Here is a 120,291-nt window from a genome sequence, read left to right on the forward strand (position 1 = left end):
GTTGTTGGTGGATCCAAATGGCAGCAAGCGGTAACTCTTGACTTCAGAGCCCAGAAATCGTTTAGTGTGAAATCTGCTGCTGCTCAGGAGACAGTTTGTATTTTGCTGCGGTGGGAAGTGTCTCTACCAGACACTTGACATTTCATTTGGTGAAAGACGTTAATCTATGGCATCTCGGTTTCGGGCGATGGGATGCTTCTCGATATTGCACTCCTTATTTGTGATTCAGGGTGAAAACATGGATGCATTTTTGGACAAAACTCATGCCTTGGGTATCTTGAATCACATTCTCCCTCTTCATTCAAGTCTTTCCTTCATGACTGTAGTGGCTGTAACATGAAATCTATTCAGGATCATGGCTTTGACCTGGACTGTTTTTAGGCATGGACAATGTGCACCACAGAATTCACTCAGGTATTTTGGAATATACATCTATAGTAAAGTACCTTTTCACTTTGTATCATTTCTAAACCGTATGTCAGGTGAAAATAAGGCTGCACATTCATAGGTGGCATCAGGGAGCTACAGTGTTTACCTTTTAGTGCAGTGACATGCCGTGACAGACGGTGTAGTCTTGGGACTGGCTCGTTGGTCCTATTCCCCTGGGAGCCATGATGAGGCGGAGGGGTTTTAAAGCAGGATCAGATGTCATTCCTGAGTACAAGCCCCACTAATAAGGCCCCATTAGGAGCACAGCTACATGGAGACTGTAAAACGGGTTAGGGATGGGCGAAAAGATGAAGACATTATGAGGCAGACTGGTGTGGGGAGATCGAGACGAGGGCAGAACGTTGGATCAATGTCACTAAAAGTCTGGAAGACAAACGAGTAGATCGATGGTTGTTCTCCAGGAGGGATAAGGTCAAAACTGATGCAACGCAGAACTGGGCATTAATATTATTTATGCTCTGGCGCTCAGCTATAAAACTTTGATCAGTGTCTACATGTGACCTGTTAAGGGTGTGGGGTCAAAGTCAATCTAGCCGTAGGTATAAAGAAACGTGCTCATACATTGACCACACTTCGTAATGCCCTCAGAAAGCATCCGGTTCCTTAGACAATTTATGCATTTCATGGTGTTACAACATCTGAACTGAAAGACTCCAGTTAGCAGATTTAGATCATTTGCATTCTTAAAGGAATACTCCAACTTTTGGGGAAAAATATCTTTTTTATGACTTAATCATGACTGAGAAAAGATGTCCGATCCCATTTTCACCCCTGTATGTCCAGTGGTTTGGTTCCTATTGGTAGCATTTTGTGCTGACTTAGCTTAAAGACTTGTAATTTGTGGGAATCATTAGCCTGACTAAATGTACAGAGGTGAAAACAGTATTGAATTTCTTGTCTCAGCCTTGGGAAGCCGGACAAAATGTATTCTGGCCAAAACATGGAGTATTCCTGTAAGGTTGGTGTTGTCCAAATTCCTCTGAAGGCACTGTATGTAATGGCTCATAATCTATCTCGTAACGCTTAAGCTCAGTTGTCCTTGAACCAATATCGTTTGATGTAATGACTACGGTGGCCATATAATTGCAAAACCACTCAGGTTAATGTCAAACATGCACTCAGTGGCCTTGGGGGATCTAATCTGCCAGCCTGACCCCTTGACCTGCGAAACCCCTCATTGTGATTGGTTGTCTGTCTGTCATCCTCGTCCACAGCTCTCCTAACATGACGCATCTAACGATCAAGGCCTGGTGCTGTGGGCACAAAGCCCCCTGCACCCGACTGTAGACCTGGGTGCTGCTACTTTCTTTACACACGAGCTCACTTAGGGGAATTAAACCCATCAGTCAGTCAGTATTTTAGCTGGAGTCAGCAGCATAACTCTCTCACGGTCATGCAAATGGGCCTTGGCTATACGCTCCATACATCTCATGCAAGGCTGTGATGTTTCAGAAATGCACTGAGGTGCTGGCAAGAGACACCGACACGTCTTCCCGTCTGGTGTCACGGCGAGATGTATGGCGGCTGACGTGTTTCCCGGCCTGCTTTAATGGAACGTATACATCTCTCCTTCAGTCCCCACACCCTGAAGTATTGTCTGTACTCCTGACTGAAGAGTCTCATTTCTCCCATGTCAGCTGCAGTGAGAGGAAATTTTTACCTTGCCCCTGTATAGCACCTAGTCCTCCTTCTGGGACTATACTGAGATCCAGCGGCTTAAATATGACATTGTTTGTGGAGATGCTGTGCTGTAATGGGATGTTCCTGGCAAGAGGGGGGCTATTTGACACTTTAATCATATAATGCAACCGTGTGGTGTGAGGAGGACGAGAGAGTGAGAGCTCAATCTAACCAGGATATTGAATACGACACATTTAAACAGATGGGTTTTGAAAGAATGCGCCACGAACAGGGACGTTGTGCCCATCTGCTTCTCGTCCTCCTTAGTAAAGTCACACTTTTCACAACAGAGATGTCTTTTACCGTTATGACGCCGCAAAATAAGCAGCTCAGGATGCTACCTTGTTGCTTTTTGAAATGATCCATGACTGAAATGATTGGAGAGAGCTGGTGGCTGCAGCCCTGCCAAATAAACTCAGTGAAAGTCAATTGAGTCCTCGCTTCCCGACTCCTGCCAATCTTCCTGTGAGAGAGCAGCGGCTTTTGGCCCATCCTTCCCGAGTCACTGCTTTAACAAAGACAGACTATTGAAAGATGTTATTTAATACAGATGTCCTAATAAAGCAGCCTTCCTCTCCTTCCAGAAAAAAATGAGGGAAAAAAGGACGGCACCATCGCAAATCCGGAGCTACATTTGCATTCATAAGTGCCCTTGTAATATACTTTCAACATTAATTGGCCAAATCTGAGCCAAATTCTGTTTGATTCCAGACCCTCTTTTGCTTTAGTTTTAAGCTGTTTAAGGCACGAGATGGGTTGGATTTAGGATGCTGTTAGACGTTTACTGCATTCACTTTCAAATAACCAGAAGTCTCTTTCACTCATTGCCTCATTTGCATGGCAAAACACACACATGTGGTACACCAAGCATGTGAAAGCAAATGTAAGGCATTATTTGATCCACATCTAAGGTGGGTAAATTACAAAGCAAAAAAAATGACAAACAAAAATTAGCTACACCTTCAGAAAAGCATGAATTTATGCGTTTAGCCCTTAAAGATCCCATCCTCATAACTTACATCAGTTTTACACCACATGCTATGACTTCCTCATTGTAAAGATTGATGTCAGCCTTGAAAGGTGGGTAAATTCAATCTCCCCCACTACAGCCCTGTCTTGTACTGTCAGTGGCTGTAATTAAATTGGTGTCTTGGTATTAGGCGTAAAACCTCTTTAAAACAACCCTGGGGAGCGTTTATATAAGTTGTGACTTATGTGCTTAATAAAATCATGATATAATCCTTTAAAGATATTTGTTGCCTGGAATAAAAATGATGAGCCACCCTGAGCAAAACACGTGCAGTGCTGAACTCACAGTTGACACAAAACAATATCAGCGTATCTGCCTCTACAAGAGCCTCATCTGCAAGAGAGCTTTTCCCTCAAACCCCTGAGCCGACAGTTTTAGCTTGGCCCGCGTCCCAGTGTACCTTGCAGTGATACATCACCAGATCCGATGGATTTTGAATCAGTCATCCATCATAAAGCCATCAACATACAGCCTTCTCCTCTCAGAAGGGAGGTGATGTAGTGGCCAGGATGCTCTGATTTATCTCCATGATTCACTGTTTCCTCTGTTTGCCCCGTGCTGCCTGCCTGTCCGATTCACCTGCCTCTGTCTCCTCCCAGGCGTGATTAAGCAGTCCTCGTGCATCCAGACGTGATGGAGTGCCGGCCTACATCAGCCAGGAGGGAGACCGGAGGATGGGTCCTGATTTGTTGAAATCGGGAATTCTTCTGCATTATGGCCCTGTGATCGATCCAGGCATGCAGCCAGAGCTCCATTAGTGATCTGGTTGAACACGCTGTACCAGGAGGTGCACGATGGGGCATCGATGAGGGACTACTCCTGCTCCTCAGAGGGGCTTTCCTCTGTTTTGACTGACATCTTGAACATTATGCCTGAGTAAAATTTTCACCACTGAGTCATGCTTCATGAAATTATATGTGCCCTTTTTATGTCTTTAATTAAAGGGGTACATCATTCATTTTAAGAAGTTATTTCCCAGTCATTTAGATTTAGATGCACTCTGTGTTGAGAAGCACACCTCTGAAAACAGTACAAGCTGACAAGAAAGTGAAACTCATTTACTAAGAATGGCAACATGCACACTCTGCAATCACTGACTGAGCAAGTGTGATAAAAAATGGAAATGGCAGATTTGGAATTCCAATAGAAACAGGCTACTCTGCAGGTGGAGTAGTTTGTGGTATTTTTGCAGGAGTTTTGCTGATATTGGCTTCGAATGTCTTGAAAATCAGGATTATAATGTACGTCCCTGATCCTGACCTCATTCATCTCCCTCATTGTGACAATGAAGGTTGACCTGGTAATGAAACAAGACACACTGTTGCCATTCATCTTCAGCTGGAGGCTGGTATTTCTACCGAAGGACTGATTTTAACATTCGGCAATTCTGCATTATGCTATGACTTCGGGATTTTTAGGATCCAGTTGAAATATTATATCATATCTATAGACACTTTTTTTTTACATGGACCTGAACTTAGAGTTTTCAAAAATGTGTATCGTAGTGTGCAAAGCTGCATGTCAAAAAAAAAAAAAAAAAAAAAGGCCATAGAGGTCTTATTAATTTAGGCGCGGTCTGACCAAATATGAATGATGCCTTATAATTACTTCATGACTTCATTCAATTAATTCATGACTTTGCTCTCCGGTATGAAACTCTTCCTGATCAAATCTGACAGTTGCTGACCCATAAATTTAATCTGGCCAAAGCTGATTTCATCACACATGTTGTACTACAGTATCATTTTCGACAGGAGGGACGTCTGCCCTGTTTTAAATCTGAGAAGACTGTCAGCACAGTTTAACATTGTAGCCTGATGCACTGTTGAGAATGCCCTTGCCTGATAAACAATACATCAGAAAAAGCCGCTGTCAGCACAAGATTAATCTAATCAAGTTGACTGACAGGAGGTGCAGCAAGGTGCCCGTTGTGTGCCCACCGCTCTGCCAGCTCCTTTTTACCTTTGAGGCTCTCAGCTGGACAGTAAGACAGGAGTTTAGGCAGAGGGAGCAGAGGGAGGGAGTATAATATTGATGTGAGCTGAGGTGTAGTCTGACGGAGGTTTGCTTCAACCAGTCTCTCATTTCCCCCCCCCCTGTTTGCTGAGGGAAACGAGAGAACATCATTTTTTTTTTTTTTTTTACATCTTACAATCCATACACTGAAAGAAAGTTGAAGGAACAAAAACTACTTAAATCTGTGGATGATATTTTTCTTTTAAATTTGAAATTACTTCTAAATGTGCACGGAGAATAATTCTTATAGGCTATTTATCAGAGATGACATTCAGTCAAGATAATTTCACTTAAAATGAAAAGTCAAATTAAACCACACACACACACAGACACACACACACACACACACACATATACATTGGACAGCTGGGGAAAAAGTGGGCAGCTGTGATGATAATCTATGATAAATCATTACCCACTGATGCCATAATTTTGGGATAGTGGCTTCTTGTGTATAAAGGTTATGAATAAACTTTGGTGTGGCTGCTGAAGCCATCAGTATTTTAAATATGCCGAAGGCTATCAAGTTTAAAATTTAAGAGCCTCAGAATATAATTGTCACATTATACATAAACTATACGGAGAACTAGTCAGAGTGTATTGATTGTTAAGGTAGACTGTATTACAGAGCTTTATGCATTTTTATGACTTGCAAATTCTCTGCCAGCTTTCTTCTTTGGCCTTAGCTGCGGACACAGTGCTGCTTGGCCATAAATATGCGTTTAAATTCCTCATATCTGTCAAGGAAGGTTTTTGCTCCTTTGACATAAAATATGAAGCATGGTTCTTAATTTTGTCGGTTATCGCTATGGGCTTCTCATTGCAGACAACACCCCTTTTGTGTGAGCGTGCACAGAGCCTGGTAGTGACATCAACTAAGCCTGATTGCAGCTGTTATTTTGTCATGCCAAAGCCAAGAAAACCTGGATATTTTCAGCTTGTCTTTGCAGTACAGCCCTCCTAGGTCACACAGGGTTGCAAACAGACAGAAAGGCAGAGGACTTGACATTCACTTTGCTTCATTGTGTATTCAGATCCTGTTGGATTTGCTGAGCGTGCGACTTTCACACTAGGAAGCACTACCTGAACACCCCATGTCTGACAACCCATCTTTTTTTCTATCCTTGTGAAGAGGCTCACCCTCTACATGATGAAAAACAACTACACTGACTCCTCTGTTCAGAGAGGAGGCATACAAGGTTTTCCTGGGTACAGTAAACATACCAGCACCATTATCCAGCTGAAAACAAGGGGAAAAAATCTGGCCCAAAAGTTCTACAGCAGCTATTACAACAACTCAGATTCTCATCAATTAATCAGTCAGTAACACCACCACATCATGGCAAGCACTGGGAAGAGGAAGACCCACAGGATGTACCATCATTATATCACAAAGATCCCCTGGTAAAGGGAGGCATCCGGCAACCTCTGAGCAGAGGGCTCATTGATGACCTCACTATCAACACCACAGACGGCGTGCAGACACGATGGATCTTGGATAAACATGAGGAAACAATGGATTGGACCAGAATGACATTTAAGATGCTTAAATCCAGAGGCGGGATGATAAAAAGGGCAAAGGTGACTAACAGGTTTACCTTGTCAATCCAGAAGGAGACATCCCATCAATCATCAACAACCGCATTACAATAAGTGCCTGGGCAGGTGTTACGATGAGACCCTGTAGGACCTGAACATGAAATGCTTGCAAAGCCAGCGTAAAGAAAATCTCCACAAGATTGACAAGACAAGGCTCCCTGGCAAATTTAAAGCTGGGATGTGCCAACCAGGAGTCCAGCCTCAGATAACCTGGCCTTTAACCCGAAATGAGGTTAGCTCATCAACAGCAGAGGCACTTAAAGAGAGTGAACTGACACCTACGCAGACGTCTCCTTGCCTCTCAAGCCTCAGCTACCTATTTCATCCCTGGTAGATGAGTACAAGGCAGAAAAGGCCAGGCTGGTGTCGACCCTTAGGCACTCTAATAACTCGAAAATCCAAGGTGCTAACATCAAGGTCAGAACAGGACAAAGATGGATGGCCTGCAAGGCTGTGGGGCAGACAGGAAGTAGACTGCAGCACACTGACAGTGTGGGGAACATTTGCAAGGAAGATGGGAGCTTGGGACAAAAAGGACCACATTTTGGGCTAAAGCTAACACCACAGAGAGGAGGCACCTTGTGCAGAAAGTGTTCAGGAGAATTTAGGAGGAGCAGAGATCCTACTACGATTCGTCTAGGACTTTTTCCGATCACCTTCCAATTTACACAGAGAACCCTCTCTGTCCTCTCTGTGATAATCCTGTCAATATGGAGCCTGTCCTGGCAACATCACTCTCTCCCATGGATGATTTTGATGGAGGTATGACCAAGTCTTGAAGGAGGTATCCAACATCCTTGAGGATGAGAGGGAGAGAAAGACCAAGACCAAGGAAAGGCAACATCTTGGATCAAGTCAGTGCTGTGGAGACGCAAGGCATGGAGTATCAGGGTATCTAGTTGAAGGCTGTTAGGACTTTTCAGTGCATTCAGCATCAAGACTGCTTTCCACTGGGGATGCCGCTGGAAAGGCCAGATGATCAGAGCTGCTGGTTATGGTGGGAAAGATCTGCACGAAGCTGGTAACCATCCATAGAAAGATGGACCTGGATGATGATCTGTGAATAAATAATCCAACATCGATTTATATCGGTACAGTGAAATTGGAACTCTACAACACAAACTGGTTGAACTGTGATATGGGTGCTTTGGCCAACATGGCTGACAGTAACGACTGTTAACTGTTGACATTAATAAACTCTTCAAATATATACACTATATTACCAAAAGTATTCGCTCACCTGCCTTTACTCATACTATGAACTGAAGTGCCATCCCATTCCTAACCCATAGAGTTCAATATGATGTCGGTCCACCTTTTGCAGCTATTACAGCTTCAACTCTTCTGGGAAGACTGTCCACAAGGTTGAGGAGAGTGTTTATAGGAATTTTTGACCATTCTTCCAAACGCGCATTGGTGAGGTCACACACTGATGTTGGTCGAGAAGGCCTGGCTCTCAGTCTCCGCTCTAATTCATCCCAAAGGTGTTCTATCGGGTTCAGGTCAGGACTCTGTGCAGGCCAGTCAAGTTCATCCACACCAGACTCTGTCATCCATGTCTTTATGGACCTTGCTTTGTGCACTGGTGCACAGTCATGTTGGAAGAGGAAGGGGCCCGCTCCAAACTGTTCCCACAAGGTTGGGAGCATGGAATTGTCCAAAATGTTTTGGTATCCTGAAGCATTCAAAGTTCCTTTCACTGGAACTAAGGGGCCAAGCCCAGCTCCTGAAAAACAACCCCACACCATAATTCCTCCTCCACCAAATTTCACAGTCGGCACAATGCAGTCTGAAATGTACCGTTCTCCTGGCAACCTCCAAACCCAGACTCGTCCATCAGATTGCCAGATGGAAAAGCGTGATTCATCACTCCAGAGAACGCGTCTCCACTGCTCTAGAGGCCAGTGGCGGCGTGCTTTACACCATTGCATCCGACGCTTTGCATTGCACTTGGTGATGTGTGGCTTGGCTGCAGCTGCTCGGCCATGGAAACCCATTCCATGAAGCTCTCTGCGTACTGTACTTGGGCTAATCTGAAGGTCACATGAAGTTTGTAGCTCTGTAGCAATTGACTGTGCAGAAAGTCGGTGACCTCTTTGCACTATGCGCTTCAGCATCCGCTGACCCCTCTCCGTCACTTTACGTGGCCTACCACTTCGTGGCTGAGTTGCTGTTGTTCCCAAATGCTTCCATTTTGTTATAATAGAGCTGACAGTTGGCTGTGGAATATTTAGGAGCGAGGAAATTTCACGACTGGATTTGTTGCACAGGTGGCATCCTATGACAGTTCCACGCTGGAATTCACTGAGCTCCTGAGAGCGGCCCATTCTTTCACAAATGTCTTGTTTCACAGTCTGCATGCCTGAGTGCTTGATTTTATACACCTGTGGCCAGGCCAAGTGATTAGGACACCTGATTCTGATCATTTGAATGGGTGAGCGAATACTTTTGGTAATATAGTGTATATTGTAAGCTGTGATTCATCTACCAAAGTTTATAGATGGTACTAGTATGTACCTGCCTCTGTGGACGTTTTTTTTACAGCATCCTCCTGGGCATGAAATATCATGTAAACACAGGTGTTACTAATGACATTAATTAAGCTTCTGTTCCATTTAAGTATAGTAGTGTCCAGTGAGCCAGCCTGAACAACAGAATAGACCTAAATGAAAAAAAAAAAAAACTTTATCTCATCAGTAAAACCTGTGTTTATGCTGCTATTCATGTAAAAATGGCTGCTATAACCAAGCCGCCAAAAGAAACAATAATTATATGCTTTACCAACATGTCTGCTTTTATTTCTGAGTACATGCATGCGTGTTCACTTGAATACACTATTGGTCTATATGGCTCAACCAAACATGGAAGCTTGAACAATGAGCATGTTTCTTCCTCCAGAGCAATTGAATGGTTGACTGGTTACCACACATGTAGCTGCATCTCTAGCGGTTTCTTGTCCAAAGAGGGGATTGAGCCTCCATTTTCCTCAACAATCTTCCTGTTCCTCTGGAGGCTTTCGATTACAGCCCATGTCTTTGTTGTGACTAGATGGACATTTTGACTGGAGGGGTCTGATTGCACAAAACATGACACGGTCTCTTGACAGGACAACATCTGATCCCAGCTCAGGCCTGCAGACAGGAAAAATGAACAGACCCTCACTTTGGGAAAGTAAACACACATCTGTAGTTCCCACATCGTCAACATTTTAAGGGAAACACCAGTTTGGAATCCACTGGAATCCAGTTTGTGTCCGTGCCTTTGAATAAGGTGTTGATTGACTGCTGGACTGAGGGAATCAGTAACACATAAAACATAAACTGAATGCCTAATTAGAAACAAATAACAGGAAATATGCAATATTTTGAGTACAGTGATGTAATAATCAACTGAAATTATCTTTGTATTCAGTGCTCATTTGTTTGTTCTGCCAGTTTTATTTCTAGGAATGACGATAGCAGCACATAAAACATCTTCCACTCGCACTTTATTGTCCATTAGGTCACTAGGGACAGCATCTTCTCCAGTGCCTTGAAACAGCATGAACCAGACTGATGTCATTGTCCCTTAATGATCACACAGAAAGTTGTTACTCCAGCCTCTGCCTGGCAGTTATATTTGCACTGTGTCCTTGTGTGTGTTAATAGACAACACACTCGCTCTGTGCAAGAGTTCCCTCTTTGTTTACATCCTCAGGTAAATACTCTGTCACCATCCATTACACAGAGAAATTCTTGCACAGCTCTTTGGTTGCTTACCCAAATAAAAGTGACATATAACTCCATCTCTTCACTACAAGATAACAGTCCTGCACATTTTGTCCAGTATATAGATTTTATGTGGGTAACAATGTATATATTGTGGAATAAGTCATATAAAATGCTATTACCGTCATAAATATGGATGGTGTTATTGCACAGTACAACCCTTTGACAAACCACCACTCACCGTCTGTGTACTTTTAAATTATCTTGCTAAATAAATGAACAATAAATTTAGCAGAATATCATAGCAAATGGTTGCTAGATATGTGCAATGTGGGAAAAGGTGCTGAAAATATTTTACTCCAATTGAAGTATTCAACAGATGAAACATCCGTAATGCTCATAGAGAAAATTGTAGAGTTATTCTAGAGTTAAATGTGACGGATTAAAAATGACAACAAGACTATGAAATTGCCATTGCTGTAGTGCTATTTTTACAAATGGGGGAGTGCACCTCAGCCCAAATAAGCATTATGTTTTTTTTTGTTTGTTTGTTTTTTTTTTCTCTATTTTAATGTTGGGAGAGCTCCCCAGTTCTCCCCACTGCACCCCTGGAGATTGCCTGTGAAAATGTAAACCAGAAGTCCACTAAAGACCATAAAGGTGTTATTTGGTTTCAACTTGAACCATTAAAAAAAAGAGTTTCTCATTCATCTTCTTGCAGTGCAGTAAAATGAACAAATTTCCTTCTTGAGCACAGCAACAACTTGTAATTAGTTATTTGCTCCTTGACGTAAGCTACCTCCAGATCTGCTGTGGCATTAATCACACCGGGGAAAATAGTCTATAAATCAATGATCTGCAAGGTCATCTGAGGGTAGTCAAAGTAATCACTGGGGTACAATAATGCTGAGCAAGGCATCAGCCAATTACTCAGTGAACGAGAAGAGTGCACTCAGCAGAGAGCAGATCTCCGCTAGGCGTGTCCGGGGCATGTGGGTGACCAACAGGAGCTGCAGGGCAGTAAGAGGAGACAGTATGCACCAGAAATGACAAGATACCTGACAAGGGCATTTCACTGAATGTTTTGTAACAACCACCACGCTGTTATGCTTTTGAATGAAGGCAAGAAGTCACAATTGTCGTGCCTTGGCGTGCAAATGTGGACAGAAACAATTCCAAAAGAGCAGTGATGGAAAATGTCAGTTTCAAAGTGAAAATGCCAACAAAAGAATCAGGCAACTAACACAACAGCCAACTTGACTTTTGGATCTCGGGCAAGAAGAAATGAATGTAGCCACGTTTAAATCTGTAGCTAAGACATGGTTGGTTATCGCTAAAAAAAAGAGATGAAACAAATGAAATTAAAAAAACGAAAAACAGATTCCAGACTGAAGCAGTTGTTGACCAGCCAGTTAAGAGGAGTGAGGAGTTAGCGCTCAGTTGTGATATAAAACATTAAATGGCCATGGTGAAAAAACATCTGAACATTTTGACTCTTCTGTTCTGACCACTTCTCATTTGGGTGGCATTGGCCAATTTACTGACACAATAACAAGGTTTTGAAACACGAATGAAACGTTTAGGGTGAGTTGCCTCATTTTGCAGACATGCAGTTGATTTGTGATGTCCCATGAAACAGTTGAGACAACTGCACTGACAGTTTAGAGTGTTAAAACTACTTCAAAAAAAAAAAAAAAAAAAAGAGCCAAAGCGATTGAGAAAAACTGCAAATAAACAGCAAAAGCACGCAGCTTGTAACTGATAGTGACTCTGTGAAACCTGACCTGGACGATGGGATCTTGAGAGCTTGCTGTGTCATAAGTGCAACAGTTGGCAAACAACAACACAGCAGCCTGATCTGTGACAGCTGGTGAGCCGACCTCAGGGATGTTACTCGTGTGACAAAAGACAAAAAAGCGCCTCAGACTTTGATATGAGAAAGGATTTTTGCACTCGCCGAGGGTAATGGAGACAGAATGGCTCCATCTACTTTTATTACCGTAGGTGTGGAGGAATCATCAGACGTGCCTGACAGTTTATCACCATTACTGTAAAGTTTTCAGGTCCATTCACTTTCAGAGGGCTGCTGTTCAGATTGCTCTCACAGAAATATGCCGCAGTGCCACATTAATCATGACGACAATAACAATGGCACAGTGTTTGCTCTGCTTTAGAGACTTTACCCATTTTCTTATCTGTCAAATGTTGAGAAATTTGTGCATAGATAGATTAAGTAGATATAGATGGGAGAGAAATCTTCACAAGACCTCCTGCCAACAAATCAAACATTAACTAGTAACACCATCAGATTAAACGACACTGCATAAAACTAATTAAAGCATGGAAATATATAAATAAATAAATAAATGAACTGTAGTTTTCCCATTGATTTTTAATTACAGTCATTTGCGGGGGCTTTAAAAAGCTGAGTGCACACAATTACATGGCACGCGCGTTGCACTGTGTGTAAGTCATGGGCAGTTGACATGCGATGGCTGTAAAAATTTCAATCAGGGTAAAAATTCATTTTGCTGAAGCTCACAGGTCTTGGTGGCTTTTATGGCAGCATTGATCTTAGCTGAGTGAAGCGCATATTACACAAAATAATACATGCAGCAGGCCCGGGCAGTCTTTAAGGAGATTTACAGTCTATGTCTGGCCTTTAACTCTGAGCATTTTAATGTGTATCATTTACTTTTTTACTTTTGAAATGATAAACTGAGGTCATGATACCAAAACTGATATAATGGGATGGCTCGAAGTTGTTGATGATATTGAGATTAGAGTTGTTTATGTTTGTGCTAAAAACATAACTGAATGAAATAAGAAGATCACAAAGACAAATGGAGAAAATGATGAGGCAGTAACTGCATAAGGATATAAAAACTTATCAAATGCAATATATTGATCATCTGAATAAGTTGTATAAGTGATAAACATTAAAGCGTCACATTAGATTAACTGCGTATTACATCATAAGTGGTGCAAACAATTTTGACCAGACGATATCACTATAATATCGTCGAATAAAACTAATAATGTGTTAACTCATAAGAAAACAATAACTAATAATGAATTTAATAGTCAATCTTATTATTCCATCAACAGTCAAAAATATGTCACACTCCTTATGAAGTAATGATTGCTGCTTAATGTAATAATGTGATGTTAACACATTATCCAGGGATTGATTACACTTGCGGGTTTTGTGACATGTTGACCTGTTTAAAGCAACAATTTTAATTCATTCTGACAAGTAATTGCAATTTCCAACAGTTATTATATTACCGCAGTAGGCTCTTCCAGCAGGTACAGTATACACACCACAAAACAGTGTTTTGGAGAGGATGCAGTTTTCATGTGTTTCACTGTCCAGCTCTTCTCCTCTCTCCCTTCCTCTCCTCCTTCCTTTGTCTGATTCATTAGCAATGCCCAGAGTTCCCCTAGCCTCTTTTACTGCCTCCATTAAAGCCTTACCCCCACCATCCCAACTCTCCGCGGATAGAGAGTGTGTCAGTTCATCATCTGAGCTAAGAGCCGCAGTACTCCACCATCCATTTTAGCCCGGCCCAGCCCAGCTAGGCTCATTTCTGTGTTGTTCCACATCATTATGGATGGTGTTCTGAAACAGATTAGCATGCTTCTGAGCCAATGTTTGCAGTAGCAGAAATCTTTCTGAAACTCAGTCTCATCTGAGTAGTATTTCTTTGATGCTGCCCATATACCTGCTACAGAGGAGATTTTTTCTGGGTGGGGCGGGGGGAGAGAAAGACATCCAGGTGAGAGAGGTGCACATTTTACTGCTGTCACCTTAGTTCTGGCTAATGAAGTCCTTCACACTGTTAATAATTGAAATAGTTATCTCCTGCTGCCACTCGTAGCCAGCAGAGTGCAACGTTACCTTGCGCAGCTTCAAATTATAGCGTCTGTCACTAATAATATGACAAGCATTGTTTTGTTGCCTCATTGCTTTGTGATGCCGGGATGCTTTAAGCACTGCAGCCAAAGCAACAACCTTGCACTGTTTACGCTGTAACCTCACGTAACCTGTTACAGCCGACAACTATTGAATCTGTCTGCAAAAGCAAATGCTGTAAGTCCCTGGGGAGTTGCTGCTGTGAGTGCTGGAGTGGTGTGGAGTGCAGAGGGCTGAAGTCACGCTGTGCAAGGCCTGACCCCCCCCTGTGGGAGGGAGACCAGTGCCACATGGGACACTGGATTGCCTGCTTATCTCTGCCTTCATAATTGGTGAGGGTTTCCTGGGCATGACTGTAGTAAAGGACAATAGGCATGGCCAGAGAGGCTAATTGAAAATCCCTCCGTCCTCTCCTGTTCATAATGAGATAAGTCACACTGCAGTGTCTAAGGTGAGGTGAAGGTGAGGTTTGCTTTAGATGACTTACAGTTTGGCACCAAGAATTGGATGCTCCTCAGAAAAGATACAGGGAAACACAGACAGACACATCCAGTGTTAGCAACATGAGCATGAGAGAAAGAAAGAGACAACAGTTGTGTAAAAATGTATGTATAACCTGCCCAGCTGTTTTTACAAGCCAAGAGTATCAAAGTGAAAGCTGTTAACTCTTTTTGTTTTCGCCCAGTTCAGTCATGAAGGTGAGATGCAGATGATGAGCAGTAGACAAGTTTAAAAGAACAAAAAAAAAAAAAAAAAAAAAAAAAAAGGAATTTTAGTGAAACTCACTGTCAGAATGCAAATGCACTCTTAGTACACACAGCCACTGGTTATACCCCTCACTGAATTACAACAGGTTGGTGCTGCAAAGACAAAATAACCAACCGGTGTCAATAAATCAACCTATCAGTCAAACTATGTACATCACACATTTTGCACAATCAAAGGAGGATAGATCATTAAAGAGAGAAAAAGGACAATAAAACACAAGCCTGTATGTATTGTGTAAGATTTAACATTTTTCGTCAGAGAAAGAGCCCTTGTGCCTGTAAGACTCAACACTCTGGGGACTGGACACAGTCTAGTAAAGGAACAGATCGTATTCAGCATAGGAACAACCTTCAGTGCACACACTCTTGTGACTGAGTCATTCAACACATTTCAGTATAGGAACAATCCTCTGTAGCAGTATGATTTATTATACTGCAGCATAGCAATGACCTTCTACCAGCTGTTTGTTATCTCATAGGACTAGACCTCTAAGCATTCAGGCTTGTATTTAAAAAAAAAAAAAAAAAATAAACAAAGAATTAATAAATTAAGTAATGATAAATCAAGAAACAAATAAATGAAGAACTGAAAGTAAACAGAATGAGAGTGAAAAAGCTTAGCTGATCTTCAGATTTTGCTCGAGAGTGCCAGCAGACTGGGGCACCCCTCAGGTGAGGAGCATAAACACTAAAAGCTGTTCCAGCGTCAGGTCTCATTCCTGTCCTGCAGAACAAATAAAAGGTCAGCGCTGGAGGAACAGAGTGATGCAGGGCCAGTGACAAACCTGACAAGCCTGTCTGATCTATACGCTGCTGTTAGACAGCTAAGTGACTTAAAAACAAGGAGCAGACTCTCCACATCGTCCACTCTGCGTTTGTCATCCCTCCATCGCTTAACTTTAACTTTGTTCAAACACACTGAACTTTCTTTTGGGAATATCCTAAGATTTCCAAAGGCACCAAAAATATGCCCAGCTGAATTACAGGGAAATGTGGATAAAGCCATTCTCTGTTTGATGTGATGCTATTCAAGGGAGCCAATTTGAGGGAAAATTAGAGTTTTAGTGGGTAAAGCGTGCTCTAAATCTGACAGACAATGTGTTTTTTTTCTGCTCTTGGTAAGCGCAGCACTTAGTAAGCTGCTGCATTTTGGAAAATTTACAGAGTGTGTAAAGCTTTGTTGGGTAGACCACAGAGGAGAGCATTAACCTGGTCCAGCCTGACAAATGCACAAGTTTTGTAGTATCTCCCTAAGAGAGAGACATCTGAACTCTGACAATATTTCTAAGCGGATATATGTTGGTGATGGATATGTACAACAGTGCTACCCATCCAGTCCCAGTGTAATATGTCTGCATGAGGAAACAGCTTGATACAAATATAATTAAAGTGCTTTCTTTGTGATATTTGACTCCTCACAGAAATCATGTAGCTGTGGGTAATAGCTGAGTTAAAGTGGATAAAAGACTGCCTGGCTGATTAATTTGTCGGTCTGGCCGGAATCTGGCAATATCGTGTTAAGACTTGGATCAAAACACTGCATATTAATTTAAATCCAAAAAGCTAAGGGCGATACTGAAACAGGTTCTCTAAAACCTACTCTTTCATTCACCTCGGCCAAACAAAAACAGCCCCTCCTCAGAGTCACTCACTGGCTCATTAAGGTTTTAAAAAGGCATAAACATAAAAAGGCTGAATGCTTTTTTAGAGTTAGGCCATTACCCTGCCAGATGTTAAAGCGACGGCTGTAATGTACCGCTATGTGTCATGAAAGGCATCCACAAATAGGCGGGCATATAAATCTGATACAGCTGTATTTGTCCCCAGGGGCCCCTATAAAAGAATATTTTTTTGTTGGTAGATGTTGTTAACGACTTGAATAAGTATAAAGGGGAGAAAAGGTTTTGAACAAACTATTACTTCATCTGATTTTGCTGGGGACCTGGTGGGACACTAACTATCAGGATACAGCATTTGCTGGGCCAAATACAATGAATTAATAAGTAAACCAATGAAAGAATGAATACATAAATATACAAATACCTAAATAAATACATAAATTGGGTAAAATATGGCTTTATGGTAGATTTTTTTATGTGTAGGCAATGGTTGAGTAGCCTTGAAATGAAATAGGTTTTGTAGATTTGTGGATATGAAAAATCGGCAGTACAGTTATACAGTCAATATTGCAGTTATTGTAATAGAGGTATGGTATATACTTATAATGTAGTGGCAAGACTGGGCTCTATAAGGTCCATAAGGGTAGATATATGTAACCAGTGTCAAGGGTGCAAAAGGTGCACCTCAGAGGCCTCAGTGACAGGCTGCTGGACCCCTAAAGGTACAATTATGGCCTTTATTATTTTCGCTGTTTTAATGTACAGTGGAATTTCGGCCAAACAAAAACCCAACCTAACCCTTCGCCTATCGCACATTCATCACTGCAGTGACCTTTTCTTATTGCAATCTAAGAGAGGAAGGGGGGCAAATGCCTTTACAGACCCCGAGGCCTTATGTGATGTGTAATTTCATGTTCTTACCTGAAAACAAATGTCAGATTTTTTTTAAAGGGAGGGTTAATTTATTTATTTCTGTTACTGAAAGTAGTGGATTACTTTGCCACATCAGCTGCAGTATACAGTAAGAGAGGTTCTTCACATTCACTGGAGAGGAGGTGAGTAACACCAGCTTGACTTGTGCAGCTTGACTTGAGCTGGAGTCAAACTGCTGAATGTTGATTGGGAATATAAATCAAAATGCTGAATTAAATTCTATCAACCTTGTGTTTGCCCCTCGTGAAACTGACCACGGTGTTTTGGACCAAAGTTCGATCATTCGGCGACACCTTTTTATCTTGGTGATGTGACACTCCACCACTTCCAGTCAGACGTGGATTAGGGACTCTTCGTCTGACCCAGCAGAGGCGTCGCGGTGAGCACCTTCACCTGAGCAGTAATGTAATGAAATTAATGCGCTGCTTCACTTCAAAAGGCTGGAGGGCATGATTAAAACATGGCTGAAAGAAAAACAAGTCTGAACTTAAAAAAAAAAAAAAAAAAAATCAGCAAGTCATTGATTTCTGCTACACTGACATTTGTAAACAGCGCTGACATGCACTAACTTCACAGGTGATTGGCATTTTTATACACTGACATTTACATTTTTCCATTTTTTATGATACATGTTCAATATGCTAAACTGTCTATCAGTCTCTGGAGGAAAAAAACATAAATCTGTAAAAATGTTACCATTTTCTCAGCTATCCTTAAAAATGTTTTGTTTTGATTTTGGTCTCTAGTAATCATTTTTAAAGCGTATATTCCAAATATCTACAATAAATGAGATTCCAATCAAAAACTAAAATAAAAACTTTATTGTAAGATCATAGTTTTTCAAATATAGATTAAAGTATAACTTAAGAATGTGAGGCCCTTTTATGTTTCAACAGGAGTCGTTATTAACACGTGCAGTACAAAAAAATGTTCTTATGGATATTTAAATAATGTTTGTTATTCATTATAGTCTAACTGAACTTCATACACACACAGTTATGTTGTGTGTAAGTGAAGCACGTCCAAAATAAAAGACAGCATATCATAATCCTGCAGATGTTACAATCAAAAACATCGTAAATGAACACTAAACCCTCACAAACTTTCTGAAAGTCACAGGCATCTGCTGCAGGAAATCACGGGGAATTTATAGGACGCACACGCCGACATAAATTCAATAAAGGAATGCATTACTGCGAGCAATAAAGTGACAGAATATGGAAATACATTTTCTTCAAGAGAACTGGTGCCCAAAGCCAACCAGGGACTTGGAGGTAATGATGAGGAACGCATAAATATCACTATCTATTTTTTACAGCATTTCCGGGGGTGTCGGCTTGTCATCTTCCACTTCAGGGATGGTTTCCCTGGGTCTCATTTTTCACAACAACGCAGAGTAAAGATTAGCAATCTGCCCACCAGGTTTGAAACCCATTTCAGTCGAATGGAAATCAATTGATTCCTTTTCTTGCCTTTACCTCACTCAGCCCTTCAACACCTTATAGATCCTCGCACATCTTATTATTCGTTGTAGCAGGAGCTGTAGTCGCTGTTGCATTGTTGTAGTTAGATATAGCTGCATAGTTAACAGTTATTTTGAAGTGCATCCTTCTTGTTAGTAATTTATATTTTCACTCTTTACCCCTAACCGCTGATTATCCTCCAATACTCCAAGTAGTACTTCAAAATCTGACTTTTACTGTGTGTGCGTGGACAAATTTGTCTCACACATCATTACAGTTGTAATAATATATTTCGGGTCCATGTGAGGATGCATATTTTCATTTGTGCTATCACTGTGAAATAACGTCCTCTACATGTCTGTTTACTATCAAGGGAACTATATAAAAATCAATGCTTGCCTTAACCAGTGCTGTGCCTTTGTCGTTGCACTCTGTGGCAGCTGACTAAAGCAGAAAACAAAATGTAGATGAAGCAGTGGTGATCTCCTAGGTGATCTCCTGCTTGACACAGGACGGCCAGTAATCGAAGTTCATCTGTTAGCATTAACAAATAACCAAAGAGTGATAGGCGTATTTATTCAGTTTTGACTCTGTGAGGAGAGGAGTTCGTCTTGGCATGATCCACTTTGCTGCTGTGTGGTGCGACCCATGTAACTCTAAAAGGTGCGTTTTTCAGGAATCAAGAAAATAATACTTATTTTCTCTCTCTCTCTCTCTCTCTCTCTCTCTCTCTCTCTTTTTTTTTTTTTTTTTAAATGTTGACCTTTCACAGCTTTCACAGGCACAAGGGTCATGAAACTCCATCACCATTTCTCCACACTTTGGGGGTAATCACATAATGTTTCTGTTCAAGTAAGAAAAAGATGAACACCAAAAACTGCAGATAGATTTTTCTTTTGTCGCTACAGCAGCGTCTGACCTGGAAGAACTGCTCAGGTACGGCTGCAGAACTAGGGAACATTGAGGGGAAAATGGTTGAGGTCAAATACACCTATGAGTCCTTGTGGCGATTTGGAAAGATTTCCTTCATCTCTCACTAAGACAGCAGCTCATCCAACCAGAGATGATGACACTGGAGAGGAAATCAATACTTTTCAGGGTGGAGAACACAACACGCATCGAGATGAAATATGTCTTCCTTTCCGCAAGAATTTCCTTGACTGTTTGGCCCCTGCATTTTTTTTTTTTTTTTTGTGCATTTTATTTTACACAGATGAAAAGACATACCTTAGATTTTAAAGTCGGCGTTGTGGGGAAGGGATGGAACAGTGAAGCAAAATGGCGTAATGAATCACAATGAATCACCCCTGTTCCAGCACCTTATTGTTAAATTTTGCTCCTGATACTTTTGGACACATGCACAAATCAAAGTAATAACTCTCAGTGTGTAACCTAATCTGCGTGAGTGATGTGAGCCATGTCACAAATCAGAGGCATATCTCTTCTGATTCATTGAGTCAGATTTTATTTCGTGTCCACATGACTCACCTCAGAGAGTCAGCCAGCATGCCAACATGACTGTCCCAAACAATATTTTAAGTGTAGCCGGGAAGATCGGTGCTTTACACAGAGATGTGTGGCCCAACAGGGATTTTTCCTCTCTTCCACAGCATCAATACAATTACACATTCGACACAACTTAATGGGATTACTCTTTTCAAAAAAGCATTTTTTGTTCATGCAGAGTACATAACATCAGTCAATTTAGACACCTAAATTAACCCTTGTATGTATCATACACTATGTTGTAACTCTACACTTTAGTATTTGCTGAACTCCCAGTCTGAACTTTCAGCGTGCAGACAAATCAATACAGAACATTACCTTGAAAAACATTAACATTATGGCCCCCTACATGCATCATTGCAGTTTTCTCAAGCAGAAAATGGGCTTTCAAATCTCTGAGCAAGGTTCAAATAATTCCCGTTGGATCTCGTGGTTTTAGTGATATATTTCATAAGCTATCCTCTTGTAGAAAAAAAACCCACGACCCCTATTTTTCTCTGTCAAATTGTGGGGAGAAGACAATGCAGGAGGCAGGGTCAGTGATGGAGAGCTCTGCTCTGACAGACACTTAACGGTTTGCGGTGGCCTGTGCTCGTAACGGAGCGACACCCAGTGAGATGGCAGTGATCTCATTGTGCTGCCCTATTTTCACAAGTGTCATTATCGTACACTTCCTCTATGTCCTGGAGACTGGAGGCATCTGTTTCGTCGCCTCCGCTGCTCACACTGTTCCTGAAGGCGATACCTCCCATGAAAGGGTATACGCTGTGTGTGTACAAGTCTCTAATGTTGTAGTACGGGAGGTTTGGGTCTTGTCTTTCAGCCTCGCTCAGACACCGGCCCTCTATGGCTTTGTTTCTTTGATAGTACTTAGAAAACTTATTGAATATGATAGTGATGGGCAGGGCCACTACCAGCAGCCCACAGACAATACACATGGTGGCCACTATTTTCCCTGCCAGCGTCACTGGGCAGGTGTCACCGTAGCCAACTGTAGTCATGGTGATGGTGGCCCACCACCAGCCTATGGGGATGGTCCCCAACTTCGTTTCCTGCTCCTCCTTCTCGGCAAAGTAGATGAGGGCAGAAAATATGGAAATTCCCACAGAGAGGAAGAGAAGAAGCAGACCCACCTCGTGGTAGCTGTGGCGGACTGTGGCACCCAGCGCTCGCAGCCCGATGGAGTGACGAGCCAGTTTTAGGATACGGAAAACCCTCATCAGACGTAGAACCTGCACCACTTTCCCCACGTTCTCTAAGTCCTCGTTCTCCTCAGCGTTCTCGTCATCTGTCTCAAAAGCTAGTGTGGCGTAAAATGGCAAGATGGACGCAACGTCGATGATGTTTAAGGGGTTCCCCAGGAACTTCCTGGGAGATGGGGCGACAATTAGCCTGATAATGAACTCAGCTGAGAAGCAGGCGATGCAGCCCACCTCCAGGATGGCTAGGACAGGGTCCTCAATGGGCCTGTCGTTGTCATCCACTTTCTGAAACTCAGGCATGCTGTGGACGCACATGGCAACGATAGAGGTCAGCACCACACCGAGAGAAGCCACGGCGATGACCTTTGAAGCTCGTGAGTGACCCGGGTCCTCCAGCCGGAGCCACACATAGCTCCGTACCTCTGCACACCAGGCGCCTTTGAACTTGGCCAGGTCTTTATCGAGGGCAGACAGCTCCTCAAACGAAGAGTCAAAGCTGGGCTGCTGCTGGTCGTCGCTCCGGACGTCCCAGTCTCTGTCCTCGATGTACTCCTTCCTCTCCTGGAACCAGTTGCTGCAGCAGGAGCTCAGGTGGAGCTCCTGAATGCCCCAGTACTCAATCTCCTGGCTGAAGGAGAAGACGCACACCTCCTCCATCATGTGGATGCGTCCCGTGCGGTAGAAGTTGAGCACACACAGGAAGACCCGGGGGTTCCTGTCGAAGTAGTACTCCTTTTCAGCCGGGCTGTAGTCGTCGCACAGCTCCAGGATCGCCGCCTCGCTTTGGCAGCACAGCAGACGAGCCAGCCGCGTGTGAGGGAAGCGGAGCAGCGTGTCCGGATGCACCTCGTGTCGTACGCCTCCCACGTTGAGGTGGACCTGGTCCGCCTCATGCCCACGCCGATGGAGGATTTGCCCGTACCCCATGGTGCTGATGATCCGTAAAAGTTCATAGGGAGGAGAGATTATGACGGAAAATGAGGGTTAGTGTCAGTCTTGAAAGGCTTTTACAGAAAAGGGGCTTCAAGTATTTGTTTATCACAGGAAAATATGTTCTACACTCACTGAAAAGGCAAGAACCAAAATCGGGAGTGGTATTTTAATGTGGATGGATGTCGATCAAGATGCATTTGACTGCAATGTTTGGGGAATACATTAGTCTTTTGAAGAAAAAAATCAATACAGCATTAACAGGAAATGGTTTGTGCTGGAGTGAGTGAAGAAGCCCTGAGGCACTGTCACTTCTTGAAGCGCTGAGGCACAGGATTATCACCAGGAGAATCAAATTACAGAGCGGGCTACATAACTCAAGAGGAAAAGAGGGGCAACAAGTTGAAACTGAGCCCACACATTATCACAAGCAATTACTAAAACAAAGGGGCGGCTCTCATGTTATTCTTTTTAAATTACAGGGAAAGGTGTTGTTTTTAAATGTAGAGTCTGCAAACTGTTGCATGAGATATTCATCTTATTTTATCTTATTTTAGCAGGTCCTGTTTGTCAAAGAATCAATTACTTTTGTTTCATCTTGCTAAAACTGGCAGCAAGGGAATAAAAGTCGCAACGTACCTGGACTTGTAGCCTTTGTTTCCATTAAAATAACTTTTAGCAGAGGGGTGTACTTCTCACATTCTTCCAAAATATTAGTAAAAGCTGCTCCAAGGCGCGGGTCGCTCTCAGCAGCGCCTGCGGTGGAGGGGCTGGGCGGCGGTGCGGCTTCATTCGCCGGACAGGAGCTGTAACGGAGACCGCGGCCACTCCGGTAGTTTTTATCTCTGCCGTGAAAAGGGAGGGGCTAGAAGAAAGAGAGAGAGAGAAAGAGAGAGAGAGAGAGAGAGAGAGAGAGAGAGAGAGAGAGAGAGAGAGAGAGAGATTGTTTTACATGAAAAGGCAGATAGACTAACATAATATTATTGCAAAGTGCGGTTGTGCTTAGAAATAACTTTATTATGGCCTTACTCTATTTAATGATTTATATATTTTGAGGTGCGGTGTATCGTTATAATATTCCTTAAGCCTATCACAACAGGCAATTTCACTATGTGCCCAGCCGTGAGTGCAACGTGACTATATGAAAAATTAATTGACTAATTAAAAAATAAATAAATAAATAAACAAAAACAATTAATTGTTTAAATAAATAAATACATGTTTTAAAATAACTTATCAACATATTGCTTTGTTCTCAATGTGTCCTATAGTTTCTTGTGATGGCCTATGTGTTGGTTAGTGTTTTTCTGTAATTTGCAGCTTAGGATCTTTTCCATAAGAGCATTAAAGTGTTATTATTTGGAAACAATGTATTTTACTCTTGTGCCACAATCGATGGCTGCTTCTTTGGGCATCATTTGTGTTGTGAACCTCTGCAGGCCGGACAGACGGAATAATGATCTGTAGGATACAACTGGTGGAAAGTGTAATATCTCACTTGGCAATGCGATCTTGTGTGAAAACAGCGCTGCTGGCAGGCAGGGAGGCAAACCCGGCGGCAGCAGGAGCCAAACACAGCCCTCACCCCTCCTCAGTGTCTAAATATTGTGAGTGCGCCTGCTTTTAGAAATCCAGCTGGTCTGGAATTAGTAATCAGTCATCTCCACATGATCTGGGAGCCTTTTCCGTCTTAACCTGAATCAACACACACACACACTGGGAGTGAATCTCTCCCACATGTGATGCGTTACACCTTTAAAATAATTTCTTGACACTTGAAAAGGTCTTGCTCCGCACTAAATGGCTGCAGAGATGTTTGAAAGACTATATCTCACTATGCTCCTCAATTCCGTGTCTGTACTTCTCCAGAGTCATCCTGCAGAGATAACATCTTGCTTGAAAAGGGATATTTCATCAATATGCAACTGAACCGCCTCTCCACATGGAAGCAGGTGCCCTCTGAAAATGTAATCGATCACAATATCAATAGACCTATTTTTCTACCATTTCACAGCCCTGAATTATTAAATGCAGTAGGAAGACGAACTTTGATTTTTTTTTTTTTTTTTTTTTTTAATTTTACTTTATTTTAGGTAGGTCCTCAGGGCTTCATCTCAAACTTCTACACCAAACTTTCTTGCATCCTGTGAGTAACATCAGATGGGACACTTTATTCAAAACTGGGGGAGCAGGAGAGCAAAAACATCACTGTAACATTACGGTTTGTGTTTTTAACAGTTTTTAATGGACCTGAGGCAGTTCATCATTTATGCAATTAAAGGCTTATTTCACTGAGGATTACTAAGCCAAGTTCATATTTGTTTCTAGCATTTTTAAAACCTCCCATGATTCACCAAAAGAAACAGAGAGTCGGATTTTGAGAAACTCTGGTTTTGATCAGGATCCTGGAAACTCTGACAAAATTAGGAGCTAGGAGCCACTTTTGGAGCCAAGGTGCCTCCACTGTCAGGGAAATTTCAGGACAAATATCCCACAGGACTGTGAAGCCATGAAATTTAAGGGAAGATATTGAGGATTACTGATATTTTATTCAATCCCATGACTCTCCCGCCAGCTGCCTTGAGATAATCCAAATGTTGAAATATACTGTCTAATTAGAGGGGGCAAGAACATTTTAAAATTATGCTTCCCCGTCTCATACAAAAGTATTTTAGCCTAGATTCTGATGGGAGAAAAAAAGACTCCTGAAATGCACTCCCCGCACTTCCTGAGATGCACTTCCTGAGATGCACTTCCTGAGAATTATTACTGCAAAACTCAATCCAAAATTTCACCAGGACTATGTGCATGCCATCACTTTTCACAAGAGTGAGTGAAAGAGTCAGTGTGACATGTTGTAGTCAGCATTGGATGTATTGCTTTTTATTCCTTCTTACTGGTACTTGTTATCTGTATATACTGTTTATAATGTAAATTATGCTTCATATCTTGCTATCCACTTTGCTGCTGTAATACGTGAAATTTCCCCACCGTGGGACTAATAAAGGAATACCTTATCTTATCTTATCTTAGTTGTGCTGATGAAAATCACAGTTTTACAGTGGCCATGGTAACTTCTGCTAGAAACATGCTGGGAATGTGCAGAGGAGCTAATGTTAATGTCAGCTGCTTAAATACTAAACTAGTTAGTGCTAGCAATGTCAAGATTTTTTTTCTTGGCAGCTTAAAACCTGTTCCACACCACATCAGCAACATCATCATCATCTACATACATCCGAAGACAAACAGCATTGCATTCAGACAAATTTCCAAATGTCAGTCACAAGCAACATTCATATTTCTGTACCTCTGATATGCAAGGACATCTATAAAAAAGATGCTGTCACTTTTACTATAGTTAGTTACAGTTGTATAGTTTTAAACTACATATCGATGGTATGATATGTGACACTGTCATCCCTTTACTTTGAATCAATTCATATTAAATGAAACAGAAGTCAACTGATAAGGACTGACTGCAGTGCAGCACTGTTTTTATTTTGTCAGTGAGAAATTTTACCTGTGTCCTTGGGCAGACAGAAGCATCAGTACAACACAGTTCGGAGCCAATGTTGGACACGAGGACACGTTGGATTGTTGTCCTGGTCCTTGTCGTGGTCTGTTTGACCTCTGAAAAGTCAAAGCATCAAAGAGCAAAGAGCAAAGTCAGTGCCTGAACTCTTCTTGATGGAAGTAACCATCAGCTAGAGTGAACGGGCCTGATGACTCAGACACAAGTCAGAGAGAAGAACTCCTACCTGTTGTGGTGTCGGAGGAGATTGAACTCTCCTCATTATCAGCCAGGCACAGCCTCAAGTCCTCCTGCCCTGCACTGATGGCAGCAGCTTCAGCAGGGAGGGTCAGAGGAAGCTCCACAGGACTCCCTCTCTGGGGTGGATGTGTCCATGGTGTCCTCCTCCAGGTCAGGCGCCTGGTTCACACCTCCATCATGGTAGATGGACTCCATCTCTGGGGTGGATGGGGTTACCTCTCCTAAATCACTGGTGGTCGAGTTGTCAGTCTCGACAGTGTCCCCCAGCTCGCGGTCTGTGCTCAAACTTCCATCGTGGGAGATGATGGAGTTGTTAGATGCGTCCTCTACAGCTGGCTGGGAGGAATAATGTAGGTCAACCTAAAACAGAAGACAAAATGTTTTTATTTTTGGAAAATTAAATAGTTTTTATACATTATAGTGTCTTTTACTGCTACTCTATGATTCAGGTGAGCGGGTGCTCTTACCGCTGTGCTGATCAATACGTCTATGTGTTTTGGGGGCTCAAACATGGCAGAAATTTCCCCGGCTGTGGTGGCAACAATGCTCTTCAGCACATTTGAGCTGAAGCGGTTTAGCCCCTACACCACAGCATCAGGGATACAATTTTGCCTGATTTTGTCCTGAATGGAGAGAGCCTTTCTGTCCCGAATGGAGCGGGAGAATGGGACCTGAAGCTCCATGGAGGGCAGGGTGGAACTGAGCTGGTCCAGAACGGCTTTTGCCACTCCACCAGGCTGCTCATGGCTTCTGCAGACAGCCACTGGATGTGAGGCTCTCTGCAGAATACACACATTCAAAATAAGTTGAAATACAGTTCAGTGTATCACACAGACATCACCTCATGCTGTCACTGTGTAGTTGAAGTGATAAATGTGACTTACTGATAATAGCGACTGGTGAATTGAGCTCCATGCGGGCTTCAAATTCAATGTCTCATTTTCATGCAGAGGTTCACCTGCCATGTCTGAAACATAATTAGGAGTGATCATTCAGATTTGAGCTATTTATTGGATAAATCTAGTATTATGTGATCATTTACTCCAAACTCGTCATGATAATGTCTTACCAGAATGAGGACAGGCTGGATAATCTCTGCATCATGGTCCTCAAGAGAGAACCTCCACAAGCTTCAAACAGAAAACAAACAGAAAAGTTTTCTTTACTTTTGCTCTATTGCCTGCTCATTAGAATCACAATAAGTCAACATGAGCAGAGTTGATGACAGATCGAGTGGAGGACTGTGTGTATGTCTCACCGCTCCCTGAGGGTCTACTTGCCCCGCTCCACCAGCCACTCGGTCATGTCTTCAGCCGTCAGCTGAGACAGGAGCTGGTTTCACTGCTGAAGCCTCAGCATCTCCACCATCAGTTTTCTCTACAAGAAAATAGAAGACATCAGAGGGTTTACATATAAATATTAGAGACACCTGACTGAAAGCATCAGGTCTTTTATTTATTTATTTATTTATTTATTTATTTTTGGTGTGATCCTGAAAACAAAAAGTGGTTCTTATCTGTAAAAGATAATATTTTTTCTCCCATCAGATCTGGTCTGTCTGTACACTGGGGCATTGAACAGTTCCTTAAAAGGAAACAAGGTAATATTGTTAGTAATTATTTTTTATTCAATGTTTTAGCTGCAGTACAAAATATCTACAATTTAACTGCAAAACAAAAAACATCGTCACATACCTCAATGGGCCTATAGATGGCCCTGCTTTCAGTCCATGGTTGTGGTTTTGCTACAGGACAATTCAAATGTACAGCAGCAACAAAAACAAAACAATATCCAACAAAATGATCATAACTGCAGAGCAGTCAAAAGAGCAGCCAAACGCGGTTGATCCGTTTGGCACAAGTGAAGCAGTGAAGTTTGCTGTTCATTGCCACAGGAGACAGAACGGACCTGTTGTTGAGTCACAGGCAGTAGAACTCGGCTCTTTATGACACACAGATTCTGTTTGATTAGATTAGATTAGATTAGATTCAACTTTATTGTCATTGCACATGTCACAAGTAGGCTACAGAGCAACGAAATGCAGTTAGCATCCAACCAGAAGAGCTTAGCAGTGTATTAAATACAAATGTACAGTATATACACATTATATGATAAACATATTATATATATATATATATATATATATACATAGTGCAAATTAATAAATAACTGTTGCTGTAAAGTGCAGGTATGAAATGAATAATATATAATGCTACAGGTATGTACAGAATAAACAGGTTGAAAAATATACAGTTGAGATTTATATTATTATCATATTAGATTATGATTTACACAGATTTTGATGATTGCAGTATGTACATGAGTGCAGAGAGGTATTGACAGTAGTGCAAGGAAGTTTGGTTTGGTTCTGCTGCTCAGGCTGAGACCAGCAGAGAAAATGTCTGGGCAACTTGAGCAACTGAGATCAAGCAGGAATCACAGAGTGAAGTCTTTTTACCAGACAACATAACACTGAGTAAATGTATATTTTTGTGTGTTCTTTTTCAGTTTTTTTAAGCCAGTAAGAATGTTCTGGCTCCAATATTTTCTTTAAATCACAACCATTACAAAGATTTCTTTTTTTTTTTAGGCTCACCACAGCATTAGATTCTAAACTGACCCACTGTTGTCCTTCAGCTGAAAATATTCAATAGCCTTTATTTCTCTTTTTTTCTTTTACAATTAAAAAATCCATTTTGAAATCATTCTCATTGTTCCATTAAACATTACAATCAAAGCATGGAGACGTGGTCCAGTGTAATTCTATTTCACGTGCACCAGTAAAACCTTGAATCAGCAGTGAAAGTTCAAAGCTGTGCAACATTGTAGGTGAGCCTGAAACATTATGAGCATGAGTCAGACACCTTAGAGAAGACATTTTAACTCTTGTCCATTAGAGGTAAGGTATACAAATATCCATGTGTGTATGTCAGTAACAAGCCATATTCATATATTTGTACCTCTAATACACAACTATCGTCACTATCAATGACATCCCTAATAAAGCATAGTTTTAAACTTGATTTCAGAGATGCACATGTACATGCACATTAAAAGATGCACATCATGCACAGGAAAACAATACATTTTGGAGATTGTTCTGACACACTTCTTAAAAGACTATCAGTCAGGTGTAACAAGGCACATCTGTGTATAGAGAAATGTGGAATGTCATGACAAAAATTTTTACATAATATAATGACAAATCACACAATTGATGCTGGAGTGGAATTTAACATGTTGTAGTGCAAATGGGATTAAATCCAGGCCAGATTACAAAACAATACACTCCACAAACTAATTAGGTGCTGATAGGATCCACCTGCGTGTGTGTGTGTGTGTACTTGTTGAGCAGGACATTCCCTCAGCCAGCCCACAGGAAAAGCCTGGGTTTTGTGCCCACCACAACCTTTAAGAACTACTCCAAAGACAGCGAGTCTAAAGGCTCAGTCACCCACCTCTCATGCCATGGGCTGTTTTTTTGGATCAGGGTTTGTAGTTTTATTTTTATCCACTGCTGGGATTTCATATCTGGTTACTTGCTGCAGTGAGAAATGATTAAATCTCTTTCAGGTGGCTCATTTTCCTGATGACAGTTGCAAACATAGACGCACAAAACAAGCCTTTTATCAGTAAGCACCTTCATTTGCTCTTGAAAAAAAAAAGTTTCTTGATGACCAGGTTGTTGTTGTACTTTAGGTCACACACCAGTATAACCTGTCTAATCCCAGATATCAGCTCAAAATGCCTGGGGAATGTGATGCGTGTAAACACTGGTCCACTTGGTGGGAATCCTCTAGAGGTTGCTGTCAGCGTCAGTAAGTTAAATTTTCTGAATTCAGCTACTTGTACAAAAAAAAAAAAAGTGTTGTCTCACTATGCCCTCTGTATCTATAACTGTCTTCCTTGCCCTCAGATAACTCTGCCGTCCCCCTTACACCAAGTTTGGCTGCTCAGTGTGGATTCAGCATGAAGACGGACCCGCTGGGGAAGGCTGTGATTTTTGCCTCGCTTCAAAATTGTTTTGCTCAAAACATGGTACTGCAGGATGCGGATGCCATTTGTGAAGCTGAATTAAATGTTTGCCTCAAAGTGTGGTATATTTGCTCTTGAGTTTCAGGCCACATGTCTTCCCTCCCCATGTGGCTGCAGGAAGATAAAGCCTTCACAACAGTCTTGAACCTCCAACTACATGACAACCAAATGGACGAGGATGAGCCGCACCAGGTGGCTGAGACCTGCCACCACGCTGCCTGGGCCTCGAGGGAAATCCTCTGTGAACGCAACTATATGGAGGCAAGTAAATGCAGCAGGATTCTGCGGGCTCATGTTCAGTGTATATGATGAGTGGCTTTTCCGCCTCTATGAACATCAAGGCTGGTACATCTGATGTCATTGCGGAGGCGAGTGGTAGAAGATGGATTACCACTTACAGGGGAATGGCCTCATTTCTAGGTGTCTGTGAGAAGGGCAATTCCAGATGATTACGCCCTGCCCGACCATCCCATCCCAGGGACAAATGCCAAGTTTGGTGATCCTCGACGAGCTGCTAATTCAGAGGTTATGTTGACACAGCTATATATTTTGGCCTTTATAATGTTATGGCAAGATTTTGTAACAAGTGGTTTGACATTTGCCTCACAGAAGCAACCCAGTGAAGCAGAATTCAGAATGACCACAGTTGTGTTCTTCACTCCTGAGGAGAGGATTATGACGGTGGATCAGGCCCAGAGGAGAGGCTATGGAGTTGCCAACACTCCTACAAGGCTGGTTCTGCGAAGTCCTACGAATGCACCTGAAACATACAGTCAGGATGTAGGTTTCACTGATTTCCTCCACTTCCCTGTTGATTATAGTAAAATTTGTGGTGGTAGATGTAATTTTATGTCCTTTTGGCACGCTTTACTCTCAAAATACAGTCAAACTGTTTGCTTAAAGGAGAGATGAAGTGGAAAAATGCCTTTTTAACCCTTTTTTTTATATCACATCCATAGTCATAGTATGGATCTATTTAACAATTGATGCCAAAAAAAAACCCAATACAAATAATAATAATAATAATAATAATATACAATATTTTTTTCCTCCTGTAAACCCAAGTATCAAATCAAATTCCTCCCAGTGTTACGTCCTACCTGTCTATCCTGTTTAATTCGGAAATACGTCACCATACGGAGGTTAGATACGCTTAAAATGCTGTTTTGTCTGGACTTTAATACCGACACGCACTTGCAAGTAGCATGACCAACTGGAATAGTCCAGATAGTTCATATTACTTTATTTCTAAAATCACCTGAAAAGTCAAATCCCCTCTTTACTTTCTTTGCCTGATTCAGTTTCCACAGCTGCAGAGATGTTTAAACATTTAAACATAATTCTGGAGCAAATACATATTTTTTTTTCCAAATGATATCAATCTTCTCTAATGCAGTGTTTTTTTTTTTTGTTTGTTTGTTTTGTAAAATTGGATTGCAGAAATGCTTTTGCATGTAATGTCACTCTCCCACCTCGTCCCCCAGGTGGCCGGTGTGGACATGATGGTGCTTAAAACCTCGACAATCTTTGAAAAGAAGTGGTGGGCGACTCAGATTGATGCCGCAGCTGCTTGCCCAACAGTATCAGGTAGTGAGATGATTTCAATATGAAAACTTAAAATGGCACTATAAGCAACCCTCTACCCCACACGCATCCATGTAGCTCACACAAACACACACACACACAACCTCTGAGTCACATTAAATGGTATTTTGTGCACAGGTGGCGTTTCCTTCACCGCAAATGCAATCAGCTGGTACCTGCCCACGCACATCGACCCGCTGATCTCCTCAAACCAGTTTAAACTTTTAGAAGTGCACATGGGTGTTGATGGCCAGAGACTCAGTGCTGCTGAGATGGCTGCCAGACATTACTCCATGGCCGTGAATGACATGCACATCGTTGTTGAAATTCCAGTTGGGGCGGCAGGTGGCTACTTTAAGGTAGGCAATTAATTTCATTTTTATAGGAACACTTTTTTAAAAGTTTTATTCAGAGGGTTTGCTTAGGATTCTTGCATGTGGACAAATGCCTTTGCAGAGCCATGTGCAAGATGATCACTACCTCACCTCTTACACTATTGAGCCAATGCTTGAGTTGCTGTGGACTGAAGACAATGCTCATGAGGAGACCCGATACAAAGTCCTCTTCCCCATCACAACGCCACTCATGTCCTGGCCCCCGCAAATCACTGACAGTGAGTCTTGTTAATCTTGGTACGGGGTGAAATGAGGAATTGGGCACAACCTATTTATGTGTTCATTTTTTCCATTCCTTGCCTTTTCCCCACAGACACGGTTCCTGAAGAGCGGATATTTAAAGTGCTGCTTGGGCCCTTGGGCTCTGACGTGGCGCTGGTGAACATTACCTTCCCCACTGAGGTTCTGTCCGTGGCCGACTGCAATGTCAGAGGCTTTAACGTCCTGGAGCACGAGTCCCATAACGGCTCAAAGGCCTTCACACTCCAAGTGCCCTTCACAGACCCTGTTGTCATGCAAATGGTAAGCTTCAGCCTCAACTTGGGGAAATGAAGATCATGAGTGTTTTTTTAATTTTGGTTCCGCTGAAAGCAGCAAAGTCCCTTGCATGTGTGTGTTTCCCAACAGAAAGAAGCAGGGATTACGGTCTACTCTCTTCACCTGACCTTTGGCTTGCTGGTCTTGCCAGAGTTCGCTCCCTTCGCTCACACTGCTAATCTGGAGGCTGCATTAGTGGACATAGGTCTGTCGGATTACTATCATGAATATTTTAGTAACCTATGCAAAACAGATTAGCAATACATATGGAACGTTACATAAATTGATTTAAGTGCCTTCACTTGGCCTGATGGAGGCTGTGACATTCTGTCAGTTTAAATCTAGAAGGCTGTATTTTTCTTCAGAAGTGTTTTGACTTTTTTTTTTTTTTTTTTTTTCCTGTGCAGTGCCTCCCTCTGTCTCTGGTAGCTGTGACTATGACAGCTTCCACATCACTGTGAGATATGGGACTCAAAGCTTCAACTTTCACACTGTCGTGGGAAAACGATTGCTGACCCCAGTGCTGGCTCAGCAGTACGGCCTCGTCGACAATGGGACGCACTTCAGTCTTATGGTGCCATTTTCAGCCCCCGATGCTGCGTTTGAGGTACGGCTCAGAATTACTTGAGACATGGTTTCTACACCTAATGAGTGCAGACAACGCCTTGCTGATGACCAACTTTGCAACAGGCTGTCGAGTCGTCATCGATCAGGAGCAGACTCGATGTGTCTCTGAGGAATCCAGGAACAAACACAATCATCAGAGACTTCGTTCTGGCTTGCAGTTTCCTCTCAACACTCACTGGTTTGCTTCAGAAATTATCATATTGTTACTTGACAACTAAAATACCTCATTTCAACTTTAAACGTACCCTTTGTCTCTGCAGAATGTTTCCCTGATGGGACCATGACAGCACTGGCAGTGAAGCTGGAGTCTGTTCCTAATCTCAGCCCCAGTCAGCTCACCCTCAGGGACCCCGCCTGCGGCCCGGCCTTCAGCGACGACCGTTTTGCTTACTTTGTCTTCACCGGCAGCTCATGTGGAACCACCAGAAAGGTAAGATGAAGATGATATTATGATGTGGATTGCTGGCACTGATTGACCTGAGAAAGAAAGAAAGTAAATGTGCCTCCCTCTTCCCAGTTCATGCCCGATGCCATGCTGTACGAAAATGAAATCTCCCTACCAGATGAACTTGAAAAGCAAATGCAGTCAAACGACGAGCCCGAATATGAGTGAGTTTCTGAAAGAGCTGAGCCCCATGGTTTGTAATTATCAAGATTATTGTAGGTATTATTTCCTCTGGGTCTATTACTAGGCCACACTTTAACTTAAACCAAATAAAATAGAAATTCTGATAATTCTCAGGTCACAGCTACCAGACACTTAACATCTTTTTAATGTGATTTACACTGTGTAAAAATGAGAGGCAGCTGCTTTGCTACAAAACGTACAGGCATTTTGACTCAATTCAAACCAGTGTCGCCCAATGTGATGCTACTTGAGAATTTTCTCAACAAGTTGCATCTATGAGTCCATGTAGCTCATACTGTGTTACTGTCTGTAGGTTGAAGGTTTCTTGCAGGTATGATGTCAACACTGCACACGCCGTGGCCTTCCTCATCAAACCACGAAACAACGAGCCTTACGCTGAAACTGCCAAGGGCGAGCTGCAAGTCGCAATGAGGCTCGCTCGGGGTAAGGAGTCTTGAAGCTGAGGATGCCTCGTCATCTCTCAAACGGAAGTGAGATTTTTAGGCTTTATACGGGTTAAAAATAAATCTCACTTCTGTTTGGTCCCTCAGACCAGCTTTAAAGGCTTAAAAATATGTAAGAGCTGGAACACTCGCATAAATGAGGAGCAGCGATCCAGATGCAAGAACTTGGAGTGCCCAGTTCTGTCTTATCCATGTAAAACTTACAGAGATGGATGTTTGTGTATTTAAAAAAAAATTCCACACTTCGTTTCTAGATTGCAATCTTGTGGCTGTCTTCATTTTAAAACTGTTGTGTGTGTGTATACTGTTAAAAAAAAAAATTAAAACAAAATGTTTGAGCCCTCCTGAGTTATTGCCTCATCCTTGTTTCTCTCAGACGACTCCTACACTCAGTTGTACAGAGATGAGGACTACCCTATAGCCAAGTACCTCAACCAGCCTGTATATTTTGAGGTGGAACTCATGAGATCTACCAATCCCAAAGTATCTCTGGAGCTGGAGAACTGCTGGGCAACATTGAGCGAGGACAGGACGTCCCAACCCAGATGGAACCTCATCATCAACGGGTAACCTCTTTAGTTAGCAGCCGGGAGGGTGGACGTCTTTCCATGTACGCAACACAACTCAAATGTGATACACAAACGTTTTATGCAATATCACTGACATGAGTGAGTGCTTTTTCAACAAGGCAAAATGGAGAATTAACTGATTTTGCAAACTTGGATGTCTTTGCATATAAAAAAAAATAGATTGAAAAATAAATGGCTGTCTTAGATTAAATTGCTTCTTCCTATTGCAGTTGTGCCAACCCAGTGGACCCATACCAAGTGCTGTTCCATCCCGTCTGGCCGGATGCCAGGGTGCAGCATCCTTCTCACTTCAAGCGCTTTGAGGTCCAGATGTTTGCTTTCGCCTCCGACCAAGAAAACTTGAGTGACCAAGTAATGTCATCAAATTGGAGAGCCGAAAGAAACAAATACATAGGCATATACATATTCATTTTTCAGCTAAACTTTTTTTTTTTCCTTTCACCTCTTCTAGCTCTTTGTCCACTGTGATGTGGTGATCTGTGATGTTAGCAGGCCGATGGGTGGACCATGCAGCGGGCAGTGCTCAAACCAGGAAAATGTGATAAAAGGTACAGAGTCACATGTCTGACATCATTTGTCAAACACAACAGAAAGGCTACAAAATGCATTAATGAAGCAACACATCAAACAATACGAACAGCTAGTAATAAAACAAATGTCAATCTGCTTAAACATTTACAGTTGTATAGAATGCCTCAACAAAACTTAGTTAACTTTTAAGGGATTTTAAAATCAACAAAGTATATTACCAAATAAAAACAAATGCAATACAAATAGTTAAAACTATCAAATGAAGTTTTCTTCAGCCAGGATATTAAATGGTGAAAAATCTTAGACTGCAAGGTCCTGATCGCTTATAGGTTTTCTGGCAGGGTCAGCATCTAAATTGATCTCAGTTGGGTAATTCTAGGAAGTTGATGCAGGATTTTTCTAAACCTTTGAACTATGACTGAAGTGGATGTTGTGGTAGCCTGACAGTGATCCAACATCAGTGGGGGGAAATGCTTGAAATTTATTTTCCAAGATACTTACAGCTAGCCAGCATTTTAAAGAGTGCTAAGCTGTTTTTCATTTGTCTAGACTTGGACTTTGCTTGTAATCCCCAGGCTGTGATTTATACTTTAATATATGAATGACTGACTTAACTTTTCCACAGGTCAGAGACGTGCTGTTTCAGATGTGCACAGCTTCATACATATATCCTCAGGACCCATATTGATAATGTAGTCCAAATAAAGATGATTTTAAACATTCTTGTTTCTTGAAGTTATTGCTTGTGGCGAATACTTCTGCTGTTACTAATTGAGTCCTTGAGTGTTGCTTGAGGAGTTGAATTGTTTTTTCCCCTCTGTGGTCTTAATGAGAAACTGATATGTAGGCAGTAAACTTGTATTATCACTTTATTGACTTCAGTCATGACGAGATGTGATGTCACTTGATCTATGATGGTCAGGTGCAATTAGTTCCCATTGTCTGAGCTGAAAGTGCATGTGCCTGCTAATCTAATTAGCATAGGTAAATGTTGTTAGTCCCCATAAAGAGGCATGAGAAAATTATGGGTGAAATTATCCTTGAGTAATGTCTTACATGCAGTGTTGTAGCTCATCCATTAAGTATTAAACCACTTGTTCCAAACCATGCTGTATTTTTTTTTTTTTTTATAAGAAACAGGCCTGGCTCTGTTGCATTAACCAAGGGACAATAAAGCTGAAGGGTCACTGGTCCAGTGTGTTTGCTCCAACACACAGCCAAAGCAGCTACTTATGTGTAAAAATGACAAATGTGACCAAAGCACCAGGATAGTAGCATGTAGGATAGTGTTAAGTTAAATTATCTGCTAGAAAATATCCACAAATAGCATTTGTCAGCAACAATAATGTACATTTAAATATTCTAGTCAGTGAGTGTAAGCCAGACAAGAATAAGCTTTCAAATACAAGCATTCAGCCCCATTTAGTTTAGATTAAGTTACCTCAAACTTAGTTCTGATTTTGGGTCATCTTTCCCTAACAGAGTTGCAGCTGCCAGTAGGGTTCTGTCATGCATCAAAATGAAGGTCTGCAGTTGACTCCCATCACATCTGAGCACAGTGCAGGGTGCATATTTCATGAATTCATGCCCAAAGTTCAGGTTCTGGTCCAAGAGAAAAAAAAAAAAGTGCCTTGTCTAAACAGTTGTACTTTAACAGTCCAAAGACGGTATAATCATGTGACAAGACACTTTAGTCTGGGGGAATCTAGTAGGGATGTTTTGGATGCCAGGTTTCTGAATTTCATTTCCACTTTTGTGTAAAAACCTACAGAATTTCCACCATGAATTCAGAGTGAAATACAGAAGTGACAACATGCTCACACAGCTACTGTAGTGGAAATTTTAATATTGGCTTCCCACCCTCTGGTCATTCAGGGAACACATTTCATGGCAACATTAATCCTCAAACCAAACAATTTACAAAATGGCTTTTGCAGCTGCAAGCACATTTCCATTATGTATACAAAAGCCACCTATTGTTGATCATCTAGGAATCTGCAACAGCACTCCAGAAAAGGACCTGGAATGCAGACACATTTAACCAAAGTAGGTAGATGTTCAATGTCAACAGCTGTAGAAGACTCTTGGGGGGGTGGGGGTTGTAAAGCAACTAAACTTTGAACACAGTCGGTTGCTTGCATTGCTCACATGGTCTTTTGATAGACAATTCAAAACAGTCTACAGTTTTAAGAACATTTGACCTTTATTCAGAGGTTTGACTGAAGATATAATAGCAGAATTGGTCCAGAAGAGATCTGCTTTTGATTATGGGTGGAGTCTGCACTTCTTCGCCCTGGAAACACAAGTCCAGTATTACATCACTCACTCCCACAAACAAGTCAGAGTACAAAGACATGTGAAATTTGTGTTCAATGATTACTTACAAGGTCTCAGTCCTGTTGCATAAGCCAATGTAGAACATATTAACGCCTTTATTTGCTTCCTGGTAGCATTTTAATTCAGTGTGACTCTGCTGCAGTGAGTGACTAGCAGTGCTTGTGCAGGTGGTTTGTGTTCTTACCCCTCTTCACTCCTTTTGTGCGCTCAGGACTGGCTCTGCTCATGCCTGCAGGGTTCACACACTGGCCACTGCAGATGCCCTCTCTGTTGTTTGTCTCACAGACCACAGCATCACAGTGGACATAGATCTGTAGCAAGAAGAGATTAATGCAGATCCAATGCAAAAAAAAAAAAGTTTCATCTACATGCACAAATTCATTCTACCTGGTCTTTCAGAACCTCTTCGTCCTTGGTGAAGGTGAACGTCTTCATAGAGAAGCGTTTGACGTGGGAGGGGATTGTAACCCTGGAGTCGCTCACAACAGGATGGATGACGGTCATATAGCTGTCGTCAAGGTTCTCGCAACTGGGGATAATGAAGTTTTGTTATGACTTGAATCAATAGGACTGTCTGCACAGCACCCTTGAAAAGCAAAGTGATTGCTTCATAAAGATTGGGCAGATGAATGGAGTGAAACAGGGTTACAGAAATGAGGGAGGCATGTTGTTCAACCTAGTATTCTGGGTGCTGGTGCTGCTGGCATCCCAACCAGAACTGTAGAGTTCATTCCATACGTTACCCATCAACAATGATGTCCCAACTAGGCAGCGAGGTCCTGTCTTCAGTAAGAGTAGCCCAACAGTTCTCCAAAATTAGCTCCAACTGGGGGTCAGCGGACTGCATCAGCTCCACCTCAAAATACAGGGGTTCCCTCAGGTATTTCACCACTGGATAGTCTTCCGTTTGGTAAAAGAGGTTGTATGATGAATCTGTGGGCCGAGGGGGTATTTGAGGACAGGCTCAGTGACATAAGTGCACAAAAAAATAAAAGCCGAATTGATTTGTGATCCTGAAGAAAAAAAAAAAAACAAACTGCTTTTGTATGCAATAACTTCTCTACTTCTATTGAAATAGGAGTCAGCCTCACCCTGGGCCAGTCTCATCTGCACCATCAGCTGCCCTGACCCAGTCTCTGCTGTGGGTTCGTTGCTCCTTGGTTTATAGGAGAAGGCCATTGTCTCCGTGTCGTTGACTAAGTAGTAGCAAGAAACTTTGTGCCTGTAAAAGAACAGTTAAATTATGAAAGCTAAACTCTCAGAGAATGGCTGGCCTAAAACCCTAAAGGGATCCCTGCATAACTGAGAAAAGGTTAAAGGAGCAGATGGGCGTCTCATTACCTGTACTCCGGATCAACTGGCGATGTGAAGGCTTTGGCTGAATGATGGTACAGGGCAATCTCATTTTCATATAGCATGTAGTTGTCAAAGAACTAGAGACAAGTGCATTGAGATTTTTTTTAAGTCATTTGAAAGGGTTGCAAGACATTTAAGTGGATATTAAACACTTACTGTTCTGGTGGTCCCACATGTATCCACGTGGAAAGAGAAATATGCGAAACGATCATCACTGAAAACTGGTTTGCAGGATGGATCTGTCAGTGTCAGCTGACTGAGGAGCAGGTTGTGGACAGATTCCACCTTCGCAGTCAGAGTGGTCATTGTCCCATTGGGATAACATGCTGAGATAAGTAGAAGAGAATCAATTATTTATCAGAACTAGCTTTAGCCAAGCAGCAGAAATGCTGTGATTTAAACATCTTACTAGTTGTTGTCAAAGGGAAGTTGCAGGCCAAGGAGAAATCCCCAAGCTTCCAGTTATTATTTGAATCCCACAGAAGCAAGTCAATTCTGGCTTTGATTGAGTCAGACTCGATCAGCTGTAAAATAGAGATTTGTGTGTAATGTGGGTGATAATAAAGTTCATGTTCTTTTGCTGCAACAACATGGCCTACCTCAAACACCGCATCAGAAGAAGTGTACGCCACACTAAGGCTGAAGTGTGTGCCGTTTTCTCGGAGCCTGTAGAGCTCGGCCAGCTCTGGTGTTAGCTCGTGAGTGCCAATCATGGTCTGGAAGTTGTGGCCTTGACTCCCATATGTCACACTGATGTAAAACATGTTCTGGTCACAGGTGCCAGTGACTCTGGGTAGAACTAAAGCAAAGGGAAATTACACAGCATTCCCCTTTTGAATTTCATGGTTGTGGTGGCTCCAGTAACGTTCTTACTCTTGGCCTAAAAACAAGGTTACTTTCTCAGATTGATGATTCAAACTTTCTGCTCTTTAATATACAGAAGCTGCCACTTTATGGCAACCCCTCAATAATGAATTAAACACTGAATCCCCAACCAGAGATGGGATAAGCTGGACAATGGTAGTAAATAAATGCATGCAAAGGAAACAGTGTCCCAAAAAAAAAACCAATGCATCCAAGATTTAACAGTCCCATTCTCGCCAAAACAGACAAGAGAGGAGCTGCTCACCAACATCCTGCAGAGATGCCTCGACCTCCATGGGGCAGGGGACTGGTGTTTGCTCAGGCAGAATGATGAACCCCAAGATCAGAGGGAGGAAATAGACCGTAACCAAAGGTTCAGGATTCTGTGGACATCACAAGCTCAGTCATGCTCCACTGACGCCAAGAGAAATCCATAGACCTCACAATGCAATCAAATCTACAGCCCACCTACATGTTTCAGGACAACGTCATCTGAGAAGGGCACTTGCAGAGAGAAGCTCTTGGTGCCATTAGAGAAGCTGTGTTCCTGGATGGTGAAGCCTCTGGCGTTGCACTCCTCCACAGTCAGAACCCCGGTAGGGAAGGTGATGTTCAGCAGCTCCATGTCATGGAGGAGCGGCCCCAACTGAGCTTTGAACACCCTCTCCTCTGGGATGGTGTCTACGAGAAACAGTTGCCAAGGGTTATGCTTTAAACCGTTTAACATGCATTGAGCTTTTAGCCTTTGTTACAACAAGATGGGGGCTCACTGTCAGAGACTTGGGGACGCTGAGGCATCAGAGGGGTGGTGATGGGAAAGAGGACTTTGTATCTGGTATCAACCTGGGTGTCTTCTGCCCTCCACAGCAACTCGAGCATGGGTTCAACACTGTAGGTTGTGTGGTACTGGTAATCTGGGGCATGGCTCTGCAATAATTCATAACTTTTCAATAAAACATGCAAACAGGCCCCGGTGACCTACCTCTGCTGCATGTCCAACCCATTTGTGCACTCACCTTGTAGTAACCATCAGGCGATCCAATCGGGATTTCAATGATTATGTGAAATTTAGTAGCAGACAGGGTGTATCCCCTGGCAGCCATCTGCGCTTTATCCAGCCTCTGTCCATTTATGCCCATGTGCATTTCTAGGATTTTGATGCCACCATCTATCAGGGGCGTTATATGACGAGGTACGTGCCAGGAGATTACATCCTCAGTGAACATCACACCACCTAATAATGAAGAGACAACTGTTGGTTTGAATCCCCTTGAAAATGATTTGTATGATGCTGCCTCCAAAAGACTCACCTATAGGACAAGCAGCAGCCGAGTCCACAACTGTCAAGCCATGCGGTGCCTTGTAGTAAGCGCTCACTCTGAAAACCTCCATGGGGATTCCAGCCACCTTAAAAATAAATTAGTTTAGGTACAACGTCCTTATAGAACTGAAACATGGAGGGATTGCTCTTGGTGCTTACATCCTCAGAGTAGGTCTCCGCTGTGTTGTATGGGCTTCGCATCACCAGTCTATTGGGGGTCGTCATGGCACCATAGCCGGCTTGTTGGGCCTCGCTCAGCACCATCACCTCTGGTTCAGGAGTGTAAAATGTCAGCTTCCAGATACCAGGTGTTGTGTCTGTAGCCTGCAGCCAACGGGAAAAGTAAAACCCATCCTTTGCCATCACTGGGTTACATTTGCATTTCAAATGAACAATGATGCAAGCAAAAATAAATATTTTAATCATAAAAAATTAGAATTAAAATTAGAAATGTACATACATCAGGAATGCTGTTCATCTTGGAGTCATCTTTAGGGTTGAAGTGCCCCTTCATTTCAGCTGCTGTATCATATGTGGTCATGTAGTTTGACACCTAAACAGACAGGTAAATTCAGGCTTTTTACAGACTACACTTTTAAGACAGCATTCACTGTTAGTAAGTGACCTACTTCCATGTAGTTCCTGTCACAAACGATCTCCCGTGATGCCCACTGAGAGTAGCCACATGTTTTTGTTACTTCATGAGTAACCACCTTCGATGGACTTTGGTCGTACATTTGAAGTCTCAAGCCAACATTAAAGGTCTTATCTTCCTATGGATTAAAAAAAAAAACTTTTAAGTCAAAACTAAAAATGGAATGGAAATGTATGCTGATGTAATTTTATATCTCAACCATTAAAGTATCTAAATGAATTAGAGCTTATAACTTTTGTGCATGCAGAATACCTCCATATGGTTGATTAAAAAAAAAAAAAAGCAGCACCAACACTTGTTAAAAAGGATGAAATAAATGAATTGGAGAATTTTCTTAGCTACACTATACTATATGCATGCCTTGTGGGTACTTTTCACCTATCTGGATAAAACTGCATAAAACAAGAAAGCTTCTGTAAATTACTAATTAGTCTGTATTGGTTGCTAGGTAAATTCAACCCATTTAGCTCGAGGGAAGCATATAAAGTCTGAGAAACTTTACACTGAAGATTTCTGGCTGCATAAAAGTGCTGTGATTATCTATATATATTTTTTGCCTGTGGTAGTCTACAAGAAACGAAAGTGAGTCCTCCATTAATTTGAGTTGAACTTACATTGTTGTCCACATAGCAGCCCATCAGGGATGCATAAATTCTGGTGTTACCCCACGGGTCAGACTCCATGCTGTATCCACATTGAGCAGCCAAGCTGGGTGTTATCAATATGTGTTGAGTGCCATCTGGGAAGACAGGCAAGCAATCCTGGGATCAGTTCTTCCAGTAGAATGAACAGTCTGCTCATCATTAGGGAGGCATACTCACCGATAGCTTCGACTTCAAGCTGGCTCCCCACAGCAAGAGCCTTGTCCAACGTCAGCCTCATTAGATTGCCCACACAGTCTGACCTTAAACCACTGTCTTGTTTGAGGAAAAGGGCCAATCAGACGGGATGTGTAATGACTTAAGGGGACATACAATGTCATTTAATACAAATTAAGCCCTTACTTGACTGTGAATTTAGCTTCATACTTGGCTTCGTTTGACCCAGGACGACTACTGCAGCCATTAGATTCCATAACAGACTATAATTTAAAGAAAAAGCATTGAATTCAGATGCATTTCAGTGAGAAGACTCTAGCTACAGCGCAGAAAAACCGTAAAGAAAACAACATACACGTGCGCAAGTGTCTTCATATTGCAGACTCAAAGCTGACCAACACAGTCCACAGGAATTATGGCACTACCAGAACTTGGCACTAAAAGCCCATGGATCCTCCCAGCACAGCAGATCTGAACCACGGGGCCTGATTATTCTCGGGAGCCAACAACAGCTGCTTTATATAAAGGTTAGTCAAGGGGCACAGGTGAGTAGCATCAGCAATTTACAAGGCTCATTTGCTATGCTTGATATATGCCTCCGTGCTGCCCCGACTGCTGCTCAGAGGTAACTCTCTGACAAGAATTTAAGACTTGAATATCTATATTTAACAGTGAGCACAAAATAAAAAGGCAGTCATATAATCAGTCAGTCATATAATCAAAATAATTTATTGTTCATACATGGTGCAATAACATACATACACGTCATTTGGTTATAACCTGAAGAAATGGTCAGCATTTTTCTTAATTTGGCAAGAAAATGTTGCATTTCCTGTGAAGGCAACCTGAGAGTTGCAGTGTTAAGACGTGATCGACTGCCTTGCCTTTATGTCGCCTATCACCCTGTGAAAGGATATCTGCTCAAATCAAGGTGTTTCCTTTTCAGTAAAAGCATCTCACTGCTACTGTAAGCAGGCACCATAGTGATTGTTTTACATTAGCCAGCCTCCTCCCAGTGTCCTCGTGCTTTAAACACTGTATCATATAGCACTGACATTTATTACCGACCGTAAAGCCCGAGCTCATCATTGTACCGAGTGCTCGGATTGATTTGTCTGCTCTCAAACTTATTCAAGTGATACACTTTGCTTTACGAGCCTAATGATTTTTTTTTTTTTTTTTTTTTTGATTGGAGGACCAGTGAGGTAGTCAGGATATGAATCTGTCAACTTAATCAAGATCTATCGAAGCCCTTTGCATTTGTCTCTCAAGTGATTTTTGAGCTGTCCTGCTGCTTGGTGCACGTTGTTGTAGTTGTTTTTCCTGCACGTTATGGTGTCATGTTGTGACTTGAAAAACAAAAATTAGGTGCTTAATGCTTGTTTACATAAAAGTGAAATGAAATAATATTACCATTCATCACATTTATTGTCACAACAATTATGTCCATCTAAAATCCATGATAATCACACATACTGCGGTAAAACCATTCCAATAAATACACAATGAGGGACCCAATATGTCACATTTGTCTCCTTCAGAGTATCTTTTTCTAAACCATCATATAAAAAGTGAACTCTCTAATCAAAGTTTGGGTTTATCAGACTTTTGGTCCTCCTTAACCACAGGAAAACCAAACGTCTGCATGACACCGGTCCAGAAAGACCTGAATGAAGTATTAAGTTATCAATAACCCCTATCGATCTTGTGCTGCCGGTCCAGAAGTGTCTGCTGGAGGCTCACTTTGGCGTCTTCAAAGGCTGGGTTGATTTTCAGAGCCTGCTGAAAATCCCTCTTGGCGTCGTCGAAAAAACCTGCAAAATAGGGTTAAACGTTGAGTTACAAATGTGAGCCTTGATGTAATGCATCCTGACACCGGCGTGGCAAAAGGACGATTCAGCAGCTCATTTCACGGGCACCACGAGCACAGGTAGGCACGAGTGAGTGTACACCTGGCTCCATCTAGTGTCGTGGAAAATAACACAGGAAACCAGCCCCATACGTATGATCACAGTAAAAAATATCACTTTGTGGGTTAAAAGAAACTTATAAATTAGTGGCAAACGTAGCAAGCGTATTCTCACTTACGACAAATCCCTCCTTAAGTATATCAATTATTTTCTCCTTAGAATTGTAGAATTTATCTCTGAAAACGAGATGGCGATGCTCTTATTTTGAAAACCACGCCCCCGGAAGTTGTGTTTATTTTACCCTGGCTTTCCTGAAGCTGACAAAACAGCAAATAATGTGGAAGCAAAGTGTAAATTAACGCCTTTCCTTACCTAATCTGTAGTGAATGAGTCCTCTGTTGTAGAGAGGTATTTCAAACTTGCTGTCGGTCTCTATCGCCGATGTATAATCCTCTACCGCTTCGTGAAAATCCACCCGGAGGTACTTTATCTGCCCGCGGTTGTTGAAAGCAGTAGCCAAGTTGCTGGCCTCACACCCCCTGTGGATGTTTTACAAAAATTGCATATAAAAACCCTGATTTGTCTAAAGGAAAATGTCACACAACGGAGTGAACGTTAGGGGCGGAAGTGAGGGAAACGTTAGCTTCAGTTAGCCGTTACTCGCACAGTTTGGCTCATAAAGCGCAGCAGCTGGTACCTGGTCTGCAAACAGGAGCAGATAAACTTGGTGTACAGCTCCTCTGCCAGCTTGTAGTTGTGGTTTTTAAACTCAGAGTGAGCATGCTCAAGTATTTGAGAGTTATCCTCCTCCATGAGGGTGGCTTTCAGGTGGTTTGTTGACGTTTTCTCCGTCTACTACGGAAGTGACGTAAAGCGAGGAATCCTCCAATCGCGTTGCAGTGCGTCTACAGCGCGTTGTTTTCTGAGTTTATTGCCAGAAAACGAACAAACAAACAAACAAACAAACAAACTTCAGATCTGTGAACACACGAGGCAGTCAGTAGTGTAAGCATATTCATCTTAGGTAGCGCAGTTACACCTTTTCCTTTAAATATAATTTTCATATAGCATCTGCGCAATTTTTATGCTGCTTAAATTTACTATGCTACTTAATTTAATTAAATGCAAAGAAATTGAACTCAGTTTCTGTAGGTAAATACCAAAACGGTCAGTAAATTATTTTTCTAATACAAGTTGGACTACCCTTCACGGCATTTCCGACTTTTCTGTTAAAAGACCCACAATAAATTGGGGAGACTTAAAACTCAACTTTTACATTGTTAAATACACTGTAAAAAAAAAAAAAAAAAAAAAAACAAACAAACAAAAAAACCAAAAAAAAAAAAAACCAGTGCGCTTTGTCCATCAGTGCTGCTTATTTTTTATAACAGCAGGTGGCAGAGCTGACTCAGACTTATTGCACAAAGCAACAAATTATAGATTGTATGTCATCATGTTTTCAAAGCATGGATACAAAATGAATGTAGGAAAAATAATAATAATAAAAAAATTAGAATTATAATTGAGTGAGAAAAATCGAGATTGGTTCCATTAGACCCAGTCACCGGCTCGTTGCTCTCAGAGATCTGTCATACCTGTCTCAGAACAATGTGAAGATCCCTGCAGCGGAGATACAAAACAAGGAGGCAACACCATCAGCAAACTCGTGTGAAATTCTTGGACGATCTCCCAGGTGAAGAAGTCAACTGTCTTGGTGAAAAATGGCACCTCAAGGAGCTATAGATCAATTCAGTGGCTGCTGCCTTTGTGGTCCATTTCTCTCCAGCCTGTGTGGTCAGGTTCACGCAGATCAAAAGGGGAGCAGCTTGACCCGGTGGAGGAGGATGTAGGCCGCTGGTTGTTGACACTGGCGGGACAACAGCAATAACACACAGCCTTACACAGCGACGGCCTGTAGAAATGTAGGTTAGATTCCTGTGCAGGTCATTACATCACAAGGGTTCATATCAGTTTGTGTGGTTGTGTGTTTGTGTACCGTAAAGCATCCAAAAAGTCACAAACTATGTGTGGAAAAATGAGTTAAATTGCAAAGAGGAGGGGGGTTAGAAATAAAAACGTTCAGCATTCATTACACCACAAGGCTCAATCTGTTTTTTACTGAACAGCTTCCACAGTGTTGTGCTGGTCATCCATCTTTTTTTTTTTTTTTTCCTGTGTCAAAGTTGTATTCAAAAGCACATTTGAGCCCACTGAACTCCTTTCCAACTTTAACCTTTTGGGAAAGGTTAAAACTTTTATTTTGTCAAAGATGACCTGTGCACCTGAAGCGGAGGCGCTTGTGTCCAGCCTCCCTGGACTGGCATTTCTTCTCGCCCCCCAAATGTTGCTGTTTGCTGAGAGACTTAACACACAGTATCAAAATCCACTCTGGTCTGGCAGAACCAGGCCAGGCATCCATCATGAGCCCTCAAACATACTCCTTCACCGCAGCACAGCATCACACTGATCATCACAGGTCACTTTCAGCTGATGCCTCATTCAGTTTTTAAGTTTATTCCTCAGTATTTAAGTGTCCCAACATCTGTTTCAGTTCAGCGTCAGCAGACTGCAGGGGATTACAATGCATGAGAATGACAAAGTTTCAGTAGTGATTGCTTTATAAGGCAGAGAGGACAAAAAGACCAACTTTTATCTGTTGTAATGAAAATATGGGTGTAAAAACTCTTGTACTAATGACTATGCATTCACCAAGTACGACTTTATAATTTCTCATTGTTTCTGGGTGAGAAATCCTACTTAATAATAATGATAATGTATATCACACATGTGTTGAAACCACATAATAAGGCGTATGTTAAAGAAAATCACTTGAAGGATTCAGCTTCATTCCTGTCTCCTGCCCAAATATGCCTGTTTTTCTAAACAATTTTTTTCATAAGACATCAAATGACAGACAAAATTATTTACAAACCAGGTTGTCCAGAGATCTTCATAAAGAAAAAATAAGAATAAAAGAATGTAAACAGGATTAAAGTGTTTTCAATAAAGTTATTAGAGGTCTTATTTTTTCACTGTGCAGTTGCTGGTATCTTTGTGCTGCAGGTCGAGCCTTACATTTATACATAACAGGCCTAGTGGTGTGATACATATTGCATCTGCTTGATTTGGTGCAACTGGAATTTATATCCTGTAAAAAATTAATGTCCTGTTGTCCTAACGCTTGGCCTAGTTGGCTTGGTTGAAATTAGTATCCCAATATTTTTGCCATTAGTATATGTCACAATGTGAAATCATATGATATGAAATCATATGATAATGATGTTCAACCCAATGACCTGATTGGCAGTGTCACGTGTGAAAACTAAAAAATTCCAATAATATTACTTGAAATGTTCCTAATTTTGCCTTTTTGTTCAAACAAAATGTGTTTAATTTACATCGTGTTACATTTTAAAATTAGTTTTAAATCCAATTCTCGGCAGCATTAATAAGCTCTTAAAACATCTTAAAATTGGCTTTGTGAAATGTGCAGACACCTTGACAAACAGAAGGGAAACAAAAATACACCAGGCCCCACAGTTTGCATGATTCAGCCTTTATGAAGCTGTACATCTGTGTGGCATCCCGGGACAGAGGCTCCAACAGCGTCTCGCCTCTCGTGTTTCTGGCTGCAGGGTGACGGTGAATCATCATTAGTCCTGGCCAAAATGTCCTATACAGCTGAGGAATCAGGACAATGTCTGTGTTTAAAGGCAGCAAATGCAGCGACATTCCCCTGTAAGCAGCATCAAACCGACTTAAACATCCACATCCATTAAACATCCTCCTCCATTTCTCAGTGTTCGTTCCCACAACTTAATATATATATTTATGGGCAATTGTGGAAAATGCTGGAATGCTTAATGTGAGGTCGCATGTGGAAAAACAGTTCAAATTTCCTCCTCATGACTTACCCAAAGCATCACTACCCATGGAATATGACATGCTAACACTGTTTTCTATTTTTCCAGATGACAATCATAACTTTTTATCAACTTTTGCCACATGAATATGAAAGCTGATGAGTAGCAGCAATCTCCAAAAGTCCTCCTTGAACCCTGATCTTTAAAATTGTCCTCCCCCAGCCGCCTCTACCTCTTAAACCCCTTTATTTTAGGTTTTAATATGAAAATAGCAAAGGCATGCCAGCCTCATTCGTCTTGACCCACCTCTCTGACCGCCTGTGTGTGTGTGGTAACCATGAAAGCCACTGAAATAGCAAACAAACATAAAACAGCTGGCTGGTAAAAGGCAAGGGAGAGGATCCAAACCAGACTGGAGGTAAACGTTGGAGTGTTGACTCACGGCCTCACACAGACATAGCAGACAGAGTAGCTCTGTTGTCAGCGGTGTTTCAGACAAATAAGCCAGCTCCTTCCAGCAGGAACATGATGACTCCCTTTCTGTTGTCATTTAGCCACGATGAGGGTGTTAAAAGGACGTGATGATAACCAGCAGAGACCCTGCGTGCTTTAAATCTTTGGTGAATGAGTCTGTCAGGTCAAAGCAGTTACATGTGCACACATTTAGAGGAAGCCGGCGGCACTGGCAGCTGTAGTTTGTGCCTCTTAAACAGAACAAGATGTACTTTTGAATGAAAAGACGGAAGCAAGAGATCATTCACCATCCTCAGTGAGCTGCGATGTTGTCCTGTTTTCATAAAGCTACAGTTACTTTTAACACATTGTTAACAGAAATATCAGAGCTCCAGCACGATATTTACATTTCTATATTGACGCAGATCTTCAGTTAGGCTGTATAAAAGAGACTGATACAGCGCCCCTTTTGTATCTGCACATATTTTGTTTGTATCTCCCAAATCCCTTAAACTAAGAGGACTGATGCACCAAACTGCTTCCCAGAGATCCATAATGAAACAATGTTGAAGTGATTAGCCATGAAACTTTAGAATTTAGTATACATTTTTATATGCAATTTGACTTGAATATTCATAATTTCTCCTTACTAAAATTACATTTTACTCTATTGTTTGTAAAATAAATAAATAAATAAATAAATATGTACAAGGACAGCAGTCATATTAAGCTGCCATGTGTCAGTCTTTGTATTTAAAGGGCAGACAAAAAAAAAAAATCTACAGAAGAGAATATTTTGGATCCAATTATGAATTATGAGTACCAAACTGTTGACATGAAAGCCTTTAAAACACACACATTATGTTGAGAAAGCATAATGTTAAATGTAATATTGTCAGTGCTGCTCATGCTGACCCAGTGGGCTCACAACAAAGTACACACAAGAAAACTCCTCTGTGGTTTCTTTATTCTCCACTTTACCCCTTTATATTTATAAATCTTAACAAAAATTATATATTTCATAAAACATTCACAGACACACAGGAGACAAAGGATTTTCTTTGGTATTACACAAAAGTTTAGATAACATCTCAGTTTAAGAGCTTATATAATGAAGAACAAATACAATTTGATTGCAACAGCTTATATTCAATATGAGGTAAAAACACTACAGAAAAAAAATAACAATGTAGTACTTCACAAATATAGCAAATGCAGATGCAGATACCACCATGTTGTCTGTATATATCTGTACTTTTTAAAGTATTTTTACAAAATTTTGTAATGAGTAAATCTACTCCAGAAATTTTTGTGTCACATTTATTTTTTTCCATTACACCCTTTATTGTACACAAAACTATATCTATATCTATCTATATATATCTTTGTCCAAACAGGAAATTTATTAATAATTCATTGATCTACAGAGACTTACAGCAAAAAATAATATTTTTCTCAAGTTATTATACAATGTCATAGTATTCTCATGTAGGTGTTGAGGAGAAATATGGTTAATATTTCTTACAGCAGTTTGAACAAGATAAGGCAACAATGTCTTCAACGGTCATAAATCACCAGATCCCAGACTAAATGTAGATACTGTCAACTCGAGTCAGTAAACTGAGGGATCACAGGCCTGCTCAACGTGAGGTGGAGATCCAAAGGTGTGGAGGAGACCGGAGGAAGCGCATGCCTGTTTTGCAGCAGTCCGTGGCTGCGACGCTGCCAGGAAGCTCGCAAGCTGCCTGGCTCTGTGGAGGGTAAATAAACAGAGGTCAAACTGTGTGGTGGGTGGGAAGCTCTTTACTACCAATCATCCCAGAAAGAAACTGTCAGTGCTTACCACTGTGTCCCCCTCTAAACACGGCCCAACATGTTCTCCAGCTTCTCCACTTTCCCCGTCACGTCAGCCAGTGAGATCAGTCAAGGCATGTGTGACTGTGAGTCTGGGATGCAAATTTAATTGTACATTAACACTATGATGTGACGCAAAACAGCCGAAAGTAACAAAAATCCTGTAGCCATCAGCAGTTATAAAAGCTAGAGCCATGCACGATGCACACTATTATTGTGTCCCCACAATAACCATGCTAGAACACAGAAATAAACAGTTGCCATCTCAGATTTTTTTTTTTTTTTTTTTGTGTTATATTGTTTTCTATCTGAAACAACAGGAAGGATATGTTTAGCCGTGAGCTGCTGGATGGCAGCTTGTGTCTGCTTCTGGAAAGCCAGCCTGGCCTCACACTTGCAGGGATCCTCAACCACCTCCACCTTCACCTCTTCACCAGGACAAAGCAAATTTCACATCAGCATAACAGATCATGTACAAAGTCAAATGCACACAGGATACCACCCAGCCTAAATTTAAGCCAACACATTTCCCATTACATTTCCCAACAAGGCTGCTCTTCAACAACAAATACACACAAATTTATGTCTGGGCAGATTACAGATATTCTATGACACCTGCTCCACAAGCACACATGCCTGGCTATCAGCATACGACACACAGACACATCCAAATCTTACTGACTCACTTGTGCTCCCTGGCAGGTGAAACACACAGTGAAGCAGGCACCATTTGCATGGCTACAACAGAAACACATTGCTATGGCAACGTTACAGGAACGTTGAAGCAACTCTCCAAATATTACCCGCTTGTTGTCCAACAAAGGGAAAAGTCAACAGTGAAGCAAAGAGTCAGGGGTTATGCACCAGTTGGTTGTGATGTTGTGAAGCACTGCTACTTATGCTCTGCTTAAAAGCCAAATAAACACATTATTTTACAGCTAAATACACACATGAGCTCTTGACCAGCATAAATATCAAATCAAAGAGTCATATTTGCTGCAGAGGGCCTTAAGTCAAAATCAGAATCAGAGTTACCCTTATGTTCTTACGTTTTAGAGAACATGTTTTCTTGTCCGCGTTCAAGATATAACCATTCCGGCACTTGCAGTAATAGGAGGCGTTGCTGTTGACACATATGTGCTCGCAGTCGTGTCCCATGGCACAGGGGTCCACACCTGGAATAAGCCGGGATTAAGGGATGGCGCTGTCAAGGTGGCAGCATGGGTACAGTTTCATAGGCTTGGCATATAATTTGATGTCTTGTGTGAGATAAAGTGGTAATCCACAGAGTAATTGATATATAAGACAAAGATTCCCCTCAATTTGGGTAAATATAGTAATAAAGTTGTCAGTTTCCTATGGTGGGCACTTAACAGAAAAACCTTATTTTGAAAAACGGCTAGGTAACTGTGTTAACTAATATTTTGCTATGGTATTTTTTTTGATGGAGTTATTGCCATGGTAACCACATTTCACTTGCAGTGGTGGGAAATCTGGTCCAGTCGTACACCTTCACCACATCTCAGCCAAGGTCATTTGCATAATGATTAGGTTCACTGTGTGTTGGACAACACAGGTAAAAAATCACAAAACTCTACAGTAACAACAGTAACAATGGAACATGGACAAATAATTTCAGAAAAAACAGCAGGACAAAACAAACATCAGACAGCAACTTAGAAACATGATTTGACTTTCACAGTTGCAGCAGAAGCTCAGCTGCTCAAACCACTGAAATCTTGAAGAGATCTACAACTGTTTAGGTAGCACTGAACAGTTATACACACTGTAAATAAGTGTAGCCACAAACAAAAAATAAAATAAAATAAAAAAAATTGCTTTTTTGCGATTCTTGTGCATACAGATCTTTCATAATATGAATATGCTCTACTCAATATATCTTTTTCAGTCATGTTTCACTTGCCTGGATAGTGGTTTGGAATAGTGAGCTTCTGCTGTACACTTGTACATGTGACTTGTGTCACATACTTGTAATTGTAATGGTGTTAAAATGTACCAAAGGTAATAAATACAAAGCATTCTCTTTGTAATGATGCTTTGATTTAAAAACAAATTACTTAATGTGAGCAATTATTGTATGATCACCTTGTAGTTCATAAAGTACCATTCCTCTGTGTTTGAAAAAAAAATGGCTGAAAGTTTAGGACCACATGGCCCTAACACTTTACACAGGTTTGATTTAGCATCTAGAGGCAGGTTCTAGTGCCGACATCTGCAGTCCATGTGGGGGTTGGAGTATCTGCCTTTACATTAAGCCCCATTATTACTCTGCATTCCCCAACTCAAATGATCAGTGACCTAAAGCATCCCCCCCTATAGACTGTAGGTGTCCCTTACTGTGGAACTAGAACCGGGGTTAATGGCAGGAACGGTCTCGTCGGCCGCTCTTTATCCTACCACACAAGGTCTCCCGGAACTTGGAGGTCAGCTTTTCGATAACGCCGTAGGTCTCCACGTAGAAGACGTGCTCGTCCAGGGGGATGCTGGCCATCAGCTGCAGGGAGCGCATGTCGGCACGGTCCACCCCAACGGCATAGATCTCGATGCCTGAAGCCCGGGCCGCAGCGGACACCTCCTCCACCTGGTCTTGAGGTCTCCCATCTGTCACAATAATGGCCACCTTAGAGATGTTCCTGGAGCGAGGCCGGGCCCCAGACTGCTCGGTGAAGGCCTCGTTCATGGCCGTCTTGATGGCCAGGCCCGTCATGGTGCCGGTGGCCAGGGGCTCGATGCGTGAGATGGCTTGCTTCATGTCCAGCTGGTTGAGGTGATCTTTGAGCAGGAACTCAATCTTGACTGTGCTGGCATAGTTGACCATGGCCACCCTGGTGGCATCCGGTCCCACATCTAGAGTATCGACCATGTCAGCCAGGAATATCTTCACCTTCTCAAACTCACCAGGACGCACGCTGCGAGAGCTGTCAATGATGAACACCAGGTCCAGTGGACGGCTCCTGCACTGAGAGTCTGTTTCTGGTGATCAACCAAATGCATTGCAACACTTAAGTCCCTTTCACACTGAAAATGCAGTTCATTTTTCAGAAAACAACTTTCCTGTTTGTTGGTTGAATGACATCTTTCACAGTGAGAGTGATTCAGTTAAACATCAAGGAAAGCATTGGAAGGTTTATTTGCACAGTTTAGGATGCACAGTGCTGGTTCCTAGGATAATAAGGAAACTGTTGGCACACAGGACCAAACGTTGTGCATCCCTGCATTGGTGAAAAGACAGACAAGAGACCAAGAGGTTAGCTTCTGGTAAAGTGATATAGTATGCCTTATGAGAAGCCATACTGTATCCTTTCAATGGTCAACAGTCCACCAGAGACTTCTCACAGTTGTTACCCTTTCTTCTCATTTCCCAGAATGAAAAGGATGCTTGGTCCCAACTCACTGAAAAAGTGATGTTACACCTCAAGACGGCGTAGGTGTTAAGAGCCCTGTCTGTCAAATCACATACACACATTCCCCCTGTAATTTATGCTCAGATCTACCCACATCCATCTCTGCTGTGTTTCCCTCGGTTTTTCAGTGTCTCCAAAAAAAAAAAAAACACAAAAAACAAAAAAAAAACAACAACAACTACAAAACACTGTGGGCTACTTACTCTGCTTCTGTAAAGAGTGAGAACCATTTGAGCCCTCTCTTCTTTCTCTGAAACACCCAGCAGTGCAGCTTTCTTCAGCTCAAAATGCATATTTCGCACATTTCTTCTACCTCATTCCCTTCAAATATATCATTATCAAAAACTCAATTTCAGTTTCATCATCTAAATCAAAGTGACCTCCACATAAGTGGCACTTGCACATTTCTATCATTCATTTGTCAGATTAAAACAAAAAAGAACTGCCCTGGAAAGCATTGTTTGGGTTGCAAATCAAGCCTGACTAGGATTGTTCTACCTGTCTCCACAGGACTGACGGTGGTGATGAAGCCGCTTTGGGTACTGACCGGTAGCGTCACAGGGGCGGTGGTCTCCACTGGCGGCACAGTGGTCTCCACCACTGACATGGTGGTTGTCACTGCAGGCATGGTAGTCACTGGCAGAGTTGGTGGTGCAGTGGGCTGGTATACCTCTGTTGTGGCTGGCAGGGTTGGAGGGACGGTGGGGAGGTACACCACAGGTGTTGTTGGTACCGTGGGGTCGGGCTGAACCACTGACAAGGATGGACCTTTCATTTTGTAATGCCAGGGTACAGGGAGTGGACCTTTGACCCTTGGCTGGTGGACTATGGGTGGAGACAGGCCCTTGTGTATTTTGTACATGTGTGGTGGCACTGGCCCTTTGAATCGGTGGTGATAAGGTGGCATGGGGATTGAGGGTCTGTGGTAAGTCACCGGCGGAGATAGAGGAATAAGTCGATACACTACCGGTGGTGGGATCCTTGGTGGCTGCTGGTGGTAGTGATACCCATACCTGTAATCACTGCCGTGAACTAGGGGCCACCAGAAAGGAGAAGCGATAGAGCACATTAGTAGGGTTGAAAGTAGGTCAATGGAAGAGTGTGTACGTCCTCTTTGTATATACTTAGGAAGTTGTCTATTACAGTGTAAGATTATACATGAAAATCACCAATGCTTTTTTTTTAAGAGCAGGGATAAATGATTAGTTGAAGCATGAGTGTACTTTCAGCCGCCTGGGTCGTTTCAAACAAGCTCAGGGAATATATAGTGCTTGTGAAACGCTGAGTCAATTGTAAATTCCATGCATAGCTTTTTTTAAGTTTATTTTTAGGAAGTTCTGCTGTTCCATTAGCTGGTTAGCCAAAATGATTGAAAGATGAAACACCAACTCCTACAAGAAAATCTTCCTGGCCACAGCATATGGTTTTGAATAGTTTAAAAAAAAAAGGTATACTAATCTCCAAACAAAAACATGACACATGCATTTCCTTTGATGTAAATATATATATATATATATATTATCTTGGAAACAATAACATTAAGTTTTATTTTTATGTGGCTACACCATTTCAAAACTATTACTGTAGGCAAGAAAAATATATGAAATTAAAAATACAATAAAATAAAAATAAAACGGTATAAGGCATATAGGCAGCTTACTTGCAGGATTCAGTTTCCTCTGTGGAGGTCGCCCGCTGTGTCTGGTTTGTGCGTAGCTTTGCGCAGAAATCTGCAGAGGGTCCACTCCGCTGAGGCTGTAGGTCGCCAGCACGTCGGCCAGCAGCAGCGACCCGCAGCACAGCAGGCTCCACATGACACACTTCATGGTTGCAGTGTCCTCTGCTGGTCTGCCCGCTGCCTCCTCCCGCTCGGACTGTCCGGTGCCCACCAGGGGCCCTGCAGCCGCTTTTGAGCAGCACCCAGTCCGGCAGCCTACGTCAGGCCGGCCGTCCAATCCCAAAGTGGGACACGCCACAGCCACAGCGAAGGGTGGTGCACAAAACAGCCCAAATAGACCCTCTGACCCCGCTCAGTTTGTGCGTGACTGATAACACACTGCTCTGCCACATCAGCCCACAACTTCGCCTCCAGCAGCAGCAGGAGGAGGAAGAGGAAGAGGAGGAGGACACCAGATCTGGCTCAGCAGTGGGAGAGCTGCATCAAACAATGATGTACAGGATAGATACTGCTCAAGTAAAAACATGTCACTTTAATAAAAAGAAACGACTTTATGAAATATTGCAATTTAATCACATACTTTAATATTTGGCTATTTCATTATTTCATCAAACAGCGTACAATTTTTTTTTTCCTTTAGAGAAAGCGAGTTTTAATTGCAACACCAGTAGCCTATGTGGATTTGAAAACAGCAAGAGTGGCAGTAACCTATGTGTATTCTACTTGTGTTTGAGTATTTTTTTTAAAGTCATGAATTTATTATCATCATCATTTTTAAACTTACATTAGCCTCCGTTTTATTGATTGTTGGCTTACTTAGCTATAATTTATGATTTCCCATCTATTTTGTGTAGTAGCCTACGCTACAAATGAAATATTGCAGAAATTTGACCAATACAGAGTAAGCTGGCTTTATCTGGTTTGTTAACTTTATTTTGTAATTTAGCCACCGTTGGCTTTTACTTTTTTTCCTTTGGCTTTACCTCCCGTTTCAGAAAAAGATCAGGGTAACAGTGAACCGTTAGGACTTTAACTTTCTATCCAACCGTGATCAGCCTATATGCCTAATACTGAAATTTTAGGTAAGACATTAAATTCAAGCTTACCTAATCACATTATACTAGAAAAGCCTCTTCCCGAAATGTACCCGTAATCCCACAAATCATGAAGGCCGAATGGACTGTAAGAGGCAAATTATATTATTGTAGTGGAGATAAATTAATCATTCCCTGTTATCGTGGGCGTGCAGTTTAATCACTACAGCAATCCGTTTTGTGGTTTTTGATTTTCTAATTTGCAAGCCCGTCGCTGCTCTGCTTGGATCAAGGGTAATCAGGTAATGAGATGAGTATCAACATGTATATATATGTAAGAAGCCTGAATGGTCGTACTGTCTTTAAACTTGATAGGCCTCATAAAAAAAAAAAAAAAAAAAAAAAAAACTCTACATTTGTAAACGGCTGAGTAATGTGACTTTGTAAAACACCTTCACACATGGACATGAAAAGACGAGTCAAATGATGGATTCAAATGTTTTGAAACGTTTATTGAAGCCAAATGTATTTCCACTAGGATCAAAATATGGTATTAACCGTAAAGAAAGAGGGATAAAATTAGCATGCAACAACTACCGTTCACAAGAGTAACCGCTTGATGAAAGGAGTCATGAGCGCCCCCTGCTGTCTCCGTCGTGCGCAGCCTCAGCTGCAGCACCGCTCACTAACTTGTCTAACAGGAGGCAGAATCACCAGGAGGGCGGCGGAGAGGTGCTCAACATGGCAGGGCGATGTACTGACCCACAGCGATGCTAAATAAATAACAGAACTGACAAAAAAGTGCTACAAACATCTCCATCTGAGGCTTAGATGGAATCAAATCTAGCTCTTAATAAGGGAAAAAAACAAAACAATAAGAGTTATAATTAAGTGGATTGTCATAAGATTTTTTGTCCTTTTACACTTCATATATCAATCTAAGGATAAGATGGTGCTGGATTGATGAGAGCATTTCAAGCAATTAAATTTTCACAAGTATCCCTTTACTAAGACATAAAAAAAGGCTAGGGGGGAGGGGGGATTGGCTGGTATCTTTCATTGCTATTTAAACATCTCAATCATTCCCTGATAGAGAACTCACTCTTTAATAGCACCTTTCTGCTCATATCTACAGGATGTAAGGTTCACAGAAATGCATTTGGCAGGGTCAAACAAGAAGTTTGGAGTGGCCATACACATACACTGGAGGGGAGGGGGCCGTGGTGTTGGGAGAGGGCTAGGAAGGGAGTGTAGGTGTGCATATGATGGTGTGTGTGTGTGTGTGTGTGTGTGTGTGTGTGTGTGTGTGTGTGTGTGTTTTGGTAATGGAGGGTGGGTGCTTAAGCAGGCATATAAGGAGGAGGGGGTTCCTTCTCTGGCATCTTCATTGCCATCTCATAGGTGGGCAGGATGTACTAAAGGAGATGGGGGGAAAAAAAAAATCAGTCAAAATGTTTAGTCAGTATACAGGAAGAAACACCAGCCAAGTATCAGATAATCAAATGAGTCGAAGTACACACACATACAATACAAAGATATTCAGACTTTTTCTCAACCTGAAATGCACGACAGTGTACTAGGGCCTCTGTAGGGAGACTTGGGCCTTTTTTCTTATACTTGTCTTTCTTACACTCTTATAAAGGAACCACATCACTTCACTCTGTGAGGTTGGGTCAACCACACACTGCAGTCTGCACCAAATTCTACTTTGCAATGGGATTTGGTAATAAGGAGTAACAATATTGTTTTCCTCTGAATAGGCCCAAGTCACAGCATTGTCTCTTCAATGTCTGCATGCTATGCAATATCAGAATATTACAACCCCACATGCCCCAGCTCCTTATTTTTCTATTTCTCCCTGCAGTGGCCCCAGCACACTGTCAAATTTTGGTATAGCTCTATTTGAAAATTTATCAGACAAATTCTGAACTTTCTTGGCACCAAGTGTGTGAAAGGTATACCCCCTGCTGGCTACGCTTCAGCATTACATATTACAAATGCTGAGGGCGCTCACAGCCCCCAAGGGAATGTGTTCCCACCATGTGACAGCAGATCCTACCCATAAAAATGTATGGGCCTGCTTACCTGGGGAGGGGCCTCAAAAGCCGGGTACACAGCAATCTCTGGCATGTTCCTGTTGTTGATGTACTTGTAGCAGTTCCACACACAGTTGATCAGGTAGGCCTGCAAAGAGGAGCAAAAATGTAGTTGTTGGACATTTTTGGGGCTTGACGAAGGCTGTGACTCTACCAACATGGATCCACATGATCTGTTTTGGGAATATTGTCATCAAGTGTTTTTTTTTTTTTTTTTTTTTAATATTATATAGAGTATACAGACACTCATGTTTAATTTCAACATTAAGTCTAAAATCAGTGTGGACATTGGAATCATGCTGTTTTCCTAAAGTGTATTTTAAATTGGAATAAGCCACTATTTTCAAATATTGTTGCAATATCTATCAATCACATAAAATCCACAACATCGCCTAATCCTTACACTTGCAAAGACACTACTTGAGCCAGCACCATCATGGAATCATACTTGACAGAGTGAAATTGGCATGAGCACGGCAACATGTAATGATCAGTTGTGGGGGAACAGCAGTTTCACCTTGAGGATGATGAGGAAGGCGAAGAAGACCAGCACAAAGAGCAGCAGGCAGCTAGAGTCCAGAGACAGGAGGTTATCTTTGTAGGGGAAGTCCGGCTGAGGAAAAAAAGGCGGAGAAAGAGGCTTCGGTGTCAGATAAGCAGTCAAACTGTTTTGAGCAATTCAAATCAAACACTTAGTATGCTACCACACCATCAATCAAACAAAATAAAAATGAAATGATTCCCATATATAATTGGGGTGATTGCAGCAGCAAATAGTAATAGAATAATGCTATATAGTGGGGTTATTATCGTTACCCAGGAGTTATTTCCAAAACATTGCACTGTTTATGTGTACATGAACTTTGGTGCATTTCTGGCATCAGAAGTCATGTCCATGCATCTCATCCTACTATCAACTATCTCATGTGACACTGGTCCAGTGCAGTCCTCCACCTGACTCACCAATATTCCCTCTAAAGTTGCAATCATGCGTGCCACACCTCAATGCACATAAATCTGAATGTGCTCTGTGTCGACATTATGTGTCGTCCATCATATGGCCTTCACCCTCCCTTTGCAAACTGATGTGATACTTTTATTGATCCCTGGGGAAATTCTGTTTTGCTCAAAGCACAGGGTGAGCCATAGAATATAAGACCTTGTCATTTTTGTATGATGTTAATATGTGCTGTGGAAATATGCATGTTTTGCTGTATCATTTAACTGATACAAAATATATTGTCTTTGGGTCAAATATGTCTTTAATATACAGAGTGTATAAGACTGACAAATATGAGAAAGCACACTACAGTTATCTAGTTCTTCCACCCCTTCCTGCTTATGAAATGCCATCATGTGTGGTGCAAAAACAGAAAAGGCCAGACTACTCTTTATGCATCAGGGAGAATTTGAAAAACAAACAAGGAAAAGATATGTTCCGTTGACAACAGGACAATTTTGGCAGTACACTACACAAGCTCTAAATGTGGTCAGGATTCAGGTCAGGTTTGTGTGTTTTCCAAGTAGAGAAAAAAACTGTTTCATGTCTGCACCACAGCAGCTTCTGTGGTAGTTTGTAGAAGTGCTGGACTGACCAGCTGGTCCAGGTAGTCCTTGATCCTGGGCAGGTAGGTGAGAGAACTGATGGCCACCAGGCAGCTCAGAGCAAAGTCAAACAGTTGGTAACAGAAGAACGGGATAAGCCAGCCATCACGATGCTGAGGGGGGGGGGAGTAAGAGGGAAAGAGAAAAATATGTTACCAATTGACTCCATCAGGTGGTCAGATCCAGCTGACATAATCCATAAGTGTGTCACAAGGGATTCTACGGGCACCCTGATCACTATATTCTAACAAAATCTCAGGATATACTGCGCTTGCCAAAAATCTGATACATCCTTAAGATGTCTACATCATGTAGCAAAGTCCTGAACATCTATTTCTGTATTAGGATCGGCATTACAACATGTATGGGTGTTTCAGCGGGACACTACAGCAGCAGAGGTTATGTGCTGCCAAACTAAATTGAATACAGGGTATCTATTACTGCTGTCAGGCAGCATGTACTCGCACAGCTAAAGCACAACTCCTGCACAGACCGCTGACATGCACAGTGTGCCAAGCCTGCAGTCAGGTGTCATGCTTTAACTGTGCAGTCATCCAAACTAGCAGCTTAACGCAGGTCCACGTCAAAAAGCTATCAAACCTGTCAGTTGGGATGGCATCAGGCAAGCCTGTGAGGTAAAGACGATAGGTATGAGGATAACACATTGTGTGCCACATTCTTCACTGCATCCAGATAAAGGCTCTTTAAATAAGGAGTTATTTTTGCACATGCAGCTACAGTGTACTCTAATTTCCCATTTCACTTCTTGTCTCCCTCTGTAGGCTTTAGTCTAGTGCTATGATTCTATAACTTGAAAGCAAATATATTTTTGGTACTATTTATTTGCATAAGAAGCTATGATAGTACTGTTAAAACAGTAAATGTTGTCCAGAGACTAGAAAATAGCATCATGTTCACTATGCACAGACACACTTACAGTAATGGCTCCATACACCATCATGGCACTGATAGTGAGCATCAGCAGAGAAATGGCAAATCCAACACAGGCATTCTCTGTTTGAGAAAGACTGAGAATAAATAAACAGACCAAAGCCAGGCAAAAGCAAAGATTAATTACAATTCAAACATAATTAAAACCTGAACCATTCATGTCTCTTATATTACAGTGAGTGTAGAAAAATGACCTTAGAGGCAGCCCTGATTTGCATGTAGTGGAACTAGGGCTTCCTTGCTGCCCGCTAACTCTCTTTTAAAGGCCGGCTCTGGGGAGCTGTTTAGCTTCTCCCTCTCAGCCACTCAACAGCCGGTGAAGACAAATTGAAACTCGGGCTAGGATAATTAAAAGGCCTGCCTTTCACTTCCTCCTCATTTTTCTCTCTGCCTCGCTCTCGCTTCCTCTCACTGATCCGCCTGTTGCACTGCTCAGATCTATTTGTGAGTCAGCCAGTGGAGCCATGTGGTCGACAGAAATTCTTTCATCATTCCTCTAGTTCAAGCAGGAAGCTATTCTGCATTGCTGCGTGACACTGTCAGAGGACTGTGGTTTCAGACCTCGTCTGTATTCTACAGGTTTTTGGTTACAGCATACATTAGATAAGAGATTCTCATTCTGTGAACAACCTATATGACATGAACAATATATGTGAAATGTCATATTGAAGTGCTGCTGAATTGTTTTGGTGTAGAAATAATGGATGGTTGTAGGCTTGTAGTAGTTTTGCACAGGGTTTCGATTTTACTTTTGGACAGCATTTGCCAGCATTAGTTTATGTTCTTTTTTAGATTTTAGTATTTTGAATGGGAGGGCCGGAGAATATTTCCAAAACTGTTACTTTTGTATGTATCCAGCATTAAAACATGTTAAAAGAAATTCTTATATAGTCTATTCAGTTCAATTATACTATGTTTACCTCTATAATGCCATCTCCTTTTTTCCTTTTTCCCCTTCAAGCCAAAATATGTTTTTTTTTTTTTTTTAAATTTCATATCAGTTAGGCTTGGGGCAGGAATTAGTTATACATTTTGACATGCTTGAAAGCTTGTTTTTATGCATTTTTTAATTAGCAAAAATAACCTTAGGTGATAGAAAACAAACAGGTAGGACACAAATGTAAAGATCCACATGGTCTGTCAGGCAGTAATGTAACTGTTAAGCATGGGCATAATCATGGTGGAAAATGAGTCTGGCCTGATGAAGCTGCACTAATTGTCAGGAGTAATGACAGCCCAACAAATCTGTGAATACCAACATTGTCTGTGTGGGCTGTAGACAGCACCCACTGCCCTGCGTGCTGGCATGGGCCTGCTGTGGGAAGGTCAGCCCACCACAGGCTTTTCCTCTCCTCCTTTCTCTTGCTGAGTCACTGTTTCAGAAAAAATGATGAGGCCTTCATCGAATCAGCCGACAAAACGGCAGCGACTGAGGCAAACAGGCATGCTCTGAGCGCTGCCCCGCTCCTGGTTCTGGGTTACACCAACTCTGCTTTTTCCACTGCAGACTGTTTTCCACTGCTGGTTAAGCAAGATTTGGTGATTTTTCTTTCTCTTTAATATTTTTCAACACAATTATAATTAAAAGGAAGATTCTGAATTGGATTTATAAATCTACAAACATAGAGAGTCCTGTCGAACTCTAATGACCTGTAATATTATTTGGTCACCAAGTGTCCTTTTTGATTCTCCAACTGGCCTTTTTGGAGATCTGCTTACATCCAAAAAATACATAGGGAAAAAAAAAGAAAAAGCTGAATACTTATTTTGGTGGTTTTATAATCAAATTCGAACCATGACTTGTTCAGCATTGTGGCTGTGGCTCCATTGAGTTTCTAAACTGAAATTACACAGCCACATGAAACTGTTTACATGCAAAAACTAATTCTTGTAGACAAGGAAAAAAAAAAAAAAACAACCTTCTTTTACCACTATATCTGAGCTTCTGTAATTTGGAGTCTTTAGCCAACAAACTCTATGACCTTTCAGGAGAGAGCAAGCTCATGTATGTAACTGGCTCTGATCATCAGTGAGTGAGAGTTTGGCTCTTGCAGTGTCATAGAAGGAAATTAAAGCAAGTGACACACAGATGGAGCAGGAGACCGGCCTCATGCTACACTGCAGTAAAACGCCAGTGACACTGCCGCCAACTTCTATTACTATACTGACATGATTAGCAACATTTTCAGACAGCAACATGTAAACAGCACAGCAGAGCTCGTGAGCTGTTTTTATTGTGCACAGTCAGAGGGGAGCTCCTCTCCCTGAGGAACGTGCATCACACCTCTGCACAACAGCAGCTTATGACTACTGTGGAGGGAGCGCCGTGGCAGGATGCAGTCTCTATGGTGTTGTGCACAAATATGATAAGATTTGCATGGCATACTTAAATTTGTACTTTTGCATTTCAAATCACCAAGTGAAGTGAGTTTGTTTATTTTTGGCTGTTGAAATATTTTTTTGAAGATGTTAATTATTTTGTGATAATAGCATTTAAGGGATATTGTGTTCATTGCAAAAAAAAAAAAAGAAAGGGAGAGAGCGAGAGAGGGAGAGAAGAAGAAGAAGAATTACAGCAGCCCAAGACATGTGCCACACTGCTTACCAGACATCCTGTCTGAGGCAAAGTAATGATCGATAACCTCATACTGCAGGTCGATAGTGGGCACATTTTCTGGGTGTGTCACTGCCACAGTCAGCAGGATGCCCATCAGCAGGTTGACTACCTGGGGAGAGGAAGAGGGGAAAAAAACATAAACATTTGAAGTGAAGACTCAATCATGGTGGGCCTTGATCATAAAAACAGATAGTTAATGTTAGGTTTTCCTACAAGGTCAACCTGTCGTCCCGTAATATATCATGTAACTACCACACCTCAACTGCCTGAAGGGTAAATTCAACTGCAGAATATTTTAACACAGTCTGGAAGACATTATTCACTCAGGGACAGCACTTGAAACCATAACAAGAGGTTGAACAGAATTCTTATCACTATTATTATCATTCTGATTGTTTTCTAACTGATTTTCACTGTAAATCGGGAGAAGAAAACTACATGGAGGCTGCACTGTACCCTTTGAATTTCTGCAATGTCTCAGAGAGGTAATGTTTGATTTTCCTGATGCACAATCTGCTACCAGTGGGTGGGGGTTAACAGAGAAGACAAAAATATTTTGTGTGGACTTCCTAGTGGACAAAATAAGAAATTTGTTAAAAAAAAAAAAAAAAAACACACACAAACAATCCATTCACCTTTTGCTGTCTATTTACTGAGACAACTGGAAGAGGGAGACAGCGTTGGGGGGTCACAGGAGAAAAAGCTCTGCTGGGAAACCATTAGGGCTGTGTGTGGCTCCAGAAACCGCAGCCCCCTTAACCACCTAACTATCAGGAGCACAATTTAACTTCCCTCTCAAACACCAGCTGTGGTATTTTCTATGAGCAAAATGTTCTCCATCTCTGTTCTCTGCAAAACTGTCTAAAACCCACCCAGTGAGTCTCAATGAAGTGATGTCAGTGAAACAGAAGATGTATTGGCTTCAAACCAAAACAATGCACATCAAAGCAGTAAATAAACCCCAGCATGACATAAACTTTAATTTCCCAAACCACAAGCTTGTTTGGTGGAACTATTCTTCAGTCTTTCTTGAGAGCATTTATGCTGATAGTTTACAGCCCTGTGCAAAACAACAAAGCGACCCACTGGCAGCACAGGCGGAGATATGTAAAATTAACCTTTTTTTTTTTTTTTTTTTTTTTTACATTTAACTAACCAACAACATCATAATATATATATATATATATATATATATATATATATATATATATATATATATACACACACATAGACAGTTGGAGTATAACAGGTCAATAAACCCAAAGTTTGTATGTCGTTTGTAATGCAGTTTTTGGGTCACAGATAAATAGATAGATGTAAACAAGATGAGAAGTTGTGCATCATTACAGTCTCACTGTGACAAGCAATGACATATATTCGTCAATTGGTGTGCATCAGATAGTGGACAGATGGTAAAGAATCAGTGCGGGATTTCCAAATGCATGGCTGAAACCAGCAACATTTGTTATGTAATGTGCGATAGCGAGACGGGATTAATTCAACTGGAGGAATACTGCAGGGACAAAATGTGCACTAAGGACAACGAAGGGTAACAGTCACGTAAACAGACCCGTGAAACTACTTTTCTACTCATAAATAATGTTACCTAACGTGACACAACAAAAAGGAAAAGAGCTTTTCACTGGCGAGCACTGCAGATTCTTCACTGCCCAAACTTGTCACGATTTGGCTAGCGTTAGCTGGCTAGCTTGCTAAGTGACGACTAAACGACGCTATCGTACGACATAAATACAACATTTAACAAATCTTCCAGTTCATCTTTGTGTCTTTAGTGGTTGTAGCGTTACAATGTTTAGCCGTTTCGCGGTCGTTTATTAGGCGTGTTAGTATCACGGCTAACCTTGTGTTTCCTTCACGGTTAGCGCTAACGTTGTTTGACCTAGCATAAGTTAAGCAGGCAGCCGCTGGCCAAGTTCCGCAAAACAGCGGAGCGCCGTGCATCTCAGCGCCAAATTAATGCCAACAGCCAACGCACACCCCTACAAATCGTAAACCATGTCTAGGAGGTTATCATGTATCTTGTAAGATCGATCTGACTTACCGGACCGGACTTGACGTTAGCTTTTGGTCGTTAGCATCATCAGTGAGGTTACTAGCCACCGTTAGCCTGCTAACTTGATCAACCATTTTACGTACCATGTACCAAGTTCCGAGGATGATAGTCCCGGTCCTCACATGGCAACAGCCACAGCATCTTGTGGTGTACAGTCTGTCCCGACTGGGCTTGAAATGGTGCATGTCGTGCTCTAATGTAGGGAGAAACATCAGGAGCTAGCCGAGGAGGAAAATCCCAGCATCAACAGCCACCTCACGGAACGCCCACACCAACTTCCCTGACGACCTGCGCGACACTGGACATAAAAACAAACAGCGTCAACTGGGAGGAAGGGGCGGGGACGCTGCGTTGACAGGCAGTGTTCTCAACCAATGGCTGTGCAGCAGTCGCAAGGCGCAGCCAATAGGCATAAAGTGTCAGTTAAAATATGAAAGTCCTACCAGTGCAGATCAAACGTTTACATTTTATTTTCCCCCATTTTAAAACTGACGGGGAAATATAGTGCTGATTATTAACACTTCTGAAATGAAAAAAAAAAAAAAAAAAAAGTCAATGTACAGCACACACAGGTTAATATATAGCATGATCTTTCATTATAATTGTGAAATTTCCCCACCGTGGGACTAATAAAGGAATATCTTATCTTATCTTATCTTATCTTATAAAACAACAGAAAATCAACTGCTGATTTTCAAGATTTCCCAGATCATCTTTATTCATTAAACATAAAAATAAAAGGGACAACTCTATGACACACAGCATACTAATTGCAATAGACTTGCACTGAGATGGGGAATATGTGTCTGTACAATATGGCTTGTTAAATGACTTTCAAATAAACAAAACATAATCTTTATATACACATTGCCTATAAACAATAGATACATTTAATACAGAATCTCTTTTACATACATTATGAGAATAACTGGCATATTATTGGAACGCGACATTCTTTCCAAAATATTTTTGAAGAGAAAATAAATTCACACGCACTCAGTTTCTTCATTATAAAAACTGATTTAGCTCTGCTGCCTCAGACAGGGAATACTCTGCCTGACAGTCTTCAAAGGCGAAGATACTTGAGCAATACATTCCTTGCTCTTAGGTTTCTTAATATAGTCCATTTGAAGCCTTCTGCTGCGCAAAAGTATACACTGCAACAGGTTTCTTCTGCCATTTGTTGATTAAAATCGCTGCCAAAGCAGTAGCCAGTGTCAGTCCCGTAACACCTCCTGCGATGATACCTGCAAATACATATAAAACACTGAGTTAAAATACAACTACAAATGTATTCCTTTCTCAGTTTCAGTGTAAAACACCACTCAGTACCTGCAAGGATCTCTTTGTTCTCAAAAAAGCTCTTGGTTTTTGCCACTTTGCCAGATGCTGAGGTTTTGTCTGAAACATCCTGCAGACACAAGTAGGGACACCGCATAAGCTGAGGTTCCACTGCCACTCCCATAACATAAAATACAGTGAGACAAAGTCAACAAAGTCATATGTCTTACATGGAAATTAATTTTGGCTTCACATCCCGGTTTTGCTGCAATAACCCTGTCTCCCCGGTTGGCGGTGGCATCGTTCATGGTGGATCTTCCTGACGAACTGCCGCCTGCAAAAGAGATGATGAAGCAAAAATGTGTGGCACTTTGGAAATAATATTGAGGCAGCAAAAGTGGCCAACAACACAAACTAGTTCAAACAGTCTGCCCTCAACACAGTCACTAAACACAGTGCCCGTTACCTTGTACAGGCCAATCCTCTGGTCCAGAGCCAGAACTGCCCATGTCATATCCTGATCCATCCAAGTCCTCTGGAGCAAGAGAAATCTGATTGCACAAGGGGGAAAAAAAAGGTTTACACACAGATATTTTAAGTTGATGACCACTGGAGGTCAGCAGCACCACAGTGCAATTTCCTGCCTTTAATTGTCTGACCTAGGTGGTCCCATATGAAAACAGACCATGAAAGAAGTTGGCAATCAAAATAGAAAGATGAATCGACCGAGTGAGTCGTGACTCATGAGGCACAAAGTCCTACTGAGGTAACCATTACACCCCATAATGGGACTTTACACAACCTCAACAGCACAATATGGCTGGCAAGCTAAATGAGACAAATAATCAAATATCAATAAAATGCCCTGTGCAGAGGATAATATTGGCTGGAGTAAAATATTCATATCAGTCATGTATTAGGTAAGGTAGTGAAGGCAGCACAACACAGGATCCAATAAGGCAAAGCAGCTTTTTCATGTACAGTGTACGCAGAGAAAGCTTTTCTTATGCCTGGTCGAATACAGGAACACAGCATGAAGTTACAAATGTATTGCATAATCCAGTATAGCTCTTAGATTATTCATATTTCACATGCTGTATCGTATTACATTTACAGTTGGAGGATTAGAGGTGTTGCACTCTACACACACACACACACACACACACACACACAAACACACACACAAGGCATTTAATTAAAAATGAAGCATAAAAATTTCAAGTGTTTAAAGTTTCAGTAGTCTGTCTGTTTTGAATGCACTGAGATTCATTTGATTTGCTGGTAGCCTTTTTTTTTCTTTTTCAGAAAAGGTGACGTTTGGAAAATAAAGTAAACAAAATCTTACTGCTAGAGGGAATGAAAACCAGAGGAAGTCAAATCATTTGCCCAGCGTTGTTTTGAACTGAATTTATGTACTGAACTGTAGTGAAAGGGAGGGTCCGCTGATGGCCTTCGTCTTATCTGACTCCCCGGCTCTGCTACTCTGTGCATCCTCCAACACTGTGAACAGTCATAAATAAGGTGCCAGAAAATAACATTTGCCTGAGGTTTTTCCTGTAAGGAGGACAGTACGCTACATTCACAATGCGATGGGCAGCTGTGGCTTAGCAAAATAATTATTTTGTGCACCCAAAAACATTGGGTGCACAAATCCAAAGAAGCGAAGTTAAAAAAAAAATCTCACGCTTTACTTTTGATTTATCATGATGTGGCAGCCCAAGAGTCATAATCTCTGTTTCTAAACAGTAGCTCAATAGTGTTGACAACCTCCCTCAGAGTATAAAAACTTGACCCAGAGAGCCAAAAGGAGCTCAGAGAGAACAGCACAGCCATGTGATCCAGAAACCACGTAAGAAGGGTGAAAAATGAAGTTTTCAGTTTTTTGATCTTGGAGAGAAATGCCTTTCATCTGTAGAAACAGAAGCAATGTTCACAGCCTCCGGTCTTTTTTTCTGATAATGAGGCAATCTTCATCTGTAAAGGGACAATACAAATCTCGTGTCCAATCACGGCTGACGCATTAGAGGCGCATGAGACACTCAGCTGAATGATAAAACACCTTGTAGGCAGGAATCCACATCCTGTTGAGTTCAGGCTGTTGCGGAGGTGAAGCAGGTCGCAACACAGCAGCAGATGGGTGCGCCCAGTAATAACACACCTTTAAACTGGTAAGCACTGAGGGCAGGCTTGATCTGAACAGGACTAGACTGACTACACTAGAGCCGGCACCAAGTTCACCTGAATCTACCACACACACACACACACACACACACACACACACACACACACACACACACACACACACACACACACACACACACACACACACACACACTGAGAGTAGTTTGACGTCTTCGCTGTCGACAATGGGTGTAAAAGTAAAGTTAGAGTTTGTTCCGACATTGGTAGACCAGGCGATGACTTACCGACGCATTTACATGTGATATTAAGTCCATAAGCAGTAATGAAAAGACTGTGAGAAGTATCTTCATGTTAAGTGAGCTGCGGTTGTTTGTTGCGCTCTCCTCTTCCTCAGCAGATTTCCGCAGGTGATCCGATCCCGAAGCCCCGCCCAACTCCGGCCAAGCTGCACAATAAACCACAGGCTGTTTTTTTATATTCACGAGATTAATTTGTTTCCCCCCTTAATGTGGTTTTAATTGATGCAGTTGGATGCCTCTTACATTGACAGACAAATGAAAGTGTTGGCCCTAATAGAGGAAGGATAATCTCTATTCAACAGATTAAGCAGGTGTCCAACCCAGCTGACATGAAACTGAAAGTTGACATGCAGAGGTGCTGTCCTGACATTGTCAAAGGAAAATGTTTTCAATGCAAATGTCGTTGTTATAGAGATTAAAAATAGGTTCTGATGCATGTGGGAACTGAGGAAGTGCAAGCTTTGAACTTTGGTTTTCCTGCAATCACATTTTTTTTTCTTCAGTTAAATCAAAACATTTTTGAATACCACTTATTTTCTTTGGTCTCTTTACAGTAAATTTAAAACAAAACAAAACAAAACAAAACAAAAAAAAAAAACAGATTTTCCCCAAAAGAACCCAGGGTATATTTTCTTAAGATGCAAGTGTGATTTCATGTGGTTGCAAAATCTGAAATACCACAATAAATGAAGTGGGATAGGATGAGTGAAGTTGACCAGACGGAAGCATGGGATGCTTTTTAATGTCAGTGGTTCTCATTCAGAGCTGACCACATTTGTTTATTTTATTTGCATTTAAAATTCAAAAATGCATCTCAGTAATCTACCCATCACCATCACCGGAGCAGCTCCTTTATACTTTGTAGCTGAGACTTGCTTCTTTGGTTTATGTCTGTCAGAAAAACACTTCTGGTCCAGATTTTCTTTGTTTTAGTGATTTACCTTTTGTTTCATTTTAGTTTACAAAAACTGAGCTGTTACCAACCCTAACAATCCTACCATGAATGCACCAAAGGTTTGAAAGAAGGCACAGAAGACTGGTCAAATGTTAGAAGAACAGTTTAATCATACATAGTCACAATTCTGCTTCCAAAAATGAGTTCTTTTTCTTCATCTAACATCTGGAAATGTACATAAGGCCACCTGAAAATGTACATGACTTTGACAGTGTGACAAAACTCATATGTTCATATTTATATAATTGACAATATCTTACATTGCTTTTGCTTACAAGGTAGTAGCTGTTCCAAAATACAGCACTCTTCTGTACAAAAATAATTCTTGTCATATCCTGTGAAGTTTCCATGGTAGCAGAGAGGACTAAATGCAGCCTCATTTTAAGTACAGAGCATTGGTGGTGTTTATTTTCATTTTCTTTTTTTTTTTTTTTAAACTGTCACACATCAGAAAGACTATCAACAGAGGATGTTACAGCTCCAGTACAAACAGAGGCTGGCCTTTCCCATAACAGATTAAAAACAAAAACAAAAACAAACAAAAAAAAAAAAAACATGCCAGATTGCAAAGCCATAAAAGATTTTTTTTTTAAAATAATGCTTGATCAAATAAAACTGTATACATTATATTCAAGGGGAAAGGAGTGATGAATATACACACATCAAAATGCACATTTTGCCTTTTTCCCCCAAAAAAGTGTAAAAGACATCCCATTTACAGCATCAACGTTTACAAATGTACAACTGTACAGACGAAATAAAAGCGTCACTACAAATTTAGCAAGGCCTGTCAAACACCACAACTAGACATTTCAATTAAACTAATAAACTTACACTTATTAACTGCACATATACTACATGTATTCTACAATTATTCATATGAAGCGAAAAAGCCATCACTACTAGCATTACAGGTGAATTGTATAGCTTTTGATGGCCCCACCGGCCTCCACCAATGCACTTGATTACCCAACCTAAAGAAAATTAAAAAATATTATTATAAAAAGAAAAAGAAAAAGAAAAAAAGAACCACAAGAGGTTCTTGCAACATCCCTTTCTCCCACTTATCCCGTTAATTATATTCAGATGTACAAAGCCGGGATAAGCACCACTTCACAACAATTGACTACTCGGACCTTCAGGCGGTGGGGGGACCATCGTTGCTGCAAGCCCCCTACCCAAAAGCAACAATTTACTCATACATAAAGATGCTATACATTGCTAAACTACTTCTATGCAAGAGATGATATTCAGTACATAAAGATACCGATTCTAGGGCAGTGTTCATCTCAAACTACAAGACAGATAAGATGTTGCACAAAACATGATAAAGTAAAATCATTCCAAGTATCAAAACCTGTCACAGCATGCCAACGCATACCCCACTCCCACCCGCTATCCCGCAAAAGCCCCCCACTACGGTCATTTCATGTTAAGATTACACCAGGTTACACACCCACTATACAACCAAACCTCATGCTCTGCTACTATAAGCTAAGTTAATGGTAGCTTTTATCTGGCGTAAACCCAGAGCAAATCATTGGATGAAGAGTAAGAAGAGTAAGACAGCTGAGTTGGGGCTCAGTAGATGCAACAGCATGAAGTTTGTCAATCTGTACTGCTTAGTACTGACACTGTTCATCAAATAGTTAAAAATCAGGCAGACTATTAGCTGCTAGTCAACAGGGTAAGGACACACCCCCCCACTCAGAGAACAAAAGGAGGTAACAGAAGAGGCAAGAAACAGCCACCGTTGGATGACACTACCCCAAACTAAAGCACAGCTCTCCAAAGCCCAGTGCGCAAATTGGTCTCCAAGACCTGTGGGTGACTAACGCATTGGCACGAGACGCATAGTAAATCAGAGGACGGAGGAGTTGATATCCATCCATACTATGTAGTGCTGTTTGAAAATGAACCAATCAGCTGCTTTGGCATGGGCAACACTTCACCGTGCACGGGATAATGTAGAAATTTGATATTTAATTGCCTGGCTTTTTGTTAGAACAGCTGACATAATAATAAGTCCGGTTACAAAAACAAATGGAAAATTTCTTAAAAGGATCACTCAGTTTAGCCTATAAAGTCACTTGCTGGTGTAATTGTAAGAATCGTAAATTTCAGCAAATGTGTATAATTTTTTTTCTACAGACAATTTACAAGGTAAAAAACTAAATGTACAAGATAATATGAAAACCAGTCAGATACATCAATTACATCATAAACAACGGGCTTGTGCTTTACCCAGGAGACAGCCTGCCGACTATGCGCCCCCTGGTGGCCACAGTGCGGGTCTGCGGCACCAGGGGTGGCAGAGTGGCAGGGAGTCAGACGTCACAGCATTCTTAGGTGAAGTTGAATTTTTTTTTTTTTTTTTTTTTTTTTTTGGTAATTCCCCAAAATGGGACGACAGAGGGTGTCAAAGGTTAACCCCTATGGCTAAGGAGCGTCTCTTACAGAACAGGCGGTTGGGGGCTCCTACTCCGACTTGTTCAGGGGACCCAGGACATCAGCATGACTACATGAGGCCGTTTGTGGGGCCACCGATGGGACCCAAGTCAGATCCACTCTTCATGTAGTACTTTTCTAGCTTGGCCAGAATATGTTTCCCGTAGGTGTACTTGCGTAAGGTGGCAATGTGAGGCCGGATCTAAAACAGCAGAGAGGACAAAGCAAAGGTCAGCAAGTTCATAATCACATCATAAAAGAAGACAAAATGTTAATAGCTGAAACGATCAGAACAGCTAACAGCAAATGTCTCAAACAGCTGGACTTGATCTGAGGCCCAGATTAGCTGGCTTTCCACTGCTGTGCCAAATGCGGGTGTGCTAGTGCTTGCCAAGTCCTGTTGCATTTCTACTGTCACTTCGGGTCTTTCATTGCACCCCGATGCGTATGTGTTGGGGCCAGTTTCTAGGTGATGACAGCACACCAAATACCCATGAACCAGAGAGGGCTAACCATGGTCTGAGGCGGAGTTAAAGATCATAAACAGGGAGACAGGTGCAGCTGATAAGGACAGATGTCAGCGCAGCAGCTCGCTGTTGTAACAGAAAAACAATGGAGAAAAGAAAAATGGAGAATAACTGGAAGTCCTGGTTAAAAGCAGACATTAGGGTTCTACTCTGGGCAGAGGATAATGTCCAGTGTCAAATCGACGGTCTTTGCCATAATGAGGATGTTCTGCAAAATAGAGTGAGAGAGCTGGGACAGGTCTGCGAAAAACTGACAAAACTGAGGTCTCAGTACAAGGTGGTTACAGCACACAACACAAAATGGCATCTAAAGGGGATAAAAAAAATCCCATGGTATGTAGTTCTGCAGTTGTTAGTTGGTGCCGGGTGGGCAGATTTTCACATATGCCTTTTTTATATTTTGGGTGAACTGTTCCTTTAACATGCTGAGAATATTCCCTCATGTAATTGCTAATATTCCTAAGCTTCAATACTTGACATCTCCAAAGGTTTTTGGCATAATAAGGCTTTTTTAGGCTACAAGTGCTGTCATACAGCATTTTAGAAATCTGAAATGCCTCATCTTACGCCATGATGTATTTATAGCCAAATAAGATTTCACAGTTGTCTGATTATTTTTAGGTTTTGTACTCAGATTATGTCCCCTTGCTTCAAACACTATATTGGTACATGCCATTTAGAAACCAACTCAATTTTGCCAACCAACTCACATTTTTCATGTGGTAATCTGAATTCACCAGGACAAAGGTCTTAAAAGTTTGGCCCCTCTGTGTCTCTTTATGTACATACCCACACACAGTATGTTTACTAGATTATTAACCTTGTGCATGATGATCTTGCGCTGCGCAGGTTCTGCCATGTCAATCATCCTCTGGACAACATAGTTGGCATACTGGTCCTTCATCATGGTGTACAGGGCACTGTGGGGGCCATCTTTCTGGCAGCATACTTCATCTATCAGCAGGGCTCTCTCCGCACGCGAAGAGTGGATCACACACTTCTCAACCACATTACTGAGGAGGGAGACACACGCGCACTTCTGTTACACATACAAACTGATGACTGTACTCAAGGATTTATGATGTTGGCCAGTCAGGTCAGCAATTGAAATTTAGCACAGTTAAGACAAATAAAGGTTTGGAAAGCCATGTGGCTTGACCACATGACTAAGATATATGCACAGTACTTGGATGGCAAGAAATTTACCTAACAACTTGATTATTTAGACTCATTTATGAAGGCTTGACTGACACTTTTCAAAAGCATCATCTAACTGAATACACCGCTTTTACAACTGACCAAAAATCCCACTACCAACCAGTACTTTGGCTCAGTGTGAACAGCTTAACCATCCATTTTAGTCCTGAGTTATGAACCCTATCTGTCACATGTAATTACTGGTTTTGGCTCAAATTGGCACTGGAATAAACAGATCTGCTAATTTGTGACCTGCATAGACACAATGATACATGACATTTTAAGTGGATAATCCTAACCTTAGTATAACTTGACCTGAGCAATTAGTATTTTTTTTTTTTTTTTTAAACTGGGTAGTCCAAAGTGTTTAAAAAACACATGGATAACCCATTTGCTTGGTGTAGTGATTTATAACAAGGACAGTTAAAAGGACAGTTAAATTTGCATCCCTGCCAATATGAACTTACCTTGCAAATTTGTGCTGGCTCAGGACAAGAACCTTTCCACGAACCTCTGCCACAATCTTGCTCTTATCCTCTGGCCTGCCGTGCTCCAGCACATGCTGAATGACGTAATTGCCATACTGATCCTGCAGGAGGCAGTGGAGGTATGTGATTAGAGCAAATAGCTAAGCTGGTGATCATGAATCGCAGTGAATCAATGTGACACCCTTTACTCTCATGTTGTTCATGCACTACTATTCCCCATTGGTCGTAATTGGTGTGAAATAATCATGCATTGCTATGACGACAGGTAGATGAATGAGTGACACCCCCATTTGTAGTCTTACACCAAATACCATTACGTCATCACTGCGGAAGGTCAGACAAAATAGATGCTGCTGGTTTGGAGTATTGCTGACCAGACAACACAACCAAGAGCATCTTTGCCCCTTCAGAATGGGTGATAGACAGTTATGGGTGTGATTTTAGTGAAAAACTTACACTTGAAGCAGTGTGGCACGATGGAGACAAAAACTCACCTGACCAGGCAACAGGCAACAACTGAGGGTTTTTTTTTTTGTTTGTTTTTTTAATTATAATTTGTTTTTGTTATAGCAGGAATTTGCTGGGTAAGTAATAATGTTAAACATTTTAAATTGCATAATCCATTTCCTGTCAATCTGCTTTTTTTTTTTTTTTTTTTTTTAAACGTGGGTAATTTTGTTCTAGGGCTTGACTTAAAAGTTTCAAGTACTCAAGGTCAAGTTAAAAAGGTGTTTGGAGGATTTTACTTGTCCAAACTGCTCCTGGGGAGCTGCTATCAACTTCAAGTGAAACCCAGAGGATGAGGAGAAAAACTGATTGATCAGGAGACGCGGTAGGCCTAAGAGAGGGGTTACCAGAGAGCACAGAAGCAAGTGCCTTGTGAATCTTCTGTGGGAAAAGAGCCTGATTAAGGCAAAGCAAGAGGGGGAAAAGGCAGAAAAGGAAAGGAGGCAACGACGGGGAGGGAGGAAGGAGAGGCTTGCTCAGGGGGGTTAGAACGAGGTCTGTGAAAGTGGGGAGTTGGAGGACAACTATGTTAAAAATCAGACTTTTTACATCAGAAAAGAAAAAGGGAGAAAGGAAGGTAACACGGGGACATCCGCGAGAGAGAGGCAAATTGCTCTGACCTTGAACAGTGCATCGCTGGACACTGTATAATATGTTTTGGGTGTCATCTCCAATGATACGCCTTGATATTTCTAGATGGAATAAGTGGGGGGCAGGGTGGATGTTTCAGTAGTCAAATCACAGGTCAGATGTAATGACAATAGCATAATTACATTCATCCTTACCATTATCCTTAAACATTGCATCTACAAGACCACAGACTACACAGCAAACAATGACACTAAAAACAATATGAAATACTCAAACAAGAAGGGGACGTGCACATCAACAGGACAGGCACACGACTCACTAATGATCAATCACATCTAGAAAACATGACTGCTGCATCTGCAATGGATCTGGCCATGGAATTGAGACCAGATGCAAGGCCAGATACGCATACCTGGCCAAGCTGTTCAGAATGCTGATGCAGCTCCTCCAGGATGGGCAGAGTCTGCTCCTGGGTGCAGTGCTCCAAAATCCTTTGGATCACTCTACATCCGTAGGGGTGGGTAGAAAGCACAAACACCTGGGACAAGAGGGTAAGAGCAACAGCAAATCAATGCACAAGTAGTACCACTAATGTGAGGTTTCTCTATTCTGAAACTGATTGCTGCTTGTGTGATGATCTCCACTGACACAAAATGTAAATTGTATGAGCAGATAAACCACTGCTTATGAGTGTACCCACCTGACCCTGGAAGGCATCGATAATAAACTGTAGGGCCTGAGGCTGAACACACTCAATACACTTCTGCACCACATGGTTTCCATTCTGGTCCTTCACACACTTCAACACATGGCCATCCAACTCACGAACAATGTCACTCTGAAATGGTAAGATTTGGGTGTGCAGGGGAAAACTGGTGCTGTAACAGGTATCTATTGTGCTGAATTTTAAGAATGACTGAAAAGGAAACAACTTTTAAAAAAGCCAGCAAAAACCTTGTTAGAAAGAAGTGAAATCTCACTTACAATTACCTGCTGGTCAGAGGATATGGACTCCAAGGCTTTCTGGATGACACGGCAACCGTACATCTGGAGAGCCAGAGGGAGGACATGCCCACGGATACGTGTTGCCAAAGCCAATTTCTGATCTGCACTTCCAAACTGCATGACAACACAAAAAAAAAAAAAAAACGCATTCAACATTACGTAATGGATTCACTTTCATGCTCTCTGGGAGCTATATAAAAATAGAAGCAATGTATTAGCTCATCTCTCACTGCTGACATTCAAATGACATCTTTTATTAACTCTGATAACCCAACCTCAAAGAACTTCTGGATGACGTAATTCCCAAAGACATCAGTCATCAACTGATATGCTGCTTGCAGAATCTCTCCAAACACCATCTGCCTCTCAGCAGGAGTGGCCCTCTCCAGCTTCTGCTGTATAAACCTGGCAAAACAAGATCAGAGGAAAGAGTTGAGATACCCAAGACACCCTTACCCAATTTACACTTGTATAGAAATGCAGCATTAAAGAAAAGTCAAAGTGAGCACAGATTTTTATTTCACTGCAGACAAAAACTAATTTTAACCCAGATTCTGGCTTAAAATGAGCACCCTGCTTTTGGCTTGCTTTTGCTTTAGGCAAGTTCACCAGTGTATATCAACAGTTTGTTATATGTGTGGCTGAATGTGTATCCCAGCCACCTGGATCCATGCTGGTCCTGAGAGAACTCCACCATGTGTCCTGGCAGGTCGCGGAGCTGGAGGTTGGGGAAGCGGTTGTTCCTGAAGTCTTCCAAGAGACGGCTGCGCCCGGATGGCATGACGTCAGAGCGGCTGTAGCGCGGCCGAGAGGGAGGAAACAGCTGGCTGCTGGAGTTGAACAAACTGGATGTCCCGCCGGTGCTGCGGTACTTGGCCTCTGCTCCAGGGGCTGCAGAGATGTAGCGCCCACTGCCGTTTGTCAGGCCACCTATGATTACAGGATGGAAAAATCATGACTGGGCACTGTGGCGGTGGTAGAGGAGTTCCATGAAAAATGTGCAGCACTTATTAACTGACACACTGTAGCCTATCCTGTACATTCAACCTCTTTCTCTGCTCTGCTCGCAGTGATATCACATTTCTGCCAATTGCTCTCTCAGACTCTCTCAACCTGACATTACGCATTGCCTTTTTCTTTAAATGGAGCTAAGCCACTCTTAACAGTACCCGTCAAGTAGATCCTTCATTCATTCATTTCCTAAACGGCTTATCCTCGTAAGAGTCGTGGGGGTTGCTGGGGCCTATCCCAGTGCTCATTTGGCAGAAGGCAGGTGAAACACCCTGGAAAGTCACCAGTCCATCACAGGGCAGACAGACAAACAAGCAAATTCACACCTAGTATGGATGTCCAGTTCACCTATCTTGCATGTCTTTGGACTGTGGGAGGAAACTGGAGCTCCTGGCAGAAACCCACACAGACATGGGGAGAATATGCAAACTCCACACAGAAAATCGAACCCAGGACCTTCTTGCTGTGAGGTGACAATGCTAACCACTGCACCACTGTGCCGTCATGAAAAATAAAGAGAGGGTAGGAGTCTAAGATTTGATATTCAATGATAACGAAGGGTGTGCTCACACAGTGTGCAAGTGAAAATCATTAGTAGCCCACTGATATTAATGATTGTGTGGAATTTTAGCAGCAGCGCTCATAATTCTGAAGTAACTGAGCGCTGCTGCTGATTAAGTTTTCTATATCTAGTACAACTATATACATACACTGCACACGATAATTTGGGTGGTTCAAGTGCTCTAAACTGCAGGCAGTAACCACTCCATGAACATTGGGCTTACCTAGGTGAAGGCTGGAAGAAGATCCATGAGAGGAGGGCAGAGAAGGTGGGGGTGTGAGTGGGGAGTGTCCCGGTGTTAGACCAATGGGGCTGGGTGAGGAGGAGTAACCCAGGCTGTTATAGAAGGGTTGGCCGATGGGAGTTAAACTGCTGCCGCCACGTTTGTACAAGTCTGAACTTGCCAACAGCGAGTCCCTGCGAGAAACACTGCTACTAGTGGAGCTGGACACTGCACGAAATGGAAAAGAGAACAAGTGTGACAAAACAGAGCAAAGATAATAATTTTAGCTCTTAATTCCGATGTAGCCTAGTGTTTAGTCACTGACCAGAGGAGCCAAACCCTCCAAGAGCAGAGCCCAAGCCCACACCAAGGGAGCCTCCAGTGCTGCTGAAGCCCAGAGAGGAGCTGGGTGGTGGGGGAGCGGCAGAGGTGTGAGAGAACAGGGAGCTGCTCTGAGAGGTGGCAGGAACTGATCCAGAGCCGTAGAAGGAGCTGGAAGGGAGGCCACTGCTGGGTGGGGGAGGCTGCTGCTGCTGAGGCTGGGGCTGAGGCTGTGGCATGGAGCGGTATAGCCCATTGGCCGGAGGACCAGACATACTGTTACCAGAGCCGGATGCCGACACCGCTGCTGCTAACGGAGGAGAGAGAGGGGGAGAGAAAGACCAGGTGAGGTTGTTTGAAGCTGCAAAGGGTCAAGAGGACCAGAGTGGTATTGTGTATTTGAGATAAGGGATGAGTAAATGCATGTTTGTGTATGACTTCCAAAAAAAACAAAACAAAAGCCAAGAGGCACCACGGTATAGTATGAGCCTAGCAGACCCACAATAATGGCCTTATACTGAGATAAATCATACACAGCTGATTAAAATTCAAAATGAACCTCTACATGGTGCTTCTAATAAGCAAGATGACACTGGGTCTTACTACTTTAAGTGCCATCTGGTAAAAGTATCATTTGTTTGATCCAGCTTGGATAGTCAGTAGGTTTTTTTTTTTTTATAGCTTCCCATCCATACACTGAAATATCTATATTTGGAGGTGAGCTAGTATTCACCAGCTTGTGCTGCTGCTGGGTTGATCAGGAGTGGGGTCTGAACGAGACGGACAGGCCCACCCAGGCCTGTTCGGGCCCCAGGGCCCATCACCAGGGCTCCGGTCTGGTCATAGTATGCTGCAGGGGCCAATACCTGATAACCTGTGGAGAAAAGCACAGAGATGGCAGTCTGATTATTACAGGTAAGATCTTTATATAGGTACCAACCAATGAGAAAGTTGTTTTTGGTGTCAAGAACTTTGTCTTCACATAAGAAAAAATAAACAGCTTCAATAACTTATACAAGAAATTGGAAAATTACTGTAAACCAAGTTAATCTATTATAGCTATGAGTAGTATGTATGAGTAAGTGGTGGTTTGGTGATAACCAATATCGAGTCATCTACTGACCTGGCATCCCAGTGTAGGCCAAGGCGGGGTTTGCAGCAGCTGCTGCGGCTAAAGACTCCTGTTGGCTCTGCTGGCCCTGTCCAGGTGTAAGAGGGCGCTGATTGGTTCCTGTGCGCATCACCTTCACAAAGGATGGATATTATCAAACCACAGGCTGCCATAACACAGCATTACAAGATGACAGCATTTAAAATGTTCAAAAATCCAGTTTTAGTTTCAGTTAACAGATCATGGAAGCTTGTGAATGAAGTTTTCCCTTAAGTTCTGTTTAAATCCTTCCATCACACACTTTTAATCAGCATTTTATCAGAGATCCCATGTCAAATTCTGCCATTTAACAGGTCTGTGTCATTCATATTGGGAAGGTTTAAAATGTCTGTTAGCCACAAGCCAGTCAACAAAATAAGGAATTTATTCGAAAAATGTCCCAAGAACAATCATCTCACCTAATCTAGACATAAAAATATTTATAACCTTACAAGGTGCTATATATATATATATATATATAACCAAGCAAGGTTTATATAGTACCCTGCAGGACTAAACAATCATAAAGTGTCAATGAAATACAATAAGAAAAACAGATCCATCAGTCTACAAAAAGGAAAATAACAAAAAAAGCAAATAAAAGAAAACATAAAAACTAAGGAGGACTAAAAAGGGACAGAATGAAATAAATAAACACATCTTTAAATAAATACTTAAAAGTGTCAATTAATTAAAATGGGAATTAAATACATAAATGTGTCATTAAATGTGTCATTAATTCATTAAAATACCAGCTCATTTAATGTAAAAACATATATATATTATTATTTCACTATTTAATTAATTATTTCATGGACCGGTGTTGCAGTGCTTCATGAATTAATTTTAAAAACAAAACATAAAACACTAAAAACAGTTAAGTGTGGGAAGAAAAGATAAAGGAACACCGGAACACTGTCTATTAAAGTGAGCTTTTAGGGAGACTTAAAGGAAAGAAGACATGGTGCATTTCAAATTCATGAAAAATAAATAAAAAAATATTTATATGCCAATATCAAGAAATCTGAAGGACAAAGGCTAGGCTGAATACTGCTCAGAAAGCAGTACGTTTCCTACCTGTGGCTGGCCAGGACCTGGACCCTGGTTGGATGCCTGCTGATTAGCTGAGTGATTGGCAGTAGCTGCGGCCTGTTGCTGGAAGAGGTTGGCTGGATACACACCCCAGGGAACACCGTAGTACTGCGGCGGAACCACTGTAGGGCCTGAGGAAAGACATTCAGATATTAAACTCGTTTCATACTTGTATCAACTGTTGAATCTAACAGCTGTGCATGTGTTCAAAATATTGCTGCATCTAATTTGGGGATTAAACTGAACAGAGGGCAAGGGATGAAAATGTGCTGTGTGCTAACCTGCAAGCGTGGCTGCTGCTGCCAGCCCAGCAGCAGTGTAGGGATCAGCTCCAGGGGGGGCAGCGTTAATGATGTACGGGTTTGGCACAAATGCAGGAGCAAGGCCAGCTGAGTAAAACAAGGACCAAACAGTGTAAATAACAGTTCCATATCAAACCTGAAATGGTTTAAAGTCACATTGCATTCTAGTTAACATGAAACACACAAAGCTTTTCAACTACATATCTACATATGTAGAACATATCATCTGGGAAACAGAAAAACAGGCCAACCTACCAAGATGCTGCTGCTGGGCTGCAGCCAGTGCATATTGTTGTTGCTGAGCCGCAGTGAGCTGCTGAACAGTCAGGTGATTGGATCTCTGGAATAACTGGTATTAACAACAAAAACAAATCAACATCAAATAGTCAGTCAAAGTCAAGTTAAAGTTAAACTCACAGCTAACTGAATCTCTTGGTAGGTAATGTTTGTAATTAGGCTGACCTGCTGCTGGGAGTTGTAATCAAACAATCCTACTGGAGTCCCCGAGGAGTCCACTTGAATCTGGTTGCCAGCATAGTCAAACTGGAGGGACTCAACGCCAGCTTGTTGCTCCATCCCTCCCATGTTCTGGGCCTCCTGGTTCTGGAAGTCCTCAGTTGGGGCCTTGTTCTGGGCAGCGTTCTGCTGCTGGAGGGCATGGGGGTGGTGCTGACCCATCATCTCCAAACTGGTCTGACTGGGACCCATCCTCTCCACAGCCTCGGTGGGAGAAGCCTGGCGACTTCCAGGGGTTGGGCTGCATGAGCAAAGAAGTTGTTTAAGATCAAGGGCTGGTACACTCAGACACAGGGCTTAGCAAGAGCTATGACCCTCTTACATACAGAGTTTACATAGCCATGGTAAATGCACAAAACTATATCTTATTTTATTTGACAATTCCATTTCAAAACAAACACCAGCTCTACCAGGACAGAGTGTTTACATTAAAGAAAAAGTCAGGACAAAACAATAAAGCCCTCAAGGCATGTTCAGACCAGACGCATAGCAAGTTTTTAACATGGCGTGATTACATATAAAGTGAATGCAAAGATGATAATTCAACCTGAGCGAAATTTGAGGCCTCATTTGCTTCGGTCTGCGAAGTGAAAACAAGCATAGCATTTGGTCTGAACACACATTAAGGCTCAAAATCATTAGAACATGACACTAAAACACACATCGAATTAATACAATTTAAGTTCTGTAGGCAGTTCCTACATGCATGTGTCCTTAACAGACCAAAAGGAAAGCCAACACTGTTCAACTAGATGTTTCCTGTGATACAGTGTTACATTTCCTGGTTATGGTGGGTATACTGCACTAATCACACTGGTGTGAGGCTGTGAGTTACATGTGAACTGTGAATCAATGGAATGGCGAGGGCATCGTTCATGTCCTGCACAGCGCTGTAGTCCTAAACCTGAAGGCATTTCTATTAATAGTTTAATGACATTAAAGCATACTGTCTGCTTTCTTTATACATTTGAACAGCCAGTGAAGATTAGGTGAAGCAATACTCAAATCTGGCATTTTTGGAGTAATATAACCTAATTTTGCAAATAATAATAATAAATAAATAAAAGAAAAGGAAAACACATCAAACAATACAATCTACTGTTGTTCAAATACTAAAAAAAAAAAAAAAAAAAACTTACTTAAAGTCTTTGCAGTCTCTGTCCATGCCATTGAGAAGGCCTCTTCCATTGGCTTTTGAAGCATCACTCTCCTCTCCCACCTTCAGCTCTGGGTTCTTGTCCTCCTCAAATGGGGATGCCTTCTCTTGGGTGTCATTCTTCTCTCTTCCGTCTTGGTCAGTATCTGCTCCCCCCTGGAATCAAAAGAAAAAGTAACAACTATTTGCCACTCCTGCGAATATGGGGATTCTGTGTGAAATTCTGTTATTTTAACACATATATGACTGGACAGAAGCTTGACTTACATAGCCTCCGTTCCTGTAGCGACCATCCATCTTGTCACCAGGAGAAGAGCTCAGGACATATTCCACCATGCTCACCCCCAGGCCTCCACCTTCTGAGCGAGGAGACAGCACGGAGTTGGCGTCGCCATTCCCGTGGAAGCTCTGGCCAGGTCGCCTCTGCACCATGATCGGCTGGGAAACTGAGTGATCTGAATGGGAAATAATTTGTTAGGATAAATAAAATAGCTGAAACAGTTGAGTTTGTGTAGCTGGAGTATATAAATGGTGGATATGGCATAGTTCTAACTTCAGTCACTTAATTGGGCTGACTGATGGCACTGTCCAACAGGGCAAAGATATACTGCCTGAAGCCAATCTTGATTAGTGCCTTGAAGTAAAATAAGCTGACAGACAACAGTTATAAACACAGGAAGAGCCACTCACGAGATGATCCCCATGCATTATCTCTCCACTCCTCTCCAAGAAGCATCCCTTTCCTTCCATCCTTGGCCAGTTCATCAGAATCCCAGAGTTTTTTTGCTGGCAGAAGCTATAAAGAAAAGACATTTCTCTTAGATTAGAAATTACTTCACCTTGTTCAATACATGCAACATCCTTAATTTAAAGAGGTGAGATCACTTATGTGAAAATGTTAAGATTTTAATAGTGTGTAAGCCTGAATATCTATATTTGACTCTTAACACATTGGTGGACTACTGAAAACAAATTTAGATAATTAATTAAGGTGCATGCTTTTTTGCAGTTGACACTATATGGAGTAAGCCCTTGTTTTTTTTTTTTTTTTTTACTAGAAGAAAGAGTGATGTTGTTAGACTGTAGAAATACACCAACATTAATAGGTAAGGGTTATTGAAAAAATGACATACATTGTTTGGTTGGTAAGCTTGAGGTTTGGTTATAAGGTTCTACTCTAGAGTAGTCTTGATTAGAGGTGGTACACATTTCTGGAAATAACAATAATATAGTAAAATGTTCTCTGTAGGTGGCCTTTAAAACTAGGAGGGTTGGTAGGCACTGTATGCATTACAGTTAAATGTAGGGAAAATGGTAAATTTTACTATCAAGGTAAATGTGTTCATTTGCCAGATTTCCCTTGGGACATGTAAACACGCTTGCATCACGGCATGTGCGAAGAAAGGTAAATGAGACAGACATCTGTTAATGATGAGAAGAGGACCAACACTTTACCTCTCCCATTCCCCTGGACTCCAGAGCCAGAGCCTGAAAGTCATAGTTCATTTCATCCACAGCACGGACCTGAGACAAAAAGGAAGGTAAAGGTTTGAGACGCACATTTCACATGCTGATTTGCCTTTAACACTACCCAAGTTATATTACTAACCATAAGCAGAATGCTATAAGCACTGAATGCAAGGTCGCAATATAGAGAGTGCACAGCATGTTATTGTAATCACATCGCTCAAGTTTGACTTTTAAACTTTTTACCTACGGAAAAGAAAAAAAAAACAAAAAAAAAACATAAATTAAACGTAACCGGCACTTTCAAAGCACTGCTACCAAGATCAAAATTGAGTGCTTTTATTATACTGATGTTTTCATGGTGAAGCTTGAAGATACTAATTTCTTCTAATGCAATTTATACAATGATAAAAGACAGAATCTGTGCATTTACGGTGATAATTCTTGTGAGCATATCATGAAATTAAAGTGATACTCAAAACATAATCTCATGATGGGACACATTGACCAACTAAACTTTCAGTCAACATAGCATCCTCACTTTATATCACATCACTTGTTTGCAAAGTGCACTTTCACATATACAAGAGCTAAATCAGACCACATAAAATGTAAAACCAACACCTTAATCACTCCGACAATAACATTAGGAGTGTACAAAGTTTTACAAAGTGAGCTAACTGGATGATCCAGGCCTAATATAAGTTAGCCTGGTTTACTGAGGTTTAAGTCTGTATTAAGAAGCAACCTCACAATGAGCCACATGCAATATGAACTCAGTTTAAACACCAACTTTGCTATGCAGCTTACACCAATATCAAATGTGCATGTTTAGCTCTGTTTTTCACATTGACACGCAGAACTGCTTTTTTACTTCCAAAAGCAATACATTTTGTTTTACATTTTATTTATTATATTAATTGGTGCCAAAAAAAGTATAATATAGGTTTATGGCTTAACTTTCCACAGTTTAGACTAAGCACCATGAGTTATTACACACATCACTACCATGAATGGTTCCAAGCCTTGATGAGACTATCCAGATAAATACATGGTTTTGACAGTGTTTGCTTTCTTATACATATGTAAGATATACTGACACCTATTCATGGTCACATTAAGGTGAAGCCAAATATCCGGTAATCGTCTATGCGATAAATAGCATAAACATATTAGATGAGTGCCAGTCCTCAGCTGATGTCATGTCCTCGAGCTCCTCCAGCTACAGCAGCAGGTGCTCTTAACTGCTTAAATAATGCTTACTTCTAATATAATCACACCACTCTCTCAATTTCATGACAAGGACGCTAAATGCATTTACCATTTAAAAAATCATGTTTTCATTTATGTTTACTTGCTGCCACCTATATTTTGTGCCTCTGGGTGCACATTTGTCTGTCCTATTGAACTGTCTAAAAATGTGACCTCAAAATGAAAAATGTCCCCCAGCATGTTGCAGTTTTGAAATGTTTTTTTTTAATGTTCTTATCCATTTATTCTTGATTTCTGGGGATTTGTTAATGGCTACAAAACTGCCTTCTTAATAACAACTTCCTTCTACTGCTCCTATAAACTCTACTAATGCCTGCTGTTGTGTCTGCATGAACAAAATGCTCTGTTTCCCTTTTGTTATCATTCATTTAGAAATCTGCTGCACTTACTGACTGGCGACTGCTGGGGTAGCTCAAATTAAAAAGTTAAACCAAACTTTATTAAACATATTTTGTAAAATAGCCCCCAAGTGATGTGTGTTGTCTTGAGAATGCTGTAAATAAGCAACACACCAAAATCTTCTCCATTGTTATCAACTGATATCAGGTTATCAGCCAGCCTACTCATTTCAGGTGACAGATGACCAACACTACAAAAGCTCCCTGCCCTCCTAACCTTTTCAAACACTGACACACTTTCTAAGACATCTTTCTTTTCATCAGGCTGAGTGACAACCCCACACCCAACCCACTGTATACAAGCAGGCCTGGTTAAACAAAGAGCTCACTATACACTGGAACCCATATGAGGAACTGAAGGAAGGACCTCACTGCAATCAATGGATTGAGCTAATCACAAGCGTGGCAGCTGTATCCCAGTGTGAAAGATTAGAGGGTTGGTCCAAACAAGGAAACGGTCTTTTGAAAATGTTAGGGCTGGGCAATATATTGATATTATATCAATATCATGATATAAGACTAGATGTCGGCTGAGATTTTGGATATCGTAATATCTTGACCTGGCATAACTGCTGTCTTTTCCTGTTTTTAAAGGCTGCATTACAGTAAGCGGATGCAGTTTTCTGAACTTAATATACTACTTTAGGCATTCTATTATTTACCTCTGACCTGCTTGGTCATCAAATTTATATTACTAATTATTGTTTATCAAAAAAAATTTAAAAGCACTATTCGCAATATTCATCCCTTTAATACTGCGACAGAATCAACAGAGGTATTCAGTCAAAAACATCATGATATTTGATTTTGTCCATATTGCCCTATCCTACTACTGTCACCCACCAGCAAAAAACATTAAGTTTGGCCTGGTCTTTGCAGTGAAGTCAACTCATTTCATGGAAAATGTAGTAGTCACTGATAAACCAGCAGGCTTCCATTTCACTTTCAGTTCCTTACTGCTCAAAGTTAGGGCCAATACACGCAAGTGTAGATACAAATAAAAAGATACAGGAAGGTGTTCTTAAGAGCAGTCATGGTGGTCAAAACTTATAAGCTCAGTCCAGTCTTTCCTCTGTATTTATAATGCAATAGTCATCTCCTCACTCTTATTAAAGAAATAATTTGAAAGACAATTTTTAATGCACCTTCTAAAAATACAACTCTGAAAAAAATGGCATCATATGTACATTAACAAAGTGTTTGTGTGGTACAAGCAACCTCCATCAGAAACTTAAAGCAAGACCTTGAACAAAACTATGCAAGCTATGCCTACTGCAACAAAAAACGACAACAAAATACTGCCTTCAGTTAGATTTTGAAGGCTACCAAAATTGAAACCACTCACCCTCTAGTATTTTACCAAACTTTGAGTGTGAACAAGAACGTTGGTGCTAGTTGTTCTCAGAGGGAGACAATTTTTGCAGTGTAAGGTAGAATCTAGTTTGTCACTAAGCTCTTCTGGTTGAAATGAAATGCAGTAGCCTGTTACTCACAAGTAACAGGCTACCGCACACAAGTAAAATATATTGTTTGGAATTTTATTGTATGACTAAACACTCCCTTATGTATTTTGCTGTAACTGACTGGAGAGTGAGCCTGAACATCAGACAGCCAAAAAAATAAGCAAAGAAAGAAAGAAAAACAACTGCTGAAGGAAGGCATTAGTGCAAAAGTCACTGTGTAATGTAATGGCTGCATTTTGAAAAGCAAAACTTTGCAATGTTTTCAAAAACCCCATCCAGCTGATCCTCTGAGAACACGGCAGCCTTCACCCTTCATTACCAGGTAGGTAACTGTGCTAACAGCACACAACAAATGAAAATTATCATTGGATATTCACATTTATGACAGTCCTTGAACGCATCATGTGTGACTAACAATTCCATCAGCAAAAATAACTGTATCAAAGCTTAAAACTGTGATATTTCATCAAAATCACTTTATACTATTAATTTATTAATTTGCCAAAAATGGAGCATGTGCATTAGCCAGATCCTGGAAAAAAGGGGGAAAAAAAATCTGCGCTTTTCAGAGCAACTATGGAGGCCTTGAATGACTTGGCTGAGACCAACCAACAGTCATGTGACAAAATTTCTGACTGCAAGGCACAACAAAACTTACTTTTAGTAATAAAATAAATGCAGCATGGCTCAAGATTCATCGGCATGTTATCTGAGGCCGGACTGAGCAGTGAGACAGAGATTCAGCTCCTGGCAGCTTTTTAAGGCCTTAAACTTTCTGTGTTTCAATCCATGGACAGCAACAGACTTGTACCGGTCATGTGAACATGCACGCAGTTTCATTCATGCTACAATTGAGGGTCAGTCTGTCATTCCTAATCCAATGTATGTGATGAGAGAGAGAGAGAGAGAGAGTGAGAGAGAGAGATCGTCCTCTCACCCCTGCATGTTGAGAGTTCGTGTGTGTGTGTGTGCATGCGAGTGTGAACCAATACGATTCTCCTGTCACACAGTGATCCATCTGAAGCATGTGTAGTCAGTGCGCTTGCTATGCGTACAAGTCTGCATAGTCACAAATTTTGGTCGGCATGCGGACATGGGCAGACAAGGACATTTACATTACACAGACCAAGGCGCATCCACACAGAGGTGCAAAGTATGAATTAGCCCTTAGGGTATAAGCATCATATCATCATGTTATATCTCCATAACATGTGGATAGGCAATAATTATAAAACCTGTGTATTTTTATGGACGCTTTTGTGTTATTGTCATCAAATTGCTCTGTGGTATGTATATAAAAGCTTTTACATCGTGCATCACCCCCCTTCAGCACATGCGTGTTCTGTTTCAGCGAGCATTTCTACGTCATCACCCCAGTCAGAGACTGGGCTGACACATGAACAAGGCTCTATGCAAAAAAAACAAACAAAAAAAAACAAACAACAGACCTAATGTAAGTGCAGAAAGTGTGGTGTGGAAATGTTCCTGATTGTAGACAGAAGCTGGCATGGTTCTGGTGCATCTGCTCAGTAAAACTACTTTTCAGACTGTAACTGCACGATATGCCTGAAAAAAATTGCTAAAAACACCTAGTTTGTACAACTTGTAAAAATGTACATTTTAAAATATGTAAAGCATGTGGAACAGCCTCCCTGCCCCAATACTGATAAGACTTGTGGGCTCTTGACAGAGGAAAATAAAATTCCACATTCCAAAAAGATTCCTCGTTTTGTAAAATAAATTAAAGAAATTCAATTTACATTTTTCTTTTTTATGAATCATGTCATTATAACTGTGTTTAACTACACAAAAGACATCTGAGTATCTTCCTACTTGTAGCCATGATTGTGCTGTTGTGATTACTTTATTTTTTAGTTAAAAGCTTTATTGATAATTAAATGTGTAGTGATTCATTTTCATTCAGGAGTATTAAAATGACAGTGGTTTAGGGTGGCCCCACTGCAAGATGTCGCTTAGGGCCCCAAAATGTTCAGAAACAGGCCTGCCTGAAATTACTGTGCATATATATAGTTACTGATAATTAACAATACTTTTGTCCCAGTGGCAAGCGGTGACGTTTTTGTATAGTCATGCTGTGGTCCCTATCTCATGCGAGCACCCGCGAAGGCATGAGCTCGAAAATTTTTGGGCATTTATTTATTAATAAAAACGCATAATATGGTTTTTAACTATACTATATCAACTCGACAACTTGATTTTGAGAGACACGCATGCGAATTTTGCCCCAATGTTACCAGCAACAATGTGTTGCAATTTACAGTGTAAATGAAAGCGGAAATTATTAGAACAGAGAGATGATGCAGTAATAACAGAGTCAAGCAAATGACACATGAACATGCTCACAATGTTACCAACAAAATGTTGGAATTTACCATGAGATCGGAACTATTTGGACGTGCCACGGGGTGATGCAAACACACAGCAATGTCACCAGCTAGCCTACATGGTCAATGAAATGACACACAAACATGCCCAATTGCCCATCAGGCAGGCTACGCACCAAAGTGATAAATGTCAGAGTCAACACCTCTTTTTCATAAAACCTGCAATAGCCTAAATTGATGAAACATGCCAGGTTACTCAATTGAAGTTGTATTTTCACCCATTTTGATTGGCACAATGCAGATGAAAGAACAAACTAATGTTAACGTTCCCGTACTAGCTAGCCAGCTAACGACGTTAATGGTAGCTAGCTGTCAAGTGAATGACTTGCAGTTGCTGCTGAACATTTCAAGCGAGCTTGCTACATAGCTACTCGCGTTGCACATGCGTCTTCTGAAAAGCTGATTTGCAGTAAATACTCGGTATGACAGAGCGCATGCGCGCGTCAAGCTGTCAACTTTCCAGCATTTCGCTAGCAAATTGAGATAGATACGTGTATATAGGCAGCGGTTTGCAACCAAAATGATAGAAATAAGGCTTATAAAAGGACACACTATTTTAAAGATTTTAATTGAAGGCCTTGGGCATGCGCTGCATTTATAGCTTATTATGACCGCTCGCCCCTGTTTTGTCCTAATATTGAAATTTCAAAATGGCATATGTCCTAACCCTAATTGTAACTTTGGTTTTCAAAGGCTAACTTGGTCTTCTGTGGGTTCAAAAAATTCTAATATGATTGGTCCCATGAAAACCCTAAAAAATTTTTTTAGGTAACTAAAAATGCATGATGATCCAGCTGAAAACAAGATTGTTTTTTCTCAGTTCTTAAAAAGTTGACATTTTGGAGATACAAGGATTTCACCAAAAAGCATCAACAGGGTCCCTAATCTGGCACAAGGTGATTGACAAAATAAGCTTTCTAAAGTGCAATTAAAAACAATTCATAATATGTAGATCAAATAATGGCTTCACAAACCCTTAGAATTTTGCTAAGATACAAGTCTTAAAAACACAGTCCAACCTACAATAGATACATTTACTGCAATGATAAATTTACTGCTGTGAGATTCTGACAGAACATTTGTACCTGATCAACATGATTGCCATCACCAGTGGGCCAGCGATGCTTGCTGGGTGCACAACCTCCAAGCTGCTCCCCAGGCTGCCGCTGAAAGAAGTATCCAACCGTGGCATCATCTTGAGATCGCCCACTTAGTGGAGGCTGTGGGGTACCTGGGGTAGGGTTAGCACCTCTGTCCATACCCTGTAGATGTGGCCCCCCAGGGCCCTGTCCACCTCCCCCAACCGTGGCCATGGGCCCTCCGCCATGAACTCTGACACCCCCGGTCTCAGGAGCACCATTTGCATGCAGCATCCCACCTCTTGTCTCCTGCCAGCCCACGTCATTCATACCTAGGATGCTGCATGGAACGCTCATTCCACGGGAAAGCCTAAATAAGAATATGATCATATTTAGCCAATGTACAAAAGGAGATGGTTATGTTAACCAACCTTTTACAGAACCTGAGAAATGTTTGAGTATCTAAGCCTGGTGACAAGAAAATGCAAATAAGATTAGGGGACATATCCCTATTATGTAAATTACTATCAGTATGGAGCATCATCATGACATAGATAATTGACTCCAGCTGATTACGAGTGGCCAAGCTGTCTACCAGAATAGAAGTGACAAAAGAACTCACGACTGTTTGGTTCAACTTATTTTTCATACTTAGATTTAGCAGCCACATATTAGCCACTTCAACAGTATTGTTCATGTCTACTTAATGACTTGAAACTGATGAAAGCTGTGGTACATGTGGCCTTAGCCGCTGAGTGCTAGGCGAGTCTGGTAGAAACACACCAAGGCGGCTTTCTGACTACATCACAGAGAAGCTTGTATTCAAGTTTGCTTTCTAAGCAGACGAAAACTACTGCATCTAAAAGGCCAAAAGGCTATCTAACTGATGTAAATTTCCCAGTCGGGATATGACTAATCTCTGGCACGTTAACTCCATGTCATGGCTCTTTTATAGTCGTGAAATTGTGGGTGTAATGTCCAAATTTTCGCTGGCAGATAAACTGCACTGTCGTTATTCAACAAAAACATTTTTGGCAATTTCGCAAACCTGGTGATCTAAGAAAAGGCGACGCAAGAAAACACAAACAAGTGGCTAGCGGTGATGTTAGCCTGTTACCTTTATCCAGAATGCTAACGCTGTCTTTTACCTAGCTACTGCTAGCCAGTGATCGTGTAATGCAGTATGCTAGGTTAACACCGCAACCATGGTGCGTTAGCTAAGCGCAGAATGAAAACATAACATGCTCAGACACAAACACCCAGTTAAAAATGTAATCCTGTGAAGGGCAGTAACGTTAGACTATGTAATATCTGGTCAACATTAGCGTTCCTGAGTGTTACAGCAAACCGACGTATACCCTTACCTTTTACCAAGCCAGCTAGCTAAAATGAACGCTTTAGCTAACCTAGCCAGCAGGTCCGCATTTTGCTAACCACCAGACTAGCAGCTTTGACTAAACATTTACACCAGTGCTGACTTCAAAGTGTTACATGTTTCGCACTTCCACCAACTAACGTTAATACATTTATGTTAATTCAGTGTGTTGCTCATACCATCGTAAATCAAACACATTTAGCGTTAGCTGACGTTAGCCAACGGCTAGCCTCTTAGCTAACGTTAATAAGCTAACGGCAGCAGGCCTACTGTTTATCATTGGATTGCTACGTTAACGTTAGACATCACAGCCGAGCTACTGAAAATGACCATCGGTTTACAGCAAATAAGTTGCCTTTGTTATTAACGTTATATGAACATTGACGCTTGTTTTGTGGGTCGTGGTAACAGCTTTGCTTGTATTTAACAAACGTAAAACTGAAATAGCTAACGTCAGCTAGTGTTTTTTGTGCTACCAGACGCTACTTGCTAGTTAAGTTGGTGTTGTGTGAGCTAAAACATCATCCAAACACTCACTGGCTAAACAACATGGCCCCCCTTCAAGTTCCAAACAGAGGGGCCTAAACCGCTAAACAAAAGGGGAAATACTCACACAGCGGCAATAACGTCTATACAGCCGATATGCACCAGTATTATATTCGACGTGACCAATAAATAAACAGAGATACTCACGCGTTGTCGTGTGGAGAGAGGGTCTATGCTTGTTGCACACCGTCAAGCCAAAATCTATATTGTTTTGTTTCCGTGGAGAGCGGTGATTTAGCAAGGCTTGAACGTGTAGTCAAGGCTAAGAGTTTGGCTACGCTAGTGCCCCCTCCCTGTTATAGCGTAAACTACGTAGAGCTGCGTAGAACAATGTCAGTCTAAAATGTGCTATTTCAATTTATCGACCTTTTTGTGCACCTTATAAGTGTAGTACAATGTTAAATCAGCAGTTGTTTAATTAGCAGAAGACACTATCCAGAATCTTGTAAATAAGCATAAGCACTATATTAGGATGAGCCCACCCTTAAGCCATCTGATGTCCATCATGCTGCTGCTGGGGAATGAAAACAACGTTAACCTGTTTGGATTATATCTTAACGATGCTAAATTATTATGCTAAAAAGTAAATTAGAAGTAAATTACTTATATGCTTATATTTTATGTTTATATATATATATATATATATATATATATATATATATATATATATATATATATATATATATATATATATATATATATATTCCCCCATGTAGTTATACTGTAGTTATACTTGGTGGATTTTAGCTGATCCTGGGTCGGGTGGGTCCTTTTGGTACATGACCCTCCTCTACATTAGGAAGAACCATGAGATCCAATCACCTCTTCCTTTAGAAACTGTGATCTCACCTCCCCATTTCCGATTGGATTGCTATATTTAGGAAAGCACTCCTGCGCTTTATAAAGAAAGCGCCGTTGTTACTGGTAAAGGGTCTGTAGTTGGGAGACTGTGTCTGGCTGCTGGTAAACTCTGCCCAGTTTCTTTTTCTTTATAAAAGCGACCGACTTAGCCGCAAACCACATTTTCGTTTTGGATCTGACTTGGACAACAGTTAGGAAAGAAGCAACAAATGGCAGACATACGGAAGAAACTTGTCGTGGTGGGTGACGGCGCATGTGGGAAAACATGCCTACTGATTGTGTTCAGCAAGGACGAGTTTCCTGAAGTGTATGTGCCCACTGTGTTTGAGACCTATGTGGCCGACATTGAAGTGGACTCCAAGCAAGTCCAACTCGCTCTGTGGGACACCGCCGGGCAGGAGGACTACGACCGGCTGCGTCCCCTGTCCTATCCGGACACCGACGTCATTCTCATGTGCTTCTCCGTGGACAGCCCGGACTCGCTCGCAAACATCCCTGAAAAGTGGGTACCAGAAGTCAAACACTTTTGTCCGAACGTGCCCATTATTTTAGTGGCCAACAAAAAGGACTTGCGCAACGACGAGAATGTCCGGAACGAGCTGTCCAGGTTGAAACAGGAGCCAGTGAAAACGGAGGACGGTCGCGCCATGGCCATGCGCATTGGCGCATATGACTATTTGGAGTGCTCTGCCAAGACCAAGGATGGCATATGGGAAGTGTTCGAGACTGCAACACGGGCAGCCTTACAGAAGCGACCCAGACCATCCAGTAGTTGTATCAACTGCTGTGTTTTGTCGTAAGTGAACTGTCCGGGGCGCTGACGTGCAGCAGCAGAGATGTCTTCCTCCCGCTGGGATGTGAACATGCAGGGGCAGCGACCATAGTTTGGATTCTTACTCTAATCAGATGACCGTGGTTGAACCAAAACTAATAACTGCAAACAAGGTCGTTCCAGACAATCACCTGGTGTTGGGGTGTCTAAATGTACTGGTTACAGCATGTTTCCACAGGTCACATGATCCTGTTGTGTGACTGGTGATGGGGCAAAAGGAGAGACAGCAGGCCTCCACCTCAGACGCTGCCCCCCATGACGTGCTGATGGTTTATCTGTGTGATGAACAAACACTAATGGGCCAAGGTTACAGCTGAACGACATGTTGGCTCTTGTTTTCTTATTTTAAATGTCTGCATAGTGTCGCACCCAATTTCTGTGATGCTGATTGTTTGCAATCAGCAAAGCAGTTGAACTTGCACTGGTACTATTTATGTCCACTTTGTATTGTAAAATGACTGTATCCAGTTTGGGAATCAGCTGGGCGCTTGAGCAGCCAACTTACAAAACTTGTTACTGAAGTGTTAAAAATGAAAGCAAAACTTACATGCTGGTCTAAATAGCTGCTTGTGTTTTATGCTTTTTGAATAAAGACCCAGCTTCACTTTACAACCTATGTAAGCCATTATGATTCAAGTCTTTTAGTTTTAACCCTATCCAACAAGCATTTTGAAACATCTGAAAAATCTTTTTGTGTTGTCTTGTATTCTGCAGTATTTAATGCCTTGGTTGTTTATTTACTCGTATGTAATATGCTGAAGACTACAAGAGACATGTACCAGGTTTAAATAGGGATAATCATCCTGTACAAAGTAATGCTGCATATTTTCCGATATATTGTGTGCTACAGCTATGTGTACAATAGTACAATATTTTTTCCCAAAACATTTTTTTTCTTTTCTTGATTTACAACAAAGACAACATAGTAGTACAATAGTACAATATGAGGGAACAGTTATGATAAGTTATCAGAAATGCCTGAATCAGTGTTGCTGAGTAACCCCATGTTTTTGCCACTTTTTTTTTTTTCCTCGGTGGTGCCCACAGTGACAGGCTCACTTGGCAAACGCCAACTGAGCCTGTCACTGTCTAACTCCTCTGTGGACCAAATAAGGAGCTTTGAAACATGGCTTCTAACAGTATGAAAAGAAGGAGGTTATATGAGGACAAAGTAGCCTGGAAATAGTATGACAGCATAAAAAATGAGAAATTAGCTCAGAAGCCTGAAAAAAAAAAAAAAAACAATGTAGCATTCCTGAGCAATTGCAAGAACAAGTGGGCTGTTTTCCATCAAAGCTCACCTGAACAACACCTGACTGATGAGACTTGCCCGAACCACAGCCCCATGTGCGGTTATATGAGGGCTATTGTCAAGACAAACGTCAGCACACGAGTGGCTGAGTATCGAAACAAAGATTCACGAAAAGGAGCGCAGAACTCGAGAGGCTGTCTACACTTGAGCTAAGCCAACCATACATACACCTCAAAATTTGTGTGGAACTAATTTACCATTGCAAAGATGTTTCTACAAAGTTAAGCCACAGACACCAATTCATTTACCAACATATTTCACACACATTGTATAAGTTCAGCTAAGTTTGTGTCCATACCAGTGTGTTGTGTAACTGTTCTCTGATACAGTTGTGGGACTGCTTGTTCACATGACAGCTGTCAACATAAATTGCACAGTACTGAAAGGCACTAGTGAACCTTTTTATGATTACAAAAAACATGGGAGAGTTAAAATGTGTAATGTTTAGTTTATTGTTTTTAAGGTGGGTTTTCAGGAGTAAAATATATTTTGATTTAGACTTTGTTAAACTTCTTTTAATAACAACAGCTGTCGCTCTGGGGTTGATTAAACAACCGCAGGACAACCAGGGGTCTCCCAGATCCACAATCAGATCTTTTCTGCCTGTAAATCCAGTCAGAGTAATGATGGTGTAAAAGTCACATTCTTTCCTTCCTGCGGTTGCTGGGCTCTTTGCTGACTTACAGAACAGGAATGCATTGTACTAGACAGGTTAATGTTCTAAACCAGCTGGAAAAACAATACAGAATGTGTGGAAAAACAATACAGAATGTAAGGGGAACAGCCAATAAAAAGTTTGTCCCGGGACATTCAATAAATTAATCAATGCATGGCTCCATCTTCCATTACTTTAAACTCTTTTTCACCCTAAAGACTAATTGTCAGCTGAGCTGGTGCAGGTGTCATTAGTTTAAAAACACTAGAAAATTAAGATGTATATTAACTGACCATTTAAAATGGACATAAGTCACCCAAGTGTGTGATTTTTGGTTAAGTCCTTCATTTGTCATTTCATTGTAATTCAGTAGGCTACAGAAATAGACCAAAAGTTACGTAAGGGAGCACAAGCTTTTGATCACATATCACCTTTAGCTCAGTCATTCCATGTAATCACAAAGCAATAGCATTCCTGGGGGGAACATTTTTAGGGCTTTGTTGTTTATCATTAGCTACAATAACTGTCAAAACTACATTCATGTAGTATCTACACTTATTTTTTAAGGATGAAGAAGCACGTGTCAGAGGCTATTTGTGTTTCTTCTATATTTAGACCTGATATATGTAAAGGACAGTCAGCAGTGGTGGGTGTATTGGACTGTAGCAAATTCTGTTACACTGTGAATTCATTCAGTGGATAGTTCCTAATGAATGAAATATAGGCCTATTGATTCTTTGTGTACTTTGGGAAAGCAACTTAAACTGATACATCAGTGCAGGGCACACCAATTTATACCCCATAGCGCCATCTAAGGGAGTATTTGAATATTACAGTAGCAGTGTGTAAAGCATGTAAAAATACTTTTGTTTGCAGTCAGCTTCTATTACACCTGCCAAGAATGGCTGTTCCTGAACATTTGCTTTAAATAGCATTTAAAAAAAAAAAAAAAAAAAAAAAAAAAACCAGCACAGATCATGTATGCAGTACAAATTGTATTTATTGAAGCCTTCATATAGTTTTTTTTAAATAGTACAACACACAATGGAAGCACAGTAGGATCTTAACAAATTGCAGTCTACTGTGAAGTACACAAAATTAGCAATTAGAAAAAACAATGTAGGGAGACAGACATCATGGGTACAGACTTGTATTTTTTGGCATGTATTTTTGTAGCTTATGAAAGAATAAGGCAGGCTTATTATGGTCTTTCTGGTTACCAAACAGGCACAATAACAGTCTTTCTAAATGTGCTATTGGACAGCATATGGTGGTTATCTATGCAGTCATTTAGTTGGATTTTGGAATGAATGGAAAAGGGATCTCAACATCCATCTGTCTGTCACTTACTCTCACAAAAGGCTTAAAAGTAGCGCTTTTCTCTTTAAGGAGCTCAATGGCATTATTGTAGAAAGCATTCAATTTTTTGACCAAGGAGTTAATCCAGGCCTGGATGTCAGCTTGAAGCTGTTCCATAGACATTTCAGCAAAAATTTGTTGGAGATTGGCTCTCATAACAGTGACATATTCCATAACATCTCTGTAGGTCTCTTCAATTTGTTTGGTGATATCAGCCATGATACGTGAGTTGATGGCATCAGTGTACACATCATTTACCCAAGTGGAGATTTTCTCTACATCCTGAGATTTTAGGGAGTTGAAAAGTTCCTCACTTTTGTCAATGGTAAAATGCATGAGGTCAGACAACTTCCTAATGATATCTTCCAGCTGGATAGCACCCAATTTCTTCACAGTGACAATCACTTGGCCCTGCAGTTTTTTGAATACTACCATCAAGTCTTCTATAAATTCTCGTCCACTGAAAATGTGATTAGTGCCAATGACAGTGAATTCAATGGACCTGAAATGATCAAGAATTGCTTCAAACTGGGTGGCAAAGAGCTCTGGAATCTTCTGGATAGCCTCCTCAGATACATCAGCAACAAAAGCGCTAAATTTCTGGTACACTTCAAGCCCAGACAGTTTCTGGTCATATCCAGGAATCTGGAACTTGGTCTCTCTCAAGAATTTAATTGCAGCATCGAGAAGAATTTGAATGTTCTTTTGGTACTCTCTGAGGATCAACATGGTGCTGTCTGCTACACTGGTGGTCATTTCAGAAAGGTTTAATGATGCCAGGTTATCAGCAGCCCTCTTAAACATGACTTTACCTTGCTGTTTAGCCTGCTCAAATGAACCCTCAAGGTTTCTAGCAAGTCTGGTGACTTCATTGTATGTCATGCGAATAGGTCTGGACACCATCTCCATGACTGTTGGCACATTCTTCTTCAAACCGAGCATCATTTCATAGGGCATCTCTGTGTTCCAAGTTGTCTGAAGGCTCAGCTTCTCAGAGTTCACTACAGCCATCTTCACAGCCAAGATATCAACATCTTTTGTGGGCTGGGACTGTATGAAAAAGCAAACAAACAAACAAAATACAGAAATAAGTAAAAAATCACAGCACCATCAAGCTTAACTGAAATCACATTACATTACTTAAATAAGAACAAAAGCTATTTCTTACCGGGTAGCGACCATAGAGTCTTCCTTTCATTTGGGCTGGGAGCTTAGTCTGCACCTGAAGTGAAAGGATCCCTGAAGATGGAGAGGCCACAGAGAGGATAAGACCTTCCTCTGGATTTGCAAACATCTCCTGGTTTATTTCTAGCATGACAGGTGAATTGACCTTCATTGAATTGGCAATAGAAGCTTCCATAGCTTCAGCACTGATCTTGATAGTGCTGTCATGGTTTCCCTCCACCATTGTATGTTTCACAGACATGACAGAGGCCATTTTCATTCCATTAGCTGTGTTGATGGTGGTGGTGCCCTCAATGTCACCAGCCAGAACCTGAAACTCAGAGGATGAGGAACCATGGAGATTCATGATGATATCGCCCTGGTTGATGACACTAGCCTCAGTTTTGAGTGTGATCACAGCGGTCTTCATGGAAAACTCATAGCTCATATCACCCATGGCAGGGATCATGATGCTCTTTTTAGGCAGAGTGATTTTTGGGAAAGTCATCTTGCTAAGGGCAGATGGAACATGCAGAGCAGGTGTTTTGATGAGACTGAAGTCAGGCAGGGGAATGGTGAAAGAAGACACGTCAACATTTATCACTGGGACTTTGTATGCAGGTACAGTAATGGTTTTGGGCAGGTCAATGCTGTATTTTTCATACTCTGACTTTGCTTTGTCATAAGATGTAGTGAGGATGGCCACAGCCTTATCCTTGCCAATGAGCATGTTCTTGTGCAGAATCCTGGCATTTTTATTAATGGCATTAATGATTGGTTCCATATCAATGTCGATGGTGATCATCTCAGGGTTCTTCATGTACTTCAGCTTGATGTCCATATCAAAGGTCTGCTGAGTGGTGGTCAGGAGGATGCTCAGGCCAGTGTCTTCCCACAGTGAGTAGCGTTCCACTTTTGGTGTCCTCAAACCAAGGAATGGCACTGTCATTTCAGGAATGGTGATAGGCTCTCTCAGCACATCAAGATTGGCTTCTCCATCAATCTGGGCAAAGATGTTAATTTGTTTTTCACCATTATCCATGGTGAAGTAATGGGAGTATTTGTGCTGGTTGAATCTAGCAAGGCCTGTCCAGCTAGCTTGCTGTACCTCAGAGTTCAAGGTAAGAGCAATGTCATTCTGGAGATCGACCTTTCCAGTCACCTTGAATGGAAGGGCAACCTTGGTGTTTCCCTTGTTCTTGGCATCAAACATAAGCTCATTTGGTGTGATCAAAGCAGCAACAGAGTTTGAGAGGGTTCCCTCAATTTGTCCAACCAGCTCTGCATTGTGTGAGGCAGTAAAATCAACTTTCAGGTCTTCAACCTTAGCCTGGACTTTTAGCTCTGCAACACTTGTACGAATGAAAGGTGCTTCTGTTTCAGCCTTGGCATCAATGATAACATGGCGGAAAATGCAGATATCAGCATTCAGATTCTGATTCATTTTTAAGCGACTGCCAGCTGTTTGTCCAGTAAAAGTAACTTTGACTGTGTGGAGATCCATAACAACGTCTACATCACTATTGTGGGTTGCCTCATCTGAGTAGTCCAGAACTGCATATTTTCCCTTGCCTACATTGTTAATGGTCAGACGAGCAGTGCCTGCTTCAACTATGAAAACAGCCTTTTGGTTGATGGATGCTTCACTGAAGAGCTCTACGGATGGCATGTTAATGTCATGTTTATAATTAGTTTCCACATTGGCAGAAAGTCCATTTTCCATGATAAAGGATGCATTACTGACAAGCTCCCCTGTATAGCTCTTAGTTGTGGCCTTGGCAGTAGTTTTAGCAGAAGCCTGAGCTGACAAGCCATAGAGAGTTATCATTCCCTGGTGGTCGAGTGTGAAAAATGTGTGCACAGCCTTGATGTTCTCAGAGAAAGACAGGCGGTTCATCTTGGGCACAGATAGATGAGCGCTGGCATCCAAAGTGTAGGGAAGGACTGCATAAGGAGATGTGGCCTGTGAGTTGAGGTTCATAGTGAACTCTGGCGTATTTGGTGTAGTTGTGGTGTTCTGCAGCTCAGCAGTGGTCCTGAGGCTGTATTCGGGTGAGATGACTCTGAACTCACCATAAAGCTTTCCAAAACAGGGAATCTTGCTCATTTCTGTGACTTTGTCTTTCAGCTCCATGGCAAATGTTTCATAGTCAAAGGATTTGATTTTTTGGACCATTCTGATGAAATAGATGCTTATGTCATCAATCATTTGCTTGAAGTCAAAGGCATACAGTTGATTCACAAACTCCTTTACAGGTGCCATGATACTGTTGAGCAAAGGCTGGATGTCAACTGACTTGAGAGCAGCAAATGCAGACTGAATCTTCTCCCTGACCTGGTACTGCTTCATAATTTTAACAGCCTCATCCATGATAGTCTCAATCATCTTTTCAACTTCATAGCTGGACAGAATCTCTTCTATTTTGGCATAAATCACATTGATTTTGTTCATAATATTATGCTTTTTCATCCATGCCATGATACTGTCCATGACTGATCTCAGTGCATTAATGATTTTCTCAGAGGGAAATTTGGCCATCAGGTTGGTGATGTGATTCTCCATTGAGCTGACAAAGTTCTTCATGTCTTGGACAAACATCCTGAAATCAAAGTTGTCAATAACCTCTTTCAGCTCTGACACTTTCTCCTGAACTTTAGCACTGATTTCATAGTTGGTATCAAAATCTTTCAGCATGTCAATGCTGTGGTCCATCAGCCTCATAATAATAGTCTTCATTTCTTCTATGACTGTAGGCAGATGCTCAATGAAAGGGATCTGGATGAAGTGGCTGTCACTGTTCTTGTCATACTTTACAAATCCAGAGATGGAGTAGTCTTGGTTCTCGCTGGCTTTGCTGAAGAGGTTGGTGGCGACAGCTCCCTTCATCTCTACTGCCATTCTCTCTGCATTATTATAGGCTGTCACTTCTTGATCAAGAGCATGGTTGTTTAGTTTGGATGCCATCTTCAGTGTGACACTCTGCTCTTGGAGGCTCATCATGCTATCAAACTTGTTGTCCATACTGGTTTTGATGGAGGCTCCATTTTCTAGTTCATGAGCGGTTGAGGCTCTGTACTCGAATGACTGCGTGAACTGCATTGGCTCTGCCTTCAGAAGGAATTTGCTGTATAGTTCACCGCTCTGTTGTCCATACAGATACACTTCACCATTTGAGTTCAAGATGGCATCAATGTCTAGAGAGAAGGGGGCAGCAGCAGTTTTGACATTGCTGTCAAAGCGAAGATATGGTGAGTTAAATTTAGCAACATTGTTGAACTTCATGCTCAGAGCAGCAACCTCCATGTCAGTGGTTTGTGCCACCTGAGATCCTAGGAGTTTGCCATTGGTGTTGCATTTTGCAGAGAGAATCATGTCAACAAATTTGACTTCATAGGTGTGTTTGAGCTCTTCCTCTGACAACACTCCCATTATTGACCCAGTCATCTCCATCTTGAAGGGCTCTGCCTTGAAATGGGCATCATTCACAAAATTGACATCCATGATCTTCAGGTCATTTTTCACCATGACTGAGGTAATAAAACGCTCCACATCAATTGTGATATCATGGTTGTAGGAGTTCTTGTTGTTCAGGAAGTTGTCAGTCTTGGAGCGGATGGCAAGAGATTTAAGAGTAAGAGACACGGAGTGTGTACTGTCTGTCTTCATGTCGTTAAGAGATCCAACCAGGTTGTTGGAGAGGGTCAAACCATCTTCATTTACTCTGAAGTTTACCCTATTCCTGGTATTAGCGTCAAAGAGGTTGCCCTTGAACATGCTGTTGAGATAGACCTCTGAGCTTCCAATCTTCCCCTCAACATTGAGCTCAGCTTTGTTCTCTGTAATGGTTCCCTTGGTGGTGAGAGACATAGTGGCACCAGAGGTTTCAACCCCACCATGGAAAACATTCTCAAAGGTCACTGGGCTGCTCTGTGCAGTTGTAGTACAGCTGGTGGTCAGTCCATTCGTGTTCAGAGTCAGGGTTGCCTTGTGAGAAGCACGGCTTGCCAAGATGTTAATAGAGGCATCAGCATTGAGCTCCACACCAGAGGGGCTCATGGACCCAGAGAACAAAGAGTAGGCTCTGTTTTCGGTGTCACCAGCCTGATTCTCTATCCTAACGCTAGCCTGTGCTGTAGAGGCAGCAAGTTCTACCTGGTTACGAAGCATCTTCTCATTGGCCTTGGTTACAGAGTCAGACTGGATTGTAAACTGGGAATCTTTGTAGCCCATGCTAAATTTGGTGGTGTGTTTGACTGGGTCACTGTTCATGTTGGTGTTAGACTCGATCATAAGTTGCTCATTTGCATATGATGCCTTGGCCTTGTTAACAACATTCAGCATTGCAGATTTCACCCTAAATGTGGAGTCAATTCTTGCTTCTTTGTTCATTGGCTCAACAGAGAAGGACTGGGAATAGGTGGTGCTGGCAGACATGGATCCGACAGACAGACTTCCGTCCATGTTGGCATCTCCAGTGAACATTTCTGGGGCAAGTGAGCACTGGGAAGTGACATCCAGGGCTGACTGTAGACCCAGAGGGCTGAAGGTCTGGAACTTGTAGCTTCCAGTTGACAATACTTTGTCTGAAATCGCAACGGTTTCTAGCACTGCAATAGTTGCGTCCATGAGCTTGTGCTTTAGGGAACCATCAATAGTGAACCTCAGAGTTTCCTCTGGTGTGTCACTAATCACTGCAGCTCCTTTAAAACAAGGCAGAAATGAAATATTAATCACAATGTGAGGCTGGTCACTTATCATAGCACTAGATAGGTGGTACTTTCTAGTAAAGCTGTGAAAAAGTAAAACATAATTTTTAATATGATCCTCTATTATGCTTACTATTTGTTTACAGTTTTGTTAAAGAGCAAATTTATCATTCCTCAAAATAAATATAGTAAGAATGATCAAGTTACCGTCAGATGTGAAAGAAAGAAGCTCGATGGGACTGTCAGCCATGATTTTGAAGCTGGCTGAGAAGCTAGGAGACTCAACAGTGTTGTTGCCAGCAGAGACCATTCCCTCCCAGTTATAGTAGTTACTCTTGACCTTGGCAGACATTTCCACCATGCCCATTAGTGGCAGGGTGAGATCATATTCAGATGGGATGGTGAAGGTAGGGACCTGGATCTTCCTGGGGGTAACCTCCAGGCCCACCTGAGGCACCAATATGTGTGGAGTGTTGAACATTGGAGGAATCCTTAGGTCCTCAGATGACTTGCCTCCAAGAAGCAGAGGGACACTGATGGTCATATGGTCCTTGTTGAACTGGTATTTGAAAGTGCTGTCACTGAAAGGATGAAAATATAATATTTGTTAGATCAACAAATATTAAAATCCAAGAGTAACCCTAAATTTGTTTTAAAAAAAACTGATAGGTGTGCTTATTTTGTGATGACATTGAAATAAAGTTGAAATGTTGTCATGATAAAAGTACAAGGAAAAACAAAGTAGTTGCTGGTGGAAGAAGTAGAACAGTAACTCAGTGTTTGGGAGTTTTACTTACAGGTTCATGAACAGGTTGTCAGGCATGGAAGGAATTTCCATCTCTGCCACACTGTCTCTCAGAGTCTGAATATAGGGAACATCATCTGTGATTTTGTCGATCCAGATATTGCCAGCCTGTTTGAAAACAACAACAACAACAACAACATGACATTTCATATATTTTTTTTTTTTCTAGAAATTAGCTAACTGGTATGTAAATTTTATTTTTTTGAACAAGTCTCCTAAAATGCTTATAATGATGATATTTTCACCTCAAAAGCCTTGGTGATGATGTGGCGCACTTTCATGTCTGTTTTGACCACCTGCTGGTCCATGACATCCTCTGCAAACTGGCTGAGCCAGGCGCGGAGGGCTTCAGTGGAAGACATGAGGATCTTGGTGTCAGCATTCATGTTAGACATCAGCTGAACCTCTGCCTGGTCCTTGCCTGAGACACAAAATATAAAGTTTTAACTATCAACAATCATGCAACAGTGTTTGAGCAGCTCCTTAAAAACATAATTCCATAAACACAGACATACCATATTTGAAGATGACTGCCTGAACAGAGGAGGTCTCTGGGAGCTTGACATCACTCTTGATTTCCAAGGTGAGTCCCTCAGCATTCTGCACAGTAGCAGTGACAGCAGCGTCAGTCTTGAGTGAAGGGACTACCAGCTGAACCTGCAGCATGCCATCAGTCATGGCATGAACCCTGTGATGAAGAAAACGATGTAGTCAACCGATTATTCATTTCAGAACGATGACAAAAACAATGGTCTACCTTCTTCGGGTGAAATAATAGAGTGACAAGGTTAACTTACTTGGCACGGCCTATCAGAGACAGTTGAGGGATGTTCTTGTTGGAGATCTCAAGGGTAATAGATTTGCCACTCGCTCTGCTGTTGGCCACGCCCACCTGGATGCCAGCCTCCACATCAAAGTCAGGGATCTCAATTTGGGAGGTGAAGACATTCCTGTTGCGATTGTATTTCATGGTGACTGTGGCCTCAGTTGACTCAGAACCTAAAGCAACAGAGTGAGAAGAAGCATGGCTTATTAGCTATTGTGTTCATTGGTATTGTATTTTTATAAATCAACAGCAATAAAATAAACAACAAGGTGGTTCAGTAGACATGTATTATTTTATCTTTTTTGTTTTTTTCTTTTTTTTTTCAACAATGGTGCTATTACCTTCAGCTCTTAAGGTCATCTTAAGAGAATCAACCATCTCGTCCTCACCCTCACTGAGGGCATCGTAAGCAAAGGTGGCTGTATACTCTGTGACACCTCCAGTGGGCTGTAGGTCTATGCCAAACCTAGGGTGTAAAAAAAAAAAAAATATATATATATATATATATATGTATATATATTTGAAGACTTGGACAGCTAAATTATATGTATACATATTTAAGAATAAAAGACAAACAAAGTTACAAAAGTTTTACTTTCTCACATTTTCCATCAAAATCTTATCATGTCTACTTTTGGATAAAACATCATCTCAGTGGTTTCTTGATGGTGTACCAGTGTACCAGTATGTTTAAATAAAATTTAAATTAATAGCACCATTACAGATTTGTAAAAAAAAAAAAAAAAAAAGCAACACATGCGTGCAACACATGTCATGCGTGCTGCACGCCGCCTTCTCTTACATAAAACTTGCAAGTATTGAAAAAAAGTGATTAGCATAGCAACATGACCAGGCAAGTCACCAATGTTTATAATAGACCAAAACCTTTGACCAGTCTTTGCCCATGGTAATGTCCTAACCCATATCCTATCCTGATGCCAGCAGTAATAGTGCGCTGACTATGTAGTCCTAAAACTATAACTTACATAGTATCTCCATTGATGGGAGAGGAAGGTGTGTCAACGCCAGCTTCAGTGGAAAGCATGTTCGTGCAGTACTTGACTCCGGGGAAGAGACGGCTGCACCTTGAAGAGCCGCTTGTGTGTTCGAACGTCTTGAATCCATTAGAATCCACAATCTTCAGTGTATTGCTATTTTGAGGAGAGAATTCAGAAAAAAAAATCAGCTTCCCAAATGTCGTATTAACTTTATGAGAAAATCCTTTTAGAACTTAAACATCTGATCTATAGCAATACTCTATTAAAAGCCTGTCACACCAGTAATTCTTAACATTGAGTTACTGAATTGAAGAGATTGTCTTCTTTCCAAAACACTCTGGATGTATGTTTAAAACACACCTGCAGGTCAAACTAAGGAAATTCCAATCTCATAGGGATGGCATATAACAATGTATTTTATGTTTTGTTGCTGTTATGGGGTACCTGAGTCTGAAGAGCTTTGTGGTGCCCTGTGGGGCAGGGATGGACAGTTTGACCTGGTCCCTCCCCATGGTGATCTTGGCATTGAGACTGCTCTCATGGTACATGTTGGTGTGCATTTCAACATTGGACTTGAAAATGTCAGGTACAAAGACTCCCATCTGAGTCAAAAACTCAATTCCAACAGAGGGCATGAAGGACATTTCCATCTGTAAACAAAATGAAGTAATCAAAAAATGATGAAATAGTTTGTAGTCCCGAAAATAATTTATTGAATGTTTAGCAAAAACTATATAACCACCTTTACCAATACATTTTTAGTGATTTTGCAGGATACTCTAGTACTTTGAAGAAAGTAAATGATTGAAACAGCAATAATGTGAAATCCTGTTTGATTTGCCTGAAGGGCCATTGCAAGAAGGTTAAAAATAAAGGTTTTGATATTTACATTTGGCGTCATACGAAGGCCTCCCTTTGCCCCAGGAGCAAAGGTACCAGATAACGCAAACCGCAGAGGGAGGCCAGAGGCTGTTGGCAAGGTGAATTTGTTATCCATGAAGATGTAATGGGCAAAGAGCTCATTGTCAGTGCCGGATATCATTTTCATGAAGGCCTGATGAAAACAATGAACACCAGGGAAAAAAAAGGGTGAAAAGCATGGTCATGCTAAATGCTCTCTGAATGTGGGATAGAAAAATGAGCTGAAATTGTTATGTGGTGTGGATAAAGTGAACGAACTGCAGTACCTGTTTAGGGATAGTCATCAGCAAAATGTCTGCATACATTAATGCATTGTTGGCGATGAACCTAAGGTCGCTGCTCTTGATGTACCCAAGCTCAGCTCCCATGATCTTAAGGTAGGCCATAGCCTCTGTGGAATCTTGACTCTGCAGATCCTTGACCAGCTTGTTGAAGTTACGAACAATTTCCCTCACAAGGTCATCAGGCACCTTTGGTAAGAGAAAAATTGAATTCTTGTATGATGTATCATAGGTGGTGGAATCAGAACAAAATGATAAAAGAACACAACCTAAGAATGTGTAACAGAAAATAATAGATGAATGACAAATAACTGTTCAAAGGTTATACCCTCTGTCCGTTTGATTTAAAAGGAGCAGTCCATTTCTCCAGAACTTCATTGATCTTGCTTGGCATCTTGTCCTCTGCCCAGTACAGAGCCTTGGACACGGTGTCAGGGAAGAACCCGTTCTTTCCAAACAGAGCCTCAATGGTCGGCTCAAAGCCCTTTCCTTCTACACCAACCTGTTGGTCAGTAAAAACAACAAGAATCACATGTGTGTTTGTCAAAATAAACAAAACAACAACAACAAAAAAACAACAACAACTGTGAAAACAATGTTTGCAGATGCTTTATATGGTTAGTTTTGTTGTACTCCAGTAACAGATAGGTGGGGTTTTTACCAAAAGTCAAGTCAATTAAGTCACTTAAGTATACTTTTGTATATTTCTTGTCAGAATTTTCTAGATGGTGAAATTTTTTTTACTTACCTCCCACATATCCATGTTGTAGCCAAAGACTTTCAAGGTAGTTTCCAACATGACCTCCCTGGGCAAGTGGCTGCTGGGATCAAAGATGATGTTGCCCTGCATGTCGGCCATCATGCCATCCTGTGCCATTCCCAGTTTGTAGTTACGGGACATTGTGGTGTAGTCAGCGTGAGTGTCAACATCACTGGTCTGCAGGACTTCCATCATCCTACTAGCCAGTCTGAGGAGAGAAACAAACAAATTAATTAATTAATTCTACATAGTTTGGTTTTTAAATCATCTGTGTTGGTTTGGTGAAACAAGGCATCACATTAAAGTGAGAGTCTGGATTTGTTTAAGGCACTGTCAGCTGAAATGTGCTCTGTTCTTACTTTTGGGTCTCAGGGTCGGTGGAGGAGATGATGTTGTGGATGTGGGAGGTAACAAAGGCCTTGACCTGCATATTCTGCTCCTGCTTAAGCAACTTCTTCACCATCTCAAAGTCACTGGCCTCGGGCTTCCTCATCAGAGTCAGGTAGGCTGCCAGGCGCTTCTGCACCGCACCCTTGGCATACTGACTGACCCTCTGAAGGTTAGAGCGAACCTGGATAGGAAAATAAACAGTTATCCATCATTGCATTCTAGGAGAAAGCAAGTTATGGATTATGTACTCTGTCTTGAAATAGACTAATACACTAAAAAATATTGTTAAAATCTGCTCTGTAAAATCAGTGCATGTACAATTTAATGGTGCTGTGCCTCTGTGGAGGGGCAATTGCAAGTTATTTACCTCATCAGTTATAGTCATGCGTCTGAAAGCCTGAATAGAAGCCAGCTGGACAGACAGAGTGGTTATAGGCTGTCTCATGCACTTCAGCAAGATGGTCTTTATAGTAGGATCTGCAGCCTCCATTGCCTCTCCCATGTTTCCAACAACCTGTGATTTGGATGGAATATAATAACAAGTCAGAAAAAATGGAACTGAAAATAGCCATAAGATATTATATTAAAGTGGTGCATCAGAGTTGATCTGACAACTGGTCACCCACCCTTAGGGCCATGTAGGTCAGCTCCTTTTCCCCAGCGCAGTCCTCACCCAGAATGGAAACCATGAACTGAGACACAGCGGTGATCTCAGGGGTGACTTGGCCCTCAGCCTGGTACAGCCTAGCAACCATGTTCAACACTTGCAGTTAGAAAATTACCAACAAAATCCAGCATTCATTTTTACAGTAATGAGTGAGACTTTATTTAGAGTTCAGAAAACGTGCTTCATGATTTGACTTACTTCCTGACAACATTGCTCAAGGCAAACATGATGGGTTTGCTCTGCTTGTACTGAGCCATCGCCAACATATCCTTGACCAAGAGGCGTGAAGGGTTAGGCATCAGTCCCAGGGCGTAGACGGTGGCATCGACCTCAAGAGCTGCTTTGTCAAAGGTCGTGAGGACATGGAGAGTGGCACTGCTGCATTCTGGGGTACCGCACTGAAGTAGAGCTTGGAACGTCACAGCTTCAGACATGTCCATCATCTCAACAGCAGTGGATTTCAGGACATCAACCTTCAAGCCACGCAGCTCATGCACCAGCTGCTGGAAAAGGGTGGCACGCTGATGGCCTCCAGTGGCCCTTGCCTGGACAATCAGCTTCTTCATTGTGGCAATTGCAGCATCCTTGGTCTGAACAGGGGACTTGTCCTCAACAGCCTCCATGGGCAAGAACTTGAGGTTGGCCTCATCTGTTGAGAGTGGCAACAAAGGACCAGTAAGGCAATGCTGGGAATCTTGTACTAACACAGAAACTGGATTGTCCTAATCCCCACATGTCTTAGTTACAAAGTGCCGAACTGGGCATAATGACAAGGAAAAGAAAAATGTAGTTACCGCACACTTTGTATGAATGCTCCCCAAAATAAATTTAATTTATCTACATTTGAGTCTCAAAGGGCATTTGTCAACACGCAAGAATTGTATCTTGTACCGTACAATATATTAAAACATATTGTAAAATGCGAACACTCACTGTGGTCAAAGACTCTATCGTTGATCTTGCTGCTCTGCACCAGAGTCACTCTCTGTTTCACCACAGAGGAAATTCCATACTCATTCCTGTTTTCAGTGACAGAAAAAGAGTACGTGTTAGCACCTGACTAATATTATGCTACAATTACACTTGGCCAAACATCATTTCATTTTCAAGACAGCAAAAATAGGAGAAGGCCGATTTCTAACTCACAAAGATTTTAAATTACATATATGAATGAGGAAATCCCTCAAATGACCTAATTTGGATAAATGAGCTCTTCCTGCATTATTGTCCTGATGCTTTGTCCTTTGCAAACTTACTCTTGAGAGAAAGGCAGGAAGATGTGTTTCTCTTTGCAGGTTCCACTGGTCATGTGCTTCTTCTGTTTGTCAAAAATGTAGTTGCACGTCTGGGTGCTGCTAATCAGCTTGGACAGAGGGTATTGCTGGTGGTCAAGAGACAAGAGCCATGTTTGTTAGAGTGTACAGAAGAGTTGACAGTTGAATATTGTTAACCTGACAAATCTGAATAGCTGTATGTAGCATGTATGAAAGAAGTCAGTCTATATGGCCATATTGGGTGCCATAACTGAAATGCTCAAGCACCCGGTGATTATTGATACCCCAGTCATAAGACAGCCATTCATATGAATCTGTAATTGATGGTAGCAGTTAAGAAGCAAACTAGCACTGAAATAGCTAAAATGGTGCCAGTATTGGATCTTTACACTTTCAGTTTCATGAGCTGCATGTAGTACAGTGTCACTGGTGTCATGTTCATTTTGCAGAGTCGTCCCTGTTGCACTTTTCATCACAGGCTTACAATTCACCTTGTTTGTCATAAAAGCAACAAGGATACAAACAGACCAGTGAAACTCTGCCACAAGCTTGGATGTTGCGACTGCCTTAAACAGTCCCCCAACAGAGCAGACATTCACATCTTTATGCCCACTGAGGACTTAAAGTGGAGAAATCATTCAAGCACATCATATGCCGAGAACAGGATATACTCAACATATCGGAAAAAGCAGTGCTTTTTAGCAGTGGAATCATGCACCTTCAACTAAACTGCAGTCAGATGTTGGGGACAGAAGACTTTCAAGAAATATGAACTATTACATGAAAATTGCTGCTCTTCAATGGTTTGACTGTCTTCATACAATTCACAGACTCCATCTATACTGGGTGCTTTGTATGTATTTTCCAAGAAGGGGTAAGTGGGTGCTTTTTATGTATCTCTAGTGAAACAGTATATTTCTTCCTCTACTTAGAGGGAGTGCTGTTAGGAAGAATTACCTAATCCCATACAGAACCCAGCAACTTCTGGGATAGTGCTTGAGGTGGTTACAGCATGAAGTGGTTGGGTAATTGCTTACCATGCCAGAGATGAGGGCCAGGGGACTGGTGTGCTCCCTGTGGGCGATGAAGCTGTCACATCTGGAAAGGTCCCGGGTAACACTCACATCAGTGGCAATATCTTCCCTGGCATTGACAATGAACTCAGTTTCACAGACTCCATGCACGGTGGCCTGAAAATGGTGAGAGGCACTGACAGTGAGGAGAGGGGAGGAAATTCATTCTGGAGCATCAGATCATTTTTAAAATGGTTTTCACGGTGTCAGCAAATTCCACCCAACTAGCCCTCCAAATAGAACAAATGCCAAAACTTGTTTGTGACAACTCATCAGTTTACAACACATCCTTTGGAAAAAATATCTACGTGGATCAGATTAACAATCAAGCTGAAAAAATTACCCCTCATTTGGAGAGAAGGTGATATCATTAACAAGATAAACTTATCTAGGACTTTGACCCGCAGCTGAGAATTGGCATTTTCAGAACACGATGTTACAGGATGGTTTTTATCACCTATGACTGGAGCGGCTTATCTTTATATTGCACAACTTGTTTATCTTTTCATGGATTCACACCACAAACAGAATCAAGCAGTCCTTGGTGACCCAGGCTTGAAATGATTAATAACAGCTTCATGCAATCACAACATATCAATAGGGCAAAGAGTTGTCCAAGGGAGTTCTTTACCATTTCTTCGTTCTTCTCCTCTTCCATTACAGGCACCATGAGGGTCGAGATGATTCCCCTCTTGATGTTCAGGATGTCAGTAGGTTCATCGTCCTCAGGGAAGAGTGTGACATCTGTCTGTCCTGCAACCATGAACTTCAAGGTGTTCCTGTTGAGGAGGACAAAACCCCATTTACAAATGAACCACTTCTTTAATGCCACACTGTTTGGTGCCCTATCTGTTTCTATATAGTGGGGCTTTGTCCCTGTTGTGATTTTTTTTGTGACAATCACCAGGTGTTCTCACAGATTATTTATTATTATTATTATTTATTATTATTTATTTATTTATTTTTGTTTATTTTTGTTCTGTTATTTTTATTTATTCACAGTATTTATTTTTACTATTGGTAAAAATGTACATGTCAGTATGTTTGTTTATGGGTGTACGGGTATATAGTAAATGTTAATTTGGTTAATATGTATGGAAGTCAACTGATACAGTAGTACTGAGTAGTGGAAAAGGGGGAGGATTTAATAAGCATACGCTTCTTCCTACTCCTTTTTGGACATGTGTTGCCATCATAGTTTTGTTGTTTTGACTATTTTGTATTGATTTTCACATGTTCAAAATAAAGCCTTCATTTGATTATTCATTCATTCACTCTGTCTCCTCTATTTTAAGGCATTGATAATTAGTAAGATCATCTTTACCTGCCTGGTTAATTGTTAAAATCTATCATCAAGCTTTTCTGGTCATATAGGTTTTAGTTTGGCTCTTTGCTGGGAGAAGTGACAATGTGACCTACTTTTCCATGGCAGCTTTGAAAGCTGAAGACTGGGAAATTTGGCGATAGTTTGCGTTCCCCTGGTCATCAGTATCAATAATCTCACTCAGAGAGCACTCTGTTGTGCGGAGGATGAAGCTACAGGTCTGAGGCACATCGATCTCAACCTGTACACGAGATAAGAGGAAGATAAACAGAGGTTTCTTAGAACTGCCCTTCTGCTCAGGGACGGGACACTCTTGCGTTGGCAGTAAGGTTGACTCAGGGCTGTAAAATGTACCTTGCAGGAGACTTTGGGTCCACTTTTGTAATCAGTTGCTCCAGTCACTCCGTTAAAGGTCTCAGCTTCATAGTCGTACACATATCTCTTGAAGTTCTTGAACCTTTTGGCCACTAAAAAACATTTTAAACATCAGTTAGAGCATTATTACATTTGGCCAGTGAGTGTAATTGTGCAGTCTACCACAGTCTCTATAGCTATAGCTTTAAATACATGACATGACTGGTGATGACTAAGGGATCATAAAGGCCTGATAGTGGCTGATGAGCTCATCAGTAAGGGTACAAAGGGTGGCTTTGAGTTCCTTATGAAATTGACTTGTGTAGGTAAATTTGGCAATTTGCTTGTAAAAATTCAATCTTTTCAATCACTCATTAAATGAACACCTAGGTGACATAACTATAAATCTGTATTGCTTCATCTTACATGTTCTCAATCATTCAGTTTGATTTCTGTATGTCTCAACCTATATCACACTGAATGCCCCGCTCATTGGTGGGTTTTTCATCACAAATGCCTGCTGTTTCATTAAAACCTCCAGAACTTTATTTTAAATTCTAGTGAAGACCCAAAGGTTTCCAAAGATATCAAATATGTCCCGCTGAATTACAGGAAAATACATAGTATATATATCAAATAGTGCATAAAATAATGCACTATTTGATATAATGGTGTCGCCAAAAAAAGGGCATCTTAGGTTTGAATATTTCACTCAGTGTAAGTGTGATGTAGGTTAAGTGAAGCTGCATCACACTATTATGTAAAATATATAGTACATATATGAAACATTGTGTTCTGCTATATGGGAAAAAGAGGGGTTTGTACTGTGAAGTGACTTAAAGGGACATTTAGGAGAAAATATGAATTTAAAGGGTTAAACAAATAAATAAACAAATAAATGAAGAGGTGTCTTACAAAAGCACATTGGTGATTGTTCCTCAATGCTCCCCACATCTTGCTCTGAAGAAGATGGGAAAAGCAACAAGTTTTCAAAGACATCGTCAGATTTACATGTCTTCACTAAAAAGAATCTTTTCATTACATATTATGAGGGATACAATCACTACTATTAACATGGATAATTTAACTATGCCTATGTGTATTCTGTATCTCTGTGTGCTCACAGGTTTTGCTCATCAACAGTATGACACATAGCACAACTGAGAACTGTGTAAACATTGTCCTTTTCAGAGAAAAACATGGACCAAAAAATGAGGTCAAGTGGTAGTCAACAACTGCAGATGATCAGCCTAAAATGATAGATCCTTCATTCGAGAAACAGGACAGCTACTATTAAAGCTGTTCAAATGCTCAAATAAATGTAAAACGTAATGTTAAATGTTATAATAACTGTTTAACTGTCACATACAAAACAACAACATCATTTTAGAGGATATAGTCATCTGTCTGTTAAACGCAGAGTCAGAAACATTAGGTAACTTATTTTTCCCTCAAAACTATTTTCTTCATATTTTAGAAAGAAACCCTTACATTATAAATCTGTTTCTGTATCTCTTGTTAGTGTAGGGAATAAATAAACAACCTGTATCTGTCAGTACTTACGGGCTAACGTGTAGGTGCCCAGCAGCAGCAGAAGGCAGAGCTTGATGCCCCCCATGATGGATAGGAGAAGCTCTGGAAGCCTTTAAGACAGGAGAGTCCTCCTCTTTCCGTGAAGACTAATCTTGGTGCTTTTGTCTTTTGGCTTTTATAGTTCTCCAGCCACACTGTAAGTGATCACTGGGAGCTGCAAATGTGTTGCCCTGGTTCCAAAGTCTAAGCAGTCCTTGTGGCAGGCCAAAGGTAAAAAGCATTTCACAAACCCTCTAAAGACTTGTCTGTCAGCACTGGGCGGGACTGGACTGCCTGATTGCACGAAATTACATCTTGTTGCTGTTCTTGATTGATTCCTAATTCCTTCTATTCTTGATTGTTGTTTGGAGTTGTGCTTTTTGAGACCCAATGCTTACATTTGGTGCCTGTTTTGGTTTGTTTTTGTGTGGAGTTAGTCAAAAATTAATTTATTAATGCTGACCATAAAGTAATTGTACAGATGCTTTTATCTCAACCAAACACTCTGAAATCAGATCTAGGTCAAACAGGAACTGATATAGCCTTATAATAACCTGCTGTGATTGCTTCCTTGAGCCTGCCTGCATGCTAAACAGGTGTATTTTCATATATATATATATAGACATATAGTTTATTCAACATGTTTCAAAAGTTAGTAGTTTTGTCTAATCCAGAGTTTGCTGTCTCTTCACACTGATAGAAGATGACAACAAAAACACAAAACAAGGGAAACATGTACAATTATTCATTAATCCTGTTGAACACAAAGGTTTCACTTTACAGAATACTTTAATTACCCATCTGAAGTCCACAAAATACCCTTTCTGATGCTTATGTAATCATTTGCCCTCTATCTGTGGATCAACATAAATTATATGGCAGGAAAATGAAACCTAAGTCACCTGCTATGACACCAGTAAGTATCCAGATTGCAGATCCAGATCGTGCTTATCAATGAGGAGCATCTTGGTAAATAATATAAAAAGTTTAAGCGTTTCTCCCCGACAGTGAAGATGTAGGCCTCACATGTAATCATTCAGCAAACACTGCTTATTCACTTCTTATTCACGTCTGGAGGACAAAGCTAAAAGTAATTTTTACAGCCTTGGAAGAAATCATAACTACTGAGTGACAAAATGAACAGATTTGGCTTAAAAAAAAAACATTCATTTAATTACCTTTATTATTATTATCATTATTATTATATAGTGAAATAATCCAAAAAATGACTAATACATTTATCAGAATTAGGCTTTATATATCTGTCTCAAAATTGGGATGCATTACCAAGGCATTGTTTCCTCACAATACTTGTGACATAAGGTAGCACTTGACACAGATAGTGAGAACTAATGATTTATTCAGCTGTAAATATGAAGACGTGAGGGCTGTTACAAATTCTTTAAGGGATTTGTACTGCTCAAAGCACACAAATCATGTCTCAGAGAACTTGGAGCGCTTAACTTCACTCTACAAACTTATTATGCACATTTGCCTGTTTATGCAGCTTGAGCACAGTTTCTATCATATGCACACACAAAAACTTGCTGTGTGCATGAGTGAGTACTTTGTTACTGTAGTACACACAGTTTTTCCTTTTAGAGTGGCTTCTCCTGTGCTAGTTGGTCTATAGCAGCTACTGCCACAGGCATTTCATAAGTGTGAAGTTTAACAAGAACCTACTAAAAATCCTACAGCCTTTTAGCAACATCAGCAGGTCCATGTGCTTCTGCAACAGTGCAGTGTTCACTGCTCATCAAGTTTCAAACTGTCAGTGCACACCAAAAGACATCAGATGCAACTACTTACAATTTAATTACTATGACTTTACTACACGTCAGGAGGAACTGAACTATGCACAAGGCCAGATTCTATATTTAAATAGCAGTTAATGCAAAATTAACTTTTACAATTTTTGTGACAGGCTGTTTAATGATATTTATTGCTTATCTCATTTTCTTTGAAACAACACATAATACATACAAGTCTGAATCTGTATATACTCTGTCTCTGGAATTGTCCCTTAGTGTTGTATATATGTATACTAAAGGCAGCTCAAATAATTCCATTTATATTTCGCTGTGATAATGTTTACAATTCTTTGTGAAACAATACAAAAAGAGAATTCATGCAAATGTCGAATTCAGTCCAGTTCAAAATAAGAAAACAGTTCCCATAGGAAAAAGTATAGTGTCTTTAAGTTGCACATCAAAATATGAGCAGCCTTGGCTAACCTTTCACCTACTGACAAAAACCTCTTTGATCAAGATTACAGCAGATATGAACTCAGTGGACGATGTACTGATCTATAGAGAGAAGATAAGTTAATCAGGCAAAAGAAGACAGCATGATGTTGCATAAGTGTAGCAAGAGGACTACTGAGTAACACCATTATGTAGAAAATATGTCACTGGACCTGGGAGCAAGGGCCACAGACATAAGTCATAATAATAATAATAATAATAATAATACTATAATAATAATGGGACAAATAAAAAATCAGTTTGGTAAATTAATCATGAAGAGCTTTAGGAGGTGAAGAGATCACAAAAATATACAACAGCAATGCATCCCATGAAGTCTTGTCACTGCTAGAAGCTGATGGTACAAAATTCTCAGCACTTTCATTTGAATAACAAAATGATGACGGTTGAATAAAAAGGTTTTGCACTGGGCGCCCCGGTGGCTCACCGGTAAAGTGCGCACACCATGTACCAGGGCTCAGTCCCGATCGCAGGTCCTTTGCTGCGCGTCATCCCCTCTCTCCCCTGCCTTTCCTGTCTATCTCTACTGTGACTGCAAAATAAAGCAGAAATGCCAAAAAAAAAAAAAAAAAAAAAAATCTTTAAAAAAAAAGGCTTTGCACTGAATAAAACCAATCTTGAAAAAAATCAGTATGATAGACATAATTAAGATCAATTCAAAAAAATGAATACTATTGCAATTTGTCCAAAAATGCAGCATCAAATAATGCTCATAGAAGATTAAAAAAAAAAAAAAAAGAAAGAAAAAATACATCATTTGGCACACCAAGGCACCATTATGGTGAATCTGGCTGGCACACAAAACAAATTTTGAGCCATTTCATTAAATCTCTGATCCCGTTCAAACGTTGCCTTACATCACTTTCCCTCACATGTAAACATAATCCAGGAAAATGGATTCTAGTAAAAATGCAAATTTGTTGTTTACCACCTCAAATCACCCGTGTGATTAATTTGGCCGTCTGGCTCATGGACTTATCAGCTCAAGCCAAAGTTCATCCTGTGGAACTGACAAGACCATCTGCTCGGCTTCAAGCACGGGGCCGGCTCAAGCAGTCAGGCTGCTTGTGGTGTGTTGTGAGAGGAAACAAGAGCTCACCGAGTCAATACAGGTCGAGAGGTTACACATGGTGGCACTGCATGGATAGAATGTGATCATACATCCCGCAAGAGGAACAATAATCAATATCCTCAGATAGCCGCTCATGGCCTCTACCACCTG

General features: G+C 41.3%; 11 protein-coding genes across 16 annotated transcripts; 2 read left to right on the plus strand and 9 right to left on the minus strand.

Annotated features, from left to right (window-relative positions):
- Window positions 1-20,620: 20,620 nt before the first annotated feature.
- LOC115355713 (potassium voltage-gated channel subfamily S member 3) lies at window positions 20,621-24,374 on the minus strand. The gene is made up of 3 exons (XM_030046570.1): window positions 24,317-24,374; window positions 23,458-23,683; window positions 20,621-22,819 (listed from the first exon to the last, which is right to left on the minus strand). The coding sequence occupies exon 3, from the start codon at window positions 22,813-22,815 to the stop codon at window positions 21,316-21,318; it is 1,500 nt and encodes a 499-aa protein (XP_029902430.1). The 5' UTR covers window positions 22,816-22,819; window positions 23,458-23,683; window positions 24,317-24,374; the 3' UTR covers window positions 20,621-21,315.
- Window positions 24,375-29,924: 5,550 nt separating this feature from the next.
- LOC115356181 (uncharacterized) lies at window positions 29,925-36,703 on the plus strand. Its single transcript, XM_030047242.1, has 21 exons — window positions 29,925-30,081; window positions 30,164-30,222; window positions 30,322-30,408; window positions 30,507-30,628; window positions 30,743-30,886; window positions 31,046-31,150; window positions 31,235-31,405; window positions 32,110-32,212; window positions 32,348-32,568; window positions 32,666-32,822; window positions 32,918-33,126; window positions 33,232-33,346; window positions 33,549-33,748; window positions 33,832-33,946; window positions 34,029-34,198; window positions 34,286-34,377; window positions 34,710-34,840; window positions 35,237-35,426; window positions 35,660-35,801; window positions 35,902-35,998; window positions 36,607-36,703. Exons 1-21 carry the CDS (start codon window positions 30,059-30,061, stop codon window positions 36,675-36,677), a joined length of 2,724 nt encoding a protein of 907 aa, XP_029903102.1. The 5' UTR covers window positions 29,925-30,058; the 3' UTR covers window positions 36,678-36,703.
- A 1,457-nt stretch (window positions 36,704-38,160) lies between these two features.
- On the minus strand, window positions 38,161-43,841 carry LOC115356180 (zona pellucida sperm-binding protein 2-like). Its single transcript, XM_030047241.1, has 21 exons — window positions 43,688-43,841; window positions 43,519-43,595; window positions 43,336-43,431; window positions 43,129-43,253; window positions 42,489-42,632; window positions 42,320-42,412; window positions 42,019-42,183; window positions 41,849-41,945; window positions 41,555-41,772; window positions 41,309-41,465; window positions 41,011-41,219; window positions 40,804-40,921; window positions 40,274-40,473; window positions 40,084-40,198; window positions 39,831-40,000; window positions 39,660-39,751; window positions 39,410-39,540; window positions 39,062-39,251; window positions 38,706-38,847; window positions 38,503-38,629; window positions 38,161-38,274 (listed from the first exon to the last, which is right to left on the minus strand). Exons 1-21 carry the CDS (start codon window positions 43,705-43,707, stop codon window positions 38,189-38,191), a joined length of 2,772 nt encoding a protein of 923 aa, XP_029903101.1. The 5' UTR covers window positions 43,708-43,841; the 3' UTR covers window positions 38,161-38,188.
- A 204-nt stretch (window positions 43,842-44,045) lies between these two features.
- On the minus strand, window positions 44,046-46,130 carry ttc32 (tetratricopeptide repeat domain 32). Its single transcript, XM_030047243.1, has 3 exons — window positions 45,940-46,130; window positions 45,615-45,781; window positions 44,046-45,146 (listed from the first exon to the last, which is right to left on the minus strand). Exons 1-3 carry the CDS (start codon window positions 46,053-46,055, stop codon window positions 45,019-45,021), a joined length of 411 nt encoding a protein of 136 aa, XP_029903103.1. The 5' UTR covers window positions 46,056-46,130; the 3' UTR covers window positions 44,046-45,018.
- Window positions 46,131-50,557: 4,427 nt separating this feature from the next.
- matn3a (matrilin 3a) lies at window positions 50,558-56,663 on the minus strand. Its single transcript, XM_030046594.1, has 6 exons — window positions 56,498-56,663; window positions 53,831-54,406; window positions 52,462-52,587; window positions 51,742-51,840; window positions 51,402-51,471; window positions 50,558-51,309 (listed from the first exon to the last, which is right to left on the minus strand). The coding sequence occupies exons 1-5, from the start codon at window positions 56,661-56,663 to the stop codon at window positions 51,416-51,418; spliced, it is 1,023 nt and encodes a 340-aa protein (XP_029902454.1). The 3' UTR covers window positions 50,558-51,309; window positions 51,402-51,415.
- On the minus strand, window positions 54,307-55,981 carry LOC115355730 (36.4 kDa proline-rich protein-like). The gene is made up of 2 exons (XM_030046593.1): window positions 55,385-55,981; window positions 54,307-54,645 (listed from the first exon to the last, which is right to left on the minus strand). Exons 1-2 carry the CDS (start codon window positions 55,904-55,906, stop codon window positions 54,574-54,576), a joined length of 594 nt encoding a protein of 197 aa, XP_029902453.1. The 5' UTR covers window positions 55,907-55,981; the 3' UTR covers window positions 54,307-54,573.
- A 1,372-nt stretch (window positions 56,664-58,035) lies between the features above and the next one.
- laptm4a (lysosomal protein transmembrane 4 alpha) lies at window positions 58,036-67,201 on the minus strand. The gene is made up of 7 exons (XM_030047216.1): window positions 66,976-67,201; window positions 64,807-64,927; window positions 62,188-62,264; window positions 61,241-61,363; window positions 60,163-60,258; window positions 59,635-59,733; window positions 58,036-58,964 (listed from the first exon to the last, which is right to left on the minus strand). Exons 1-7 carry the CDS (start codon window positions 67,102-67,104, stop codon window positions 58,890-58,892), a joined length of 720 nt encoding a protein of 239 aa, XP_029903076.1. The 5' UTR covers window positions 67,105-67,201; the 3' UTR covers window positions 58,036-58,889.
- Window positions 67,202-67,568: 367 nt separating this feature from the next.
- On the minus strand, window positions 67,569-72,727 carry LOC115355854 (syndecan-1-like). The gene is made up of 6 exons (XM_030046780.1): window positions 72,706-72,727; window positions 70,600-70,760; window positions 68,640-68,724; window positions 68,404-68,507; window positions 68,225-68,303; window positions 67,569-68,139 (listed from the first exon to the last, which is right to left on the minus strand). The coding sequence occupies exons 1-6, from the start codon at window positions 72,725-72,727 to the stop codon at window positions 68,006-68,008; spliced, it is 585 nt and encodes a 194-aa protein (XP_029902640.1). The 3' UTR covers window positions 67,569-68,005.
- On the minus strand, window positions 71,660-94,951 carry pum2 (pumilio RNA-binding family member 2). 6 transcript variants are annotated; one of them, XM_030047211.1, is made up of 23 exons: window positions 94,818-94,951; window positions 92,756-93,119; window positions 86,121-86,189; window positions 85,356-85,461; window positions 84,933-85,120; window positions 84,649-84,821; window positions 83,456-83,750; window positions 83,249-83,342; window positions 82,973-83,080; window positions 82,677-82,822; window positions 81,573-81,693; window positions 81,183-81,323; window positions 80,454-80,756; window positions 80,129-80,356; window positions 78,995-79,262; window positions 78,608-78,737; window positions 78,312-78,446; window positions 78,028-78,165; window positions 77,740-77,865; window positions 77,357-77,428; window positions 76,209-76,330; window positions 75,365-75,557; window positions 71,660-74,219 (listed from the first exon to the last, which is right to left on the minus strand). In XM_030047211.1, exons 2-23 carry the CDS (start codon window positions 93,104-93,106, stop codon window positions 74,088-74,090), a joined length of 3,639 nt encoding a protein of 1,212 aa, XP_029903071.1. In that variant the 5' UTR covers window positions 93,107-93,119; window positions 94,818-94,951; the 3' UTR covers window positions 71,660-74,087. The 6 variants fall into 6 exon arrangements, with proteins under 6 accessions (XP_029903071.1, XP_029903072.1, XP_029903070.1 ...); XM_030047212.1 differs by having other exon boundaries at window positions 78,318-78,446; window positions 80,454-80,759; XM_030047210.1 differs by having other exon boundaries at window positions 80,454-80,759.
- A 623-nt stretch (window positions 94,952-95,574) lies between these two features.
- LOC115356159 (rho-related GTP-binding protein RhoB) lies at window positions 95,575-97,595 on the plus strand. The gene has a single exon (XM_030047218.1). The coding sequence runs from the start codon at window positions 95,741-95,743 to the stop codon at window positions 96,329-96,331; it is 591 nt and encodes a 196-aa protein (XP_029903078.1). The 5' UTR covers window positions 95,575-95,740; the 3' UTR covers window positions 96,332-97,595.
- Window positions 97,596-99,620: 2,025 nt separating this feature from the next.
- On the minus strand, window positions 99,621-116,851 carry LOC115356156 (apolipoprotein B-100-like). The gene is made up of 26 exons (XM_030047209.1): window positions 116,797-116,851; window positions 116,149-116,193; window positions 115,234-115,346; window positions 114,975-115,120; window positions 114,187-114,334; window positions 113,520-113,672; window positions 112,465-112,589; window positions 112,142-112,227; window positions 111,407-111,857; window positions 111,168-111,285; window positions 110,909-111,055; window positions 110,511-110,722; window positions 110,140-110,359; window positions 109,720-109,893; window positions 109,365-109,580; window positions 109,079-109,243; window positions 108,634-108,839; window positions 108,178-108,342; window positions 107,533-107,657; window positions 107,163-107,364; window positions 106,881-107,053; window positions 106,611-106,786; window positions 106,358-106,473; window positions 105,768-106,141; window positions 100,858-105,554; window positions 99,621-100,739 (listed from the first exon to the last, which is right to left on the minus strand). Exons 1-26 carry the CDS (start codon window positions 116,849-116,851, stop codon window positions 99,621-99,623), a joined length of 9,927 nt encoding a protein of 3,308 aa, XP_029903069.1.
- Between the last annotated feature and the right edge of the window lie 3,440 nt (window positions 116,852-120,291).

The sequence above is a fragment of the Myripristis murdjan genome, chromosome 24 (assembly GCF_902150065.1).
Source record: "Myripristis murdjan chromosome 24, fMyrMur1.1, whole genome shotgun sequence".
Lineage (NCBI taxonomy): Eukaryota > Metazoa > Chordata > Actinopteri > Holocentriformes > Holocentridae > Myripristis > Myripristis murdjan.

Excerpts from the sequence above, each read along its gene's own strand:
- ttc32 (XM_030047243.1), bottom strand. The coding sequence starts at position 46,055 with ATGGAGGAGGATAACTCTCAAATACTTGAGCATGCTCACTCTGAGTTT. Across the intron at positions 45,782-45,939 it reads TGCTCCTGTTTGCAGACCAG|GGGGTGTGAGGCCAGCAACT; the intron begins GTACCAGCTGCT and ends AAACATCCACAG. Across the intron at positions 45,147-45,614 it reads ACTCATTCACTACAGATTAG|GTTTTTTCGACGACGCCAAG; the intron begins GTAAGGAAAGGC and ends CCTATTTTGCAG.
- LOC115356180 (XM_030047241.1), bottom strand. The coding sequence starts at position 43,707 with ATGAAGACACTTGCGCACGT. Across the intron at positions 41,946-42,018 it reads CGGAGACCTACTCTGAGGAT|GTGGCTGGAATCCCCATGGA; the intron begins GTAAGCACCAAG and ends TTTATTTTTAAG. Across the intron at positions 38,275-38,502 it reads CACAAAAGGAGTGAAGAGGG|GGCGAAGAAGTGCAGACTCC; the intron begins GTAAGAACACAA and ends TTGTGTTTCCAG.
- LOC115356156 (XM_030047209.1), bottom strand. The coding sequence starts at position 116,851 with ATGGGGGGCATCAAGCTCTGCCTTCTGCTGCTGCTGGGCACCTACACG. Across the intron at positions 110,723-110,908 it reads GCATGACTATAACTGATGAG|GTTCGCTCTAACCTTCAGAG; the intron begins GTAAATAACTTG and ends TTTCCTATCCAG. Across the intron at positions 110,360-110,510 it reads ACCGACCCTGAGACCCAAAA|ACTGGCTAGTAGGATGATGG; the intron begins GTAAGAACAGAG and ends TTCTCTCCTCAG.
- LOC115356159 (XM_030047218.1), top strand. The coding sequence starts at position 95,741 with ATGGCAGACATACGGAAGAAACTTGTCGTGGTGGGTGACGGCGCATGT.
- LOC115356181 (XM_030047242.1), top strand. The coding sequence starts at position 30,059 with ATGGGCTGTTTTTTTGGATCAGG. Across the intron at positions 30,887-31,045 it reads GTGAACGCAACTATATGGAG|GTGTCTGTGAGAAGGGCAAT; the intron begins GCAAGTAAATGC and ends CCTCATTTCTAG. Across the intron at positions 33,947-34,028 it reads TTTCCTCTCAACACTCACTG|AATGTTTCCCTGATGGGACC; the intron begins GTTTGCTTCAGA and ends TTGTCTCTGCAG.
- LOC115355713 (XM_030046570.1), bottom strand. The coding sequence starts at position 22,815 with ATGGGGTACGGGCAAATCCTCCATCGGCGTGGGCATGAGGCGGACCAG.
- matn3a (XM_030046594.1), bottom strand. The coding sequence starts at position 56,663 with ATGAAGTGTGTCATGTGGAGCCTGCTGTGCTGCGGGTCGCTGCTGCTG. Across the intron at positions 54,407-56,497 it reads GAGGAAACTGAATCCTGCAA|AAACAGACTCTCAGTGCAGG; the intron begins GTAAGCTGCCTA and ends GTTGATCACCAG. Across the intron at positions 51,472-51,741 it reads CCAGCAGCTCACGGCTAAAC|TGGCTGACGTGACGGGGAAA; the intron begins ATATCCTTCCTG and ends GACTGATCTCAC.
- pum2 (XM_030047210.1), bottom strand. The coding sequence starts at position 93,106 with ATGAGCGTTCCATGCAGCATCCTAGGTATGAATGACGTGGGCTGGCAG. Across the intron at positions 83,081-83,248 it reads AGCCCAGCAGCAGCATCTTG|CTGGCCTTGCTCCTGCATTT; the intron begins GTAGGTTGGCCT and ends TGTTTTACTCAG. Across the intron at positions 78,166-78,311 it reads CCTCTGACCAGCAGGTAATT|AGTGACATTGTTCGTGAGTT; the intron begins GTAAGTGAGATT and ends TTACCATTTCAG.
- LOC115355854 (XM_030046780.1), bottom strand. The coding sequence starts at position 72,727 with ATGGTCCCCCCACCGCCTGAAG. Across the intron at positions 68,725-70,599 it reads TATCACATGTAAATGCGTCG|ATTTCTCTTGCTCCAGAGGA; the intron begins GTAAGTCATCGC and ends TTGTGCAATCAG. Across the intron at positions 68,508-68,639 it reads AGAGGATTGGCCTGTACAAG|GCGGCAGTTCGTCAGGAAGA; the intron begins GTAACGGGCACT and ends TCTCTTTTGCAG.
- laptm4a (XM_030047216.1), bottom strand. The coding sequence starts at position 67,104 with ATGTTTCTCCCTACATTAGAGCACGACATGCACCATTTCAAGCCCAGT. Across the intron at positions 62,265-64,806 it reads TGCCTCAGACAGGATGTCTG|AGAATGCCTGTGTTGGATTT; the intron begins GTAAGCAGTGTG and ends TTTCTCAAACAG. Across the intron at positions 59,734-60,162 it reads CCTTCCTCATCATCCTCAAG|GCCTACCTGATCAACTGTGT; the intron begins GTGAAACTGCTG and ends TCCTCTTTGCAG.
- LOC115355730 (XM_030046593.1), bottom strand. The coding sequence starts at position 55,906 with ATGTGCTCTATCGCTTCTCCTTTCTGGTGGCCCCTAGTTCACGGCAGT. Across the intron at positions 54,646-55,384 it reads CCGCCCCTGTGACGCTACCG|GGATGCACAACGTTTGGTCC; the intron begins GTCAGTACCCAA and ends TCACCAATGCAG.